At 45.5% G+C, this 113,230-nt stretch overlaps 2 protein-coding genes and 1 long non-coding RNA gene across 3 annotated transcripts; 2 read left to right on the top strand and 1 right to left on the bottom strand.

The window, feature by feature from the left end:
• The first annotated feature begins 15,218 nt into the window (after window positions 1-15,218).
• On the top strand, window positions 15,219-16,967 carry LOC128843424 (G-protein coupled receptor 12-like). Its single transcript, XM_054040261.1, has one exon. The coding sequence runs from the start codon at window positions 15,854-15,856 to the stop codon at window positions 16,937-16,939; it is 1,086 nt and encodes a 361-aa protein (XP_053896236.1). The 5' UTR covers window positions 15,219-15,853; the 3' UTR covers window positions 16,940-16,967.
• Window positions 16,968-48,128: 31,161 nt separating this feature from the next.
• Window positions 48,129-97,346, bottom strand: LOC128843339 (actin-binding protein WASF3-like). The gene is made up of 9 exons (XM_054040119.1): window positions 97,282-97,346; window positions 66,925-67,089; window positions 62,168-62,302; window positions 58,428-58,581; window positions 57,213-57,330; window positions 55,449-55,624; window positions 54,606-54,869; window positions 51,774-52,165; window positions 48,129-50,944 (listed from the first exon to the last, which is right to left on the bottom strand). Exons 2-9 carry the CDS (start codon window positions 67,055-67,057, stop codon window positions 50,787-50,789), a joined length of 1,530 nt encoding a protein of 509 aa, XP_053896094.1. The 5' UTR covers window positions 67,058-67,089; window positions 97,282-97,346; the 3' UTR covers window positions 48,129-50,786.
• Window positions 97,347-97,967: 621 nt separating this feature from the next.
• LOC128842717 (uncharacterized) lies at window positions 97,968-100,076 on the top strand. Its single transcript, XR_008446098.1, has 3 exons — window positions 97,968-98,123; window positions 98,716-98,799; window positions 99,698-100,076. It is a non-coding gene; the product is annotated as an uncharacterized LOC128842717 (long non-coding RNA).
• The last annotated feature ends 13,154 nt before the right edge of the window (window positions 100,077-113,230 follow it).

The following is a 113,230-nucleotide window of genomic DNA, read 5'->3' as shown; positions in this document are numbered from 1 at the left end:
AATCAGCAGCACATTGTAAGACTTTGCCGCTACACAGTGGATTTGATGACTCTCTCCAAGAATCAATTACTTGAAGGCCTCATTCTCTTTGAGATACCTGACATCATCTCTGACCCTGTATTATAAAGCATTGTTCTCCTGGGGACGGATTGATTGTTGGTTTCACTGCACACCACACAAACCTATTTTAAAAAAAGAGTTGTGAGTGAATGTAGCACTCGTGAAAGAAGGATTAGGGCAGATCTGACTCAGGCACAGCATGGGCAGGAACTGCCCAAATGTTTTCCCACCTACTGTAGCTCTGCCAATTCATTTCACTCCTGGCCCACAACATTCCATGCTATTCTAGATTCAGGCTCCCCTACAGCTCAGCTCATGGGGCACCTCAATGCTGACCTGCAGCTTTGCCCCACTGACCTTCCCAGCTACTCCAGTCCTTATCCATCCATAGCAAAGACTGGCAGTTATGTTGGGCTGTGCCAAGCTGCAGGGTGCCAAATTGTGCCCGGACTGAATGACAGTGAAAACTCCACTACCAAGACCAGACGGTTTCTGAAATCGTTGCTCAATATGAATACACATGGCAGTCTTTGTGTCGGTACCCGGTAACGGGGAAATAAAACCACCTACGGTTGTTTGCAGAACCTTATGTCTAGCATTATAATTAGCTTCTGATTTTATATTCATGTTCAGAGAACTGTATTACATAATAATAATTCTTTGGATGAGTAGCTCATTGCATAGGGAGCAAATGGGCAAAGGCCCATCTAGAAATCCCAAACTCTCCTATATAACACAATGTAGGTAGCAATTGCTTCCATGACTGCTTAGTCCGGGCCTGAACTTAAGGAACCACTGTTTGGTAACAGGAGGGAGCCCTGCCAGAGCCCAGTAAGTCTAGCAGATAAAAACACAAGGAGAAATACAGTGTCCTGTCTGTGTCCAGGAGTCTCAATAATATATTCAGCACAACAAAGTCCTGTCTCTTCTCTTCTCTACCACAAGGCATGCTAGTTGCTGTATGTGATGTAGGAGCCTGAGTCCCATTTTCCAAAGTAACTTAGGCACTTAGGAGCCTGTCTTATTGATTTCCAAAGAGACTTAGGTGCCTAAAGGAGCTTCTTTACTGAGGTTCGTTTTTTCTAAACTCTCTCACTACCTTGTCACCGAAAGTGAATCAAATTATTATTCCTGGTAATAACAATCATTTATTTATATATATTGCTTTTCATCCTGAAGGAGCCCAAAGCATTTTACAGCTCTGTGCACCCAAGCACAACTAAAATGCAGCCACCTCTACAGTGGAGTGCAGCAGCCAGCATGTGCACAGACTGCTGTACAGCAATGGGAGAGGAGGAATTTTAGCCTAGAAACTGGGACAAACCCCATCTCTTCCAAAAATTTACTTTGGGAATTTGAATATCAGTGCAGTGCAGATGGGGCTTTAGCTCTTAAAGCTTGCACCAAAAGATGATTGGGGGGAGTGATAGCTCAGTGGTTTGAGCATTGACCTGCTAAACACAGGGTTGTGAGTTCAATTCTTGAAGGAGCCACTTAGGGATCTAGGGCAAAATCAGTACTTGGTCCTGCTAGTAAAGGCAGGGGCTGGACTCAATGACCTTTGAAGGTCCCTTCCAGTTCTAGGAGATGGGATATCTCCATTTATTTATATAAAGTCTAAATTAACTAACTGCAGAGGAAGTTCAGGTCTACAAATCTTTGTATTCCTTTGGCTCAAAAGACCATAATAATCTGGAGCAAAACTATTTGGACCAAAATATTTCAATCAAGTGGAGTAAAAGTAAGAACATCTTCAGCTGTTTTAGATGGGGTTTGTCTGGAAATAGGAGTGAGAAATCAGATATTTTCAGGTGTAACCCTGAAAATACAGGGCCTGATTCGCATCTCACAGGTATATTTTGCGCCTGTGTAATCCACAGAAGTCAATGGAGTTACTCCTGATTTACAGCGGCCCTGCATTGTCTATGTCAGGGGTAGGCAACCTATGGCACGCCTGCCGAAGGCGGCACGCAGAGCTGATTTTCAGTGGCACTCACACTGCCCAGGTCCTGGCCACCGGTCCGGGGGGCTCTGCATTTTAATTTAATTTTAAATGAAGCTTCTTAAACATTTTAAAAACCTTATTTACTTTACATACAACAACAATTTAGTTATATATTATAGACTTATAGAAAGAGACCTTCTAAAACCGTTAAAATGTATTACTGGCACGTGAAACCTTAAATTAGAGTGAATAAATGAAAACTCGGCCCACCACTTCCGAAAGGCTGCCGACCCCTGCTCTATGTGTACTTATTCCAATGGGGCCTCCAATACATTTGTACTTTCCATAGAGTGCTCCAAAGCAGCAGCAGGACTCGATTGAGCAGCGTTACAGCCACAGAAGAGCACTGGGGGGCACTGTCAAAGATGCCATTCATTACTGCGCACACTCTGGAAAGTTTCGCCTGGAGCTGCCACTGCCACTGCCATCATATTAATGAGTTAGTTGCTCAGAAACTCACTATCGTCTTTAGGAAGCTAGATTGCAAATGTCAATGGCACTGGTGGCTAGAGATGAGCAAATAACGGAACTGACTAATTTTATCTCTTTTACTGATCACAAATTGTCTGCATGCTAATTACAATTTGCTCCAGTTTGTTAGTTCTTCAAAATGATTTGCCAAATAACGTCTACAGCTAATTCTTTCTCAGTGGACAATGCAGAGTAGTTCTTTCATAGAATCATAGAATCATAGAATATCAAGGTTGGAAGGGACCTCAGGAGGTCATCTAGTCCAACCCCCTGCTCAGAGCAGGACCAATCCCCAGACAGATTTTTTGCGAGCACTTGGAATTCAAGTTTTGAATGTTCACACTTCGATTTTGTGTCTGCAAATAATTGAGAGCTCAATTAAATGTGGGAGCATTTTACAGCAGTTGTGTGTCTAATTGTAATTCCCAATGTCACCTTGTGCTTTCCCACCATGTGTTGTTTCTCATATATGCTTACATTGTAAGCTCTTTGGGGTAGATCCCACCTTTCATGTGTGCACAGCGCCCAGTACAATGAGGCCCTGATCCAAGATCCGGGCCTCTAGGCTCTACTGCAATACAAAATAAATAACAACCGCCAAGTACACATTTGTCTAAGAGCTATAAAAATGTTCCTACGCTTATTCCTGGTGATGTTTTTAGTGCAAAACCTTATAACCTGGAGAGGTGGAGGGGGGAGAGGATGTGATATACTATAACTGCAGTGTCCCCCCTACAAAATATTGCTTCATATCACCGCACTGCTACAATGGAAGGTATAAACAAATTTCCTCCCTAGATATTCTATTTGGATGGTACTCATCCTAGAAAGATCACTCCAAAAGGCATAATGATTTTCCATAAAGGCTGGAAATTGGGCCTTTAAAAACCTCACTAATTGTCCATTACACAGAATCTTGCACCTGCCTCTGAAGCATCTACTGCTGGCCACTGTCAGAGACAGGATTCGTGACTAGCTGGGATCTGGTTTGATAATTCCTATGCTTCCCTGTTACCAGCCTGGTGTTTGCATAAGCTTAGTCATTTGTATCCTAAAAACCCACTAAGAAAACCTTATTTCTTCATCATCTCATTGGATTGAGCTGAGATATTTAACTCAAACGACACTGGTCGCAAAAGAGCCTCCCCAGTCCTCTGCTCTCCAAGGATTGTTGCGGCAGTAATGTGGCCTTCTTTTTAGTGCTGTCTCTGTGTAGATTATGCAAAGCCTTTAAATGTAGAACTTTCCACAATCTCCAGCTGAAAACAAGCAGACCTGAAAGCTCCCATTTGGGAAAGACGGCAGGCACTATACCGTTGTTTCCCACCTGATTATTCAGCACTGCTAATTATAACCATGCTTAACTTCTTATAATTTCAAGCACCATTGGAGTAATAGAAAATAACACAGCCTGTCAAAATGAGGCTACATCTATTTGCCTCATAAAAAACACTCTCCAGTATAAAATGTAGGGTAGATACCTGGAATTTCATCCTCATTTCAATAGCTTATATAAGGAATTTTAAAGGTCCTTTCTACTTTATGCTTAAACATGGTAGCAGCAAAATTGGCAGTAAATATTGGGGCCACATCTCTCTCTCTCTCTCTCTCTCTCTCTCTCACACACACACACACACACACACACACACACACACACGCTGGGGGAGCTACTCTGGTTGCATTTCCCATTGCAAACAAGCCCTTAACCATGTTCTAATAGCCTTGGACGTACTTTACATATTGTACTGAAGCGCCCTGCACTGGCGAGTCCCAGAGGAAGGACAGTAGATTAGACAAACTATTGATCTGTTCCTTTGTGGTCATGTTTAAGCTCCTAAATATGAAAACGCTGAATTAAAAGCATAAGATTTGAAGAACTTGTCCTGGTTCACAAATTATATTAATCACCCCTCAACCCCTAATTATGTCGTTGTGCATTCATTTGTAACTCTGTTAGCTGAGACTCTTTGCTACAGATTCTGTAACTGGAATTCAGATAAAGGATATTTACTACACTGTAAAATATTCATTTCAGGGAAGCCCAGTACTTATGACATATCTAAAAACATACCCTCACCCGGCACAAGAGAGAGTGGTTAACAATGGTCCATCCTGAAAGGTGCAGTGACATTGGAATTATTGCTGGTTATTATGGTGCTTTGTTAGCATGGTTATTGGTCTACTGAAAGAGGTCAGATAGTCTGATTGCTGTCATCAGAGCATTAAGAAAACACAGGACTTGAGGCCCAGTCTTCAGTGACTCGAAGCAACCTTATAGCTGACATAACTTGCTACTTTGCAATTCCGTCTGCATGGGGGAATCCCGAAATGGTGTAGCTGGGATGGGGGGGTGTGGCTGGAGGGCTGTTGCAGCATGAGACTGTTTGGAAAAACAGTTCTTACGCTGCACAGTATTTTAGATTGTAAGCTCTCCAGTGTCCATGCTTTCCTTTTTGCATGTACATTGCCTAGCGCAGACAGGGCCCTCTGGGTATTACCATCCTACTACTCCCAGTTCCCCTCACCATAGTATTTAAGAATTGGCCAGGACACTGCATGTCCCAATACCTTTTTTCCAAAATGCCAATTGAGTCTTAAACATTCAGCTGGACAGTCCAGCACAGGCAGACAGACGGAACTCAGATTTAATGTCTCAGATGAAAGCTTGCCCGTGCATTAAGATGCCACACTCTCTGGCCTCAAGGTGGAACAGTGCTGACAGGCCAATTGAAATGAGGGCTGAAGTACCAAAGCAAAGTCCTTTACAGTAGCAATCTGATCAGTGAGATTGGCTGAAGAGACATCTGGAATCTTACAATATGTGGACAGACTTTCTTTTACAGAGTGCTCTGACAGAGCTGATTACGGACAAGATAATATGATGTGGCTTTTGTGTTAGCAAAAGTATTACCTTGGATCATGGAACTGCATGGACAACTTCAGGTCTTTGACATCCCTCTAAGAAACATTTCAGAACCATGCTGGTGCTGATTGACACAGTGACTGACAGCAGGGAAGAGGAAGAATGGGAGGGGAGATTTTTGCTAAGAGAAGTCACAGTTGTGTTTGGCAACCTAATGAATCATAAATCTCCTGGATACACTCAGACTTCTTAGAAGGAAGGAAAAGTTATGAGTTCCTGGGAGATTAATAGAATCACAAATAATATTCCTAGGAACTTGCCAGTGGAGCAATATCGTATGGAAATCATCTTTCTTGGAGGTACAAAGAGGATTGCAGAGCTCATGACAAAAGGAACTGTTGCACAACTACTGTGCGTAGTGCTTTGTAAGTGTGTATGTAGGGACACAAAGCAACACTCCAGATCTGAACACTCCAAACTTGGGGGTTGAAATACAAGCCCTCAGCTGAACCAAAAACATCCACTGACCTTTTATTTCTCTACTAATCCTGAACTTTGGGATGTTCAAAAATCCAGGTCCAAACTCTGAATCTTGAACGTGTACGTGTGTGTGTGTGTCTGTGTGTCTGTGTGTGTCTAAGGCTTTCTACATACCTGAAGTGTTCTGATGACACAATGGTAACATGGGAGTGAATTCAATATACATTATGATTTAACCAGATTACAACAAACTCCCCCACAGCCCGTGCTCCCAGCTGAAACCACGTGAATAATCCAATGGGAAATAATATTTGTTGTGAATGTTGGCAAAACATATCAACTAATTACTTGTTGATGAACATTTTCATTATTCAGCCAACTCTGGAGTCTGCATGGCTGTCGAACGGCTCGGAGAGCAAGCTGTGACGAACATTCATGAGGGTATTTGCTGTTTTTCATTGAATAATTATTGCAAATAAATAATAGGTTGGAAGCTCCATGGGGCAGGGACCATCTTCTAATTTATGTCCGTATAATGCATAGCTCATGGGCCCTGATCTTTGACTGAGCACTCTGGGCACTGTTGCTATACAGATAAAATCATCACATCAGTGCTGTTGTTTGTTGTTCAGCTGGCTTTAATCTCAGCTTAGCCCTGGTTTTTCAATTCTCCATCTATTAAATATAAAACAAAAGGTAAACTCCTGAGAGGAAACAGCCGTGACTGAGTCTGGCTCTCCCTTCTCAGGTGACTCTGGCTCGTCGGTTCACACTGAATGAACGCGGTTCGCTACCTCTGCTATTGCTGGTGCTGCCGCCCTCTGCCCAGCATTGCTCACTGGGGCACTGCCCACTGCAAGCTCAGCTCAGAAAGCTCTATGTGATGCCCGTGTCAGCTGCCGAGTTAAGAAAGGCAGGTAAAACACAGGGCATCGCCGACACTTCCCCTTCTCCTCCCCCCCACTAATCGAGCTGGAATATGGCCACACCCAGTTGTCAATATTAGAAGAATGACCAAATCTGCAAGTATCAAGAGTGGAAGCATCAGTTCTTAGTGTCTAGGCCCAGCTAGAGACAGTGAAAACAATCCCCCACCTACTCGCAGAGACAGGGTGGCAACTGGCAAACTCGACAGCAGCTCACAAGGGTTCACTTGTCGGGTCGAGCAGAAGGGGGTGGGACAGGACCCAGTCCTGAGAAGTGTTTTTCTCAAACTGCCGCCCCTGAGGAGGAGGAGGAGTGTATGTCAAATGAATATTAGCGTAGGAAAGAGCAAAAACAACAGAGACTAATCCCTGCGCCTAAAATTCATCTTATACGTCAATGGGGAAATTCCAGCCCCACTGACATTTTGCCATTGACTTCAGTGAGGCCAGGAGTTCACCCTGAGCCTTTCATCTGCAGCACAGAAGCTAATGGGGGACCCAGGGTAGCAGTATGGTCAATTGAATTGATTCACAGTATATAGGCTACTTTTCTTGCCTCTTCCATGGAACAGCTGCCCTCCCTTTTCTCCCGCCCTTCCCCCCTAAAAAAGTCTGTAGGCTAGCTGGCTAGTTGACAAAATTAAACGCCAGATCTGCACAGCTGCAAGTCTGCCATCTGCAATGTGTGTAGCAGGCAAATGCCACACACACAGCAGCATAATGGTATTAATTTCTTGGGAACAACTTTTCTTAGGGTGGCTGACAGGGCTTCATTTGTTTGTTGTTTGGTATTCAACAAGCCTTTGATTAACATACTGCTGAGATCTCTAGCTGCATCCACAGTGTTAGTGATCATATTGGGGCATACCCATCCTGCTGTTAGTCCTGGATTTACACCATGGATTATTTTAGCCTACCATCTACAATGGCAGGTCTGCATGGGGAGATTGTGAGATTACTTCGAGCAAGATAGTAGTGGATGAATAGATTGGCCAACTGGCAACCCCACTGAAGTCACCAATGGGCAGAGCTCTGTGCTTAATGCAATTAGGTGACTGCACGAACTTCTAAATGATTGTCCATTTGGGGGATCTGTTTCATAATCATGCTCCAGAATCCAAGTGTTCATTTAAGGCCTTGTCTACACTAAGGGGTTGCCAGTCTAGTTATAGTTATATCAAAGGCAAGCCCTCCTAGTGGGGATGCAGCTTGCACCAGCCAAAGAGTTCTTTGCTGGTATAGTTTCAACCAGTTCCCTAAACAAAATAAGCTATACTGACAAAAGGACCTTTTGCCACTATCACTGTGTCTACGCTAGGGCTTTTGCTGGCATAGCTATGTCAGCAAGGGAGGTAGTTTTTCTCCACACCGCACCTGACATAGCTAAGGCAGCAAAAGTATAGACCAGCCTAAGAAAAAAATTAAGCCGCTAAACCTTATGGCTGGGAAGATAGCCTTCAAAATGTTTAACCAATGCAAAGTAGGCAGGGATGCCTGCTGGACTCTGCAGTCAGAATGGTTTTGAGAGCAGACTGGATTTCCCCTATTTATCGCAATGGGATGCTAACTCGACTGCCTAATGAGGAAACTTAAAATGTCGATGATGTTAACTGTTTCCTCCTGACCATTTTAGCAGAAACATTCTGGCTAATGAATCTTTTCCCATCGTTGTTGGATGCAGGAGCTGATATTGGGACAAGGGGCAGTAGGACACACAGTTGTATCCAGGTTTGCTAAGCTGGGGAGTGAGGAATTCAGCCCCTCACCCCCAAGTTTAAACTCATCTCTGCCTTTACCCTAGGGGAGGGAGAGAAGAGATGCATCCTCTCTCCAGGGCCAACCATTTTAACTACCTCCTAGTTGGCAAAGACAATTCCCACACCCTCCTGGGAGCCAGAGGTTCCAGCAGTCCCCTATGCAGCTATCAAAACATGACAACTTCTGTAGGGCACTCATGGGTTTCAATGCAAAAATCTGCAGCACACTGAAGATCTGCAATGAATTGAATTGGATAACAAAATAAATGATGATCTAGTAAACCTGGCAGCAGGGACAAACAAGGGAGAAGGCTTGGGGACAGTTGTGTTGTGCATAATTCTAGGTTATCATTTAGTTTGCCTACGGCCCAGGACAGGAGGCTATGCCAATGGCTGTAATATGAGGATTTAGCCTGGTGCATCTGCGTGGTATTTATACATTGACAAATTACTGACACACCAGTCACTGTCCAATATATTGATAGTTAGATTGACCGTTGTAATTTTCCCCCCTCACTCAAACTCTAATAGTGCGATCAAGTGTTTTCAAAGGGAATATAACCAGCTAGAGAAGCACGCAGAGTGTATAAGGGATGGGATTGTTTGAATTATCTGTTTTGGAAATTAGATCTGACTATGAACAGGTGCTTTGGCTTTGCTGATTAGCTATTTTACTTAACTCAAAAGCCAGGGCTCTGATCTCGCTTTATATTGTTACATATTCATATTTTTTCATTCCCCACATTTCCTTTCAGTGGACTGGCTGCATCCTTTCTCAGCAAAATACATATATCAAAATAAGCTGCTGCAATCAGAATCTGCAGGTCATGTAATTGAGCAATAATTTCAAATATGGGCCAGAGATTCTCCTTTGTTTCAGGGGACACGACCAGGGAATGGCACAAGTCTTATTAAAGACATAGACAACACTCTGAGCAGTATTCAGCAGTAAATAGCTATCAGTACACAGTACACACTCTTACTTATTGCCAGTTGTTATAAGTAGAACTATTCTACATTAATTGTCCTGAACCTATAGATTGCACTAGTATTACTCCTGTGATTTGGCCATTGTTAAATATTATAACATGTGTCTTACAATGGTGGGCACTAGCTATTTATCTATTTATCTAGGCATTTATATTGCATTCATCACCTTGCTATTGGATTACCTGGACACTCCTGAGTGTTAAGAACCTCAGCACATTCTGATCCTGGTGATGCCCCTGATGCCACTCTTCCTCCCATCATTTGCTGATATTTCTGCTGGCCATTGCATCCCCTCAAGCCCTGGGGCAAAGCACAGTACGTGGATCTTCAGACTGAGATGTGAGCAACGTGATTCCCCCTTTGAGGATAACCCCTGCCCTAAGCCATGCTGGTTTGCAAGCGGGGAGAGAAGGTATAAGGAGCCCTATCTGCACCCCACGTAATCTGCATGGCAGAGCTCATATACCTGTGTGGCCTACAGGTAAGGGTCATGTCTAGTCTATTATTTACCCTCCAACTGGTTAATGCATATGCTGCACTCTACATCAGGCACTAGCCAGGGCACAGTTGGCACCTACTCAAAGGAGCAGCACAATGCACTTGACTAAACGTACCTTATCCCCCTAGAGGAATTCTAGGTTTCCTTTCTGCAGAGAATGCAACTAGCAGAGTCTCCACTCCCCATTTCTTCACCAGCCAGGGCAGCAGATTTTAAAGCCCTGTGTAGGTAGAATAGGTGGATACTTTACGAAGCACTTTGGGATGAAAGTTGCTAGATAAATGCTAGCTATTACAAAGAGGAAATTCACTGAATTCCCAAGAGAAGGAACTGCAACAGTACAATTACTCAGCTCCACTGAATAGGGGAAGGCAGATCCCAGAAAGAAAAAAAATTTGCTTGGGACAAGATCCTGAATTAGTCTAATGAGGAATGAGGGGCCTTGGAGAACTCAGAGATAAATGAGTTAAGGATGATCTTACGCCTAAAGTGGGACTCAGGAGATCTGGGTTCTCTTCCCAGCATTGTTGGAGACTTCTTCTGCAGCTTCAGGCCAGTCACATCCCATCTCTGTAGTTCAGTTTCATTGACTATTCCATCTGTCTCTCTGTTCTAGGGTTTTCTACCAGACCCATCTAGTTTCTAAGCAGGGCTCATAATTCCTGCCTACTTTACAGGGTTCTTGTCAGGCCATTTTCATTAGTGTTTATAAAGTGCTTTCAAACCTTCAGATGGAAGTCATAGAGAAGTGCAATAGAATAGTATGATTAGCATTGCTTGGTGCATAATACTATAGCTAGACAACATAGTGGTGAGGATGGTATAAATGGTAGATATACCTCTACCCCGATATAACGCAACCCAATATAACACGAATTTGGATATAATGCGGTAAAGCAGCGCTCCAGGGGGTGGGTGGGGCTGCGCACTCCGGCGGATCAAAGCAAGTTCGATATAACACGGTTTCACCTATAACGCGATAAGATTTTTTGGCTCCCGAAGACAGCGTTATATCGGGGTAGAGGTGTAGATCAAAGATCTAATTGCTCTGTCTCTCTCCCAGAGGTTATGAATGCCTAATGTTGAAGGGAAAGCATGTTGGGGTTTTTTGCTTCTAATTGGCCATGAGTCTGTCTGCCAAGTGCTAAGCACCTTCATCTTCCGCTGTAGTCAATAGCAGACGAGCGAGTTCATCATTTCCCAAGAGTTACTCATCTCTGGGTTTGGCTTGTATTGGAGACATTACTCAAGAACTGTTTTTCCTTATGTAAAGATTACCTTGCAGTGCGGCCAATGTCGCTGGGAACCTGGGGGTGCACGAGCTGTGTCAGACCCAATCACATTTGTTAGCACTGCCCTGGGGCAGTTTGATGGATGCACCTGGGTTTGAGTGATCATTTTTAACTGTTCTTTGATTATTTTACAGAATTAGATACTCAATCTAAATATAAAAACAAAGCTCACGATGCCATCAAAGGCAATGCCAGGAAGGCAGAATCATGTGCCACAGCCTCTGAAAAGTCCATCCAAGAATGCAGGTGATGTGACTTTACAATTATAGGAATGAAGGTGTCTTCCCTCATACAAACCCATGCATGTAATAGCATGTTGCTGGAGGCCAAACTCTGAGTCCTTATTCAACCCCAATCAAATCCATGTGGAGGTTTGCCTGAGTTAAGGCTTCAAGTTTTGCCCCTGTATGTTTAAAGTGGGAACTCAGCACTGTAAAACAATTCTTTCACATCTCTAGGAGCTTCTGCATGACATTTAGAAGCAGACTCCATATTGTGGTCCAGGTCTCCCCTCCCACAGACAAATCCATGGGCGGGCTGAGGGGGGAGGAGGAAGTTTTCTGGGGTTCTCCTCATGGAGTTTCCTCTGAGTTCTCCCTGTGAGAGGAGGAGAGGGTTTGCCCACCAGAACTGGTAGCTCCCCCACAAGATCTGCTAGAGGGAAAAAGGCCTCTGTGCACAGGCCTGGGGTGCTTCCTCCATAGTGTTGGGGCCCCTGAATCCCTCTCTAGCTCCCTAGCCAAGCTCTCCCCAACTAGTGATACCCACTCCTTCCCCAGGATGGGAAGTTCTGTAGATGAAGCAGTTCCCCTCATGTCTTTATCCTGGGGGAGGGAGAACTGTACTCACGCCACTTTAAAATCAGCCATTCTTTCTTCAGCCAAATGGTGCTTGCCTTACTCCCACAACGGGACCTAATGACTTCAGTGGGACTGAGATTGAATAGACTAAACTCGTGGGGTAGGTACTGTCTTTTTGTTATGGATTTGTACAAGGCTTCACACAATGGGGTCCTGAGCACCAATCAAGGCCTCTAAATGCAATTATAGCAAAGATCAATAGTAGCAGCGCAATTTGGACCATTATCTTATCATACAAGGCTGTAGTTGCAAGGTCTGTCAAATATTCTTTGACATCCTGCCCTTCCAGTGTTACAGTATAATTACTGTTAGTGTGAGTGTAGTCATTCAGCTTGCTCATTTAGATTTCCCACTCTCTTTTTCATGTTCCCTCTCCCTCTGCACACACCAGCCATGTAACCACATGAGCAAAAAATTCCAGACAGGAGACTATTAACTCTATCTCAGATACTCCAGAGATAGGCCTGGCATGAGAACCTAGATGCATAAAATGATTCTTCTAGGTGAAGACAAATCCTGCCTCAATTAAATTCAGATCATAATACTGCCATGAACCTGATGAAAAAGAGCCCTAAATATCTGCCCTAAATAGGAATTTACTGTAAATCCCACTTAGTATTCATTTCACTGATTAGATAGAGGTAATCTCCATTATTTTGAAAACTAAGACGTGTTAGGTACCAGTATTTCTTACTATTGTTAATAATAGTAAGTCATATATTAGTAAGTAAGTAAATAATAGTAAGTAACTATTACTATTGTTAATAATAATGATTATTATTTTAGTTTATTCAGTATGGTTACATTTTTAAAATATACATAAATGAGCCCAGATTTTTATTTGTGACATTAAAATGTTATTGAAATACACGTTTTATCTTATATTGTTGATTTGTGTTCTTGGCATTCCTATTTTAATAATACTACCTACTCTATGGATTATGAAACCACTCATGTTATTAAAAATCATTATGCCTTTTGGAGTGATCTTTCTAGGATGAGTACCATCCAAATAGAATATCTAGGGAGGAAATTTGTTTATACCTTCCATTGTAGCAGTGCGGTGATATGAAGCAATATTTTGTAGGGGGGACACTGCAGTTATAGTATATCACATCCTCTCCCCCCTCCACCTCTCCAGGTTATAAGGTTGGAATACAAAGGAGCAGAATAAGCAAATGCAACACTAAATATTCTTCTAGTATTTCTCCATTACAGTCCATGGCAGTCTGTCATTGTAGCCCATCAATATCATTCGCAGGTTCCCTTGCACTAAGGATGGCAGACTGCGGCATGTCAAATTTGACAGCATTCTTTCTTGTCCAAGCACAAAAATATTAGACTTTAAATACAGTCCATCTCAAAGGGGGTGAGAAGGGATTAGGCATATTTCTGAGCTCTAGACCGAAGCTTTTACTATCTATGTAATAAAACAAATCTGCATCTGTATGTATACGCTTTTTGAGCAAATGTGTTGCACGTATAGATAATTGTGGCTGGTGTAGCACTGATTTTTTTGGGACTGGCTTATACAAGGCATAATAAACCCACCCACTCACACACACACACACACATATGCAAACGCACACACACACACACACACACACACACATATAAACACATGCACAGGCACAGCTACATATGCTTTCAGGTTTAATATACACTGTATGTTCAGAAATCATTTTTTGTCAGCCAGATGACAATCCATAATAATGTCTTTCTTCAGCAATGTAAAGTATACATTTTTGAATAGCTTCCTACTAAACTGTTTTGGGTTTGGGTTGGGTTTTTGAATTGCCTTTGAATTGCTCTCTGGGAAAAATGGTCTGAAGGGCATTGCACTTGGTCAAATGACAGAACACGTAGGTGCACAGTATAGTCACTGCCCATCAGCCAACACAAATATTTTCATCAGAATCAGCAGTAAAAATATATCTTCCCCCTTTGTTTTGTCTTTATCTTGCCCGGATGCCTAGGCAGTCATAGCAAGCTGTAACCCAATCTACATCCGCAAGATGCAGGTGTGAGAGATTTGACCTTGGGGGAGGTGTGTCCTAGTGTCTCTGAAATCTTATGAATGAAATTCCAGAGGATTGTATGTGTGTGTGCCTCTCTCGCTGTGTATGTGTATGTGTGTATCTCCTCGTGTATGCGTGTGTATATGGAACAAGGGAGGGAGACTAGTTGTTATTCTGATCACAGCTTCCCTGATTCACAGACTTGGAGCTGATCATGAATATAAGTGAAGACTTTGACGTCAGAGTTGAGATATATCAGCAGACCCAATGGGGCAAGAATATTAAGTGCAAGTCAATGCCAGCAATCTGCCAACGTTATTAGCAATGTTAACCAAGGAATGAAGCTTAATCCCAAGGACTGGAAGGACTAGCACGAAAAAAGGGGGAAAGCTGATCAGCAAGAATCAAACAAAGGTAAAACAACAGAAATCCATGTCTGCCTATGTTGTTGCATGTGTTTGACTTCTCTTCTGCGGGCTAAGGAAGGGGAAGGGTGTTTGCGTTGTATTGAGCTTGGAAAGCAAGCTGGTTAGAAGGTGGCCCTTTCAATATTTTAATCCTAGCGCTCTGGTAAATTGCATTATGAACAGCACTAGCGGCAGCAAAAACCCTGACGAAGAGATTCCGGACTAAACCATTTGTGACCTTTGCAACTTTTGTTTTCATAACAATGAAATGTGAGACGATATATACAAGGCGTTGGAGGTGATGTGATGGAGTGGGGGCTAAAGGGTTCCTACTTAGTGCAAGGGGTTTACTATGCAAGAAGACCATGTTTAATGCAGCTGAGATTCTGCAGTTGTTTGCAGCCAGCAGCCCCTGAGCGCACCAGTATTGAAAACCAGCAAAGTTAATGTAGAATATTTCTAGTCTGTAGCCTTCACTGGCTTCTAATGTAACCAGGAGGGTTGCTTAAGTATCAGGCTTGCCTGGCCACAAATACTATAGTTTTATTTATTACTAGCAAAATGATTTTGGTCAGAAAGATACATTTAAACCAAGGGACGAGCTGATATAGCCATTGCTCTGTTTAACCCACAAATTGCTTGTGCCCAAGGGTTAGTGTTGGAACCGTTCTCCCCCGGCTCTGCAGCTACAGCTCTCTATACGTGTAACAGGCTCTGCAACCGTCTCCCTTTTCATGGGAACGAATGCAAAGAGCATTGTGACGGGGGAATGATCGACACTCGGTTCTGCTCACCTTCAGCTTTTTAGAAGGAACCCGGGATCGGACGAATCTCCAGCTGTTCCTTCAGGGGAAAGGAAGGGGAATAGCCAAGATGGGGAGGGAAATAATTTTATTCAAAGATCGAGCCTGATTTTTTTTAAAAAAAGATCAAATGTGCTGGTTTGGGGGGGTTTCCTGCGGCGGCGTTCGCGCTCAGCTGCCGGAGGCAGGTGGGGTGTGTGGCACCGGGGACTGGCCCAGGCTGGGTATTGGTGGTTTAATCCTGGCGGTGTCAGATCAGTCCCCAGTGCAATTGGCATTGGGGATACTGGGGCCCAGGCTGGGACAGCGGGTCTGGTGGTGTCGTTTGCGGCCCCGCGCTCGGGGGTGGAGAATCCAGGCTCTTTCGATGCTGCTTTCACCCTTGTCTCCTGTCTTGTGTCCCCTGTGCCTCCTCTCCAGCGATGCTCCACAACCCCGCAGCAGCTGCGGCCGCCATGGAGGAGCAGCTGCGGCAGCAGCAGCTCCGGGTCCTCCTCAACGCCTCCTCCAGGCCCTTCCCCAGCAGCAGCCGCAGCAGCATCTGGCCGTCCAACTCCTCTGCCTCGGAGCCGGTCACGGCGGCGGCGGCGGGAGGCGGCGAGGCGGCGGCAGGCGGAGGCGGAGCGGTCAGCCCCTGGGACATCGCCCTGTGCGCCACGGGCACGGCGGTGGCCTGCGAGAACGCGCTGGTGCTGGCCGTGCTCTTCTACACGCCCAGCCTGCGCGCCCCCATGTTCCTGCTCATCGGCAGCCTGGCGCTGGCCGACCTGCTGGCCGGCTTGGGGCTCGTCGTCAACTTCACCGTGCAGTACCTGCTGCAGCCGCCCAACGCGGCCGTGGCGCTCAGCGCGGCCGGGCTGCTGCTGACCGCCTTCTCCGCCTCGGTCTGCAGCCTGCTGGCCATCACCATCGACCGCTACCTGTCGCTGTACAACGCGCTCACCTACCACACGGAGCGCACGCTGAGCTTCACCTGCGCCCTGCTGCTGCTCATGTGGCTGCTGTGCCTCGGCGTGGGGCTGCTGCCGCTGCTGGGCTGGAACTGCCTGCGGGACCAGGCCGCCTGCAGCGTGCTGCGGCCGGTGACCAAGGACAACGCGGCGGTGCTGGCGGTCACGTTCCTGCTGCTCTTCGCCCTCATGCTGCAGCTCTACCTGCAGATCTGCAGGATCGCCTTCCGGCACGCCCAGCAGATCGCCGTGCAGCACCAGTTCATCGCCACGGCGCAGGCCACCTCCACCCGCAAGGGGCTCTCCACCCTCTCCTTCATCCTGGGCACCTTCGCCCTCTGCTGGATCCCCTTCGCCATCTACTCGCTGGTGGCGGATTCCAGCTACCCCGCCGTCTACACCTACTCCCTGGCCCTGCCCGCCACTTGTAACTCACTCATCAACCCGGTCATTTATGCCTTCAGGAACCCGGACATCCAGAAGTCCCTGTGGCTGGCCTGCTGCGGGTGCATCCCTTCCACCTTCTCCTCCAGACCCAGGACATCCAGTGATGTATAAGGGGGGGTTGGCCGCCCGGATTGTCAAATGGTTTCATGCTCTCCTACTCCGCGTTGTTATGATGTATTACCACCAGCAGGAGGAATCCCAGACCGACGCGTCTCCTTCCCTGGAAAAAGATGTCAACAAGAAAAAAAAAAAACACAAGAGTGGTCTCCTTTAAAAAATGCTTATTTTCCTACACATGTTATTTATTTTTAATTTAAAAACAAATCAAAAAGACCAAAAAAAAAAAAAAAAGATCAGCTCCTGATGCTTTTTCTCATCTCAGTGTAATGGAAAGGGGGAGCAGCACGTTTGCCAAACCTGTGGCCCGAAAATGTTCAAGGACCCGGGCAACTCTTTACTTACTTCTGAAGCCTCCTAGCGAGGGGCAGGCCGTTGGGAAGGTCCCGGTTAGGAACGGGGAAAGGCCTCGGGCCAGCTCTCCCTAAGCCCCACACTACTGAAGTCACTGGGGGTCGTCCCAAGTCAAACTCCTGTCAAGTGCGGGGGAAAGTCGGGCCTGGGACGTGTTTAGAGCCCAGCGCAGCTCTGATGCTGAGGGCTCAGGCAAGATCTAGAAAAACGTGTACGATATTTGCTTGCTGTTAGTTTGGGTTTGTTTGGAATGGTTAAAAAAATGACCATATCCAGGGGGCTTCGCTGCCTGAAAGGTGGGTTAGGGGTTTTTAGTGGTGGTGGCGGTGATTTTTTTAAAACTATAATCAGGTTTTGCTCTGCTATGCAATAATAAAAGGGACATTGTGAGATGCGGTAACCTGCCAATATTTTTCATGTCAGACCGGTTCAGCACCACGAGGTTTGGACAGCTCCGTGGGCAGTGGTAGGAGGACAAGTGGCCTGTCTTAGGATTTTATGTTTATTTTTGTAAAAAAGCACCTGGAAGTCAAAGATTTACATTGGCCCCTTTAAGCTGGGGAAAGGAAGTATGATCCTGAGGCAGGAACAAATGAGGGCCATTCCCCTTCACTTGCTGTCCTAAACAATTGTATAGTGTTGCTATGTGCTGTTCAGCTGTTGCATTGCACCTCAGAGGAGGCTGCATTTCAGTGGTGGGTGAAGTGATGCCTGTATATTTATATCTCGTTTGTTTGTGAAGCACTTTGAGACCTGCAGGATGAAAGGCACTTTAAGGTATGATTATTGTTTATTATTATAATGTGAGAGTCAAGAGAACTCCTTGCTGAAAGATATGCTTACGGTGCATCATCAAATCTAAAGGTGGGAGGAAAGGACCTTTTAGGTTATCTAGTTAATCCCCCTGCCAGGGCGATGAAAGCAGTGGAAGAAAGTCAGAGATGAGGTTTTCTTGACATCGGAACCTAGGTTAATCTTTCACTTATTCCAGTGCAGGTATAACACATTGTCTTTAGCAGTATTGTTAATATAGTATGCTGATCTCTTATACCGGGTGTGGGGTGGGGGTATATGATCCAAAGACTGATATTCTGAATGTGGTTGGTTCTTCTAACGGGAAGCCTACATCGTCACCCGTCTTGTTCCCGAAACTACTAGATTACCTTGCTTCAATAGAGAAGCTACACTAGCCTCACGCTCCTCTACTCTATCATGTGCTTTGCGGTGTTAGTGAGAAAATGATGAAGTGTCCTTCATCTTGTGCTTTATTTTGGCCAAGAAGTGGACTAGTGCATTCCTTTAAAAACAAAATAACCTTCAGAGATAGACAGGGACTCTGTTCTATAGGTGAAATGTCCACGGTTGCCTCTTGAGTGGGGGGTTTGTCTTACCGCCTATTCTCTCAACGCACTGCGAGGAAATTGCTGTGCTGTGAGATCAATGCTCCAAATGCGTTATCTCCCTTAGAAAGGAACCTGTGCTACAAACGTCAGAAATCTCCTTCTTTCAAACAATAGCTCATCCCTGCAGTATCAGTCGCAAACCTGGCCTAGGTTTATATTATATAAAAAACAACAACAAAAGAGAGAACATCGCATGTAAATATTACAGTTCCATGAAGGACAAAGTGTCCGCATTTATGTCTGAATACAGGCGAACCAATCGTTTATCTATGGAGCTGTAAAATGAAGGTCTCTTTCTAGCTCAGCAAAGCTCAGTGCACATGACAAAACTGTGAATCTCAAATGTGTGTTTTAGGCCTGGACTTCTTTCCTAGCTCCTAAACGTGTCCCAGCTTTTCAGTTTTTTTACGAGGAGCAATGTACAACATGCACAAATTCTAGTCAATATTTTTACAATTTAATTTAAGGTTTTTGCTGTTCATTTATTTATTATTCTGTTTCCATGGTTGCAGACAACCTCCTGCAGTCCCTAAATGTGAAAACTCAATGCCGAGTTAATTAAAAATATTTTGAAATAATGTTTTTATACGACTTGATCTAGAGGGCAGGTATTTTTGTTTCTCTGGGCAGCTTATTTTGTATTTTTAAATCAAATGTAGCATTTAAACGTTCCCTCTAGGCACACAGCTAAAATGAACATCTTGCATTTTCTTGGATTTCCAGTTGATTCCCTTTTATCAAGGGTTTTGATTTCAGAATTTTCCTCATAAGGAGTTTAATGGTGTGAATGAAATTTACTTACTTTCCAGGGATCTGTAGATTAAATATGACATAGGTACATAGCAATCAAAGCAAAATAATGTTCTTTTATGGCCCTCAATGTCAGACACTCAGAGGCGGAGTGTTACATTAGGATGTGATTAGCTAAAATGAGGAAGTTACTGATTATAAACTGACATGTAAAAGTCAGAGATTATATGAGCATGTCCTCTAAGATACTGTTACCTGGCCAAATCTATTTCGGGTGTAACTCCATTGAAATCACTTGGCTAAATTCAGATGCTCACATTAAATAGTATCTTACCCTGCTCCAGTGGTGCTAATTATGGAATAGGTGAATGGAATTCATTGTGCAATTCCTTGAGAATAAGGGTATCGGGATCTGGCCCAATGAAACTACACCAGAGGTAAATTTGGACCCAGGTCTTTTGGAGAAACATTTTAATCTAGTTCTTTGCTTGTGGTTGTCTCAGAGAAGCAACAAGAGATGTCCAAAAAGTGCTAAGTATGTTTCATGAAGAATTTCTAAAATTCTTCATTTGAAAATTCACTGAAAAATTGAAGTTTTCAAATTAATAGTTTTCAATTTTTGAATTAAAAAAATCAGGTTTGGGTTTTGTTTTGTTTTTGCCTTTTCACTCCCCTTTTCCTTTCTCCCTCCCTGACCCCACCTTTATCAGAAAAACGAGGGAAGGACAGGAAAAAGAAAGATAGAAAAGGGAAAAATCCTGAAGTCCCCCCTCCAAGTTTGTTTTTCATTGTGTTGTGGAAATATCAGAACATTTCTTCAAAAATTTGCAGTATGAAAATAGTCCATTTTTGTTGGAAAAAGTTTTAAACTAAAAATTTTGACCAGCTCTACATTGCAGCACTCTCTCTTTGTCAATATTTATTAAGGAGAGCTAGGTTAATTATTGGAAATATTTACCAAGTTAGTAAAGCTGTATGCAAGATGATAACACACTGATGTTCTATTGACTTTCAAAGCTGAGTCCATGGAATGCATAGCTACAAAACACTGGGCGTGATTCTGTTCACTCTCACACCAATGTAAATCAGGGAGAAGTCCACTGAAGTCAGTAGAGTTACACCAGTGTAGAATATCTGGTGGAAGAGGAATATGAGATAGATAGGGCCTGATATATCAGGGGATGCTTTGCAGCACTCTAATGATGCCAAGCGGTTGTAAACACAGTTTAACTAGTCAGCTGAGCCAAATTTACAGCTGCTTTGCATTATGGGAGTTGCACAAAGCAGTTGGAGTGCACTGGGGAATGTGGGCCATTGCTTATTGGCAAGAATCCTCCTGTTGGATTTGGTCCGATAAAGAAACCAAAACTGACACAAGCTGTTTGAAATCCTGAGGTATTGAAGTGAGTCTGCTTTAATTATTGTCATATTAATAAGAGATACAAGTAGGTAACAGTAGCTTTACAGAGCATAAAGGGCAGATCCTCAGTTGGTGGAAACTGGCATAAATCCTTTGACTTCAGCAGACCTAAACTGATTCACACCATCTGAAGATCTGACGTACTTTGGAGGAACCGCTCAGTATGTAGTCAAGGTTATTTAACCACTAACATATAGTAACAGTGATCTTCAACATCTTTGCATATCCGCGAGAACATACTGCAGAGCTATACCTATTAAGGTCAAATGATTAATATCAGGAAAGTTTTGATTTCTCCATAGGACCAAATCCTTGCTTCCCCATTCCCACCTTATTGAGTAGCACATGGATTTTGTTTGACTGTTGTTTAGGTTGCCACCTTGTTCAGAGTGAACTAATTCAGCTTTAGACAGATGAACTGTGCCTCATTGAAACAATTGGTGAAAATGACCCCTCATCGTTCCCTCCTGGGCTGGGGTGACTGACTTACCTACCAAAGATCTCTGATGAGCAGGAGCCCCCATGCCTATCTCTGTAGCAGAGCCGGCTGCCTTTTGGAATAGGAAAAAGAATAGGGTTACCATACGTCCTCTTTTTCCCGGACATGTCCGGCTTTTCGGCACTCAAACCCCCGTCCGGAGGGAATTGCCAAAAAGCCGAACATGTCCGGGAAAATGGTGGCTCTGCTCCTCCCCTGACTCTTCAGCTCTGTTTAAGAGCCGAGCAGCCCGAGTGCTATGGGGCTTCAGGCAGCCCCCTTGCCTCCGGACCCCAGCCGCCGGCCGGGCACTTCCCCTCCCGGGCTCTGGCGGCGCAGGGTCTGGAGGCATGGGGGCTGCCCGAAGCCGGTAGCGCTGGGGCAGCTCGGCTCTTAAACAGAGCCGAAGAGTCAGGGGAGGAGCAGAGCCTCCGGCCGCGGTGGCTCTGCTCCTCCCCTGACTCTTCGGCTCTGTTTAAGAGCCGAGCGCTACCGGCTTCAGGCAGCCCCCATGCCTCCGGACCCTGCGCCGCCAGAGCCCGGGAGGGGAAGTGCCCGGCTGGGGGCGCAGGGTCCGGAGGCAAGGGGGCTGCCCAAAGCCCGAGTGCTACCAGCTTCACAGTTTGCCGGGCAGCCTCCAGACCCTGCACCCCCTGCTGGGCGCTTCCCCTCCCGGGCTCCAGCTGCACTGGGGAAGCGCCGGCCGGGGGCGCAGGGTCTGGGGGCTGCCCGGCAAACCATGAAGCCGGTAGCATTCGGGCAGCCCTTTCCGCGTGGCTGGGAGTGGGAGGGAGGAGGGGGCGGAGTTAGGGCGGGGAAGGGGCGGAGTTGGGGTGGGGCTAGGGGTGGGGAAATGGGCGGGGCCAGGGCCCGTGGAGGGTCCTCTTTTTTATTTGTTAGATATGGTAACCCTAAAAAAGAACAATGCCAGCAAACCCAAGTGCAGGTAGGAAATCATGGGCAACATACAGAATCAGGGACATGCCATAGCCAGGTTCTATGCCCTGGCCCTATTTCCTCCACCCCCCTGCTGCTGCATATTGCTGCCCTCTGCATGGATGAAATCTTTCAGTGTGGGGAGTCAACACTACTCAGATCAGCACTAACCTGTGTAGCATTTTACCATGGAGTTTTGCTCCATGTTTATGAGTAGCATGCCACACCCAGCAGCCACTTCCCCAGCACCAGCCTCTCCCAAGCTGTGAAGCCCCAAACCCATGGTTGCCTCATGTGGAGCTATTGCTCCTCCCTTCCCTTATCATCATCACCATGGCAAATCCCAAAGGGACATAGTCTTCTTGCAGATCAAGTGCCATCTGTATCGATCTTCCCTTTGTCGCCCCAGCCCAGTTCCAGCAGCTTCCTCTCCTTTCACCACTGTAAGTGGTAGAGTGGATCTGGCCCCAGTGTCTTTCACTGAGACACTCTTGATCCTCAGTCATTGCTCCCCCTTGGAATGCAAGGTTCTCACATGCAAGCAAAAGGCTTTTGACTGACAATGAAGTGCCAGATCCTGATCTTAGTTACACCAATAAAACTCCTGGTGACTTCAGTGGAGTTAGTCCAGATTTACACCAGTGCAAGCCAGCAAAGAATTTGGCCTCAAGCAATTGCACAAAATATTTAACACAACCAAAACCCACCCCCAGTGTTCTTTCAGAGTGACCAGAGAAACATGAATCTGCTTTTTAGTTTTTTCACATCCGGGTGTCTTGTTTGCCTTTTCTTTCCTACCACATGTTTGATAGCTAGCAGCATAGTTGTAGGAAGCACTTATTAAGTTGCTTTTTGTTGTTTTTTTTGAGAGGTAGGTAGGTAGCTAGGTGGGTGGGTGGGTGGGAGGGGAGGTGGAAGTGAAGGAGAGGGGAAGGGAAAATATTCCTTAGATACACACAATATTTGAAAAGCTTGGGAGCACAGCTAAAAGGGACATTGTCACAAGCCAAATGGGGGCACCTGCATTGAACTTACTGGATCTGGTCTCATATGTTTAAAAATATGCCTTTATCAGTGTTACTACCCATACCTTAGATTGTTGACATTTTTAAATTTTTTTAAAATATATTTTATCTTTTATTTCCCCCCACCCTCAGTTTGGTCCGTAAAACTGTAGTTGTCACTTTCACGTTCTGTGTCAAACCAATTTCACTTCACTAGCAGGAAAGTTACAACCTTTGGGGTCTCAATCAAAACACTGCAGTGACCATTTTTACATCCCAAACAAATAGTTTTCATTGAATTTAGAATAAAAATCATGAAAACATTACTATTCACATTGTTAGAAAGTTCGTCCTTTTTTTTTTTTTTTTTACAAAAACCTAATTTTTGGGTCTAACTCTACTTGACAGTAAGCCTTTGATCTTCATAATTACTTAAATTGTATCAATGTATAGTGATAATTAGTGGCATACAAAATACATTTTTAACTGTCAGGAATAAGTGTATGATGCGTACGGTATTTGCCTCTAATTCTTCTCGTTAAAGCCAGTCTTTTTCTCTTGGTGAGGTGGCAGGGCTGGGATCTTCTTACAATTTCATTTGAATCATCATGATAAAGGCTTAATTGCCTGTTACAAAATAGCTAATGCAGTTCCTTGGTTTTTGTTCCTGTGACCCTAAGAAGAGAGTTGAAAACTTTATGAAATGCTATACAGTGAATTATGCAGAGAGATGGAACAGTCTATAACTCGGGAAGGCAATCCAGAATCATTGTTCTAACACCCTTTTATCCCAGACTTCTGGGGATGTGGATAAAATGGGCTCTGGATCCAAACTGGCCATGGGTTTTGCAAAACCAAACCCTACTGGCAACATTTTTCAAAACCAACCATCTCTGGCTGCAACTGCTGTAGCCTAGAACTGGAAAAACAATATGGAAAGTGTTGTTGTGATCCACTTGAGAAATGCTAAAGTGAAGCTACATGCTAAGTATCAGGCAGGAGATCGGCTTTTTCACTAACTGGGTAGGTTAAGGAGAATAATGGGTGCCTTGATAAATTCTGTTTCATGTCAAGTATAATTGTGTTTTAGACAAAGGTTTTCCCCTTCACAATCTATGCATCCTACAGTGGTCAGGAGGCTGAATGTCTGACAGCACATTATCATATCAATAGACTCTGAAGTCACAAACGCAATGTTATGATTTTATTGCAGGATCAAGGGGATAAGACACCTGGGTTGCCTAAGAAAAAGTTCTTATCCCAATGCAAAGTTTCACTAATGAACAAATCTGTAAGAGAATGTAGACACTTATGGGCAAAGGAGATGTTAGATTTAAAGTTGATGCAGCACAGCACCTGGGGCCTGTTTCATTTCTCCACTACAAGTTTTACACTGGTGTAAACCAGTTAAAGTCAGTGGAGCGACTCCTGATTTACACCAACATGAGATCAGAATCAGGCTCCTAGCGGAATAAATTGCCCTGCATATAGAGATCAACGGTAACTCGGAGGGACAGGTTTCCGGCTATAAGGCTTTAATAACAGCTCTACTTTGAGGGTGGAGCTGCACAACTCCGGCAGTGTCAGAAGAGATTTGTTTATGAACCAGAAGGTGCATCTAGCCTTTAAAGATAAATTGATAAACTCAGCCAGATTTAAGAAATACAGGCCAGATTCTGCTCTGCTATACCAGTGAAAATCTGGAGTCTCTTGTGAAGAGAATGGATTTAAGCCACTATGTAACTGAAAGCAGAATATGGCCTGTGGTATTTATTATATTTTGGAGAGTTTGTGCCCTTAAGGCCAAATTTCCCTTTGGAAGCACATGGACAACCCTAGCTAAAAGTCAATGATCCACATTCAAATTCTGCTCGCAAATCTGCACCGGCAGCTGCCGCTGACCTCAATGGGAAAGGCACGGATTTAGGGAAGAATGTAGCCCTAAACATCTGATTGAGTCGCATTGTTTTTTAGGACGGGGCATCGCTCCAGGTCCAGGGGTTTGGCCTCATCCTGCAAGGTGCTGACTTGCCCTCAGATTCCATTGGCTTCAGGCGGGAGGTAAGGGTGTTCAGCATCTTGTAAGGGGGTTCTTGGCATCTCACACGAGTGGGCCCTTTGGGGTTCAACCTGCATCCAGTGGAATCGGGGAGTGGTGTGAGTGCACGCAGGTTCAGGCTCTGTGGATGAAAGTCATCCCTGGACCAAGGATGGCTTATACACAGCTAAGGGGGCCCACTGAAGCCCTCAGAAGGACGAGTATCCCAAGTTGCAGCCCATTCCTAACCACTTGCTAAAAGTTAAGTGTGTGCTTAAAATGCTTTGCTGAATAGGAATGTGGACTTAAGTATGTGCCTAAATGCTTTGCTGGGACCTGGTTGGTGCATAGCTTTTATGCTGTCTGTCTGTATAACGCTGGCGAAAGTAGTGAATAAAAGGGAAGCCTTTTGAAGGAACAAAGTCATTTGACGGATCTAGATCCCAATAACACAAGCCTTTTGCGTGCAGAGAAGTCAAGGGAAATATCATACACAGAGGGTCTTGTGGGATCAGACCCACATACATTGTCTCTGAACTATTTTACTTATTATTCTGGGAACTAGGAAAAAATCAGAACAATCAGGACAGCAAATTATTTTTATGTAACTGTTTTCATTATCCTTTTAATCTGAATGGGTAAGTTGATTGCAAAGGAAAGTGTATCGCTCCCATTCAGTTATGATTAAATAAAGCCCCTGCAATGCACTTTATGAACAAGTGACAATAAATCAATGCTGTTATTGCACTGTATCTCTAGTGTGTATATTATACATGCATCGGTTAAGAGTAATTTATTTTTATTACTGTAAATAAAAATGTTAAAGTGATTTGTCAAGAGAAAATGGAAAAAAAATCAAAATTAAAACATTTTAAGATCTGGGCTCTTGTCCCAGGTATGTGCCATTTTGTTTGTGTCTGTGTTTTTATTCAGATAAATGAATCCAGAAAAGATCACTTATATAACATGGTATTAAAAACAGCTGTTCAGTGACCTATGTGAATTGAGCTGGTGGCTATCAGATACCTACTGGCCCAATTCTGCAAACTCTACTCACCCAAGTAGTATTTATCTACATGAGACATCTCGCTGAAATCTCTAGGTCTAGTCCAGGTCGGGTGACCAGATGTCCCAATTTTATCGGGAGAGTCCCAATTTGGAAGTCTTTTTCTTATATAGGTTCCTATTACCACCCAATCCCTGTCCCGATTTTTCACACTTGCTGTCTGGTCACCCTAAGTCCAGGGGTTCTCACAACAATTTTTTTGGTGGCCTCAGAGTGCGGCCACCAACTCTTGCTGGTGACTGCGCTGACAATTTTTCCTAAAATACTTAATTAACTTTAGGAAAAACAAATAAGTGTGCACATAGACAGGGCCAAATTATTGTAATTTATTTATGTAAGGGGTTTTGTTTTTTTTAATTCAATAATACAAATAATGTACAGTTGTCTCTATTCTTTACTGGACCTAAACAGAATAGAAACAAAAATAAGGTGCTTGCATGTTCTTGTCTTTTGTTGTTGTTTCTTTTGCTTTTTTGGTTGCTTTTTTAAGACTTGCTAGCTAGTAAGTCTGCTGCTATGAACAATGATATTTGTAGGTTTGTTAATATCACTTTTCACAGCAGCAGACTTGTTAGCTAGCTGGGAGGCAGAGAAAAGTGATATTAACAAACATACAAATATCACATTTCACAGCAAATTTCCAAAGCCCTAGCAAGCTGGGGGACAAATTAAGTCCTGGATGGGGAGGTGGGTAGCGAGGCAGCAGGGGCCAGGGCGATGGAGGAGGCAGTGTGGCCAGGGCCAATGGGCTGGGGGAGGCAGTGGGGGCCAGTGGGTCTGGGCCAAAGACCCTGTGGCTGGGGACCAGAATCCGCCACCCCAGGGCTGAAGCCAGAAGCCCAAGCTCCACCAGCCTCAGGAAGGTGGGGAATTCACATTGGCTGCCTGCTCCTTCAGTGTTTCTGGCTCCAGAGAGGGGCAGGGCCCAACCCTTGCTGGTGGCCATTGGGGAAGGACCGTTGTTTCCCCCCCTCCCCCCAATCACCACCCAGGAGCCTGTGGCCGCAAGAAAAGCTCCCCAAAGAGAAAACTCCATATGACAAACACAACAGTATTCCATAGTAGTAGTCCAAAATACGGCAGTGTCTTTAATGTATGTCCTAGGGGTTGGGCTCATTACTGAATGATGCCAAAGTCCTCTTTTTAAATAACCGACCAATTAAATGGGCATGGAAACTGAACTAGACTTTCCTTCCTAGCAACGATCTATCCAGGGCAGGGATCAGACAGATGGGTCAGGGATGTGGGGGCGTGAGGAGGAATCGAATGCCATTGCACTGTTATTCCTGGAGCTGTATCTATTAGGGGGTGAATCGAGCATTTCAGCTTGCAGAGCTGTCAAAGTCATTGACTTTCTCCAGCAGTGAATTCACATAGGAAAAGCAAGACTAAGAACATGGTAAAAGCAACTGAAATGAAGCCCAATGGGCCCCAACCAAAACCTTATCTGGATTCCAGCATCTCAGGACTTTGGGGAAGTTCCGAGCCAGCTCTACATGGATCTGGGTGGCTTAGGCCTATGAACATTGTTCAACACCAAAGGATGTCATGAAGTCATCTGCTGCACTGGGAAGCCTATCTCCAGCTCACCACCAGATCCAGCAGAGAGGGGGACTGTGTCAAAGTCAGCTCTCCTTCTTCTGATCTGCTGTTACTCCTGTTGCCCGGGCCCATAGTGCCCATTCCTCTAGCTCAGTCCTCTGGGTTCTGGTGAAGTGATGCCATCACCTGTAGAATGGAGAACAGCAGCTGGTTCACAGTGTGCAACACTGGGCACCCAGGACAAAAAGTGAAGAAGAATGCCGCATGCATTTGAAAACACAGGGGGATTTTGGTAGATGCTTAGATATCAAGGCCAAGATTTTTCAAAACTGGGAGCTTAAAATTAGGCTCCTCGGGCCAGATTTTCAAAAGAGCTCAGCTACCCAAAGCACCCATTTAGGCAGCTAAGCAAGTCGCGAGATTTTCAAAAGTGCTGGGTACTTAAAAATCTCTCATTGAAGGCAATAGCTGGGAGCTCAGCACTTTTGTAAAATTGGCTATTTTTTAGGTGCCTAGCCTTTGGCTCTCTCTCTCTCTTTTTTAATCTTGGCCCAGGGTAATAGGTTGTACTTAAAATACCAGTGAGAGAGTGATAATAACTCAAGATGGAATTTAGATTGATCACTGGGGCTAACACCTCTATTCTTGGCACAAGGACCCTGAGATTTTCAGTGTTCACAAATGGTCAGGATCAATGGGGTTTTTGTAAAAACACTTGCAGCTGTGTTGCCTAACTCCTCCTCTGCAGCACTTGTTTGCTACTGAGTCAGAGGGAAGAACACTCTATATTTAATCACATCACTAGGACCAATCCTTACTGGGAGGTCTTCTAGCCAAGTATTTTCCAGGACCCATCTTCAGTGGAGATCCCAGTCCGAGGAGGCATGGCTGTTGGACAAAGATATACATTCAGCTTTGCATTAAGCAAGACTTCATGTGTGAAATGTCATAAATCTGACAGTGTTGCCAACTCTCACAATTTTATTCTGAGTCTGGGAATAAGTGTTTTACTGAAAGCAGCAGTTTGTGGATTCGAGAGATTGTGTAAGAATCTCAGCTTCCATCAGAAAAAAAAAGCAAATTTCTAGCTCTCAGGGTTATGGAGAAAAGCTCAAAAATGTGACTCAAGTGCACACAGAAAGAAAAAAAGAATCCAATATATTAAAAAAACCTCATGATTCTTAAGTCAATCTCATTCTTACTGTGACTGGGAAGAGCTGGCTTGTGGGAAGGGAGTGTGAATACAGGGCACATTAACACCAGCTTTGCACTATGTGCATTCATTTGAGCAAGCGTGGGAGTTATGATGCCTATTGCCAGGTACCTGAGAGAATCTAATCGTATACGCTATTGCTATGCAACTTTGGTGGGTTTCGGAAAGGTAATGGCAGGTGGCAAAGAATGTTAGCAGGCTGTCTTCCATTAAGCCATTTGAAGAAAGGGATGCTCTGCAAAGAGGAGAGCATTCAGAGGGGAGCAACCAAAATGATAAAAGGACAGATTTACAAGTCGAGATTAAATGCAAAGTAATGCACATTGGAAAATATAATCCCAACTATACATATAAGATGATGGGGTCCAAATTAGCTGTTACCACTCAAGAAAGAGATAGTGGAGTCATTGTGGATAGTTCTCTGAAAACATCCACTCAATGTGCAGCGGCAGTCAAAAAAGCGAACAGAATGTTAGGAATCATTAAAAAAGGGATAGATAATAAAATAGAAAATATCATTTGCCTCTATATAAACCCATGGTACACCTAGATCTTGAATGCTGCGTGCAGATGTGGTCGCCTCATCTAAGAAAAGATATATTGGACTTGGCTAAGGTTCAGAAAAGGGCAACAAACATTATTAGGGGTATGGAATGGCTGCCATATGAGGAGAGATTAATAAGGCTGGGAGTTTTCAGCTTGGAAAAGAGATGACTAAGGGTGGATATTATTGAGGTCTATAAAATCATGACTGGTTTGGAGAAAGTAAATAAGGAAGTGTTATTTACTCCTTCTCATAACACAAGAACTAGGGGCCACCAAATGAAATTAATAGGCAGCAGGTTTAAAACAAACAAAAGGAAGTATTTTTTCATACAATGCACAGTCAACCTGTGGAACTCCTTGCCAGAGGATGTTGTGAAAGCCAAGACTATAACAGGGTTCAAAAAAGAACTAGACAAATTCATGGAGGATAGGTCCATCAATGGCTTTTAGTCAGGATGGGCAGGGATGGTGTCCCTAACTTCTGTTTGCCAGAAGCTGGGAACGGGCGACAGGAGATGGACCACTTGTTGATTACCTGTTCTGTTCAGTCCCTCTGGCATTGGCCATTGTCTGAAGACAGGATACTGGGCTAGATGGACCTTTGGTCTGACCCAGTACGGCTGTTCTTATGTTCTGAGCCAAATCTATTTCATTTAGCTACTAAGGGTTTGTCTACACTGTAATTAAAAACCTGTGGTTGGCCTATGCCAGCTGACTCAGGCTCATGGGGCTCGGGCTAAGGGGCTGTTTTATTGCAGTGTAGACATTCGGGCTCAGGCTGGAGTCCGGGATCTAGGATCCTGTGAGGTAGGAGGGTCTCAGAGCTCAAGCTGCAGCCCAAGCCCGAACGTCTACACTGCAATTAAAGAACCTCTTAGCCCGAACCCAAGTCAGCTGGCGTAGGCCGGCCACAGGTGTCTCACTGCAGTGTAGACATACCCCTAAGTGGGAAGGAAAACACCAAGGAGGGAGCGGAATACATAGGATGATGCATAGGAGTATATTAGGAAGATAATTAATAATTTGGACAAACAGCGGGAAAAAACTACAAATGGGTTTCCTTTTCAACCGTTATCCAAGGGAACTGGTAGAAGCCCAAGTGCTTGAGATGCTTAAAACTAGAACAGGCAAAGCAATGGAGAATGAAAGGATAATTGGTCACAGGATGAGTGAAATATATGAGGTCTTTTCTCACCCCAGTTTCTATGATTCCAGTTGTGTCATGACAAGGGGATTGAGCATAAATAAATAGAGCTTGATCCTTTTTTATTGTAGTAGTCAAAAAAGCAGCAGCAGCATGCGAAGGTATAAGAGACCATTCCTCGGGGGTCAGAGGCCTGCCGCTGGCTGGCACTGCACCTGACAAAGAGCTGGAATTTTGTTAGCTGACCCTTATAAAGAGAGGGCAGCAGGAATTGGCAGGAGAACTCCCTCCACAAAGCGGAGGGGCACGGGGCTGTGCTCCCAATGGACGGCTATTGGAGCTGCTGCAGAGACGAATTGCGACAGAAACCAAAAGGGCAGAAGGGAGACTGTGTGGAGGCTCTGAGGTAAGAGCCAGGAAAGTTTGGTTGCTGAAGATACTGTTGGGAGGGACACATCTGGGGAGGGGCCTACACGGCCTGCACAGACCTTGAGAGAGGAGGCTGCAAGGTTTTGATTTGTTTGTTAATGAGGCTTAAAATAAAACAGCTAATCCTGCTGGACACTGCTTCCCTGGGGTCCTTGAGAGAGCTCCGAGTTAAGCCAGGGAGTGAATGGACTTAGCAGGAGCGAAGTCTGGGCTGGTAGGAGGAGGGTGCTAAAAGATAGGGCCCAATCCTTTTGCGAAGCAGAAGGTGCTATGTGAGTATTACTCAGATCTCATTCTGACTAGGCGGGTGCTGCATACAGCCCGCACGCCCCGTCACACATACATACAAACAGGAAAGCTGGCCTTCCTCACTGCTTTATTCTGTTTCTTTTTTCTTGGTCCTTAATGAGGGCAGCAGATGAATGGGCTCTGTTCAGTGCCCGTGCAGTTACAAGACAGCGTAGGCCAGTATAAAATAGATGTGGTTTTCCCAGGAATTCACTGCTCCCTAGTGTTAACAGGCAGAGGAGTTCCTGAAAGGCCTGAAGTGAGTTGCTCTGTGTGTTTCATGACTCATCCTGCCCTACGCCAACACATAACTTAATCCAAGTTTATTCCTTTAGGTGCCAATAATCACAATCTGACCTGCTTGGTCCAATTTAGAGGCATGTCAAATTCCAGCTAGGTCTCTTTTAGATAACAAGCCAAATTCATCCCTGCTGCAACTCCAGCGAGGTCAATTGAGTTACGTCAGGAGTGAATTTGGTCCTCTGTGGTTTCTATCCTCACCTTGGGGAGATGAGCCTGGTTTGAGGATTATTTGTTCAGCATGAAACGTTAATGGCACATGATGCCAATGTAAGGATCATGCCAGTGATGGCTGTAGTACACCTCACTTGCAAATTCATTGACCGTGAGCATGTGCTCAGATTGTGCTTTTACCTTGAAGAGATGTGCATCACTGTCAAGAGTTGTCTAAGGAATTCTAATGAAAGAAAAAGGCAGTGAAGAGCCTCTAGTATATTATTCTTGACACACTGGGCTAGATTCTCCTCTCACTTCCTGGGCACCAGAGAGACATTAGTGTAACTCCACTGACTTCAATGGAGTTACTCCATATGCACATCAGCAAGGGGCAAAATCAGGCCCATTGACAACTCTGGGAAATCTTTGCAAAATGTTTCACTTCAACACAGCTCTGCTTAGGGAGCCTTCAACAGAATTCAGCCATTGGTTAGTCTGATCCTCCATTTAATATGCTGGTCAAAATGCTAAGGACAAGAAGGTTTTTTTCATTTGAAAAAATGGCCTTTTTCTGTTTTTGGCGGGGTTTTTTTGCAAAATAGTTGACATTTTCAACTTTTTTGCAAAAATAAAAATAAAAATGCCATGCCTTTGCTTTGATATTTTGATACAAAATATTATCAAAACCATTATCTAAGTGGTTATCTAAATATCCCATTTACTCCAAAACGGGCTGAACAAAAAGTATCAGTAATCATTTTGATACTATTTTTTCAATATTTCTTTCAAAAATGGTATGAGAAAAACAAAAAAATGGTTCCACTTCAAACACTTAGAAACAAAACCAACTTTGACTTTTCAAAACTTTTTGCAAAACTACTTTCTGCCTAGCTCTGTTGATGTGATCCTAACCTCCACAATGCTAACAAATTATTTTCTGTAATAAAAGTGTTTGACTATGGAACACTTTGCTTTGAGGTTGTTGCTGTGATCCCAGATCAGGGTGGTGGTGACCACAGCCTAACAGCCACCGAAGGCTATTTGATGGCTAGGCAGAATGAGTTGGTATGTCTCCTAGTGGACAAATGTCGAGATTGCTAAAATGCCACCAGAACTGGAACCAATTGGCAGACTCATTGTTACTCTCAGCAGAGAGGTTGAGGACTGAATGAATATGGAAAGAGACCTATATTTTAAAAGGGGTTCCTCTGTTTAAGGGGTAAGGTGATATAATGTCTTTTTCCTCCCCATTCCATAGCTTTTCTGTGGATACAGAGGATTTAAGCCACCAGGGATGTTCATCCATCCATTTTTAACAGAAATAAACACACTCTTAAATCTCTTTCCAACCAGAAAGAACCCAAGAATGTGAAAACAATAGATAGCCCCAAACAGATAAACCATAAACCTCTTAAAATCTTTATTTTCTTTTTATTACCACATGCATAAAGTGTCAACAGTCTGGGATTATGTTGTACAACATTTTTTAACAAATGTAGTTACAAGCAGGTTTCAAATCTTTACAGTTTTCCTCTATAGATTGTACAGAAGAAAATTCATTTTGCAACCATATGGTTCATACCTTTCTTTGATAGCATCAAGACAGGTAGAACTCACAACACTGAGAAAAATACACTTGCTTACATTTAGTAACAGTAGATAGATAGAAGCAGCAACACATATTGAGCTATTGACTAAGTGCACATAGTTAAAAGACCCCTTTAGACAGTGAACATCTCTTTTATGTCAACTATATAATAATGCAAATCAGTAATCAAGACATATCTTGAAGCATGTGCAAACTCACAAGGTGGAGATAACTGTTTCTCCTGTTAATCACTTTTACCAAAAGGAAATTCAATTAAAAAAATAATACTTAAGTTTTAAAAAGTAAAAACCATTAGGTGAGCCTACAAGACGCCGACATGGGATCTCCCATTTTGCTCGGTCTATTGGATGTCCCAATAACCCAATGTATGCAGAACCAGTGTGCCAACTGTATGGTTCAAGTTAGATGAGCCTTCTTCACACACTGGTCTGGTGTGTAATACATCCCTTACTTGCTGCCATCCCATTCTTTTACTTGCCGAGATCACACCCAGAACCACTCTTACGGAACAAAAGGGAAGCATCTTGCTTGTGATGGAAAATCTACAGTCCCATTTCATATTCAGCGTGGCTACAACTCACACCTGCACACTGAGCTTCCTCTGGCAAAGCTAAACAAACATGGAGGGACACTTTGTGTACACAGATGCACAAGAGGTGGGAAGAGCAAACAGAAGCCCCCACCCCCCTTTGCACACCGTCACAGGGACCAGCTACAATGGACATCCTTATGCTCTCCCAAATATATCCTAGGTTCCCTGCCCCTCACTACGCTGCCAGGAGCCTGTCTCTCACAGGAGGTACAGGGTGTGTGATGCTCCTAGTCCCGGGGTATGCTGAGGCCTCCAGGAGCTCCCTCTCCGGCAATGCACTTTTGCTCCACCCCCTTCTGCAAGGCCCAGTGTACCTGGACAATTTAGCCCTTAGTAGTAGTTCTTAGAGGATAAAAGGGACTCTTGAATTATACTCCAGAGCCCAGAGGTCTAGAAATGCTCCCAATTCTGCCATCTCTGGGGATGTGGCCAGGAGAGACACAGACCAGCTGAAAGATATGTCATTATCCACCATTCAGAGAAGTAGTTTAATAACTGACCTAGCGATCAAGCTACTGGACTGTAACTAAGGGCCAGATTGGAGCTCTGTTTTCACACAGCCCTGACTCAGGGAAAGCTCCCTCCGACAGCAGTCGAAGTTTGGCCCAAGTGAGGACTCTGTATAAGTGTTCAATAACAATTCATGAAGAGCCAGTGATTGCAGATGTAAGCGTGACCTTACAGTGTGAAACTAAGACCCATGCAAATCATTTCCTGTACCCCCCAAGCACTCCACTCAGGAGCCAGTCTCCCCTTGCAAGGGCTGGTGGCATCTCAAACTCCCCAGAGCAGAGCAGAGCAGAGGACACATAATGTCATCAGAGGGCAGCGGCAGGGGGGAGAAGGGATCGGAATGGGTGCCCCAGCAGGGCCAGGAAAGAGGCCTGGTTAATATGCTCTTGTTTGGGATTTGCCTCTCTGCACACACAGAACCGTACTGATCTGGGGACTTTACCAGAGATTTTCATTCTTTTCCAAAGTTTTGCAGTGTACCTGTAAGAAATACAGTCTCGCTGCCAGAGTTGGTGAATCCCTCCAAGTGTCCAGTCCTGGGATGGTCCGTACTCATTTTTTATTCAGTTCCCATTTGGTTGTACCAGAAGAATAAACAACACAGCCCCTCCCCAGAGGAGCTGATCAGTCTCACTGATTGTTTTGTTACAGCTGTGCCAACAGGCCCAGCTGAGATCACAGTCCTGCTGTGCAAGGCATTGTACACGCGTATAGTAAGAGATTGTCCCGTGAAGCAGAAGAGTCAATGGGCCCAATCCTGCCTGACTGTACTCACTTGAGTAGTGCTTAGGCACACAAATAACCCTACTGAAGTCAATGGGATTACTTGTGAAAAGAAGGGTAGCAGCAGCATCTAGGCCTCTGGCCATCACCCCTTTGTTGCCAGAGGGCACTGCATCATTCCTGTGAAGTGTCCATGTTATGAGTAGTTATTAAGTGCGGTGGGTGGCTATAGTTGTGCATGAACACCCATCTCACTGGAACAGCAATGTTTGGGAATGATGTTGCCAGCACCTGGGCAGAGCCAGGCCTGTATGTTGTCCCACATACCATGTGTGTCACTAAGCAGCCGAGACACCGTACTAGATTTTTCACTTTTTTTAAAAAAAGAAAAGTTTGCAGTTTGCCTTTAATCGCTCTGATTTTGTTACCATAAAGCGCAATCCATTGATTAGTAACAATGAAAGAAATTGTTTGCACTGAGCAACATTTGTGAATGGATTCATTGGCTTGATTTGGAACCTGCCTGTGTTACGTAGAAATCCAGACTAATATCCTGGACTGAATTCTGGCTCATCTTGTGCGTGGGCACCTGCCAGAAAACCACTGCCCAAATCCATGCCAGTCACATAGTGGACGATGGCAGCTTCACTTCTGGTTCCCCTGAAAATACTGTCTGCAGATAGAAAGCTCCACAAGGCTGCTGAGAAAGGAATATTGGAGGTTCATAACAGGGCATGGCCAAAGGACAGGGGGCACGGAACACATGCTTATAAGCAGATACATGTGTGGCCACACCAGCTGCACAATGGTCTCTATGCACAGTCCTCTCTGCAACTGATTCCCACCCCGAGATGGAAGAGTTTATGGGGAGGGCTTTGGGTTGGCCACAACCAGAATAAAGGCTTAGAGCAATGCTACATTGGTGCCACATACATGCATCTGGTCGGGGAAACTACACCCACTTTCAGTGAGCAGCCGGAATCCTGGTTGATATTGTGTTGTCATAATTTGTGAGGCACAGATCTCTTTGTGTGGGGGAGAGCTGAGGTTTCACTGCCATCTGCAGTGCTGTTTCTTCCCCCCAAGCCACCCCTTTTCTGGAATCTGTACTGGAAGGAAAAATTAAATCCTGGGAAAACAACCACTGGAACCAAAAATGAAAAATTTACCACCTATGTACAAATCTTAGTGCTTCTGGGGACTGCGGTGTAACCCTCACCAGCAAAGTGAGACTCTTACTGGCTGGACCATGAACCGTGGATTATGAGTCTTGGTCCTCTTGTGTAAGCAGTAAAGGCTTATGCTAGTAAATAGAGAGAGCCCAAATTCAATCCCTGCAGCCAACCCATCCAGGGACGTCATTACACTGGGCTAACTCTGAATGGCTAGATTGAGGAGCAATCAAAATAAAGCTCAAACGCCACATGTAGCCGTCCAACTCTTCAAATGCAACACATCACCCTACTCAGAACTGCAGACACCTTCACAGCAGCGGGTGCTCTTCACAGCCCCAACAGGCCCCTGAGTAGCAGCCAACAGGCAGCCACCAGCTTCTGTTTGTTCCTGTCATCACCCTGGCTTAACAGGGACAGAAGGAGACAGGCCCAGGGCAAAGCAAAAACAACAGGAAGTCTCAGGCTGGCAAGCTGAGCTCAAGGCAGGTGATAGGGGCCCCGTACTAGTGAGATAAATGGTAACATTCCCATTTGCTTAAAGGATCGCATGAGGAGCTCCTATGTAGGCATAGTCAAAAGCAGCCCTTGGGGGTAGCTAAAGCAGAAAATTAATCTAGACTGACTGTGTGGGTCTACCTTGGTGCTGTGTGGAGTTCCCCAAACTAGCTGAGAACTCTACAATGCTATGTGCATGCATGTCATTTCCTGGTCCGCGTGTTACTGATGATTTCATATAAACACCCCTCCTCCCACCCGTGCTCCATGGAAATGTAATGTCAATTTCCATAAAAGGCACTTGTGTCGATAATGAATTTTGCTAATGCAGCATTTCCAATGTCTTGCTACAAAAAGAATATAAAACAAGAGTTCTAGCAACCACATATAGCACACAGTGAAACCTCTCAATACTGTGAATAAGCTGTGGGGAAAAGTTTCATAGTATGCTCAAACTAGCACTATGTGAGTGTATCATTCCAAATGCTCCACGGGCACGTCAAGCTGCTTAAAAAGGTTATTAACTTGGGGAAGTCTAAATCACTCCTAAAAAAATCGTTTCAGGGAAAGGTTTTTAGCTATTTTAATATCCAGTCAAAGCCAAATAAAAAAAGTTTGCATTGGTGATGAATCTGACTCAAATGGAATGAAAATCTTAAACTTCCCCATATAGAAATAACTACTGAAAAAAATAAATGAGTGCAATGATATTATTTGCAGTGACACTGAGGCTCTGTGCCAAAGATGCACTCACCAGCAGCAAACACCCCCTGTCCCCCCAGCACTGAATTAACAAGAAACAGAAATGTAACCAAGTGCACGTTGCCATGCTCCTGGGGAAAATATGAAGGGAGGCTGGATTTCACACCTGTGCAAAGGGAGGGCTCAACCCCTATTGCATCACTTAAACTCCAACTTGCGGGCTAAAGTGGGATATAAATGATTCCTTGGTCTGGGCTTCTGCACAGGAAAGGATTTCACCCACAGTGAGCGGAGTATGGACACTGTATTCCCCCGCCCCGGTGAGAGTCTCACAGAGCTGGATAACTACATAAAAATGTAGACATGATAAGAAAAAGGGATGGAAACTTTTACTCCATATATTCCCTGCTACCCAAAGATTCTGCTGTATCACACTGCATTTAACAAAGGTGTCAAACATGTAGGCAGCTTATTGTCAGTTTCATTCTAGGTGGAGGAAGTGTGAGCCATATCATTTGCAAATATCGCCTTGAAAGCTTCACATTGTTTGCCTGCCTTCATTTCATTGGATTCGCTCTCCGCTCCCCATTGGTTTTCTACAGTTTATATCAACCCTTGTTAGTAGTAACTGGTGCCAGCACAGTGTAGTTTTCTCCCCATAGGCACTGAAATTGTCAGTTTCTGGGTCAAAAGTGACTAGGATGTGGAGAGAGCTGCCAAGACATTTTTTAAGGAGCAGAGAAATACATTTCAGTCGAGTTAAGCCCAGATGGAATCCAGTAAGTCTCATTATTACAGCTCTCATCAACACGCTGCAATAACAGATCATTAACTTGTCCCCTTATGCTACTTTATTCATGATTATATGACAAGGAAAGGATTTCAGTCACTTACAGTCAGAAAAACTATCTTGAACAAATACACAGTGACTTTTCTGTCAGGCATTGCAGGTCTCATCCTGTCACCCAAATCTCTAGGAAGTTTTGCCTGAGCAAGGTGGACACTTAATCCCTCTGTATTTATAATTACATCATTCTTTCTCTGTGGACAATTACTTACAACGGCCTGATCATGAAATGGAATCCACCCCCTGTGCCTTAATGGAGCCCCATTGTCTTAACTGGGTTTCACAAGGGCTCAAGGGTCTATTTGCCTAGATCTCATTGCAAGATCTAGATGAATTTACCCCTTTGAAGATGAGCCAGCACAAAATCTATGCATGGATCTAACTGCAGGAACTAGGTGAAATTCACAGAGTCTGTGAACCTCCTCACTCTCAGTTAAGCCCTGTTTTGAAGACGTACATAGACATAAGTGGGGCACAGAAACTTGTGTGAATTTCACACTTTTGGAACCTGCCTCTGAACATTCATTCATCCAGCTCTCACCCACTCCCAAAGCAGCAGCAGCACAAAACTTTTGACGATCTCATGGTCATACGTGAGTATTTATCCACTTTGAAAAATGTGTTTTTAAAAATCAGTAGTAAAACAACAAAATGTAAAGTGCTCCTGAAATGCTATCGCATCACTGTGAGAGCATAGGAGATAAAGTCAAGAGAAATAGCTGGGCTTCATTAAAGGATTTTGCCCGCCTCAATGTGCTGGGGGGGAAGGGTAGCGTTTAATACTGCAGTGTTTCTCACTTCAGAACTTTGGACCTTTGTGTAGCACCTTTCTTCTAAGAATCTCAAAGCACCTCAAAGATTGATTGATTAATTAATCCTCATAACACTTCAGTCAGAGAGGTAAGCATTAGACCCATTTTCCAGATGGCCAAGCTGAGGCACAGGGAAATGAGTTGCCTACAGCTACAACAGTATCAAGTGAATCAGTGGCAGAGCCACAATTTGAACCGTGGAATTCTGACTCCCAGTCATTTGCTGGAACAACCAGACCACATTCCATAGAAGAAAACTTTATGCCCTCAGTTTTCCCTCATGGTAACTTCATTAGGCTTAGTCAAAGTCAAATGTGTTTTTAGTCCAGTTCTTTTATGAATAGTCTTGTGGAAAAAGTGTCTCTCTTTGTACCAAAAGTACCTAGCACAGATGTCAGGTATATGCTAGCATGGATTACAGGCTAAATAAAAAATTAGTGTTCATCAACTTCAGCGGGAGCTGAGACCGTTCAACCACGACAGAGCCTCTAGATAGCGAGACATCTCCCAACATGGTGATGGACAGAATTTCTTTCTGAATCACAGTTTGTTTTGCTGTCTGCTCAACTCCCTCAATTCTTGCTTCCCTGTTATTTATAACCCAATTTCCAAAAGTGGCCACTCATTAGGAGTGCCCAGTTTTTGGATGGCCAACTTGAGAACATATTAGACTTGGTTTTCAGAGGTGCTGAGAACTCACAACTCTAGCTGAAGGCAGTGTGAGCTGCAGATCCTCCGTACTTCTGAAAATGAAGCTGAAAATTCTCAAACCGGGCACCCCTCTCTGAGCCACCCAAAATCAGCAGCCGCTTTTGAAAATGTTAGCCTTAATCTAATACAGTGTGACTTGTGGACGGTCTATGATAAACTTCCAAGTGGTCCACAGAAGTGCTTACTTCTCCCTATTAAAACACCTCTCACACTTCAAGCAGTAACATTTTTCACAAACTGCAGCCCTGTCCAGCACTGGTTTTGGGCTACCACTTTCCAAAAAAACAATTTTATTTTTTTACCAACCAAATTAAAAAAAAATCTCCAAGCACCTCTGCTTCTCTGCAGCTGCTTCATGTCTTCCTTTGTCAGGTGTTTCTTTGGGGGATAAAGTCAATCTTTATCACATTTGCAGAATATATCAAAACCAGAGTGGAGCAGCAAACACAAAGGAGGCCAGAAACAAACTGCAGTGCCACTGGGAGAGACTATGGTTGCAATCACCAAAGCAAGATATGGACCTAATAAATAGAAAGTCCCAGGGAAGGGAAATAAGAAGGAGAGATACAAAATGAGGGGACGTGCAACCAAATTGATACATTAGACAAGTGTATTTTCATCTTCGCTCTTTACTTCTGTCCTTTTAATAATTTCTCATGCAATTAACTGCCAAAAGTTTCCATAAGGAGGTTTAGTATCAGTCCTGGGGGGCCAGTTGGGGGAAGGTACCCATAAGAGAATGACCATCTTAAGGAAAGGTGCATTGTGTGGGAAAGGGTGAGAACCCACTAATCTACTAATAATTCGCACTTTACATCTTCAGAACTCTGTGGAAACTCTGACTAATAGAGAAGAGATTAGACCATCTAACGTGCCAGTTTTGCCTTCCAGGGACATTGTGGTGCACTGCGTTCCATCTGCCTGGCCAGATTTTCTCCACATATTTCATGGAGTGATAGTTCATCCTCCCTTCCTTCCTGTGACACATTCTCCTCTGTCCTGGGTTCTCCAGTCAGAGCCTCCTACACCACAGAAGGAGACGATTAGGGAAGATCAAATCGTCTCTCGTCTTGTTTACTTTGGAAGCATCTCTGAAACCTCAAGCTATTGGAGTCTTTAAGGCTTACTCAGGGAAAACAGCCCATTAAAACTAATAAACACTTTGCCTCAGCAAATGACTGCAGGATCAGTCACTTGGGCAAAACTCAATCTGGACAGGCAATCCTAGACAACTCACTGAAGGAAAATCAGACCTGGCTAAAGACCCTTCTGGATCTTAAATAAAGATATGAGGGGTCAGCTATATCCAACTCCGACCTTACCTGTAATGCCCAAGGAGAAACATTCCCCACGGACACAACATGAATGTAGAGAATCTCAATGAGAACCAATCTCACCTCTTGATATACAGCCTTAATAGGTAACCCTGCATACATTTAATGCATCATCATCATTATTTATCAGGTCTAGAAACTATGGAGTGAAATCCTGCAGCCAACTGGTCAGACTCAAAAAGCTAAACATATCCGACCATGACAATCCTTGAATTTCCTTAGCTATTAAATTAACATGTGATTTAAATTGTCATGTTCTGGATGCATGCACAACATACTAATGTTATTGACCATCCAAAACAATAGAGAGAGATCAAATCCTGGCCTTGTGTAATACATTATGTGTGTGTTTTATGAAAAAAAAAAAAGCCAACTAGAAAGCATGTATTTAATTGCACTGAACACAGGGTTTCTTCTCCACATTTATCTTACATTATCTCATGTACAAATTGTTCTTTTTCATTAAGGGTTATATATACTATACAAAGTACCCCAATACGCTAAGCAGACAGTGCAAAACATAGTAGGAAGGGATTAACCATGCCAATGGAGTTCATATATTGAGTGTGCCACTAAGAGCTGTGAGGATGTGCCATTGAAACCCCCAACTAGGCATTTCTGAAAGTTCTGTAGGGAAGCAGGCATGCAGGATGTGCTTGGTCCATAGTCAAACTGCTGACACACATTTCTGTAACCAAACAAGCAAACTTTAGCACTTGGGACCAGATTTTCAAAGGTAGTTATGTGCCTTGCTTGCTTAGGTGCTTTTGAAAATCCCACTTGACATCTAGCTGAATCTTTAAGTGCCTGAATATCTTTGGAAATCTGGCCCTTGGTTTTTACCTTCTTACCTTTGGCCATGTGAAAATATTCATATTGTTTGGAGGGGGAAGATTAACCTATGACCTTCTGAGTCTATAACTAGCTCTACATCTAATCTATTATTCCTAGCAGTGAGTATGATGATGAACACTCTTGGAAAGGAAATAATGCACCCAAGCAAGCAAGGCACCTAAATACCTTTGAAAATCTGGTCCCAAGTATTAAAACCCTTGAAGTATACTGTACTAGAATGTGATGGATGCTCTGTGTTAGTCTGTGCTGTGAGCCTTTTACCTCTGATAGCCTCTGGCCATAAGTTTATTCTCAACTATGATATCAGTGTCAACACTACCATCAAAAGTACATGAATTGTTTACTACATCAATAAGCTGTACACCCCTTATTATCCATGCTCTAGGATAGACAGCAAATCTAGATATCACCATCACCCACATGTAAAATACTTCTTCTCAGCCAGGCATGATTCATGTGTGGAATAATACCAAAAAGGGAAGAGCTAGTGGTACCTGGTAAACTAGACCTCATTGTTTAGTGCTGCTATACGGTGCTGGAACTGCAGCTCTGGGGACTGTTGTCTACAAAGTAGCATTAGCACAAATACTCCCAACTTACCATCCATGTGTTTCAACCTTCACCTGGATAGACCCCCTTCTGGGGGTGACAGGTTTGTTCAGTCTCCAGGGCCCAATCAATCAGTCTCACTACTGAGGCTCCCAGCTAGGCATCTGGCAATCAGTGCCAGCTGTGTTCGTGAAATGGACATCTCGACCTCTTTACTTTGGGCTATGATGGATGAAAGAACAGCATGACTGCCTCATTCAGTGCAAAGCAAGGAAGACAAATAAAGGGAAAATATATCTGGGAGCACAGATACCAGTTTTAAAAATACATAGTATTGCTTCCCAGGATGACAATTCTATCACTGTAACAGATGCTGAGAAGCCTAAGCTGCCCATCTCACCCTAAACCCCTGGCTCACTTGTGCTCTCTCTTTATTCAGGCACTATTGAGTAATTACAATGTAGTGGCAGGGGAATTAATGACACCACAAATAGCATCTAATTAGATGGTAAATTTATGAATGTGTAAATGATTGATCTTTTAAAGTGCAGTGCAGGTTATATGATCTTTACGTTAAACTGCAAGCTCGCCAGGACAGCGTCCTGTCCTTTTATTTTTGTCTGTAAAGTGCCACGTTGACGTGTGATGCCATAGACATAAATAATAATAACGATAAATACAATCCCGTGGATTGGATCTAGTGACACGGGACCAGAACCTCTACCATGCACACAGCCTGAGAGCTCTGCAGAGGAAAGTTCCTTAGGGCTGGAATGCTGCCATGCATAGGGCAAACTCTGGAGTCACTGCAACACCAATACCAGGGGTTGTCTGGCGTGTGGATCCACTGGCCACACCCTGAAAACTCCCCTCACAAACCTGCTGCAGGTAGTTTGCTCTGCCAGGGCTGTACATTCATTCATGTGCTTCTCCCTGCACAGTAAACTCTTGTTCTGCGCCATTGTGTCCAGGACCTTACTACAGTCCTTACTTGGGTCAGAAGGTTTGGTCCACACTAATCCATAGGAACAAGTAACTTCAAGAGCAAACAACCCAGTGCTGGTGGAAATATGAACTAAGAAAAGCCCCATGAGTCACTATGCTTCTATCAGTGTGTAATTACATGGCACTTACCACTAAAGCCTAAGTAAAGTTATTACAGGCCTGATCCTGAAGCCCTTATTCAGACAAGGTTCTCATTGCCTTCAATGGGTGTGAGTAAGGACTGCGGGGCCAGGCCCACAGTTGCACAACATTTATGCCCTGGTACCATGAAGTGTCACCTCTTCTGAAAAACTGCTAGCACATCACTCAAATGTAAAAGCATCAGTGTGCCGAAAATGGGGGGGAGGGGGAGGCTTCTCTCAGCTAAAACAAGCAGCTACCAATTACACTGTCAGGCAGCTTAAAAGAGATCTAAAGATAGAAGAGTTATGAGGACAGAACTCTCTGAAGAATCCAAACTAAATATTATGTTTGGTCACCAAAAGCAAAACCTTCAAGGGACAGGACATCTTCAAAAGTAGGAGAATTTGAGCAATATGATGGTAGCGCTTCTCCAGTTCACTGCATCACAACAGTATTCTTCAAATCCTCAGTGGAAGGTTGGAAAATAAATAAGTCCTTTTCTTGCAGGTAATGATCCTGTGAGAGCCGCTAGCCTCAAGATACAATTCTCACTGATGTCAGGGGAAAGACAGGATCTGATGCCTGTACTGGCCCTCCATTCCACTTTCCATTCACTTCAACAGGAGTTGGATCAGACTTCAGTAACATAATTAGCCATGGAGAATAGACCTCATTTATGGAAGATCTATCTACCTATCTCTGGGATACTCATCACCATAGTAACTAGTCACTCCCCAGGAAGATCTGCACAGACAAGTCCCTCGTGGACTCCATGGAGTAGATGCTTCAACTGATACTCCATAGCAGGCTCAAAATAATGTATTTATTTTTAACTGGATACAGGATATCTCATGTGGTAAATAAACTGAATACAGTTTCCCCTGTATGCAATCTTTTATTTACTATTTTTAATCAATGTCCATAAATTGGCAGGCATGACAAGACTCATAAACTGGAAATAGGAGCTCTCACTAGATAGGTCCAGTTTGTTAAATGTTTGGCATAGTGTGATTGTGTGTTGGCAGTAAAACTATCAGGCTCTATTTTAACATGACACATTACACCTTAATGTATAGTGGATTTTGCTCAGCCTGCTTCTGATGTACTTGACAGAGAGGAGAAATTCAATCAGCTGTGACCTGGATTGTACTTTTTACTGGCTGCCAAGCTAAATAAAATATTTAAATATTCACTTTTATATCACCCCATCTGGGGATTGAATGTTTCCGGTTGTATAACGTAGCCTGGCCTACTTTTAGCAATGTATATGGAAACAGGCACACATATACAAAATATTTAAAACTAGGAGTTTATGGGCCCTATTCTCAGTTGTGTAAATTATTATAGTACCCTTGACTTAAATGGAGATGCATCAGTATACACCCGTTGAGGATCTGGGCCTATATACATTTGATTTGATACATAACGTAGGACTTGGGACAAAACTATATTAATTCTGCCTAACAAAACTATATAATGACCGATCCAGTGAGGTGCTGAGTCTCTCAAGTCAATGGCGAATGAGGCTGCTCACCCCCTTTGTAGGATCAGACCCACAGAAAACGTACATGGTCCGATGGAGTAACTCAGTGTTGCTCCACAGAAGTCAGGTGAGCTGAGCCAGTTTATGGGGAGCTGGCCCATAAACTCTTAGTGAGCTGTGATTCTCCTGCTTTGCTTGTGAACGTTGTAGGGAGTGAGCTTATGTCTGAGGGGGAGTGATGGTTCTAAACAGAGCTGCAGCCAAAGGACAGCAACATGCGCTATGAATCAGGTGGTACTTATGAGGGAGAAGAGGGGAGCATATGGCACAAGCATGTAAATAGATATGGAAGCAAAAGCAAGTCCACTCGACTGCTGTGAGGGGGTTCACGGTGGCATTTTGTCTCTGCAAACAGCACAACTGTGCACCTACACACACACACACACACACCGAGTAGATATAGCTTTAAAAGCCTCTCTGATAAACACCCTGCCATCCAAAAGACTTTGTCCATTAGGCTGCTGTGCAACAACAATATGGCCAAATGGAATTTCAGAAAGATGGCTGGTGTGACCCCAGAGAGACCAAAACACTCCAAAGTTGTGTGCTAGGAAATATACTACGGGATCAACCCTGGCATGGGCCTGATAAAGCTTACTACAGCTACGCCTCAGTGGATTGCTTAGCACAACACATAATTCAGCTGCTGCTATAAACACAAAAGAGAGGGGCCAATGGTGGCCAATGGTGCTCCAGCAATGGACTGGAGTTGTTAAGGAGACGGAACAGACTGGGGATCAATCCCCCTAGTGCAAGAGCAATACAGGGCCAACATAAGCAGACAATATGCTACCCTCCTCGATAGCAGTACATACTCTGGCCATTGCATGCCAGGGTAGGAAGGGGTGGCCCCATATCACTCACTATTGTGGGTTGTAGTGCAGCCTATTTACAGCCACGGGGCTGGTGCTGTAAGTGAGAGTAGCCCCTCGTCTAGTTCACACCTGGATCTGTTTCAGCTCCCGTAGCAGGCCAGAATCTGGGCAGTGCAATGCTAACATAAAGCCATGTGCTCCTGGGCTGTAACCTCTGGGCTATGCCTCTGTCTCCACATGTGTCTGTCCCCACAGTTCCTAACCAAGATATGTCTTCCTATGTACAGCTTTGAGGGATGATCTTGCTTCTTCTGAAACGACCACAGGTTTTGCCACTGACATCAAAGGGAGCAGGATCATAGAATCATAGAAGTGTAGGACTGGAAGGGACCTCGAGAGGTCATCTAGTCCAGTCCCCTGCACTCAAGGCAGGGCTATGTAATAACTAAACCACTCCTGACAGGTGTTTGTATAACCTGTTTTAAAAGCCTCCAATGATGGAGATTCCACAACCTCCTAGGCAATTTGTTCCAGTGTTTAACTACCTGACAGGAAGCTTTTCCTAATGTCCAACCTAAACCTCCCTTGCTGCAATTTAAGCCCATTGCTTCTTGTCCTATCCTCAGAGGTTAATGAAAACAATTTTCCTCCCTTCTCCTTGTAATAACCTTTTTATGTATTTGAAAACTGTTATCATGTCCCCTCTCAGTCTTCTCTTCTCCAGACTAAACAAACCCAATTTTTTTCAATCTTCCCTCATAGGTCATGTTTTCTAGATCTTTCATCATTTTTGTTGCTCTTCTCTGGCCTTTCTCCAATTTGTTAATATCTTTCCTGAAATGTGGTGCCCAGAACTGGACACAATACTCCAGTTGAAGCCTAATCAGCACTAAATAAAGCAGAAGAATTACTTCTCGTGTCTTGCTACAACACTCCTGCTAATACATCCCAGAATGATGTTTGCTTTTTGTGCAACAGTGTGACACTGTTGACTCATATTTAGCTGATGACACATTATAACCCAAGATCCCTTTCTGCAGTACTCCTTCCTAGGCAGTCATTTCCCAGTTGGTCCAGAGCATTATGAATTTGAATTCTATCCCCCATACCACTTTATGCCTGAAAGCAGGTGTGCCAGTTTGGGGCGAGGCCCCAGCTTTGGTTTGTTATGATGGCTTATGAAAGGCTATGTCAACAATGCTGGAGAAAATGATCAACTAACATCTTGGGTTGTACAAATGACAACAAATCCAAGCCAGGTCCCATCCTCTAGTTCAGGCCAGTCTCCCATGAACTCTAGAGAGTTTTGCTTGAGTAAACTGGGCAGAGTCTGGCCCTGTCACCGTTAGGAGCCAATCTGTGGTGGGCAAGACTGTCCACCTGATTCCAATGTTATGAGCCAGAGTAAATCAGGAGTAACTCACTGATGTTAGTGGAGCTACACAGGTATGAAACCAGTGAAAGTGGAGCAGAGTCAGGCTCTGTGGGTTTAAGACACAGCTCACATTTGCAAAGGTGAGAAGAGTAGTGGACTGCGCTCTGGAGGCCATTCCCTCAGGCACTGTGCCTACAGCGCCTCACCTGACACCAATATCCTTCTCTGCATTAGAATCCCCAGACCTTGCACATCCAGTGTGCAAGGACAGGGACTGTGCCCAGGCCCCACACAAGGTCATAAGGGGAAGTACCAAAGATAAAGGCAATTACTACATCTCTTTAGCATTCACTTTATGTCGGAATATGTTATGTTTTTAATCTTACACATCAAGCCCATGAGTCTGGGATTTCTCTTCATTTGTGGGTCACATCAAAATCATGCATATATTAACAACACTATATAATAAATACTTATGTGGTTTTGTATATGTTATTTTTAATGTACAAGGCTTTTCCTGCTCTTGCAGTAGGGGTCCAATCCTGCTCGCCTCACTGAGGAAAGTAGCATCATTGACTTCAGTGGCGCTACTTGCCTGAGTAAAGAGATCAGGGTTTGGCTTGCAGCTTCCTACCTCTGTATTTTCCATTTCTCAGGTTGGGGGCTGCCTGCTAGTTCTAAACAGAGACAAGATGATGGTAGGAGCAAGAGCCTTTGGTGTAACTACTGCACACCATGAATTCCCAGCTCAGCAACATGGCACCAGCTCCTTCTATGTCTGCTTAACATTCCCATTGCCCCAGGATCTGCAGCTGAGCTGTTGGTCCTATATCAATGCCGATGAGAATCTGTGTTGCATCCTGCTGGGTTGTTATCTTGGTTTCTTTTTCCTTTCCTGTTGCTGGGCTGACATATGCCGTGTAGCTGCAGTGTTTCAGGAACTGTTGCTGCTTGGTTTGGATAGCGAACCCCCTCGTCCCCTCTCCCTGCAAAGCAGGCTGGCTCGAGAGCCGCATTCTCTAGTGAATAAGGGTGAACGATGGCACTAGCCAAATGGGGCCCTATACGAAGTGACACTTGTGGGCTCCAGCCAACATCTTCTCTGCCCTTCACCAGGTCTTCCTGCCTGCAGGCACCCAAGGCACTCTCACTCTGGCTGACCACTACCTGCCTGTATCCCTCCCTTGGCTGTTTTTCAGTCACCTGCATGGACAAAGAAGCCAGAGGGTGGAGCCAAAGTGCAAGTTTCCTGTTACCATGAGGGAAATAAGAGAATCCAGTTTTATTCACCACCCATGAGTCAGACAAGACTGCGGATGGGGAAGTAGAAATGGTGCGTTTGCTGGTGTGTGCGTGCATGTCCCTGGAACACTGGGGCCCTATTTGACCATATCATATAGACTCAAGGCTGACATTGGCCAGTTTTCTATTGGTCAGAATCCATTTCCTGTTCTCTTGTAGTTTTCAGAACTTACTGTGGGTTTTCAGTATTTCCCACAGGATCCCTTTGGATTCTCAGGGCTTCTCCCTTAGTATTGTGGAAGCAGAGAATAAAGCATCTGACTTGCTGTACCCAAACAAAAAGTGAGAACTGTGTTTTTCTCCGACAGTATCTTCATGAAAATGCTTTTATGAATCACTGTCCATTTGGATTAATAAACCACATAGCATTCACTGGTGTTTTCAGCATCTTAATTCAGGGCCTGATCCTACCAATCTTACTCATTATCCCCCAGTTCAGAGTCATTGTCAGGTTTGCTGTACTCCATCCCGACCCATTACCACTGCTCGTGGCGTACCGTACTATTCAGCCTGAGTAAAAGCGGAAGAATTGTTACCTCAATAACTATTTCGGGAATAAGACCGAATTCACCTCAATTGTACAAGGAGATTCTCAGATACTAGAAACTGAAAATCAAAAGTCAACCCAAAGGGACAAATATTGCTCCCTACTAACTCCAATGGGGTTGCTTCAGTGCGGCTGAGAGTTATATTTAGCCTGGTTAATTTTATTTCAAATAATAATAAGGTGATACAACAATAGGACAGCACTGTCAGCCAGTTATTTCTAGGCCTTCAGGATCGTTCTTAGACAACTTAAATCTATTGCAAGGTTCTTTTCTCTTTAAACTGACTTTATTCCTTTCTACTCAGTAACAAGGGCTTTGTTTCTTTGCTGATGGCAAAAGAAGAGCAGGTTTACACTAAACTTTCCTTTCATGCTCTTCCCCAGGGAATCTGAGTGCAGAGCTGGAAATATAACCATGCCACAAACATCTGTGCCTCCCTAGGATGTGCTCTTAAAAGTGAAACTGGGAGACAGCAGAGAACTCTCCTTTCTGACTGTCAGAACGCAAAGCTAACGACATTACTTTAAAGGGAAAACAGACTCTTTCTGCATGTAACTTTCATGGCAATGAACACAGCTTTCCCCTGGCTCATACGGTCCAAATCCCAACAATTTTAAACATCTGCAGAAAATACAAACAAGTGAATTGTGGTCTCTAGACACCTATAACCACGTGGCGGTATTTGCTATGGGAACAGGATGCTTTTTCAGGAGCTTTTCATTATAAAATTAACATCTGGCCAAATAAGCAGTGCTGTTTCTGCAGTTTTGTTTCTCTATAAACACATGCGTGGGACCAGCTTCTGATTGCGGCCACCCTGGTGTAAATCCAGAGTAACTCCATTGATCCTCGCCTCATTGTGTTCTCAGCGTTATTAAAGTGTCATAGCCACACCTGGCGGGATTCTGGGCAGATGTCAGTTACTGCTGCTTTTAAAGCATGTCCCACCTGTGCGCACTCTCCACTGACAACACTACCATCATTTCTTCAAGAATACAACATGGTGTAAAAGCAAAGCTCCTGAATAAGTCACACTAAGTGCTGACGGTGATCAGCATTCACGTTCAGGGAAACCCAGCCACACACACCTTCTTGTGGAGAAGCAGGGAGGGGGGAGGACACTCCAACACAGCATGCTGAGCTCTCTTAATCTGACCACTCATTGTCGTCCAGTTCCGAGTCATCGTCTGATTCGCTGTACTCCACTGCAATCCTGCGGGACAGGATAGTGGCTACATCATTGCCAACCGGTTCCTTCTTCGCCTCCTGCTCCCACTGTTCCTGGACTTTCCGGAGTTGAATTCCTGCAGTAGAGAGGATGGGAAATCTCCAAGGTCAGCAAGAGCAGCTTACACCCATTGTCTATATGAGCATGTGTGATGGCCACCCTATTGGCCAGCATGCCAAAGAGTGAACCAGGGACCTTCGGAACTAAAAGCACTGGCTGCTGTAGCTTGAGCTACAGCTCCCTAGCTGGTGCTGTAGCTGACTCATCTCCTCTATGGATCTGGCACAGAGGAGGACCTGTAAAACACCCATCCACCCGCCCACCAGTGGGCTACATGGAGTTGCACAGCCCCAGCCTGCCTCCCTCCCTACTGTTCAACCCAGCATTGTTAGCTGAAATGGAGAAGGAAAAAGCATATTAGATCATGCTGTCCACCGCTTTCTCCACGGTGCCTAGTGCAAGCTTGTTCCCTACTGGGCATTTGCTTGTGCTCTGTGCAGTCCGCTTTTAAGCATCCCAAATGATGGGGCTTTCTACCACGTCCCCTGGGAAGCTGGGCTTCAGTGCATGCAGGATTTTCCCCCTGATATCCAGATTGAATGGTCCTTTGCTCAGTTTCATCCCATCTCTCCTACTTCTACCCCCCATCAATAATTCCCCTCTCTTCAGTGTTTACAGGTAACATTAGCAATAAAATCTTCTTCACGGGTCCTCTGAGCACGCGGGGCCTGATCCCAGATCATGGAAACCAGTGGGAGACTTTGCACTGACTACAGTGGGCTTTGGATCAGGCCTCTAGTGTACATGGGCATGTGTGTCTGCTGGAATCCCCAACATGTCCTTCTCTCTCCATCTCCGCTCCCCCTCACTGCTGGTCAGTGCCAGTGTCCCGGGTTGTAACTCACCCCTCCGAATCGCAGCAAGCAGGTCGCTCCGGGCATCGCTCATTGGTATCAGAGGGATCTGAGGTTTCCGAGGTTCAACCACTGCCGCCGGGGGCGATGCCGAGTGAGCCGGCGAGGCAGCGACTGTTGGAGGACCGGGTGGAGGTGGGGGAGGTGCGACGGGGGGCCCCATCGGGCCAGTCTGAGGGGGGGAAGCAGAATATGGGCAGGGTGGAGCTGGAGGCGGGGAAGGTGCATATGACGAGTGAGCCACGGAGGCTGCAGCGCTGGCCGCCATGGCGGGAGGTGCTGAGATGGGGCTGTCGAAGGCAGTCTGAGCAGAGGGTATCACAGGGGGCGGGGGCGGAGGAGCAGGAGGCACAAAGTATTCTGCCAGGGGCATCTGCTGGGGACTGCAACAAGTAAAGGACAGAGAGCAAATCAATGGCCATACCAGAAATCCTGTTTGCTAAAGAAATACCACACATGAACCATAACATCAAGGACCCGCCACTCAGGGTCACTTAGTTGCAACCAAAATATCCCAGATAAATTCCAGCTTTGGGAAATGCACGCGCTCAATTCCCCCTGCAGTTTAAAATGGGCATGACATTTATCTCCACTGCCTGTCCTAAACTATTGCGCAGCTCAGCTATGTGCTGGTAAACAGCTCCCATGTTCCACCCCAGCAGTGGCTGCATTTGAAATGATTCCGATATATTCAGAGAAACCCACTTTGGTAACAAAAGCAGACCGTTTTCTAAAGTGTCACCTGAAAAGACACAAACACCAAACATGACAGGGAACTCAGTCCTTGTAAGCGGATATACCGGACCAACTCCAGGCCTGGTTCCACCAGGTGTAACTGCCAAGGAAGTCTCTGGGCCCTGGAAGCTGATTAGACAATGGGCGTAAGCCGTATAATACTGTATCTTGGACCAGTTTGCCATTCAATAAGTGTGTAAAAACACGTGAAATTTACATGCTAAGAGGCAGGGGCAGGACAGCAACTGAAGGAGGGTGTAAGGCAAAATAGTGAGGGGAGGGAAGCTTGTAAATCTTGAGTGAGAGCTGAGACGCTGGTGGAAGTGGCCTCAGATGGCCTGGAAGGTTATGTTCCCTCTGGTTGCCTGTATTTCACCTTGAAAGGCTATGCTGAAGTCTAACTGAGTGACTGATTCTTTAAACGTACAAAAGGGGAATATAGAGATCTGGCTGAATCCCCATCCTTACGTCTGTATATTGTGCCTCTGTACGGGAACAGCTGTGACAGGGGTCTACAGCATCTGATACATCAGTGTTCCACCCAAAAGAAAAAAAATTGTCTAGTTCTTGTTTGGGAAATGTCTTTGCCTTGTGCAATGCCAGAGGGGCAGGTAACAGTGAGGTGCTTCAGACTCATTCAGAAAAGCCAATTAAGTTCCTGCATCATACCAGGAACAGTTACGCCAGGTGGGACAAAGTTAAAGGGGCTACCAATTATTCTGTGTCAAGGCTGGTCTGACTGACTGCTTGGGTCAGGATGAAATCTCCCTCCTGTTGTACAGAATTGTGCCTTTAGGTTTGTTTTTGTAATGGTTCAGGGGAGATTACACCTTCCTCTGAAGCCTCTGGCATCAATCACTTTAGACATTCAAAGTGATACTGAATTAGAAGGAGCTATGTGCAATCTGTAGGATCCTCAGGATAGAAAGTGTTACATAATGATCTTTGAAGACTGAAATTGTTTTATTTGATGGTACAGACAGAGAGAGAGGGTGCAATAAAAAGCTGCAATAAAAAACCCTCAGCACCAAGTATCAGAGCCTGGGTCAGCTGACTTGGACTTGTGGGGCTAAAATTAGCAGTGTAGACGTTCAGTCCAACCCAAACATCTACACTGCCATTTTATAGCCCCACAGCCCGAGCCCTGTGAGTCCAAGTCCGCTAAGGCAGGCCAGTGGTGCCCCTGCCCTGGGTCTTTTATTGCAGTGCAGACATACCCAGGGAGATAATTGAGTTTAGAACCCAAATGGCCCCTTTAAAGGACCATCTCAAATGAATGGGTTGAATTATTTTTTAGTCTTTTGTTTTGCTTGTGACTCTGGAGTAAGAGCTCCCATGGGATTATGAACTTGGAGGGCACTGAAAAAGGGAAGGAGAATGCTTGCAGAATAGGTAAGGTCTCCCCAAGCCAAGCGCTCACAGGAAGCTGTCCAAGGTCCTGAACAAAAGATTTTCCCCTCCCCTGCCACCTTCTAATTGGCAGAAACCATCACGGGCCAAATTCTGCCCTCAAATATAACCCTGCTCAGGGTTCCACGGGATGACAGAGGGCAGACTCTGAGCTTGCATATGACTTTTTTGACATCAGTTTATCTTTGGGTGACAATAAAGGCTAGAAGCAGGGGGAAGGCTGGATGAGTCAGGGAGTTGGAACTAAGATAGGGATCTTTACATATCAAGGCTACTGGATTGAATTTGGACCTATCTTGTACTGGTCTAATCATCACTGTGGCATGATGTGAAAGGAGATGGTGTTTTCTGAGTGCAGTTCCGGGATACACAGGTGTTGAACTCTCACAAAGCACTCTCACAGATGGCATCAACTGATGTTCTTGTTGGCAGGCTGATCACATGACTAAAGGACTGAATGGGCCATGGAGACTGAACTACCATTTCTCACCTCGTGAATGGTAAGGCGCACTTACAGAAGGACCATCTATGTGACAGCTGCTGCCTATCGTGTACTTGTTCTGTGGACAGAGGACCTCCCTTTCTATGGCTGTCAACCTGGCACCTTTCCAAAGCACTAAACTCATTTAAAGGGACAAACGGGTCACTGGAGGAAGGAAAGCAGGTTGAAATCCATACCCATACTCCTTGACTATCTGAGGTCTTGGTCCATTCAATATAGCCTCTGGATGCTGTGGCACATGGGGCTGCTGGACGCGGTTGAGACTGTTCTGACGGCTTCCTGCTGCTGAGGGCCTGTAGACATGTTCCTGGGCCTGGTTAGCGACCAGGATGATCTCTTTGTTGTCGGTTGACAGGTGTGAGGCTGGAGCTAATATCTGCTGTGCAGGGTGGTTAGGACTGGCCGGGTATGAGTGATCAGCTGCATCTGACGCATAAGATCTATTGCACAGAAAAATACCAAAGGTTGTATTCCTGTATGGAGGGCCTGGAGGGAAGGCAAGGTGAGGACAGGTCAGGGAGGAGTATGATGGCACCTATTGGCATTTGGGATCAAGGCAACAACATTGGGAGACATGATGTGTAGCCACCGAAATACAAACATGCAAGACCGTATTGGGATGGTGCAAGCTGAGAGTAGAGAGGTGGCAATAACCTTGCAGGCTAACCAATTAGCCTTTCAGCTCAACTGGGTGGAAATCCTAGCTTAGGTCCCAAATGAAAAATGTTCTGGTCTCATCTCAGCTCCACACAGAGATCGCAAAGCCAATGCGGAATTAGACGTGATTTGGCAGGTGCAGGACCAACCCAGCAGGGGTGCTGCGCATCAGAACGCAGGTGCATGTGCTAAGCAGCAGGCTGGGGTTTGCACAGTTCCTGCCTTCCCTGCACCTGCTTCCTAGTCAGCGCTAAGAGTCCTTCACTGCCACGAGGAACCAATTCACCCAGAAAATCGAAAAGAAAAAAGAAAGGTGAAGAAAAGCAAAGAAAAACAATAAGCGTGTAATACAGAAAACCTGCCTATTGTCTGGGGACAGTGATCCTTCCGATGAGGCCATGTGATATGGGGATGGTGAGAACCTGTTATCGGGCCGGAATTCTTTATCATATGCCATCATGTTCCACTCCAGGCGCCGGTTGCGGGCTTTTCTCACTTTCTTCACCTCCCGGGTGGAATCTTCCACTAACCGCTGCTCCTGGAAGCAGATAAGCCCTGTCCTGTTAGCATGACTGCAGGATGGCTGCCTGCTGACTGTACATAGTGCAATGTTTGCTTGAGCTTGACTTCAAGTAAGGATTTTAGGTTATGTGTATAAGGGTAACTGGGATACCAAACACTAGTGGAATTCTCAGGACATATTATTTTAGATCCTGGGTCCCAACCACTAGGACACCACGTCAGCACTGCCCCTCCACGCTCCCTTTCCCTCCTGTAATAATGAGTCCTGGTGCACCACCACCCCCTGCTTTTCATTCAATTATGCAATAAGGTTGTGCTGATCTAAACACTAATCACAAGGCTGGTTCTGGAGCAGCCCAGAGCATGAACAATGGAACCGAAGGCTGTGAGCACCAGCAGGTTCAGCCAGTGTCTTCACCTTCTGAACTGGTACAGTTAGCTGTGAAAGCTGGGATGGACTCATTGGAGTCTGGAATACATTCCAGAGACTTTCCATATGATTTCCATGTAGATTTGGAAGCCTGAGCCAAACTACTGACAACCCAAAGAACAATGAGGACATCAGTAACTCAGCCAGAGGTTAGGAGTGGGTGAGGTTCTGTGTCCTGCAATGTGCAGGAAGTCAGATTAGATGATCATGGTGGTCCCTTATGACCTTAAAGTCTATGAGAACATGGAAACTCAAGTCTGCAGTTACACTTGATGGAGGTAATAGTGTCAGGGTGAATCTCAAGCTCATGCCATAAGCCCCTTGTTGCATAGCCCATGTGAGCCTTTGGATTCCAGTGGGCCACTCCTACACCCATTGCTCTGACACCTTAGATCAGAATAGTCGTTAGCCAAAGCAAACAGGACAAGAATAGGTCCAGCAGCATCCACTGGTGCTTATGGGATAAGCCTGTTTCTCTTCAACCCAGGCCTTAAACATGTTCTCTGACCACGTGAGGGGCTTGCTTCTATTTTAAGACCTGCTTTTCTGTCCCTGGGCTCTTTAAAAAGAAAAGCAATGGGGGATCCTTTACCTACCACTGAAACTCCAGGTTTCCTTTATATTTCTGTTTTCAGGTGCCAATCCCTTGAGTGCCATATAGCTAAGGGGCACGTAGGGGACTTCAATCAAGGTAGCATAATGTCAAAAATAGCCAAAAGGGATTTGTTTTCTAAAGGTTTCAGTGTCATATGACTCCCCAAACAAGAGCAAGCAACAAACCAGAAACTCATTGATGCCAGACTGTCTTGTGATTCTCTTATTGCTGGTCTGGACATTAGGAGATCTGTATGTTTCCTGAATGTAAAAACCTCGCAACTGGTGACTGGCGCACATGGGATAAGAATACCCAAGCTCCATCCCAGGATCCTTGGGCCATCAACCTGTTCAGGTGCTAAGGTGGGAAACTCCTTCACAAGTGACTCCTACCAAAGCAGCATTGACTGGACATGAGTTTGAGGATGATAGTACGGTGACGGGCACCTTAGATATGTCAGAGAGAGCAAGAGATACTGCCCCCATTTCAGAAGGACACTATAACAGTATCAGACTATCAAACTAAGTCCAGACCAGCCTCATCTTAGGCCCAATTCAGAGCTTTCTCTGATGGCTTTACCTTCTGCCTACGTTTCTCCTTTCTCTTGTCCTCAGTCGCCTGCAGCATCTTCTCCTTCCACAAGTTGAAGAAATATGAAGGGTCGGTGTAAAATTTGAGGCCATCTTTCTTGTCGTCCCTGAAATTATCACAGCAGAGTTGGGGAGGGGTAGAGGAAATTCTCAGCATCAGGATGAAATGTTATTAATAACTTAATGACTAAAAACAAAGGCACGTTAATGAGCCCAGCACTTGGGAAACGAACCCCGACGAACTCCGCGGGCTGGTGGCAAGACACCTCTTTGCTTCAGCCTACAGTTGCCTATTCCCTTCTGTCTACCTGTCTCCTTCCATCTCCCTCACTATTCCATCCCCATCCCACTCTCCACCCATTCCCCTCTCACCACAACATAGATCATTAAGGATTTGGCACAGATGACACTCAGAAGTAATTGCTAAAAAATGGAAAATATTATTGGCTTCAAAATTAGTGGTTTATTAAGGCCTGTTTGACATACAGGCTGATATAGAATTCCAGGAAAGTCTCTAATTTTCCAAAGAAGCTCCCAAATGTTACCACTCCTTCCCACCCCCCAGAGATACATGAGGGTGGGGGTTGGGTTCCTGCCTTTTTGGATGACCTAGGCCATATTTAGCTTCAACCTGTTAGTGATCTGTGACGCTTTCTCACATCACATTTATTATTGGATGATCTGCACTGTGCAAGTACAGAGTATTATTGGCTGTATTAAATAAACTCTGGGTGGTTTCGGTTGTCTTGTACAAGAGACGCGATCGGTGTAGCTGCAATGCTGAGACAGCTGAACAGCCGAGAAAAAAGCATCATTTACTGAACCATCATCAAACAGCGGACCAATATTCTCCTGTAACCACCCAGTAACACCACTCGAAACAACTGTGACTTCAGGCTGACGCCATCACAGCACTTGAGGATAAGGGCACCAATGGACTTCCAGAGGAAGCCCCATACAGCAGCATGAACAGTGTACAAGCGAAGAGATAAGGGGCCTGAAGTAACACCGCTGAAGGCAATGGAGTTACATACGAGTAAAAGTGGGGTAAGGCTGATCAGAAGTGGGTCTTTCCGATTTGATAGGAAACAATCTCTTCCAAAGTAGGTTTGTCTCGGCTAGGGATTGTTTGGTCTATATTGAACCGTACACCAAAGTTGCACAGTGGGCATGAGGGACGTTGCCCAGCCCCCACGCCCCTTACCTGTATGCCGTGAGGATGTTGAGCGGTGGCGGCTTGTCACAGCGTTGGTACATCTCCATCACGGGGTTAGGGATGGAGTTCCGAGAGACCACCTGCTGGTTCTGCACAGTTGAGCTCTTGAACGCTTTCCGCATGTTGATGTCTTGCAGTGAAACTGTGACCATACAAGAAAGAAACCTTAATGTGCCCGGGGAAAGGCTGAGGGCCTGCTATTTGTATTCTCAACACAACTCCTGCACCTTTCACCCGGCACCGGGCCATGTGCCTGGCCTTTGCTCTCTGCACCCCGCCCTAACAAGGCACACTTGCCATTCGCACTATGTCCTCGCATTTGAGCACTGCAGCCTAACCCTCACATTGTGTGTTTGACAGTCCCACCTGTGCCCAGCATGCACACTGCATCCAGCACTCACACTGCATGTCTCCCGTTTTCCCCTGTGCCCAACACACATGCTGCATGCCTGCCGGCCTCATCCGATACCCGTCATGTAAATGTCCAGCTATTCAAAACATTAACCAGACTTTGACGCTCTAGGCTAAAAGGTTGGCTTGTGTTCAATTTGAGTTTATTTGTGCAGGCTAGAGACTTGTCCCAGGTCACTTTGGATGCCAGTGGTGCCTAGGCATTAATATTTCCACCTCTGTGTTATTTCACTATTAAAATCAAGGCCTCTCTGATGGCACCAAGCAGAATTTCTGGCATTTCCCCCACAATCAATGACAATCCATCCAGCCCTTTTGGTCGGCGAGCATTTGCCCCGGCCTCTCCTGCATGTGGGCACGTGAGGCAGAGCTGTGTATGGGGAGAGTGGGAGGCAGAAATCCAGCCTCCGGCACAGACACTTGAGCCATCCAAAGCTTTCCTGCTGACTGCCTGAGATGCCAACTCCACTACGAGTCGTGCTGCAGGAGCTCCCACCGGATGGAAAACAGCATTTTGCCAAAAGAAGGAACTACTCTGAGCTTGCACACAGGCCTACGCTGTGACAGCCCTGCTGACAGGCTTCCCTCCTTTGACGGGAAGTGGGCGCGTTTTCATCACTGAACTGAAAGAGACCTACATTCGGTGAAGTTTTACTCGTGGCTGGATTTGTGTCAGGCAAGCACAAGCAGAAGTTCCCCACATCAGTGAAGCTGTATGAATGCATTGGATGTTACAGAGGGTAAATGTCCAAGGAAAGGCAAACTGTCTCTAATGGAGGGAGTGTGCCAGATTCTGTCAGAAACACATGCAAATTTACTGGGGCAGATTCTTGACCCTGGTTAAGTCTTCTTTGCATGGAACAGTGGTACTTGGAAAATCCACCTTTTGATTGGTGTAAAACAGAGCAATTTTGCTCCGAAAGTCACAAAGTGAAGGAACGTGGAAGAGTGCAATGGGATTTTGTGCAGAGGAATTTTTCCAACCTAAGACCAATGCTAAGTCCTATTTTAATTTTCTAACATCCTTTGCAGCCACATGCAGCACAACACTTTTACAAACAGTGGTACTGTCTACTCTGCACTATATGCAATCAGGCTGTCTTGGCCAATTCTTATTAGAGATGGGCCTGAACCAACCCCCCAGATCGGAACACCCTGAAACTTTGTGGAAGTTCTGATCCAGGCTAAACTTGAGGGCTTGAGGTTCATCTCTAACGCCTAATGCCTCATCAGAAAGATTGCACTCCCCCACACACACACTATTTGCAGGGACTCTGGCTTTGTGGACCTGTTAGCGTTTGCCACGCTCCTCCTTCTTCTGCCCAGTATTCAAAAAGACGTCAAGTTGCCACATCAAATAGCCCAGCACAGTCCTGGCTGTCTCCTAGCCTGTTCAGCGGGCCGGGAAGCAACCTCTATCCATTGAATCCACTTTCTGGTCAGGCTGTGTGTGTCTGCAATAGAGCTGGTCAGGAATTTTTCAATGAAACTTTTTAACATCAGCAAATGCTGATTCATCAATCCCAAACTTTTCACAGGAACGGGTTAGTTTCAACACTTTTTTTTTTTGACTAAAAAAAATGTTTGGGAAAAAAAGTTTAAAAGTTGTCAAAATGAAACATTTTGATTAACTGGAGCCAAAAGTTTTTTTTTGGCTTTTCAGTCTGTAAAAAGATTTGAGAATGATTTCTCACCCTTATTCAGGGTGGGACATTTTTTCAGTATCTCATAAATTTGCCTAGGATGGGAAAATTATTTCCCTCCCAGCTCTCATCTGCAGACACACTGAGCATTTGTTTAGCAGGAGAAAGGCTCCATATGTGTTATGTCCTGCACTCATGTACCTATGTGCCAGTGTTTGCTGCCTGTGCTTCAGTGCATAGATCCCCATGTCTCTAGCCTCCATTGGGATGTTTGTAGCGCTTCTTCATATGTCTGACTGTGCATCAGTCACATTTATTAATTAGGCAGGTTTCCTGCTTCCCCGCCGTCCTCTGCTCCTCTCTCAGGCTAATCTCATGCAGTGAGCTGATCAAATAATTGCCTGTGTTCTCTCTGCTCCCAAACAAGGTAACTGTTCATATGTTTGCCTGCGGTATTTTCTCTTAACACATTTTGTATGGAGGGCTGCCAAGGCAGCAGCTACGCCACACAAGGAGGGAGGGGTAGCCTGGAAGGGAGGGATTGCCGCTTTCTGTCTGCAAGGACTAAGGAGTGGCAGTGACAGACTGTCCGATTCTCTTTGTCCAGGTGGGTAGCCACTGTGATCCCGGGTGACGGGCAGTTCACGGCCGCATCAGCAGATACCTAAGGCTGCCCAGGAGAAGCACTGAGACATGACTGATAAGTTACCTGCATTTCAGGGATTCAATGAACAAATAACCATAGCAACTGTGGCATTACACGGGGCTACCTCTGAGACAGCACAGGGACGATCTTCTTCAAGAAACACACAGCAACATTTCCAAGGGAAGGACGTGTGTCGCAACGGGCACAGCCCTCAGAATGACTTCCAGCCAGCTGGATCCAGTATTCAACACTGGAGGCCAAATCCTGTTGCCACTTACACTCCGGTAACTTGAACGGGCCAGAGAATACACCACGGTCCTGATCATATTGGTAATCTTTCCTTAACCCTCCGGGCTGCTCTAACTTCCACTCAGATGCCATAGCCCCCAGGGGCTGCTCCGGCAGCTGAGAACAGCTAATATGCTGTGAGTTATGTTATCCAGGGTTAGAAGAGTGAGCAAGGGTTTAAAACAAAGGAGTTTTGGAAAGGATACAAACCCTCCTGTGTTATGGCATTAGCTGGCCTGCAGCTAAGGGGGTTAGGAAGACATGTTCCCTGGGAGCACTTTAGTGCATAGCTGACTTCGTCAGGGATCCTTGCACCTTCCTCTAAGAATCTGGCACTGGCTGGTGACAGGATGCTGGTCTAGACGGTGCACTGGCATGGTACGGCAATTGCTACGTTCCTCTAAGCTGAGGTGGTGCAGAGCCATTTCCATGGCTCTAAACCTCCCAGGGTTTCTTGGGAACTTCCTCACTCAAAACTGCCTCTAAATTTGGCTGTTTGTGGCATTCACAATCTCAGCGGAAATAAGAATTTGGGGTTTTTAAATGGCTTCCAGGCTAGCAGGCTTGATCCTTTGGAATGACTCTCCATGGCAGAGAGAGAAAGGAGAGGGCCAAATATTAGTAAAATCTTAGTAGAGCAAAGTCACAATTGAAATTCCTTCCAGCTGCAACCTCCACATTCTACAACCAACACAATAGAGAAGAACAAAGACAACTCCTGCCGGCCAGCCCCATCTTACCTTCCTCCACCGTCGAGTCCAATTGAGTGACCTTGATCACCAGAAGATCCACCCTCTCCTGCAGGGAGTTCATCCGCAAATAGAAACTATTGGCTTCATTGAACAGTTCTCCAAATATGTCTTCAGCATGTCTGCCTTAAAGAACAAAAGGCAAAGAGGGGTGTACATGGCAGCTCAATTGAGAGATGGATGATGTAGTTATAGAGAGAGGCAAATGTAAGGATTTTCCCATGGGGACTCCGCTACAAAAGACAGGCTTAGCCATTGCAAGCCCGGCCTTCCCATTTGTTTTCCATGACATTAGTCTGCATTCCCAGCCATTATTTCCCCAGATCTGCGCAGCCTTCAGTTTGCACAAACTAGCCACAAGCATGTACAGTGCATTCCTCCTAGGGGGCCTGGGAGACATGTGAAAGATGGGAACACAAGTCTCCAGCCCTCATGCTCAGCCATTACAGGTCTGCTTGTTTGCAAGAATCTTTCCATATTTTGTGTGTGCAATAAAAGATTCCCTTTTGGCGGTCAAAGCAAGTGATAATGAAAGACAGGAATACGCCTGATGGAACTGATTTCCTTTTAACTGTCGTTTTCATGTCTAAATTGTATAACTGGCCAAGTGTATTAAGTGTGTATATTGTAATGAGCTGATGTGTTTGTGCACAGCACTGCCTTCGGCTGCACAGAATCAGAACTGCTCTGAGGTGTGCCATCGGCTGCATACTGCTGTCCGCTAAGGAGCTATTCTCCTTGAGCTCAAAGGAGAATTCTGCTTTTGAACCAGCAGGAGCTTGTTTCTACCACCTGCTATTGCCATGAAGGTCTCAATAGCCACGGTGAGCACCAGAGACAACGGTGAAATCTTGGGTGGCCATGGATTTGCTACACTATGTAACCAAGAGCACAGGTTCTCTGCAGCACCCTCATTCTAAGTGGCTTTAACCTCAACATTTTTGCATGTTTCTGAATGCGGAAAACGGCCATTTTGTCACTGACAGCAGGTGGTTGGCCCCTTCAAATGCAACAGGTTCCACACCCCTGTCCCAGAACAGGTGCTCCCAGTTTAGCTATTTCAGAGGATGGGGCAGCACCTGGAGCTATAAAGAGCCAGGCTGTCAGTAAGGAATGGGGCACGGCTGTGACTGCCACAGTCCACTGGGAGGAGAGGCAGTGGGAACCTGCTGGGGAAAAGGGTCTTGTGGGAGAAAGCCCTGGGAGGCAGTGCTCTGTGAAAAGGGCCGGGAAGAATCCTGCAGGAGGCACTGAGAGGCAAAGGGGAAAGTCCTCTGGCAGCTGCAGTCCATGGTGGGCTGAGAGACTGCTTTTATGTTTTGACTAGGTTTAGAAAATAAAACTGTCCCTGGAAAGAGTCTCTGGGAGTGGGGACAAGCCAGCACCTTGCAGTCACATTGGAAAAGAGCCATATAGTGGGTAGGAAATCTAGAGACCCTAAGCATGATCAGGGTTCTGTTGCACCGGGCACTGTACACACACATACCAAAGAGACAGCCCCTCCCACAGAGAGCTTACAATCTAAATAGACAAGAAGAAGTTTCACAGGGTCACACAGCAGGTCAGAGGAAGGGCTATGAATAAAACCTAGGTCTCCTCAGTCCCCATCCAGTGCTCTATCCATTGGATCAGACTGCCTGCTTCCTATTAGAGAGAATACAGACTGAAACGCTATAGCCAAATCCAGGTATTAACATACGTGTGTGTGTGTGTGTGTGTGTTTTCACTATAACTGCCCTGTTAGTGATCTCTAGGACTGCTGAGATCAGTATTGTTCCCAGTCCATGTGAAGTTTAATAACATCTATTTGAATTAAACTGTCCTGCAAGATTCAATCTTGAATGAGCAAAAACTGTACTAGGGCTGAATCAACAGCTTAGAAGAAAAAAATCCACTATTCATTTTGATGCAGCTGAAAGACTCAGAATTAAGGCTGCTTATATTATGTCACAGTTCATCACGTTTCTATGTTAATCTTTTAACGTGGGAAAGGTCTAAATATCACAACATTTATCAAAACACTACTGACACCTGCAGGTGAGAAACATATTAACTCAATCCTGGTACACTTGACTTATTTGGATTGATCTCTCCCTCTCTCTCCTTTCGAGAAATACTATCATTTTAAATGTGGTGCCTTTAGGATGACAGTTCTGAGCTTCTGTTGGTGGTGGTGGTGGTGGTTTTTTTGCAACTACGTCTAGCAAGCGATCCCCACATTCAGGATCAAGGAGTTTTTCATGCAAATGGACACTATTCAATAACAGGGAACTCTGGGCTTTGTAGCTTTCTGATCTGATCCAGTTGCAAAGCAACTCAGCCAGTCATGGTTTAATTTATTTCCATTCTTTGTGATGAGTAGACCATGGGGACTGGTGTGTGTGTGTGTGTGTGTGTGTTGTTGTCCCTGCATGTTGCCCACTATTATCAGCTGCTGTGCTCTAAGAAGCTCAGAAAACATGTGGGGGGTTTTAAACATAAAAGTGAATATAATGCAGATGAAAGATGCCAGAGTGACAGCGTGGAGAGAGAGCAGGTCTCTGTTTATCCACACCCCTTTCTCTCCTCAGCCTCTCTGCTGAAACTGCTTCTGGGGGAGGTGTGGGGCGAGGGGAGAGAATTAGAGCCTTTTACAATCTGGATACATATTAACAACTGCAAAAATATCCCCAAAGTAATCTAGCAGAGGCTAGTGATTACCCATGAACAGCATGAGTACCAATCTGGGCCAAATTCAACCTTTGACAGTGGAGGTAAAAGATCCCAGAATCCCCTTTCCGATCTCCTAAAATATACGATCCCTTTCAACATGCCCCACAAGAGGCAGTGTGCTCTAGTGTTTAGGTCCCTGGATTGTAAATCAAGAAATCTGGAATATATCCTCAGCTCTGCTACTGACCTGCTGTGTGATCCTGGGCAAGTCACTTAATCTCTCTGGACTTCTCTTTCCCCTCCCACACTTCGTCTGTCTTGTCTGTTTAGAATGTAAACTCTGTGGGGGCAGGGACTGTCTCTTATTACATGTTTGTACACTGCCCAGCTCAACATGGCCCTGATATCATTTGGGACTTCTAGGGTCTATTCATAATAATACATGTAAAAAAAAAATGTAATCACTATAGTGAGAAAACAGGTCTTCATAGGGAACACTGCAGATTATTCACTTACATTTATTTCCATAGCAAGAGGAATATTGAATGCTTCAGTCTATGTTTCAAGTACTGTATATAATAATCACTTCCAATTTACTTTAGACTCCCCAATTTAAGTTTCAATAATATTGAGGGTGTGAGAGGAGGGGGACGGGGGCTGTAAAGCCTTCTCTGAATAAAAAACCAATTCGATATCATTTTTCAGATGAGGATACCAGAATTGCATGCAGTATTCAAGGTGTGGGAATACCATGGATTTATATTGTGGCATTTTGATATTTATTGTCTTACTATCTATCCCTTTCCTAATGGTTTCTAACATTGTTCGCTTTTTTGAATGCCACTGCACACTGAGCAGATGTTTTCAGAGAACTATCCATGATGATTCCAAGATCTCTTTCTTGAGTGGTAACAGCTAATTTAGACTCCATCATTTTGAATGTATACTTGGGATTATGTGCATTACTTTGTGTTTATTAACAGTGAATTTTATCTGCCATTTTCTTGCCGGGTCACTCAGTTTTATGAGATCCCTTTGTAACTCTTCGCAGTCAGCTTTGAACTTAATTATCTTGAGTAATTTTGTATCATTTGCAAACTTTGCCACCTCATTGTTTACACCTTTTTCTAGATAATTTATGAATATGTTAAACAGTACTAGTCCCAGTACAGATCCTTCGAGGACCCCACTATTTATCTCACTCCATTGTGAAAACCGACCACTTATTCCTACCCTTTGTTTCCTGTCTTTTAACCAATTACTGATCCATGAGAGGACCTTCCCTCTTATCCCATGACTGCTTGGTTTGCTTAAGAGCTTTTGGTGTGGTACCTTGTCAAAGTCTTTCTTAAAGTCCAAGTGCATTATAGCCACTGGCTCACCCTTGTCCACAAGTTTGTTGTCCCCCTCAAAGAATTCTAATAGACTGGTGAGGCATAATTTCCCTTTGACAGCTGTGTTGACTCTTCCCCAACATATTGTGTTCATGCATATGTCTGATAATTCTGTTCTTTACTATAGTTTCAGCCAATTTGCCTGGTATTGAAGTTAGACTTACCGGCCTGGAATTGCCAGATCCCCTCTAGAGCCTTTTAAAAAAATTGGCATGAAGTTAAATGCCACTGTGGTAGGTTTCTGTGATATTTCTCCCCCCTAAGGATGTTAAATTTAATCACATTATGGTTGCTATTACTGAGCAGTTCAATTATATTCTCCTCTTGGACCAGATCCTGTGACCACTTAGGACTAAATCAAGAATTGCCTCTCTCCTTGCTGGTTTCAGGACTAGCTGCTCCAAGCCTCAGTCATTAATGATGTCTAGACATTTTATCTCTGCATCCCATCCTGAGGTGACATGTTCCCAGTCAATATGGGATAGCTGAAATCCCGCATTATTATTGCTGGGTTTTCTCTTTTTGCAGCCTCTCTAATCTCCCTGAGCATTTCACACTCACAATCCTGGAGCCAATTCACACCAGCTGAAGTTCTGACCCAGTAAGCCCCGAAGTGGGGATTTTTGCAGATGACGAACGAACAGCCACTCTGCCTAAGAACCCCACAGAGGATCCGTACATGCCCTCCTGTTTTCAACTTACTGAGGCTACCCAGCTGCTTGATGATGGCAGCCAAGGTGCTGTTGGTCACACATTCCAGCTCGCTGGTCACCCCATCAGGAAGAGCGCCACGGCACAGGTGACGAGGTTCAATGTTCCTCTTCACCAGAGGCATCTTTCCAAGGAATTCTCACTGCTTTCCCTGTGCTGAAGCAGAAAGGGAGAGAAATCTGTTTTTCTGGAAATCTCTAACCAAGCAGGGAATCCTTCTAGCAGCTGCCCTTTTAACAAAGGAAATACAAGCCTGCTCTTTACCTGCCTCCAGCAGAGTTCTTAAAATAGGTCCCTGCCATTTGGTTGCTTGAGAGGTGGTTTAAGCTGTACGATGCAGGGAGCCCTGCCTCCATCCTCCCATGGATGTTTAATGCTCTCGCTTTGCGAGCTATGGTATTCCAGGCGGCGGGGGTGTAAATAAAATGCTTCTGACGGGCAGCACGCAGCAACCGCTTCGCTGAGCACCTCCTGAGCAAGACAGTTTTTCATGTCATGCGGTTAAATGCGTGTGGAAAACGTGTGTGCCCAAACACGCAGCTTCCCATCCCCAGGGTATCCGCGCGCCCGCACACACTCAGAGAGAAGGTTTCCGTCTGGAGACAGTCTGCATTTTTGAACGTGTTGTAATTGAGTTTGGCACTCATGAAAGAGGACAGGTTGACAGTCCTAGAGACTGCACATCTCTCTGCAAGGCCGGGCTCTGTGAAGACAGCAGCAGTGCAATCTACTCCCACACTGGCCTTCGAGGGACTGCTTCTAGAGGGAAGGAGATCCACAAGACACCCTGGCCCATTCAATTCTCCATCTCTCTGGGGAGGTCACAAACAAGGCTGCCACGCAGTACCAATTGTGCTGGCGGAGTCACCCGTGCTAAGAGCCAGGCTGAGTCACCTCCCCCTCACCGATTCTTTGCACACAAGCCACCCGTCTGCCAATGGTAATGCTGTTCTGTCACTTACCTCACCTAAGCTGGATCCAAGCCAGAGACACAGCAATATAAAACTCCACATCTTATCACCAGTCTCTTGAGCCATCCAGCCTCCTACCCTCCACTCTTGGGTTTTATTTTTAATTTGGGGGCACCATGACATACTGCTACAGGCCATCCGAGTACAAAGGTGCCAGTCTCTGCTCTGCCCTGCCCCAGCAAAGCATGCCTTCAAAGACATTTTTTGTGTGTGTCGGTTATTCCCAATCATGTGTTCCCTCTTTTGCTCATCAAAACTGGGTTACTGTCCATCAGTTACAAGAGCCCAGCTGCTGAGAATGAAAAGCAGCACATAAATCCTGCTCACGCTGGCTGCCAGTTCCGTGACAGCCCGGAGCAACGAGCACACTCTATTAACAGTTTATCATCGCACACTGGCAGGCAACCCAGGGACCGCAGAAGAATCCAGAGACGTTTAATTTTCTGACAGGTTCAGTGAGATGTCGGGAGATCCCAATATTAAGCAAGCCTAATGAATTCACTTCCGATGGCCTCCTTCCCCCTTCCCCATTGCCAAAGAATGTCTTGCCTTCCAAATTTGCTAATGCAGATGGGACCTGCTTAAGATGGACTAGCTGAAATAACATGGGACTGATTCGTGGATGGAAGGCCTGGAAAAGCCAATGCCTTAATGGGGTTCAGTCAGACTCCTCCATTAGTGTGAGGGGTTGGTTGTTGTGGCAAAAATTAGCAATGGGCCAGAGCAGATAGTAGTAGTCACTGCTGTCCATTTAAGCAAACTGAAAAGACATTTATCAATGGGGCATGGGCAAATTAAGTGCATTATTAACCTAGTACAACCACATGCTAGTTGCTTTACAGTCAACAAGATGACAAGGTTCCTGTCTCAGAGAGCTTACAATCTAAGGGTCTGATCCTGATCTCACTTACAACAGGGTAAGTCAGGTCTTACTCCACTGAAGTCCATGGAGTTACCCTAGTACAAAAATGGCAGAAGAGGAGTATTAGTCCCTAAGCAACCAATGGGCACGCAACAAAGAGCAAAGTAATGGACCAGTGGCATTTCATTTTCTCCTTAGTCTTATGCTTTTTGTTTGGGATTTTTAATTAATATTTGCTACCAGCTATTTTGTTAACTCTTCTTGGGGCAGGGGAAGTTGAGGGAGATGGGGGCTTACAGACACCCTGGAAGAAGTCTCAGTGGGGTGGTCCACTTGCAGGTGTTCCGGAGCTCAGAGGCTACAGTTTTAGCAGTAAGTCATATGACTGCAATCATCCCAAAGCTCAAGCAGTTCTACTGATGACTTTGTGCGCAGTCAGGGGCTAACCCCAAGCAATGTCCGGGAGGAACACAGAAATCAGCATTTATTAAATATGACGTTGCCCTGGAGCTCAAGGAACTGCGTTGCAGTGACTTTCACCTCTAGGTCCAAATCCAGCTCAAAGTTGTTAGTGACCCAGAGCCTCTACAAAACAGGCCAGTGAAACGAGTTTGGTGGGTCTCAGTTCTCTTCCCAGTGGAAAGGTATCCATACTGCTAAAAACACTATTGAAACGGGCAACGGTTGGACCCCTTGCTGACAGTCTCAGCCAGGAGGCCAGGGATTGAACGGGCCATGGAAAATGAACTCTTCTTTTGCCTCTTTGGTAAGACTGAGGCCCATTGTAGTCTCATTTTTCAATGATCACTTCCATCTCAGGCTGATGCAGAGTAAGAAGCTACATCAACCAATTTCAGTGCAGCTTACAGCCTGGCTAGCTGTGATAGATACAGTATTGCAATTGCATGCAATATCTTTGGGGACCATATTGTATCAAGTTTATGAACGGTTTAATGTATCACTGTGAGCCAGGGACTGTATGAAACTCTAGAGGGGAGGGTTACCACAGCTCCTCCAGGAACTAAAACCAGTGTGGGGGTGGGGGTGATTAAGGTGAATCATTCAGGTTGTAAACACCTCCTGAGAGGTATCAACCCCAAGTTGCCAGAGAGGTACCTCCAGCTACAAGTTATTTCTTCCTCTGGCCCTAAGGAGTCGAGCAAGGAGGGACCTCTCCTTTCCAGGAGCGTGGTGAGGAAATACGCCCTCCTCTAGTGCCACTGCTAGAATCAAGCCAATCTATGCGCCGAGTGTCTGTGCAGGGCTCCAAACAACCATTTATATTGCTTGTGATTAAGGCTGGCCTTAATAAGGACCAAGTAATCTAGGTTAGCTTGCTACATATGGTCCAAATTCTCCCCTCAGTTACACCCAGGCAACCCCACTGTTATCAATGAGCCTAAATCCTGCCATTTTATATCCCGCACAAACCCTGTGTCCTTAACTGTTATATGTCTGCAGTCAAGGAAAAACAGCTTACCAAGTCAGATGTTAATAATTCAGAGCAGAGTAGTTAGGCACTATTAACGAGAGCCAGTAATTCTGGTTCTTTCAAAAGCCAGAAACCTGCAAAGTTTGGGGGTTTTTTGGTCCATCCATGTGGAGAGCAGAACAGCGTCCCTTTGGAACCACATGGTCAACTTTTCCGTGAACTCCATAGCCCACAGTTCCCCTTTATAGCTTGCTTTTTGTGCAGACACTGACATGGTTTTCAAAGGCAGATCAGCATCTGCACAGCACCACAAAGTTGTTTCTAAATAATTAATACTGAACTTTAACATGGCCCGAATTGTGCTCCTGCCATGCAAGGAGAACAGATGACTGGTGTGCTAAACAGCCATGCTGCTTAGTCTGGATCTTAACAGGAATTGCCAAAATATGCTATAGATCAGGAGCCACAATGTTACTCCCCCGCCCTCCCACAACACTGGGACATTGTTGTTGGTTCAAAACTATTTTCAGAAGGTTTCCCTCAAACAGTTGACTTTGAAATGAATATATTTCTCTGGGACACAATTTTCATGGGAGACCTTTGCTGTCTGTTGGTATGTGTGAGCCCACAGGAGAAACAAACCCCATTTTCCAAGCACTTGGCTCCTTTAAACACTTGTAGCCCTTTTCTTTTGCACACACACACACACACACGGCCAAAAGGTCTGAGGTAAACTGTAAATAGTGACTGCAAAGCAACAATCACAGGAATGTGAGAGAAACGTTCTAAATATGCCAGGTAAGAAATGGACAACAATGCAGGATCTCAGTGCTGATGGTGACAAGGATTAGGATGCTTAATGCATTCCAGTGAGGCCAGGCTCATCTGCAGGAACTACTGTAATAAAGGGCGAAGGGTTGGCGATCACCATTAAAATTTTACTTTCATTTCCTACTTCCCACTCTCTGGATCAATTGCAGAGGTGAGAAACTTGGTGTAACTTACACCTTCTTCCAGCCTCCTAGTTACAGCAACTTAAGCTGCCATCCTCTCACACCCATTGCTGGTGTGTAAATTACACCTCCCCACAGGTATCACCTTTGAAATCAGCCCCCTGAGTCTAAACTAGTGTAATTTATATACTATGGGGTTTGAAGAGAGGAGAATAACTGGGAAAGCAACTCACAGAAGGCTGGGCCTGGGAGCACAAAGTAGAGGCAGCAGGTACATCTACACTGGAATAAAAGACCCATGGCATAACCGCAGCTGGCCTGGTCAGCTGTCTCAGGCTTGCAGGGCTCCAGCTGCAGGGCTAAACATTGCTGTGTGGATAGATGTTCAGGCTTGGGCTGGAGCCTGGGCTCTGGGAGCCCTCCCCCTTGCAGAGTCCCAGAGCCCGAGCCCGAATGTCCACACAGCAGTTTTACAACCCTGCAGTCTGCGCCCCAAGAGCCAGAGTCAGCTGACCCAGGCCAGCTGCAGGTGTTTAATTGCTATGTGGACTTACCCAGAGAGCCTAAGGGGGTCTTGGTCAGATTGGCTGGTATGCGCCAGGTGCTTTGCACCACTGCAGTGATGCCAAAGAGCTGTAAACCTACGTTCAGTGCTCAGTTAAACCGAGTTTACAGCTGCTCCTAGAGTGGTGCGAAGCAGCCAGAGTGTAGCCGTGTATCTGGCCCTCTGCATCGATGACCTTGTCTAGACTAGGATAAAGGTTGTTTTTCAGTCTCAAGCTGGCTAGCATGACTGAAAAATCACTCAGCCCCAAGTGTAGACACAGCTTGGCATCTTTCCGCTCATGGTAGCTGGTTGTGTTCTAACCTAGTAGGGAAACCAGAAGACACCTTTCCACTGGCAAATGGACTGAGACCCATCAGTTCTTTTTCACATAGGCCACCAAAAGGTTGTTTAGATGGCAATAGCTGCCAGACACCGCTAGCCTGGACTTGATTCAAGCTGGTGAGCTAAAAACAAAATTCTCTGTGTGCCATACAACTAACTCTCCATAGTCCACAATTCAACTCGCTCTGAAGTCCAGTTGGGCCATGGCCAGCACCGGGACAGGAAAGGGGGATCGGGGGAAAGCATTTAATGAGCTGCTTGAGCCAGACAATTAAAAGATGGAAACAAAGAGGGAGTCTTAGCATCAGCCAAGAAAATGGTGATCAAGTGCCAACAGCCAGCGTTTCTGTCCTGCTGACACAAACTGTGAGCACCAGCAGTAAGACAATGAATGAAAGGGGAAGCAGAGTTTCCACAAAGATGGACACAGATAAAAGGCACAGTGGGCCTGATACAAAGCCCATTGAAGTCAGTGGAAAGTCTCCCATTGACTTTAATGAACTTTATTTAGTAGGTAACAGTCCCACTGAAGTGGCTCACCCTAAAAAGTGTCACTTTCCCTTGTTAAATGGCCAGAAAAAGAAAAAGCAAGTGAGGCTAGTACTGGGCAACTGTCATGGAAGAGGTTAGAGCCAGCCATGGGCCATGTATCTACAGACTCTTAATTGACTGCCATGAATAGCATTTCATGGCCCATAGCAAGTCAACAAAGGGTCTGAGGAAACAATGCACAGATGACCGGTAGATAATGATGAAGACAGGGAGACATAGAGAGCCATCTGGATTGCTTGGTAACCTGGGTCCATTCACACAAAAATGTATTTTAATACAGCCAAAGGGAGAGTTCTACAAGGAATGTAGGCCATGCCCACAGAATGGAGGGGCTGTATCTTGGAAAGCTGTGACTCTGGAAAGGATTTAGGGGTCATAGTGGACAAGCAATTCAAAACGAGCTCCCAGTGTGATGCTGTGGCAAAAAAGGGCTCACGTAATCTTTGGCTGTATGAACAGGGTAGTAGTGAGTAGGAGGAAGGAGATGATTTTACTTTTGTATGCGGCGCTTGTGAGACCCAATCCTGGAATCCATTCAGTTCTGTTGGCCACACGTTGGAAAACTGGAGATGGTTCAGAAAAGACCCACAAAAATTATTCAAGGGCAGGATAAAATGTCTTGCAGTGAGAGAGCAGTAGTTCTCAAGCTTGGGCCGCCGCTTGTTCAGGGAAAGTCCCTGGAGGGCCGGGCCGGTTTGTTTACCTGCCGCATCCGCAGGTTTGGCCGATCGCGGCTCCCACTGGCCGCGGTTTGCCACTCCAGGCCAATGGGGGCTGCGGGAAGGGCGGCCAGCACATCCCTCGTCCTGCGCCACTTCCTGCAGCCCCCATTGGTCTGGAGTGGCAAACCGCAGTCAGTGGGACCCGCGATCAGCCGAACCTGTGGATCCAGCAGGTAAACAAACAAACCGGCCCGGCCCGCCAGGGGCTTTCCCTACACAAGCAGCGGCCCCAGTTTGAGAACCACTGTTTTATGTACATGATTTTATCATTAGCCTCCTCAGGAGCCCCTGAAAGCCACCTCCCATCCCCTGACCAGGAGGGATTCAGTCACTGTTTATGAAGCAAACCTAATTTCCTACAAGTGATTTTGGCCTGGAGCAGTGAACCGCGGCCAGTGGGAGCTGCGATCGGCCGAACCTGCGGACATGGCAGTAAACAAACAGGCCCGGCCCGTCAGGGACTTTCCCTGAAGAAGCGGCGGCCCAAGTTTGAGAACCACTGACCTAGAGCTCTGCCAGTTTCGGTTATCAAACAGATTATTGAGAGGTGATTTTGCTCTATAAGTACCTTCACAGGGAGAAAATACCAGGTAGTAAAGGTCTCTTTAGTCTAGCAGAGAAAGGCACAGCAAGAACCAATGGCTAGAAGCTGAAACCCAACAAATTCAGATTAGAAATCAGGCACAAATTTTTAACAGTAAAAGTGACTAACCATTGGAACAAAGTACCCAGTGAAGTGATGGATTCTCCACCTCTCCATGCTGGATGCTTTTCTGGAAATTATGCTTTAGTCAGACACAAATTATTGGGCTCAATACAGAGGTAACTGGGAGAAACGTAACGCCCCGTACGATACAGGGGGTCCGATTCCATGACCCAGTGATTCCTTCTGGCCTTCAACTCTATGAATACACTGTCTCATGAAACTGCTCTCTCTGTGTACACTAATCAAAGGGTGACTTGCAGCTGTTAGCAGTTCCTACAGGCTAGACCATGGGGGAGACCATGATAGCTTGTGATCTTGGGACAAGTGGAAGCCAGATACTGCTGATGCAGGGCTCATTTCTGTAGTAAAGGCAAGAGGAATGCTACTTGATAGACCAACAAAGATTCCCGTGGCACCTTATAGACTAACAGACTTATTGGAGCATAAGCTTTCGCATGCGTCTGACGAAGTGGGTATTCACCCATGAAAGCTTATGCTCCAATACGTCTGCTAGTCTATAAGGTGCCACAGGACTCTTTGTTGCTTTTCACAGATCCAGACTAACACGGCTCGCCCTCTGATACTTGATAGACCTGCAGCCCAGCCTAAACTATATGCAAAGACCGTCTTGCAAAGGAAGAACAGTTACAGGCAGTTTAAGGATCAGACTCACACAGTTTGCAAAGCTCCTTTGCTGGGATCCAGTCCAGCTTTGCCCAATGCATATAACAGAGCAGCTGTCAGATAGATCACCTTTTTGGCTACTTGTAATTAGCTCAAAGGCTGTCCAGACTCAAACTTCTAGTCGAGTCACTAGAGCAGGACAGAGTGCAGCACTAAGAGACATGGGTTACACATAGCTTGCACAGATGCAAATCATATTTGTGCATACTAGTCCCACAAGGGCATAGCCACATGGTCAGTAGTTATAAGGATTCTGGAGGTAAAATTCTGCCCTAAGTTATGCACCCCACAGTCTTCAGTAGAGTTGCCTGGGTCCAAGTGAGAGCAGAATTTGTCTCTGCAACTGGAATTCTGTTGAAGGGACTAGAATTCAGCTCATGCTTCCATTAGCTGCCTGGGCACGGCAGGGTTAACAGCAGTAAAATGTAGCTCATTTTTATTTTGTTTTGCCTAAAATAAGCAGATTAGATTTTAAATACACTCGAGGAGCAGACCCATTAGTAAGAAGGTGCTATTTCACGGTCATTATTCTTCAGAGTAGAACACTTTAAAGAGGTCTCAGAGAAGTGCCGGATGCGTCACTGTGCACCATGGATTTTCATTAGTTCCTAACAGCATGTTCGTGCCCAGACAGCTTGTTGAAATATTATAATGCCCTCTTGCCATCAATCATCCCTAACCCACCGTTTTTCTGGCTGTCTGCAATCTGGTGAGACCCAGCTCACTTTAAACCAACACCCTTGACATAGAAGACCCTCTGTCATAAGAGCACTCCAGTTAGAAGGGAAACGCTGCAGGGAACCCATCCTAGAGCTTGGACTTTTCAACAGTAAGTTTTCCTCCCCTTGCTTTTAAGCTTATCTCTTAAGAAAGCTGTCACAGCTAATAATGAGAATTGTCTGGAAAACAACAGCTGTGTTTTTTGACCTTGCTAGTCAGTCTCTCAAGAAGATCAAGTAAAAGGAAGCCTGTTAGGAAATCAGCCAGGCCATCAACATCACCTGCAGACTTGTACCATGCAAAGCCAGCAGGATTTTTATTGGGACAGGCAGGACAGAGCTCTACACACTGTGATCCTTTGGTATTTCAGTGCTGACAGGACTAAGAATACTGATCAGGAGAAAGAAGGGACCTAGCTGGAGAAGAGCTGGTCCTAAATCACCTTGTCTCAGCCAGAAAACATCGAAAAGTGTTAGATGTAAAAGACAGGACGTGTTTAGTGGTTAAAACCAAAGGACTGTGAACCCAGACTCATGGGTTCTCTTCCCGACTCTAACACACTGTTGCATCATGCAGCCCTGAGCAAGTCACATACCTCTCTGTGCCTCAGTCTGCCCATCTGTAAATGGAGATAATGGAGACCTACCTCACAATAGGTGTTGTCAGACTTAATTAACTGATGTGTGCAAGGAGCAAAGAGCTCCTTAGCTATAAGGTGCTAGAGAAGAAAAATCCCTATTTTGCCCCCTGCTACCTGGACCAGCTGGAATTTCTCTACATCTAAAATTCCACAGGGCACAGACACCCCTGTCCTCAGCCATCTTGTGTGGTGCAACTCGGCAGCAGTGACACCTCCAGTGGTTGCCAGTGATTCAGTATGCAGGCCTAGACCAAGTCTCCCAACTGTAGTGGGAGTCCTGGGCATTTGGGACTTTTTTCTCACTCTCCCCTCGCTTCTCCCAACCTGCTTAAACTGTATTGACCTGTTCCCTGAACCGACCCCTAAGTCCTGACACATCCGTAATGGAGAGATGAGTGCCAGTCAGGGGAATGTTCCTTCTTCTGCTGAACATGTCGCCTGACTCTCGCTCTGTTCTGTCTGAGGCAGAGTCGAGAGTGCTCATGAGGGGACGGAGTGAAGGAGAGGAGTAGGTGGCCATTTGAAGGCACTGGCAGGGTAGGAGGGAGGTGAAGGACAGGGGAAATGGATGGGTTTGAAGGGGTAATGTAATGGGGCTCACTCCCATCACGTGGTAGGCAAGCAGTTAAGAGCCAATTAGTGCACCTGTGATTGATTGATTGATTGCCTCCTGGCCAGATGGGGCGGAGCTAGGTAAGGATCATTGGGCAACTGGGCCTTATAAGGAACTCAGGAAGAGGGAACTCAATAGGGGATAACTGTTATTTTTGGAGGGGTGTGTGTGTCTCAGAATGGGGACCTGCTTGGGGACTTAAATTTTCAATCACTAAAACAAAGGGGATGATCTTCACTAGAAGAAAGATTTATGAACGTCATTCATATCTTTGTGGAGAACAGGCACATGTAGTTAACAGTTTTACATTTCCAGGTGTATTGTTTGATAATAAACTTACTTGGAAGGGCAATATAGAAAGTATTACAAACAAATATAAAGGAGGAGTAATGTACTTAAAAGTATTGCTGGGATTAATTTGGGAGCAGATAAGAAAGTGCTGATGAAGCTATATATAGTGTTAATAAGATCAGAGTGTGGGTATCAGGCATTTAGCTCTGCATCCAGTTCGGAGCTTAAAAAGTTAGAGTAAATTCAAGCTCAAGTGTTACAAATTGTATGTGGTGCATTTCTTACAACACCGCTGTGTGTAATGCAGGTAGCTACTGGAGAAATGCCTATCCATTTAAGAATAAAAATGTTAGACCTGACATTTTGGGCTAACAGTGGGAAGGTAATATCTTTTACTGGATCAACTTCTGTTGGTGAAAGAGACAAGGGAAGTCAAGGGAAACAGTGCAGATAAGAATGCTGGACAAATATAGGAGAAATTTGGCAATAACTGGACAAAATTTACCCTGACACAATAAACTCCCTTGTACTCTTAGGGTTAAAATGTGGGTAAAAAACTTAAGTGAAAAGGAAGGATGAGAAGATATTAAAATCTATACTTATGGGCCATAAATTATACCTGGAAAATTGTCTCTCCAGATGTGGATTTAGAATTATATAATAAAATCAAGAGAAAGAAAGAGTTGTTTTATATGAAAGTTTATGTTTGAGTTTATATATGGTAAATGGAGTCACAATGGCCAAATATATACTGATGGCTTGAAAGATGAAAAACGGGTAGAGTGGGAGCAGCCTTGTGACCCCCTATGCTTGGATTTAAGAAATCTAAAAGAATATCTAATTTTTTAGCTATTATGACAGCTGAATTGGTGAGAATAATATTTTCATGAAACTGGATAAGGGCATATGGCCTACCACATCTGTTCTCTTTTTGGATTCATTTTCAGGTATACTGGCAATTCAAAGGGGGTACCTCTGAAAGTAGGAGTGAGCTAAGCAATGAAATATTGTTTTTGACAACACTTAGTATGCTTGGACGTGAACATAATACTACCATGAATTTCATCTCACTGGGATACCTGGCAATTAAACAGCGGACAGGGAAATGAAAAATGGTTTTAAAAAATTGAGAAATTGATATAAAGATTCCTTTGAATAAGCAGGAATTTAAAAGTTTGGTTCAAAAAGGATTTAAATAGGAAGGGCAAGAATTGTGGACCAAGGAGAAAAGAAGAAGATTCCATGAATTATGCCCCCAAACAGAGGATAATGTTCTACTCCAAACTTATGAAAGGATCAGTGAAGTACTCATATTTAGACTGATAACTGGTCACTATGGTTTGCATAGTAATCTATCTTTATTGAATAGACACAAAGATGGGTTATGTAAGGTTAAAGAAACAGCTGATTGCCTGATATGGAATGCAGGGACTGTTTCCAGGAAAAACAGGTTCCTTAGAGAAGAATGTAGATGCTTTAAGGTAACAGAATATACTATGAGGGGTATAGTGAGTGTAACGGGAAAGTTGATCACAGTAAAAAAACTCTACTACTTATTTTAAGGCTATAGCACAGGGTAAGAAAGTGTAGTGGCATGAATGTACGAGAAATATAGTAGGTGGCGGTTACAGACTCAGCAGACGAGTCTGCTTCCCCATAAAACATAAGAGAAGAACTCCATGGTACACCCACACCTTGAATATTGCATTAAGATCTAGAAAAGGTACAAAGAGTGAAAAAAACAATTAGGGGCATGGAACAGCTTCCATATGAGAAGAGATTAAAAAGACGGGGACTGTTCAGCTTGAAAAAGAGATGATGATAGGGGAGTATAACAGAGGTCTATCACATCATGTGTGGTGTGGAGAAAGTGAATAGGGAAATGTTATTTTCCCCTTCCCTTAACACAAGAACTAGGGGTCACATGATGAAATTAATAGGCAGCAGGTTTAAAACAAGCATAAGGAAGTACTTCTTCACAATGCACAGTCAACCTGTGGAACTCATTGCCAAGGATTGTCGTGAAGGCCAAAAGTATAACTGGGTTCAGAAAAGAATTAGATAAGTTCCTGGAGGACAGATCCATCTATGGCTATTAAGCAAGATGGTCAGGGACACAACCCCATATGCAGGTGTCCCTAAACCTCCAACTGCCAGAAGCTGGGACTGGATGACAGGGGATGGATCACTTGAAGCTGCCCTGTTCTGTTCATTCCCTGTGAAGCTTCAGGCACTGGCCACTGTCAGAAGACAGGATACCGAGTTAGATGGGCCATCGGTCTGACTCAGTATGGCCATTCTTATGTAACTCAGTTACATACCGAGAAGGGAGGGAAACTGTGGAAGAGACAGAACTCTCCAGTGGAGAAAAACCCTAAGGGTATGTCTACACTGCGATAAAAAACCCGCGCCATTGAGTCTCAGAGCCTAGGGCAGCTGACTCTGGCTTGCAGGGCTTGGTCTGTGGGGCTAAAAATAGTAGTGTAGACATCTGGGCCCGGGCCGGAGTCTGGGCTCTGAGACCCTCCCCTCTCACGGGATCTGGAAGCCCACGTTCCAGCCCGAGCCTGAACATCTACACTGCAATTTTATAGTTCCATGAGCCTGAGTCAGCCGACCCAGCACAGCCGCAGCAGTGCCGCGGGTCTTTTACCGCAGTGTAGACGTGCCTACAGAGCGCAGGTGAGGTTTGGGTGGGAGGAGCCTGGAGACAGAGCTTAAACAGAAGCCAAGTGGGAGGATCCCCAGGGAGTGGGGTAGGCTGCTGTGGGGAGGACCTGAGGTAGGATCAGTTAAAGGCACTTCAGTGGTGGAAGAAGGGTTAGTTCAGCAGAGAAAGGAGAAGCTGGGAAAATCTAGAGAGAAGCTAGAGGCTGAGAACCAAAAGGAGGCTGTGTTAAGCATAGGCTGGTGGTGGGGGAAGCACAGCTCGAGGGGGCTTAGAGGTAGGAAGCAGCCCAGGGAACCAGCAGTGTATCTGAAGAAGCAGACCTAGCTGCTTAATACAGAGTCACTGGGCTGGAAGCCAGGATAGAGGGTGGGCCTAGGTTCCCCTACTAGCCCCAGAGGAAGGGGCATGCAAGCCCTAGGGAAGCAATATTGAGCCCAGGGTGGAGCTGAAGACTGACCCCAAAGGATGGGCTGAGGTATAGCCCAAGAGGGAGACTAAAGACTTGTTTGTGTTGAAATGTTTTGTGAACTTTCAGCTGGAGCTGTTAGTTATCTTGGAAGGGGACTGAACTGTATGTGACTTGGCCAGAGGGTTGAGGCTGGGGAGAGGCAGATGGGATGGCCTGCAGGAGTTTCTGGAGATAAGGACCTCTTGCAGCACTGAACCCTGACACAAAGGGGTGCTATTGGTCGCGAGTACACTACCTTACAGGGTCAATGAAGGAGAAGGGGGAAGGGTCAGAAAGTGAAGTGCAAGAAACAAAATCCAAATTTCCCTTCAAGCCTGAGCAAAGATGCATCACACACCACAACTAAATCACATGGAGACCTAAACTGACTAACCTTATGTCTGTCATCTGAATCCTTCCCTCCTGCCCCACTCCTAATGTAGGCTGCATCCTCACCAGCCTCTCAAGTCTATCATTTACACTGAGGGCTATTTGGGCCAAGGCCCTCTCAGCTACATATTCTTAGTGCAATGCCCAGCACACCTGTGAGCACTATACAATAATAAATAATAATGGGCCAGACCCTCCACTGATGTAAATCAGCATAGTTCCATTTTGGTCAATGGCGCTATAATCAATCCATGCCAGCACGGGATCCGGCCCAGCAAGTGACAGCTCCGCCCGCAGTCATTACATGGCTGTCATTCAGAGAGGGATTCAGGGTGGATGCCAGCCCTGCAGGATGATCTCACACTCAATATTTCAGCAGCCGGTTCCTGCACACTTTTATCCTGCACATTAACCTAATGGCTTCGTTTATCTTCAGAATCTCATTAGAAGCTCTGCAACTGTCTTGCACATTATGGAACAGTAATTAGTCCAGGGGAGAAGTTGCTACACTAAACTCAGGCATTTAAGGCAATTTCCCAACTTCTTAACACGCGCTTCTCAGAGTCAGGATCAGGCAGCTGGAAAACTGGAAACAAGGGGCCTGATTCTGTTAAGTCTTGTGCACCCTCAACTTCTCCTGGTGTCAATAGGAGTGGAGAGAATTTAGCGCCTTACAGGATCATATTAGCAGAAGGTTTTCATTGTTGTGAGCAGTTTCATGCCTATAAGATTGAATGAATCTACAGGCTGATGCCACCAACTCAGGCTAATGTGATGAAATACATGTCTATTGGTTTGGTGTGCCACATGCAGTGGAAAGACACATAAAGGCAGAAACCCTGATTCTCCTCTCAATTACACCAGTGTAACTCTATGGACTTACTGGAGTTACACCTGACTCTCTCTCTCCCCCCCCCCCCCCACCCCCTCGTATGAGACCTGAATCAGGTCTTTAGAGCTAGGACTCAAGTTTCACCAACAGGTTCTTTGAGTTGAAAGAAACAACTTCTCCATGAGCCTCTACTGTACCATAGTAACAATCAACCCATTATAGTCCTTAGCTTCTTTCACCATGTAACTAATATCACTCCATTGAGTAAAGACAACTACCCTCTGGCATGACATTATTTATAAACCAATGATAAAGCTGAAGATGCTAAACTAGGAGGAATGAAATCTCAGGCTTCAGGGAATAACCTGGTCATTCATGGCAGTCAAGATGGAATCCTGATTTTTCCATTCTGGTCTTGTAGGACGGGTGGGAAGTCACTTTTCTCTGAAGCATCAGGTACTGGCCACTCCCAGAGGCAAGATACTAGACTTGATGGTCCTGCATCTATATGTTGTACCTTGAATTTACTTCACATTTTGCTACAAATACCCAAAGAGAGAAGAAAGCAGAAATCTGTAGCTCTTCTAGTATGAAACTAGTTTAAGGGGGAAGGGAAAGTAGCTCTTTCCCAGGGGCACATGCTTAAGAACTTGTTATCTAAGGGTATGTCTATACCCAGCCGCTAGTTCGGCGGCTGGCAATCGAACTTCTGGGTTCGACTTATCACGTCTTGTCTGGACGCGATAAGTCGAACCCGGAAGTGCTCGCCGTCGACTGCGGTACTCCAGCTCGGCGAGAGGAGTACCGCGGAGTCGACAGGGGAGCCTGCCTGCCGCGTGTGGACCGAGGTAAGTTCGAACTAAGGTACTTCGAACTTCAGCTACGTTATTCACGTAGCTGAAGTTGCGTACCTTAGTTCGATTTGGGGGTTTAGTGTAGACCAAGCCTAAGCAAGGAAGCCCTTGCAAAGTCATCAGTTGCTTGACTAGGCCAGCTGTTTTGCTTGTCCCAGCAAATGTTTATTGCCTCGACACACCAGTGTATTCTGCCATACCTACCCCCTAATTCTCAGCACAGTTCCTGGGGGGATGGCCTTTTGGGTGATTTCCAAACGGGAAGCACTGCATTGTGCTTGAGGAGAGGCACCGGAACCAGTGCAGCTGCAATACTTGCTATCCATACTGAACAGAAACCATAGCTGGCAGCAGTGGTTCAGCCAGTGCAGGCACCGCATGCAAATCAGTATAAATAATGCTTGTAATGGACCTGGGATCGTTGTAATGTGAGAACACAAGGGACCAAATTCCACCCCCTGGTACAGTCCCTCTATACTCCAGTGCCATAAAGGGTTGCAAAGGAGCTGCATTGGCCCCTGAGTGTATTCACCCAAACAGAGGAGCCATGCAAGGTCAATGCACACAGTACTCTGCTGCCCCTTCTTCATAAGGACTTGGCAGTTGCCGCGCTGGGATGAGAGCTGGACCACTTTGCACTTTGGCAATTCTGGGCAGCAGAGCATCCCATAACAGCTAGGTCAGACTGCAATCCGTTAGAGCCCCCACTCTCTCTGCACCGTCTGTGCTGTGCTGCCTGAGGGGTTCCAAGCAATGACTTCTTGTGATGTCTTTTTGCCTAGTGCAGACAGTGCCTAAGAGGACAGGACGAGTAGCTCACCTTGAATGGGCTCAGCTGTTGATTGTGTTTATTACTGGAGCCCTCCTATAAAACGTGTGTATTGCTGCTGAGGTTGCTGTGGCTGTCAGCTGGCAGACATTTGCCCTGTGAAAGGAGAAGATACAGAGTGCGAAAAGGAGCCCCTAATATCCTCTCCCCAAGACCAAGTGGCAGTTCATTACCAACCAATCACAGCCATTCAGCCACTCACTGCACTGAAAAGAAGAAAGGGAATCCCAGTCCTCCCTTAGGGCTCCTGCTTTTCTCCTCAGGCTCATTTGGTAATTCAGATTAGGAAACATGCCAGCACTTGAGGGCCTGAGGCTTTATTTCTGCTTCATCTCAGAGTCCATTAGGAAACGCAGGCAACTGTATCAAGGGCTGCCGACAGAATCCAGCGACTGCAGGCCATGTCACTGAAAATGGGCCCACATCTGCCCTTTAAATCCCGCCACTTGGTTACTCTTAAGTAATTGTTCAAGTTCTTTGGATGCCACGGCCGTATATTTTACACCTGCCCTGAAGCCTTTGTGTGGCTGCCAGTGAGGAAAGCACCAGGGTTACAGCCAGTGCTTAATTCATGCCGGGGCTTGCCAGAGCTGAGCCCTGGCACCTCTAGGCTTGACAGTTCATAGCCCCAGCCGCTCTGGGCTTGCCGCATCAGTTATGAAAGTAAAAAAAAAATGTTTGCACCCCAGCACCTAATTGCTGGAGCCCCAGTACCTCGTTCATTACAAATCAAGCACTGGTTGCAGCTCAACACGTGCCTGAACACAGAGCTTTGTTATGAGAGGGGTGTTTACGAGATTACCAGTTTACCAGTTTCTGATTTCATTTACTCTAGTTAAAATCAACTGTGACTGATTCTCCTCTCACTGATATCAGTGTAAATCAGGAGTAAGCCAAAGAAAACCAGTGGAGTTACACTGGTGTAAAACTAATGTGAGAGGAGAATCAGGCCCAAGGAATTTAACAGGAATTAGCCTGGGTAAAAACTGAATACGCAGCTTAGAGTTTGGTCTCCTTAGAACTGTGGAAGCAATGATACTTTTCACACACACACACACACACAGACCCCAAAGTTCTCTCTGCTCTGGCGAATGGATCAATAACTTTGAAAACTTCCCATATTGGAAAATGTTTTCAGCAGAAGAGAGTTCTGATGACTCTCACAGAGCTGTCATGACAAGACAAGAGTCACCATTCTTGATGTTTACTGGAAACTGTCTGCTTCTAAGGCCTGGTCTACACTGGGGGGGGATCGATCTAAGTTACGCAACTTCAGCTACGTGAATAACATAGCTGAAGTCGACGTACTTAGATGGACTTACCGTGGTGTCTTCACCGCGATGAGTCAACCGCTGCCGCTCCCCTGTCGACTCTGCCTGCACCTCTCGTGGAGGTGGAGTGCAGGAGTCAACGGAAGAATGCTCGGGGGCGGTCAATTTATCGCGTCTAGTCTAGATGCGATAAATCGACCCCCGCTGGATCGATCGCTGCCTGCCGATCCGGCGGGTAGTGTAGACATACCCTAAGCAGCACATCACTGCTTCCTAGGATAGCACATTTCAGCTTCCATAATGCATCCGTCAAACGTTTTTGGCATCTCAGCTGTGCCAGTTGCATTGACCTCCCCAAGCTGTTTCTGTTCTGGGAGATGCATTGGTTTGCTCAGTCCCATTCACTGCACTTGCTAAATCTAACAGAGAGCCTGGCACTGACATCAGACAGTGCATTAGATTTCAGACACATTTTCACAAATCTCTCTCCAGGGTAAAAAATAACCTCAGCATTTTCCTAGGCTGTAAAAATTCACGAGCTGCCCAATGCCCATCCAAGTCTTGAAGTGCTGCAAAGGCTGTGCACTCAGGATCTGGGGAAGGGTAAAGAGGAGAGAGCACCTTGAATGACCCCTCCCACCATTACCAACCAGCCAGTATTCTGAGCAACACAGACGAACTCTGAAGAGAATGACATCCAATTCTACACAGCCAGAATGAAGACGACCACAACAGAGCGACTCTGAGAGTAAGAGGAATAAAGAGGAAACAAGCTATGAGCTTCACACTGCACAATCTCCCAAGGAAGGATCATGGAACTACAGAATAGGTAGAATGATATTGGCATGCAATGTGTTTAGATTGCTGGAAGGCCTACACCTACATTCTCTCCTTCTGAATTTCTCTAAACCCTGCAGGGAAGGATCACAGAAGTAGAGATGAAAACATGCAGCAATGCCAGAGAGCAGAGGCTGCTGTCCCTGCTGCCACTGCAGGCCTACAAATAAAACCACATGCAACTCATGAGCATGGTTTCATCTGTAGGTAGCACAGCTGCTGCTGGGACACTGGCTCACATTTCTCCAAAGAGACTCTCTGAGGGTCACCGCCATCCAAGAAGCCAGTACTGGGGCAGTGAATGGGTCTGCTGCAGTTTTTGATCTCATCAGCCCTCACCCATGGTGGCCTTAGATTTAAGCAACCACCTAGAGCCCTAGAGTAGAACCACATACTCATTTGCATCCCCAGCCATGGTCCCATCCAACTTTAGCCTTCGTGGGCTGCAAAGATGGAAATCTCTGTTTGTCCTGCCCCACTCTTCTCTTGGATACTTGTGTTTCAACCTCACTGCTTCACAGTGCATAGAAAGGGGTCACTTGAGAGAGCAGGAGAGTGGGAGGAGTCACAAGTAGGCAGGATGAGGCTAGATGCAGGCCTGGGCATATAGAAATATGTGCTTGGGAGGAACCGGTCACAGATAGCAAAGAGAGCTGGATGGGGCCCTGCGCATGTTACCATTGCATGGAATCACTGCATCTACATTCGTACCCTCTTCATTTTACATCATGCACTGAGCAGTTCCTGCTGTACCCAAGGAGCTATGCAGACAGCATGTTCCAAGCTGCCTCTTGGAGCATTTGGAGAGGACCATTACAAGAAGTACTATGTTCAGCCATCACTTCTAATTATTCTCCAAAGTATCCTTTTATGTCAGTGGTTCTCAAACTAGGGCCGCCGCTTGTGTAGGGAAAGCCCCTGGCGGGCCGGGCTGGTTTGTTTACCTGCCGGGTCCACAGGTTCGGCCGATCGTGGCTCGCACTGGACACAGTTCACCGCTGCAGGCCAATGGGAGCTGCTGGAAGCAGCGGCCAGTACATCCCTTGGCTCGCGCCGCTTCCAGCAGCCCCCATTGGTCTGGAGCGGCAAACCGCAGTCAGTGGGAGCCGCAATTAGCCAAACCTGGGGACCCAGCAGGTAAACAAACAAACCGGCCCGGCCCGCCAGGGGCTTTCCCTACACAAGCAGCGGCCCCAGTTTGAGAACCACTGTTTTATGTACATGATTTTATCATTAGCCTCCTCAGGAGCCCCTGAAAGCCACCTCCCATCCCCTGACCAGGAGGGAGTCAGTCACTGTTTACGAAGCAAACCTAATTTCCTACAAGTGATTTTGGCCTGGAGTGGTCCAACGAATCATTACTGCTGCCCAGACTCTTCAAGCTGGTGTCTGTGCACTGTGTTGCCCTCCATTAGCACACAGCGCTTGTGATGGATCACATGTTTCCTGGCCTAGAACCATTGAATCTGGGTAGGAAGGTGTAAATTACACTCCTTCCCACTCCCCCCCCCACACACACACACACCCCGGGACATCTCAGGCACAGCCAGTCCGAGTCCTGCTGGTAGAGGCCACCTAGCCATGTCTCCTTCCATCCAGCTTCACTCACTCTCCAGGCTGCATGACTCCCATTGGCCCCCCTTTTCCACCACCACAGCCTCCTCTCCTGACAAGCATTCCACCACCACCATTCTGCAACTGGGTTTACACCAGCGCTGGCCCATGAGTGACTCTGACCCCCAAGCTGTAAAACCACACGGGTCCTGGTGATGAGCAAACCTCAGAAGGTGCAGTTCGGATAACCACCCACAAGCTTAAATCCTCATCCAAAGCATTTAGGTCTGCAAAACTGGGAATCTTGGAAGAACAGACTTTCTTGTCAAAATCTGGACACAGGCACCTGGAGGGAGGCCTTTCTTTCTGTATTTCTGCACTTCTGCTTCAGATCCTGGCCATGGCCAAGAAGTGCAGATGAGTGAACATCAAAAACAACAGAGAAAAAGCTAACCAGACTGAGAGTTGGTTTAGCAAGTTCTTAATTCATATTAACATGTAAGATCAAAGGCACAATGACAACAGTTCAGTGACAACTACATAGCAGCTGTGCATGCTAAGATAAGGCTAATCGGATCCCGCCCCCCCACCGACACTGGTGAAACTGAACTTAGAATACTGCATTCATTTCCAGGCACTGCACCCCAGGAGCAGCATACTGGGGTGACTGACAAACAGAAAGAAGCTCAAAGAAGAGCAACATAAGTGATCAGGGATTTGGTGGGCTTGATTTATGATGACAGAACAGAGGAGCAAGATATATATCACCTAACTAAGACCTGACCAAAGAAGGAAGGGAGTACATGAAAGAGGCTACAAATATTTGAAGGAGGTAAAATCCCAGGACAGAGAAGAATTATAGTGTGACATTGGGTGAATGGATAGGAACAATGGGATAAACATATAGGCTCAGAATAGGTTAAGCTGAAGGGTTCACAGCAAGTGGGCTATACTGAGGTTCTTATGTTCTCATGTACTAGGGATTCTGAAATTTCAGGTCAGCTCCACACAACTGGTCAATTATTTGCACTCTATTCAATCAGCACCTGTTGATGCCACCAAGCATTACAGTTCAATCCATGTTTCCTTTGGAAGCTTGGCCATGAACATCAAAAAGCCCAAATGACGTAAGCCCACATTTTCAAAAGTGGCCTCTGATCTTGGGTGCCCAACCCGAGACATCTGGGGCCTAGTTTTCAGAGGCGCTGGGCTCTCAAAGCTGCTGCTGAACTTTAACTGGACTTGTTAGAGCAGCAAAGAGTCCTGTGGCACCTAACAGACGTATAGGAGCATGAGCTTTCGTGGGTGAATACCCACTTCTTCGGATTTCAGCACTTCTTAAAATCAGGTCCAAGGTGTCTGGATTTGGGCACCCATGAACTGAGTCTCCCAAAATCAGAGCTTTGAAAAACTGTGCCCTCGCTGTCTATGTGTGAATGTCCAGGAGAGATCCTTTGATGCTTTATGGGCCGTTAAATAACCTCCTACTCTTCAGATTATATCCCCCGTATGTGACCTTTAATCCAAGATTTAGTCTGCTATGATTAGCTCATTTCCACTGCAACTACATGTTCTGTCCCTTTAATTCCTCTGCTTAACTATATTTTTATACACCCTGAGGCCAGATCCTCAGCCAGCGTAAATCACTGACTTTAATGGAGCGATGCCAATTTATACCAGCTGAGGACCTGGCTTCTTGTGCTTATTTTTTAACTCTCCTATCTACTCACCCTCTGCTCCTGCTACCCAGTGTCATAGCTTTGCCTTCTGTAAAAACCCTGGTTCATCACTTGTTCACACAGAGCAGGGATAGCCAGCGTGTGGCCAGCAGACCTAGACTGGCCCCACAGTGCTGAGGTGCAGCCTGTGAAGACTATAGGTTCCAGTGTGCTATACCTTGATCAAAAAACAAGTCACTCAAAGCATCACACACTGGGAATGGTAGTCCCTGGGGGTTGTATGCCTGCATCCATTCCATTTTAATTAGATGCAGCCCATAGGCTGCTGGTGAGTTATCAGTACAGCCTCAGGTTGGATGAAGTTTTAATCCTCCTCACATGCAGCCAGTCCTCCTTGTGCAGGATGCAGAGGCTCCAAATTTATTTCCACTGCTTCAGACGGTTAACAAGAAATCATCTCTCTCTTCATCCTGGCAGAGGAAACAGATGAAGCTCTGGCGAACTCTTCAGAGGAAGAGAGAGAACAGAAGGTGTTGACAGTTACAGAAGGTTGGGGACAATGTTGTAAAGATGTGAAGCAAGAGAAATCATTTTGGTGTAGCATGGAGCTCGGCTGCTAACAGCAATGGATAAATGTAGCTCAGGAGATAGGGAGATATGTAATCACAAAGGCTGAGCCTTATTTATCATGGCTGGCTTGGCAAAGGGGAGGACTGATGCAGAGTGGACTTATGTGGAGATGTTTGCAAAGGGATTTAGAAACATACACCACTATCTCTGAAAGAAATGGTGAGGAAAAAATCTGCCATCCTACTGAGTGTTCATCGAAGTGAGAAACACGCAGCTTGAGTCACACATAATACAGACAGATAAAATACAGAGTTTCCTAGTCTGCTCTGACAATAACCCTCGTCATGACCAGCAGCACCTCCTACTGCTCCAGCAATGGGGCACTGTTAAGGGGAGACAGCTGGGTACAATGGATCCCTCCAAACTGCATAATGGATAAGCCCTGCCCTGAACTGGGATATGAGCCCCAGTCTCCAGAGATGAACGACTGGCGCACTGAAGCACTACACCACCTAAGCTTTAGAATGGGAGCCCCAACTATTGCATTTATAATACCAGCTTGTAAGGCAGCCAAAGTGCAAGTAATGGGAGAGGTTAACGACACTTCAATAAACAGAGGCGAGCAGGTCACCAAGTGTGGCCCTGGTACAAGTTTGTTTTCTAATTCAGTATCTTCACCAAACAAGGAAGGGAAACATATTTAACTCGGGATAAGGAAATATAGAGAGCATAATGGAAGACACTCCATTTTGGGAGCAATCTGGTAACTATTAATTGATCTCACCATGTGTTGTCTCTGGGGGAAACCTCCAAAGATTCAGAAGTTCATATAAGCGCCCAAAAGCTGATTCACCCAAAATGGGGGTGCAAAAATTGTGAGCACAGGTTTTAGTTCAAGTTTTGTCCAAGGCTTTGGGGTCCGCTATCGTTTTATTTCAGTCAGTTTGCCTGTCCTTAATTATTATTGCAACTGCCCAGGACGACTAGCCACTTACTGTAGCAGAATATCAGAGTACTGCTGAACCCAGAATATCAGAGAACTGCCAGGAACCAGAGCAGTAGAGTAGTGCTAAAAAAAAACCCAGAGTACTGGACTACTGCCAGAACCCAGAGTAGTTCAAGAAAATGAAAACAGTATATTGAATATCTATAATCCTGGGAAAGGGAAAGATGAAAAAACTTGCAAATAAAAGTCAAAAGAAGAACAAAAAATGGGACTCAGGGCCAGATCCCACAGCCCTTCCTCACACAAGCAGCCCTCATTCATATGTGCAGTCCCAGTGCTGTCAGGAGGCGTATTTGGGTGAGTAAAAATTGCAGGATCAGGCTCTAAGGTTGTAAACGAAAGCAAAAACACAAGACAGTCTTTAAATATTTAAAGACCTAAAAAGCCAGGCTGTGGGGTGAGTGAAAGGACAGGAGAGGGAGATGAGAATGAAACTAGCTCCTGGGAGCCTGAATGGAATCTCTGCTTCAGCAGCGTTCGCAAGAGAATCTGAGGGAAGGTTTCATGCTGGACCATGGAGACAAAAAGGAGCCCTACACTAAGTGAAATATGAAAGGTTTTCAAGTCATAGGAGGAGCAGCTGGGAAATTAAACCAATTGTAAAAGACATGACAGAGTGCTAGACCTGGATAAATGACCTCTCCTGTGAATTAATGTGGGTCACTACTCACACCACTTGAACCCAAAGCTGCCTCAACCTTTGCATTGCTTAAAACAAAAAATATTTTGATTTATTGCCCCTTTGTCATTTCCCTGATTTCCCGCCACTGCCTTTATGATCTAGTGATAGCAACATGCAGAAATACAGCCCAGGCTGCTGGGTTTTCCATCCAGCACTGACCCATGACTGACCTGTAGAGAGCTGAGGAGGAGACTACTGGCCAGAGGGTGGGGAAATGGATTAAAAATGGCAGCAATGCAGGAAACCAGACCTATGCTGCTATCAGAAGAGCTGGGCAGGGGAGCCTGGTAGATGGAAGTTGACTAGCCAGCTACTATCTGTCAAGGCTCTTGGCTCATTAATTTAGTCCCATTAGGAACCCAACCTATATTTTCTTCTTCAACCAATCCATAATGCACCCAGAGGATGTTTATTTTTAAAAGCAGATTCATGATTTAAAATTTCACTAAGAGTAAGTCGTAAGCCTTATGAAAGGTGCTGGACTGACAGACCCACAGACAGAAGGCCTCCACTTATCCACAAACCACGTATAGGACAGGCATGAGCAGCTAAGCTTTCCCCACCACGTCTTGGCAACATGCCTCAACCCTAGCTTGGAAGGATCAGGAGATTCCATCTCCATGCCAAATGGCCAGCCTTTTGTTTTATTCTTCGCTGAGACTGCAAACCAGGGTGCCAATTAGTGTCAACGGTGGTGGTGATTTTGGAGATGAGGACACATGTCCACTTGATCAGTGGAACTGAATAAAGAGCACACGATTGATCATTCAGTAAACAATTAAGGCAGAAGAAGTTTTACTTCCATTTTTTTTTACTACTTTTAATCAACATCCATGCAAGTTATTATTTTCCATTTGTCTACACATTTGCTAAGAATCAAGTTCAAAGAGAGAAAACCCCAGGGGTGGTTTATTTCCAAACTCATCGTTTGGCCACACATTATTAAACATGGTTTGCATAATAAAATGTGTTCTCCACTTATGGTGAAGAACAAATATATAAATGTCTTCATTAAGTTAACGTTTCGCTTTCTTAGCCCGGCACCATCGACATTAAGTCAGTAAAGAGTAAAGTGCATTTTATTTATTTATTTGTCATCTCTAGATGTTGGTTTGTTTCCCTAGTGCTGATGAAAGAACAGATATGGGCTGGGCAGCATCCCCAATGATGTGCTCCACCTCTGATCTAAACGTAGCACTTCCGGAGAGGAAGGATGGTCCGGTGTTTAGGGCACTAGTCTGGGCCAGCTTCAATTCCCAGCTCTACTGCAGGGTTCTTGTTTAACCTTGGGTGAGACACACAGTCTCCCTCTGGCCCCCATCTGTAAAATGGGGATAACTGGACTTCCCTACCTCACAGGGGTGTTGTCATTCCCTAGTGCAGTGGGACTGGAGCCTCTAGGCATGACTGCAATACAAAGAACAGTACTCAGAGAAGCTTGTTACCTACCTTAAAGATTGTGAAGTGCTGTAGTAACAGGGGCTCTATTAGCACCTTAGATAGGGAGTCAGAGAGGAATTCAGTCCTTGGCCTCTCCACTGAGAATGCCAGTTGGAGTAATTTGTAGTGGTAGCTTTTTGTGACATTCAAATCTAATCTTGGTCTAAAAAGGGGGAAATTTACATAGAAAGGGCAAACCGACCATATGGGTCTGATTTATGCAACCGAGTTGTGACCGTTTTTTATTACTGATTGATATGAATGATAACTTGGACCACAAATCGTATTGATGTGAAAAAATACCATATCTCCATTTAAAACTTATCCCACAAAAAAAGCTTTAACAATCAGAGATTACATTATACTTTGGAACTACTGCTGAACCTCACCAGTACTTAAGACAGGGGGGTAGACCCTCAACTAGTGTAAATTGTCATGGCTCCACTGACTTACGCCAGCTAAGGATCTGGCCCATACGCTCGATTTTGAAAGATTTTCATACTCATAAAGGTTTGTTGTTAGTTTCAGTTTCAGGAAGCCCAAGCTGAGCCATAACGGCCTCAATGAAATCAGCACATTTCATGGGCAGGTGTCAGACACTAACATGTTGCACCTGAGACACTGCCATGGAACACTGGTACCAATGCTGTAAATAAATGTCAACATTTGTCATGAAAACGTGAAAGGAAGAGGAACTAGGAGGCAAAAGTGATTAGGAACAGGAGCCAGAGCCTTTCACTTCTTGGTCACTGATTTAAAGGGTATCCAGATCGGGAGCCTCCAAACTTCATTACCATGTAATGGCTGCTTGGTGACATATGTGAAATGGGTTGATAAGATTCAGTCCCATTCCTAGGTCTCCACATCGCTTTAATGTTTGCTAGCAGAGAAGCCAAGAACTGAATAGGCCAGAAAGATTGAGCTACAAATATCAAATCCTAATGCCCTTCCAGGGCCTGGATGAGGCACTTTTGAGGCTTACGCTTGTTTTGTCTCTTGGTAGAGAGAATACCTCTGTCTCAGTACAGTCTGTCTATCATCTTCCACCAATATTAAATTCATTCATTAAACACAATCTGGCATCCTTAACTTTGATAATAATTGAGTAGGTTTTTCCTAATGAAAATTTTCCTGTAAAATTCAATGTAACATTAAATCACACCTATAAATATTCCCATTACTGCACAGTTTCATTAATAAACATTACATTTTGTCTCTTTCTTTCACTGTAAAATGCTCAAGATCTAGGAATTACACTTGACTAAATTGCTTTTAAATCACAAATTTGTTTGAAGCCTAGGTTCTATCAACGGAACTATTAGCCAGAAGCCTCTCTATAAAAGGGATGTAATAAACTCAAATGCTTCTTTACCTCTTGGTCACTGTAAGACACCACTTGTACTGTATATCTAACACAAAACACTCAGGGTTCATTATATATTTCTTATTTTAAATCATAAAGAACAACATTAAATGTTATTTTACAGATGAAAGCTATCAAAGCCTAATACATAATTGGTGATCAAATTTTCACTTGCTATTTTCCCTTTGCTTTTAGGTTTTGTGGTATTTTGTTTTTTTCATTAGATTACTTAGAAATAGCTAATGTTTACTATCCAACAGTGTTATTAGAAGTACAGCTCAGCTACAGACCATCATCATTTGTATTGTCGCCTGCTCCTCCAGTCATGAATCAGGGCTCCAGGGTGCTAGGTGCTGTACAAACACATTACCAAATGATGGTCTCTGCCCCCAAAATATTTACAACCTAAGTCTAAAATGAGAGACAACATATGGGTGAAATAAACAGGGGAACAAGGAAATAAGATGATTGTCAACAACATGATAAGCAGTAGTCACAGCGTGAAATGTCTAGACAGAGCACAGTTTTATCCCTTCCTACATTTTGCCTCCTATCAACCACCACTAGTCTGTTCACTCCCCTGGATTTCTCCTACCCCTGGATTTTTCTCACATTACCCGTCATGCATACAATCGCCTTCCTGATTCTTTGCACCATCCAGCCTCATTCTTCTCCTTCAGATCCCTCGAGACTCACTCCCTTCCAGATCAAACATCTCAGCTAGTTTTGTTCTCTTATATATATCATACCTTCACATTTTGACATAATACAGCATGGAACCAACAAGGTGAGGATGTAACAAAATCTTGTGATCTTTTAACATAACCCCCTCTTCCTCCCTTTACCCCCTCTCCAGCCTTTACCTGTCCTATGTTTAATTTTGATTGTAAGCTCCTTGGAGAAGGGATATGTCTTCTTCATTTATCTGCAAAGCAACAGGCACATATATGGTGCTTCAAGATTTGGCAGCAGCAGCCAAATCTTGAAGTCTACTTTGGTCGAATAGTAACAGTAATTGGTCCAATAATAATAACTGTTAGTTATTTTAATTCCTCTTTTAAGCTTTGCCACTGGTTATAATAGCACCGCAACATTTCTTACCTTCTGTAAGTTTTGTGCAATAGGATGTAAGGCACGATCACAGTGAACCAAATCCATTCTCCCACAATATCCAAGGGACTTTGATAACCCCAGGGACAATCTTTGAACAGTAGGGGACTGGATCTGATGTTTTCCTTTATCCAAATGCCTTTCTTGTCCCTTATTTTAGGTCATCGCCAGGTGCAATGCCTTTCATTGTGATTACCTTACTCTTCCATGATACTAGGTGCTCTTACGGACAAACTTCATTGCTGTTAGCTTCCCAGAGGAAAACCTCATCTGTCTTTCTGGGGACAGTATTGAACAGTGTGAACAATTAAAGCTCTTCAGCTACAATCAATCCAACCAAGGGACATAACTGCAAGGTGCTGAGCAACCCAACTCCCAGCGATTTCGGGAATGGAGGGCACTCAGTCCCTGGTAGGATTGGGCCCAAAGCTTTCTATGGAAATCAAGGGCATGGTTATTGATGAACAGCACTGCAGGGGCATCCAAACATTGTCCAGTAGAGGGCCACTTTTTCAGCTTGCCAAGATCTCTGGATCCACATGGCTCCATCATCTTGGCTACCGTCATCTTCAGTTGAGAGCTGCGGCCTGTGTAAACAACAGCTCCAAGTAAAAGATGCTTCATCTTGATCTCAGCAGCCATTACATGATCTCTCTTCAGGCACCACCTCCTTATTAAAGAAGAGAGCAGCCAAGGATCGCACTGTGTAAACCCCACAGCCTATATCAACTAGATCCATTTAAACTCTCTCCTGATAGTGGACATTGTTGTGTTCTCAGACAGCATTAATACACTGTACAAGTTAACCTTTCTGGCTTACAAAATGAATTAATTCTACCAGTGTGGTTCTTAGACTGTACCCATTACCATCATAGCTGATGGTAAAGCTATTGTAGACAAGATAACAACAAATAAAGCACCTATGAATTACACTGAAATGTGCCTGAACTAATGTTTTGAATGGCGTAAACCAACAGCATTTTTAACACATTAAAACAATGACAAAGAGACAGAGAATCTCCTGAGACTTTAATTATAAAATGAAAACTCCCTATAAGTAAGAGTGGCTATATCTCGGAGTGCTGAATCCTAGGTGCTCTTTATATGAAATCTATACTTTGATTTAGACTTGTACCTGTCACTCTGAAACCCTGGTGATGGGCCCATTAGAAATGCACAGAATACACAGACAGCTTAAATGGGCTTCCCACAGGAAGGCACTGATTCCACGAGTTAACACATGCCTGTACATTTTGCCTGATTACATCTGGTCGGTTGCCAGGTGGAAATGAAAAAAATCATCCTAGAGTGCCCCTGTCACAAGCCAGCAGCCAGCAATTTCAAATCTGACCTACAACACTGCCCCCTGCCCACACTATCCCCATAATCTCTCAGGACAGACATGTTATTACACACAATATAATCACTGACACAGCAGGTGCAGCTGAACAGTGAAACTGTGCTAATGAAAGGCCCGATGAAAACAACACACAAACAAATCCACCAGTCACTAGTAAAAATGTTACTCCAAGGAAATTAAAAATTGCACACCCTGGCACACACCTACCTAGACCTATCACCTCGAGAGTCACTAACCCTTGAGGCACGTGTACTTTGTTTGCAGGTCAAGATCTCATGCTGAGTTGACAGCTGTTATAACATTGATGTTTCTTCCTGATTAGCTGGGCTTTTCCCAATCCTTATCCCCATTCACACATCCAATCACATCTTCCAGGTCTCTCAAAATCAACCAAATCCCCAATGGATTAAAGAGTAGGGGGGGGAGGCATCTACAAGTGTGAAGTAATCAGGGAGCCAATGAGATGGGCATTTGGGAGTCTGCTGCCCTCAGCATGTCAACTTCACCTGCAAGTTTCCAGCTCTTGCTGCCTTGGCGGATTATCAACAGAGAGTGGAATCAATGCTCATCTATCTCTGCCTCCATCCTAATGATGGTCAGAGCCTTGAGCCCAAACCCCAGAGCTCTCTGCGCAGCCAGAAGCGAAAATCCATCTTTAAAAGCTCCCATTAAATAACCCCCCACAGATTTGAACGGAGCCTCTGATTCTGACAGGCATCTTGCAGCCCCGCAGGGTGACTCCAGCCTGCTCTGAGCTATCCAGCCTCTAGCCACCGCCAGCATCTGAGCCATAAAGTCCCAGGCTGCTGCTGGGAGGGTATCAGCTGTTGCTGAGTTTCTTCAGTCACCTACCCACCCTCTGCCTGTGGGGTGGATCGGTGCCCGGGAAATGCTGGGATAAGGTCCCCGGTCGTAGTCGGTAGTCCTCACACACCCAAATGCAGCGTAGTTCCTTCCCCCTCCCCTCTCTGCAGCCCATCGTAGCGGATCCAGACGCCCCGGGCTTCCCCCGCTAGGAAAGCTAGAGTCACTCCGCATCCCCACCCCAGCCCCGATTCAGCCCGTCCCCTAGCGGGCGGATTCTAGGGGGGTCCTTTCCCATGCGACATTCCTGCTCCCCCACATGTCCCAGCAACAGCTGGACGTGCTGCTCCCAGCAGCTGTCTCCGCACCCCCCCCCCAGTGCAATGGGATGGGAACCCCCGACCCTCCGCACTCATCCCCGCAGAGGGATCGGAGTCCTCATGCACCCCGGCGTGTCCCCTTCCCCGCGCCAGGGGATTAGAAACCTCCAGCCCTCCATGCAAATGGCTGGAGAGCCCCTGCATCGTCATGCAAAGGGGCCGGGAAGCCCCCGCACCCCGCCATCCCTCCCCGGCACAGGCGGGGAGAGCCGAGCCCCCGCTGCCGCCCTTACCTCTGTGCTGCTGCTGGCGGGGGGCGCTGCCTTCAGCGCGGGGCGGCCGGAGAGCCCGGGCGGCGGGCCGGGGCGGTCATGTTTGCGGCGCGGGCGGAGAAGGCGGGTGCAGAGCCGGGGATGCAGCTAGGGCGGCTGCCTCTGCGCGTGTGTGTGCCCGGCAGCTTCGCCCAGCCTGGCACTCCGCAGTGCTCGCACAGCGCATGTGCTCCGCACCCCCTGACGGGGGACAGCCCACATGCGAGGCGGCTGGGGCCGGGGCTGAGGCTGGCCCTCTCCAGTGGGGGCTGGGGGGCTCAGTCTGCTGATTTCATTCCCCATCAGCACAGCCTGCCCGAGCTGTGCCGCCCCCTTCCCTTCATCTCCCCGAGCATTCCCCCTCCCCCCCAGCATTGTCACCCCCTTTGACCGGGGGTGGGGAGCAGAGGAGGCCCCGTCCCACACCCCACAAACTTTATTCTTTCGCCTCTGTCATTAGCAGAGTGATCAGAAAAGTGTCATTAGCAGAGTGATCAGATCTGCGCAACCCCCCTTCTGTATCTCCTCTGCATCAGCCAGCTCTGTGCTCTCCGCCACCCACCCCATCCCCCGTGTATCCCCCCTCCGCGTATTTCCCCATAGCCCACAATGATCCCAAAGCACCAACTACTCGATATCCTCTCGCCATCCTCCACTGCCTAGCCTCTAGATCCTCCGCACCGTGTATCCCTCTAGGACTCCGCACTGTGTATTGATGAATGTCACTTTGTTAAGCCCTCAGCTGCCATGGGGCGGGATGGAGAGCCAGCTAGGAAAATGCTGCTTCCTAGAGGTAACCCGGCAATGTAACTAGGGCTCAAACGGTAAGACTTTACCAGCAGCTTCGCCTCTTCTTTTCTCTCCCTCCTCATGCATTAGGCTCATCCCTTTATTATGCCCATCTGCGTTCCCACCTCGGTCCCGGAAGTCCCGAGTGCAGCTCCCACCAGGCAATTTCGTTTCTTAACTTCTCCATCTGGGTAGAGGCACGGGGATGCGGAGAAGGCAAAACCTCCAGGACAATATATTTGGCTCCAGTGTCTAGAAACTGAAAGAGCTGTTCACAGTAACTAGAATGTACATTCACCACGGTAGCGTTCCTCTAAGCCATCAATCCGGGAGGCAGACACCAGTGAAAATGCCTGCTCCGCATCCTCCACTCCCATTCAGATCTATCCTCCACTCCCATTACGGATCTATTCTGCCCTGGGTGGGCAGTGCCCTGACAAGCAGCTGGTTGTAAGCCATGCTGGTTGTGCTGCTGGGTGTGCATGTTCTTTGCATGGTACTAGATCATTGACTCGAACGAGGAGCTGGAGTGTCTAGAGGCAGCAGCTCTACCCGGGGAGCCAACAGGACAGTCTCCCATGGAAAAAAAAGACTCAGCACTACTATGATCATGTGTTTATTGTACAGTTTGTGGACCCTATCCATCCTACTCCCACTGATGTCAACTGGAGTTTCCCCCTTATCTGTAAAGGTAGCTGGATGAAGATTTAGGTGAGTTATAAGCAGCTGTCTAAGCTTGAAACTGTCCTTTGCTTATTTTGTATACTTGGGCGCCAGGTTTGTATATTTTTTGGTGGTGCACAGAAGGGGTCCAAGCAGAGCCGTCCCATCCGACAGACCAGGGCAACTGCCCCAGGCCCCATGATTCAGGGGGATGCGGATTCCAGGAAGGCCTAGGGGGGTAGCAGAGGGGCTGGTGCCAGCAGCAGCGAGCGACCCACCCCACCCACTCCACCCCACCCCACCCCGTCAGCTCCCAGCATTGCTCAGGGGAGGGGGCGGAAGCCGGAAAGAGGCAGGGCGGAGGTGGGGGCAAGGGGTGGAATGGGAACAGGGAGGGGGCGGAGCAGGGGTGGGAAGAGGCGAGGCAGGACCGAGCGGGGCCGACTGGGGCCGGGTCACTCGCTGCTGTGGCGCCAGGCCCCCCGTTAATCCCCTGGGCTGCCCTGGACCCCGTGTCCCCCTGAAGCGCAGGGCCCCCTAAAGCGTAGGGCACGAGGCGGTTGCCCCCGTCCATCCTATGGACGGGTCGGCTCTGAAAATAGGGGGAGGGATAGCTCAGTGGTTTGAGCATTGGCCTGCTAAACCCAGGGTTGTGAGTTCCCTCCTTGAGGGGCCACTTAGGGATCTGGGGAAAAATCAGTACTTAGTTCTGCTAGTGAAGGCAGGGGGCTGGACTCGATGACCTTTCAAGGTCCCTTTCAGTTCTAGGAGATGGGATATCTCTATTCATTAAAATTAAATTAAACATTGGTGAAGCTATACACTTAACTCCCATTAATATTAGAGGGCACTGCAAAGGGTACTGTCCGAGCAGATCAGGTGCCTTACTTTGTTGTTGTTAATACACAAGGCTGACGTTATTGTTTTTGCTGTTTTTATATTTCAGCGTGAACAATGTGTTTGTAGCTGTACAAGACACAGAAGACAAATTGGTCCCTGCCTTCAGATGCTTAAGATGTAGGGGGCCAATCCTGCATGGAATTTAGACCACTCTTATATGTCTTTCTCCTGCAAAGGGCTCCACAGACCCTTCTGCTCCAACCAGGAATGAGGATCAGGTCATATAGATGATCAGCCCCTTTTGCAAGATCAGGGCTATAATTTCTCCCACAGAGTCCCATTGATTTTAGGTAACAATAGGTGCTGTTATAGCTCTTTGCGGGATCAGACCTTCTGTGATGTTGTAACTTAATAACTATAATATAGCATATTACATAACATATATAACATACATGTAATCATATATCACTTAATATTTTAATGGGAATTCCCCACAAATAAACCATTGCTTTCTATTCAGTTATGCTTCCTGAATCCAAATTGCAAAATAAATACTAATGGGAGATGCAAGAAGATACCTTAAATCAGATCTAGTGGAAATTTAGGACAATTATTTTGTAGGTGTGTTCAGGGGTACTGGAACAATTTTTATAGTGGGGGTGGTGAGAGCCATTGAACCAAACTATAAACCCTGTACATAATGGAAACCACTTCAAGCCAGGGGGTGCTGCAGCACCCCCATGTCCCTAGTCCCAACACCCATGGTGTTGTTTTATTAAAAACAGTTAACCCATGCCTGAGAGTGTCTCTTACAAAGAGTTAAAAAAAAAAAAAAAAAACATTCTGCAATGCCTGGCATACTCAGGGAAATTCAGTTTTGCTCCTAAGTTTGGACAAATCTCCCACTGTATCTTGTCCAGCAAAAAATTAAAATCCCAGTGAGTGTTTTTGCACTTCCAGCCAGGCTCGCCAATTCATCTGCTAGCTCTTGAGGGTTAATGTTGCAAAGCACTGCTGCTCTGGGACTGCTCATTTCATATGAGGAAAAAGGGGAAACAAAACCACCAAAAAGGAGGAGGAGATGAAACAAAACCAAAAGAAACAAAACTAACAAGGAAACAAAATAATTAAAATGAAACTAAAGCATTGCAGGTAAATTCACTTGTTTCTTTTTGGGAGAAGAAACACACAGAGAGAAAAATTACAGCCAAATACTCCACCAACCCTCCCCAGCCACCACCTCCCTAAAGAAATTAGTGGACAATCATCAAACTGCAGAACCAACTCAACATGCTGATGATGATGTACAGATGGGGCTTCCTTGAGAGAGGAAAAGGGACATGGGGCACATTTAGATGTTCTACACATTGCTTCATGCTTCCTTGTTCCCACCAGACAACAATTCACCTCTATGTATGCCCCCACTACCAAAGTATCTGAGCACCTCACAATCTTTAATTTATCTCCACAATCCCTCTCTCAGGTAGGGAAGTAGTGTTATCCCCAGTTTACAGCTGCCACAAAGAGCCTAAGTGATTTGCCCAAGGTCATGCAGGAAGTCTGTGGTAGAATAAGGACTTGAATCTGGATCTCCCAGGGTACTGAACACTGGACTGTCTTTCCTCTTGGACTCATTTGGTTGTCATTTATTCTTCTAGAATGGTGCCTTCCAGTTTCTGCTGGGTTCTGTTCTGAACAACTCCAGCGATAGCCCCAGAATCCTTTGCAGTGGTTGCAGCAGGGCTTCAAAGGAGGTGTTATAGCACTCACCACAGCGAATGGCATTGCACACCTGAGATCCCAAGGCACTCCCATCATATGACTGAGCAGAAAAAATAATACCCTTTTCGGAGGGGTCCTGGGGCTGAAGCACTACAGTTACAGAGAATGGTTTGAGACTGTCCTGTTGAAGATTGACTGTCAAAGTCCCAGCGCTAATCCAGCACTAGCCCCTTACATATGGTACCAAAGTAGCCTGCACCTAAGCTCTTCCCTGACCATGAGTGCTTAAAACAGGGGTGGGCAAACTTTTTGGCCTGAGGGCCACATCAGGGTTCCAAAAATGTATGGAGAGCTGGGTAGGGAAAGCTGTGGCTCCCCAAACATCCTGGCCCCTGTCCCCTATCTGCCCCCTCCCACTTCCCGCCCTGACTGCCCCCCTCAGAGCCCCCCACCCATCCAATCCCCCCTGCTCCTTGTCCCCTGACTGCCCCCTCCCGGGACTCCAACCTCTTTCCAACCCCCCTTTCTCCCTGTCCCCTGACTGCCCCAACCCCTATCCACACTCCCGCCCCCTGACAGGCCCCCCAGGATTCCCACACCTGTCCAACCCCCCCATTCCCCATCCCCTGACTGCATCCCCCAAACCTCCGCCCTATGCAACCGCCCCCTGCTCCTGTCCCCTGACTGCCCCCCCGGGACCCGCAGCCCCTTATCCAACCCCCCCACTCCCCACCCCCTTAGCATGCCACTCAGAGCAGCATGTCTGGAAGCCACGCCGCTCGGCTGGAGCCACTGCCGCGCTGCCCAGCAGGAGCTCATAGCCCCGCCGCCCACAGTGCTGGCGGCACGGCAAGCTGAGGCTGCGGGGGCGGGGGGACAGCAGGGGAGGGGTCGGAGGCTAACCTCCCCGGCCGGGAGCTCAAGGGCTGGGCAGGATGGTCCCGCGGGCCATAGTTTGCCCACCTCTGGCTTAAAACCATCCAAACCACAGCCATCTAAATCAGAGGAGAATCTCATTGCTAACCAGTTTCTCAGAATGACATTTGTCTACAGATTATAGGTAATAATAAGCCTTTTGCATTTCTCTAGCCCTTTTCATCTGAAAAGCTCAAAGTGCTGGCAAATTTTAATTAGTGAAACTTCACCAGCTCCCGGTGAAGTAGATAAGACAGAGAAATCAGGCACAGTTCAGTTAAATGACTGACCACAACAGAGCTCAATATGGAGTCCAGGAGACATGACAACCAGTTTCCTGCTCTAGCCATTAGATGACATGACCTCTGACCAGAGGCTGAATTGATACAGTGGACCTGTTCTGTATTCCCTTTTTTCCTTTGCCCCACAAATAAATGTCTCATGGGCACGAGCGGCGCCAGGGTTTTTGGCGCCCTAGGCGGGGGTCCTTCCGCGCTCCCAGTCTTCGGGGCACTTCAGCGGCGGGTCCTGGAGCGAGTGAAGGACCTGCCGCAGAATTGCTGCCGAAGACCCGGAGCGCGGAAGGACCCCCTGCCGCTGAATTGCCGCCCCCCCCCCCAAATCCTGGAGCCCTAGGCGACTGCCTAGGTCACCTAAATGGAAGCGCCGGCCCTGCTAATGGGGACAGCCTGACCAAGATGTATTGTATCGGCCAGGGGAATAGACCAGATAACTCAATAAGTTTTTGTTATCTTGGGCTATAAATCTGTGATATGTGCAACATGTTCTTTGCTTTAAAAGCTGCTGGGTTATCGTGAAACTATATTTTACATGAGATTTGTAAAATTCAGTGAGATTTCTCTTCAGTTCAGTCCATTTAAAAATGGTTAGATACAGGATTCTAATTTTAAAAAATTTGATAATGTGAAGACAGCTAAAGGTATTAGCTTTCTAGATGTACAGGCCTCTGATGGACTGACAATGACAGCAGGAAAAATGAAGTGCATACAAACATTTGCAGCCTTGATTACAATCAAAAGCAAGCACAGTGATTTTCAGAGTTGCTTTGTATTCCAGAACATTCATTCTACTGCATGTTCATTTGCTGCTACACCATAAACAAACTGTGGGTGATTTCTGCTGGAACCTGTCGGGGGAGGTGGCTATTGTTTGGTTGGTTGGGTTTGGGATTTTGGGGAATGGGGGGGGTCCTTTTTTTTTACCCTGTCACATCATCTGCAAAGGAGAGGTTACCCCACAAAATTAAGGGGCAGTCAATGTAGAAACAATGAAAGGAAACACTGTTTCATGCCAGGAGAGTTCAACCTGTGCAATTTGCAGATCAAATCAAGAATTGGGGCTGGATTTTATAAAAGGGTTGACTAATATGATGAGCAATAATATTATTCAGGGCATTAGCTTTATGAAATGCTTGGGAACATTTACCAACCTATGCACATCCTTGCTGTATCAAGCTATGCTTGATAATTATGACAAATGCTTAAGGTATTTTACTCACTCATCAATAGTAAAATAAATTCTCACCCTGACCTTCTGAAATTTTGTATCACTGCTTTAATAATGTTTATAGTGATGTAAATGCAGACAAAGGAAGAGTAATCAAAAGCTGATCGCCACAGGAAGGAATTTCTCTCTGTAGTGTGCAGCATTGTACAATTAGCTAGATATATGGGACAGTGTTTTACACCTTCCTCTCAAGCATAAGGCATTTGGCCACTGCCAGAGGCAGGATGGTGGACTAGGACAAACGCCTGACTTTTGTACATAAAAAAGATGTTACAGCTCAATATATCTTACTAAATAAAGCAATAATGTGCAACGCACCCCTCATTTATAACCCCTTCTCCCGTGAATGACTAGGACTGTCATATGCCCATTGGCACAAAGAGGGGAGGAGAGCTAAGAAAGTGCAATGCTGCCATCCCTTTTTAGAATCCATCTCACCACATTCCTGAATCCAAAGAGAGGCTGCAGACAAAGGCAGCTTTTCAAAAATAAAACGCAACCTCTCCCATGTTAATGACAAATCAATGTGAATGGCAAAGTGTGGCCTTTAGCCTTTATAACAGCCAGCACCAAAGTCTCCGTTTTCATCAAAACCTGCAGATGTTCGTTAGGAGAAAGCTCCTATCACATGTGGCCACTGGATTCAGGAACCAGGATTAAATTAGCACATAGATAAAAGGGGATATGAATGGCTTGCAGAGAGGAGGAAAGGTGCTGTCCTGAATAGGGATGATTTCTGGAATTGAGGCCAAAACATCTGAGCCTTGTCTGAATTACAGCATCCCACATTGCTAACACTCAGGAAGCTGTATTGATGGCGAGTTAGGAATTCAAATTTTGCCGGCACAAATAATCTGTGGAACCAATTGCACTGTCTCATTCTCTAGCCTTGGCCCAGTGCTGCTGTGTGCCTTGGCTGCCCACCTTGCAGGTGAGGGTTTTTTAAACAAACCCAAATATTTTTGCTGATTTGTAATTTTATGAAAACATTTCTCTCCATGGCCATTGATGGAGAACCCCACTTTCTTGCACAAAAGCTAATTTTGAAGGCTTAACTATCTGACCAGGTCCATTTAAATCTGAAGAACTGGGGTTCCACATTTTAAATCCAGAGTAACTCAATTAAGACCTGGTTTACACTAGGAATTCTCTTCGGTATAGTTGTGTCTCAAGGGTGAATCCCAACCTAGCCCCCAGTGTAGACCACTGCTAGATTGCTGGAAGAATTACACCAATGTGAGTAGGAGCAGAAATGGTGGTTCTTCTAATCTATTCTGGTTCTAATACCACCTTCATCACTGGGGTAGAAGGAAAACGTGTTCATTTTGTTGCTTTTTTTAAAAATAGCTTTTCTCAATTGGACACTGTAAATAGCAAAACAACGAGGAAGCAAAATATAACTGTAGAGAAGTGTGTGGGGTGATTTATTATACTTAATTTATACTGTAACAGTATTTTGATCTTCAAAGAAATGCTGTTTCATAGAGGGAGATCCAGGTGAGATGCCTTTTGATGTTAATTACAAACTTTGCTACTGTGGTGTTCTACTTGTGGGACAAACATTCTAACCAGCTCAAATGATTTTTACACTACAGATAAACACTGTTTAGTGCTTCTTACGATAGAGCTATTAGTTACATAAAAATGGACATGTCGCCATAGCAGAAAAGAAGTACAGAAAACTGGGAACCCCTAATGACAACATATCAGCTTGCTTATACACAGATAAGTAACAGGATCAACGTCTAAGCCCAGTCTACCCAGGTAGCATAAGAAAGTAGACAGTATAAGGATGGCTGGTGTGTGCCAAACTTCTTAATTCAATCACAGGATGTTTTGCCCCTTTGCTGTCTGTTGCTTGAATGTGGCGAACTGCAACAGGTCACCATATGTCCCCCTCCTGTGCTCTCTCCTCTTTGTGCTCCAGTTTGTGTCCGACTGTCACAGAATTCACCCTAACCACTGAATCATTGTTATGTCATGCGTAATATCCTGGCTTACTGTGTGTGTCATGTCTCCTGCTAGTAACTGAGCCCAGGGACTGTAACAGCCCGACTGTTTTCTTACAGCTCTCCTTTAGTTCAAGTGAAGAGACCTGTGTCGGTGGTTTAGAAAGTCCAAGATCCTATCCCTATGGATAACTATGGTGCCTGGGTGCATGCACCACAGCTCACTCCATGTGGTCTTTTTCTCTCTCTTTTTCAGTCCCCATGCTGTCTTCCGAGCATGACCTGGACTGTGATGCTTGTGGAGGCTGGGGCTTCACCACCATGATGCTCTGATGCCCAGCTGCTGGTCTCTTCCTTTGCCATGCTGTCTCCTCATTGTAATTCCTACCTCTTGCCCCTGCGTGCACTATGAGTGTGTATTACAGTTGCTTGGGACAGGTTTGGAGATGCATGTTTGCAGGGATGAGGACATGGGACACAGTTTTAGCCTGCCCCTGCCCTTTTTAATGAGACCTCACCCCCTTTTCTGATTGAAGCCAATGCGCATACACTCTCATTTATGTATTTCTCTCTGCGCAGGCAGAGCATATCAGCACTGTATTTGCCATGTAGGATGTGATGCTTTCCCCTGGGATGGAGGTCTCTATGCTGTTTGGACAATGGAACTGAGCCCACTTGTGCCAGGCCTGAATTTGGCACTTTGCTACCATGATGCACTGAATGGATTGTTTGTCTTCTAAGATTTGATTAATCCCAATGCAGATATCAATAATTCCTATGGTTTTCAATGGGAGTTATTGGTGTCCTGCCAGTGGGAGAATCTGGCAGAGCCCAGAATTCAAGCAGCCTTAGGGCTCTGCCCCACCCACATCTCTGTCCTCCCCGCCCCAAAGCCTCTGCACCCACACGAGCACACCCATTCAGTGCCAAACATTCAGCTTGTCTCTATTAATACACACTCTGCTGCCTGGATTACAGGCAACTACTTGCAGGTTACTCATTTTAGTGACAAGTGATTTTATATATGCAGGACGTGATTTTCAGTTTAGTAACACTCAAAGGCATCTATGCAATGGTGCTAATTTGTGTTTATAGCTACTGGCACTGCATGCAGAAGTCTGGCAATTGCACATGCAAATGCACCTCATAAGCTAATTGCTCTGACAGTGGTAATTGCATATATAAACTGAGTAGGGAATTGTCCATTCATTTTATGTGTGCAGTACCTAAACAATCTCATATTAAGCCCACCAACCATAAAGCCCTTTGGAATCCTTCAAGTGAAAAGTTAACAGACACATGTAAAATTATTAATAATTAAGATGATGATTATGGGATGTGTAGTAGAGCTTTTCAGCTCCAGGTCACTGATATATAACGTTGTGTGTCAGTTGCTACCTTTCTGCCTCCTGAATGATGTCCATTCCCCTCCTCCTCTTTTTGTTTCCTCTTTCTCTGATCACTCTGCCATCCCCACTGAGATAGATAGCTCCTTCCTACTTCTCTACCATCCTTGCTGACCTGCTGGATTAGATCTGTCGCAGGTCTTGAAATAAGGCTTTTATGGAAGTCAGTCAGGTCCCCATCATCCACTGTCTTTTGACTCTGACTTACTTCCTTTAAAAGGACTATCAAATTTGTAAGGCCTGGCTTTGCTTTTGCATGCAATCCTGCTGGATGCCTTTGATCAAGCTCTGACTCTCTTTGCGCATCTAGATCCTCTCTCTGGGAAACATTTCTGATCCATTTGAAGCTATTGAAGTTGAACTTGTAGTTTCACAGATCTCTCTCCTTTAAAACATAAAGTTAGTGGGTAAAATCCTGGCCCCATTGAAGTCAGTGGCAAAGCTCCTATCGACTTCAATGGGCCCAGGATTTCACCCAGTGAGTGAAAAGTGCCAGAATTCAGTACTAGAGACTAAAGTATTTCCCCCGCCCCCCTAGAATTGACATAGCCAACAAGGGGCCATCTGGACACTAGGGAAATTACAACTCATAATTTACCACTGGTATAGCTCCAACTGTGGTTGAATGGTGTAACTGTGGTTTAGATAGGGCTCCAAGAGGCATCCTTAGAAACACCTGAACTCCATATGCTTTACAGCTTCCACCATGCTCCACCGGAGGAGTAGTGCTGGCAGTGAAGTACGGCTCCTAACTCATGAGTGACCAGCAGACTCAGCAAATCAGCCTGAAATGTTGTGAAAGGAGCTCAAGATTTTTGTTACAAAACTGTTTGGGCCAGAGATGGCTTTGATTGGCCAGTTATTTTGAATCACAGCTACCTCTCGGACAGTTGAAATCAGAACTTAGCAGTCTCCTCTGATCCAACTAAATGTGGTCAGAAAAATAATTGACTCTGATCTTCCTCACCAGGTAATTTCTGGAGTGCAGTTTCTTGTGAACTGTAGCACATCCTGGAAGCAGCCCAGAATAGATGGAAATGGTTGTGTCAGAACAGCACACATTGTCACAATCCGCCAGTACCACTACAGCCAGGTCAGTAGTTGCATGGTCACCGACCTGCCTGCAAAGGGGAATTGAAAAGCCTCTCTACCTTTTCACTGTGCTTTCTATTTGCCATTTGGGAAACCCACAACCACACAACAACAACAATATTAGGGGACAGATTCTCAGCTGATGTAAATTGTCATAGGTCCATATATATATGGCCACTATGTTCAAATTTGGGTGCTTAAAGTTAGGCACCTAAATCCATAGTTAAGTACTTAAGCAAACAAGGCTTGATTTTCAGAGCTGCAGAGCACCCACAACTCTCACTGAAATCCATGGGATTCAGCACCCCTGAAATCAAGCCATCACTTTGGGTGTCTAAATACGAATAGAGGTGCCTAATTTTATCCAACCGAGTTTGAGAATTTTGCCCATATGTTCATTATTTTAACAGGGGCTCCTTAACCAAAGTAGTGTCTTCTTTGCAGCTGGCCTGCAAAGGACCCATCATCTCTCCTGCCCTCTGATTCTGTTCAGGTCTGTTTTCATAGTGGAACTGCTGAAAGACCATTAGACTATTAAGGCAGTGCTTGGAGCCTGAGAAAGTCCCCTGCAGGTTAGGCAAAAAGCCTCAGGTTGGGCAGGTTTGGTGATCACCTTCATTCGTAGTAGTGAAAAACGTATATTGCAGCACCCACCTTATTTTACGTACATAAACCCTACATCTGTGTGTATTACACATTTCACAAAGCAGTGTCTCAAAGACATATATCAACATTAATCTTGTCTCTTGCCAAATCTATGCGTCTTTGTTAGAACCATGAATGAGATCAGGGTCTGCCCGTAGCACATTTGTACTTTTCTATTTGCATCAGCAAAAATAGCAAACTCTGACCCCTTGTCCAAAGGCCTAATGTCCTGTTTATACATTTGAAAAACCCTTCCATGAAGGCCTTGTCTGCCTGAGCAGGGAATTTCCTGATTTCAGACTGGAACAATCCATTTCATTATTTGTTTGCTTGAGGAAGTGCTCTTGAGAAAAAGGCCCTCAGCGAAGTACACACTGAACTCTCTACCTTCCTCAGGGGAGACATTTCACTCCAGTAACTGTTTGGGAACACTCAGATCGCAGTGAAATGCGTCACTTGCTAGCAGCCATTCAAAGAGACAAGATAAAATGTGCTCTTGGGAACATAGGAAATACCTGCATGGGAACAATCCCACTGGGCATCCAGTCCAGAATCCTGTCTCAGACAGGTCTATATCAGATGCTTCAGAAGAGAGTGTCCATACCACACTTCCGTGAAATCTTGGTCTTAAAAGAAATGGTGCTGCCATCTTGAATACCCAAGTCTGGGAGCCTCAGCATGAGTATTGAAGATTTGCAAACCTCTTGTGCTAACCGTACCTGGTTCTAGTTTCCAGCCTCCCTGCACTCAAATACCAGGCTGCTTGTTTCTCTACAGTGATCAACAGTGTACAAAATCCTGTCTACATAGCACCATGTTTGTAACTAGACCAGGCCTGTTTCCACTCCAGGAACATCTGTTTTATTAATTCTCTCTAAAACTAGGCTGTTAACTCTTATTCTGCTCACTGCCTCTGCCCACGGCATTTATAAATTACCTCCTGAAGCATACAGTATAACCACAGAGTTTACTTGAATTTGCAAGTCCAGCTTCATTAGCTGTGAAGTCCTCTGTGACACTATGTGCACCCTGATGCCACAGTGAGCAGAGCCTCATATATGCAAATAACAAGAATAATGAATGAATTACACTGTGCACCATTTCATATGGTATTATGTGATATTATTTAGCTTCATTTTTCCAACATGTCTTGTTCTGGAAGCAAAATCATGGTACATTATCAGATATACATAGAGGGCCAGGTTGTCACAGATACATGCCTGATATAGGCATGCATCTGCCATGATTGCACACACAGTTCAGGTATTAGTTCATGCAGGTGGCTTCTAGGGCACCTAAATCACCACTAGTGCAGGCAAATGCTATTCACACCTGCACTCACAGCTGTTGCATGCACAAATTAGGCCACATGCATAAACATTGAGTGCATGCAGCTTTGACCATCTAACCCATTATATATAGCCAAATTGAGACGATAAAAGGAACATTGTCTTGATAAAAATTAAGACATATAAACAATTTTATAATAATACATATAAACACATATGTACATACAGATAATGCAATGATAGATGCACATGTAGATGTCATTTACAGAGAAAAAATTGTGAGAAAGAGAGAGAGAGTCTCCTTTTTTGCTGCACGTTTTTGACTGAGTAAGAGCACAGTTTAGAAGGGTGGCTGGGCTGGGTTGTGGATATCTGTTTTGAAAAGGGATTTGCCAGAGGCAAAGATTGTAGTTTGCTGCGCTGGGATAAGAAGGCTCCATAAAGGTCTTATGAAAATAAAATCAGTAATAATACCTACCCCTTTAAATCTGCAGATCTCGTTAGAAAGTGAGTGTAATTAGATAGTAAGTTTAATTTCCTTTGTTATAAGTTGAGAAAACTGAGGCACAGAGAGGATACCTGATTTGCCCAAAGCCTTACCGTAAGTCAGCGGGCTGGAAATAGAGCAGAGGACCTGATTCCCAGACTGATGTTCGCCTCCACTGCCTCCCAGAATGATGTGGTTTTTGTGTACTTATGGCCTGATTGTACTATCATATCAATTAGGCTAAATGTCTTCCTGTGTTTTGATCAGAAACTTTTTTTTGGTTGTTCTTCTAATGCCTATCGATTGTCTTCGCCCCACCATGGTACAAATAAAAATATTGCAAGGAAATGTTGTATAAAATGTGCTCCAGGGCTGACAGCGTGTTTAAAAGTTTCACCCCCAAAGTGTCTTTCTATTGCTAAACTGCACATCCCTGAAGAATGGGATTGGCACTTAACTGGCAGTGGAGTCAATCCTTACGCAGTGTCGTCAATTCTTATACAGTATCACTAGGTGGCGCTGCTGCAATGTAATAAAAGCAGGCCTTGCACTTCAGCAACAGCAGTTGGAGTCCAAAAACACATACTGGGCCGGATTCTAATTTCATTTACCTGGGTTTAAATGTGAAGGAACTTCACTGATGTCAGTAGTGATGCACCAGTGTAAGTGAGAATCAGGCTCTGTGGTTTGTTTTCTGCGATCATGCATTTCGTATAGCGAAGTGCAGCTACTCCTGCAGCAAAGATGTGAGTTTTAGTTAGTAAATAACTGTAGGCATAGTGACAAGTTTCAGAGTAACAGCCGTGTTAGTCTGCAGTGGGCTGTAGTCCACGAAAGCTTATGCTCTAATAAATTTGTTAGTCTCTAAGGTGCCACAAGTACTCCTGTTCTTCTTTTTGTAGGCATAGTAAGGACCTTGGTGCAGTGAGGTCAGTTTTTAGACCTGAAAGCACCCTTTGATGTATAGTTCTGCCACAAGAGATCTACTGCATAAATGAGATGTGTTGATCCTACATAGGGTGATCCGATAGCAAATGTGAAAAAGCAGGATACTCTTTTTTGGGGGGGAGGAGAGGGTTAGGGGGGGAGAGGAGATAGTTGCCTAAGTAAAAACAAAGCCCCTAATATAGGGACGTCTGGTCACCCTAACCCTACATCACCGAGAAGCCAATCCCAGATGAAGTTTGTGTTTGTGGCCATGTTCTATCTAGTCACAAAGCTTACAGCTCCCAGCCAGTGTCCTGGTGTCACAAATGTCATGTTGCAAAGCATCCACATTCTGGGACCCCCAACCCTGGACCAAGGGCGGCCCAGGAGAGCCAGATCCAGCGGGAAGCACTTGCCAAAAACCGTCCTGCACTCCAGGAGAAATATTATCCATTATTATTGACAAATCCAAAGTCTCCTGACTCAGTTCACCAGACTTGAACTTACAGCCGGATCAGACGAGCTTCATGTCCTGTTACAGATGAACTGCTGTCTAAGGGGCTGATACTGTGAGCTACTGAGTACCTCCTGCACGGTGATGGGTGCCCTCACCTCTCATTCAATTACTTCCTTGGGAGCTGGAGAACTCAGCACATTGTGACACTGGGCCCTGATCTAGCTTTGGCTGCGGGGTAATTTCTGATCTCTTCGGCTTTTCCAGAAAACTTATGTAAGGGTGTAGACCCTATGTCACACATTCTAACTAGGGTTAGCTCTGCTATATGGACGGGTGGGCAGATACCTACAGGGGCAGCAAACTGCTGAAGGACTGTTCATCACTGGCAGAAGCTGGGACCGGATGACAGGGGATGGGTTACTCGATACATTGCCGTTCTGTTCATTCCTTCTGAAGCATCTGGCACCAATCACTGTCAGAATACAGGGGCTTGATCCACCATTGGTCTGATCCAGTACGGCTGTTTGTATGTTCTTATGCAAGGGACAGACATTTCCTAGTTTGCTTAGCACGGCAGAAAGTCCAGAGCCGGCGCCGACTGTACCAAGTCTGGTATATGTTTTCTTTGGCTGAATCATGTGCTCTTTACACACATAAATCATGGTGATTTGCTTTTCCTCTCTGCCTAATCCCCAGGCCATAGGAGCAGATGCTCAGGATTCCCTTTGGAGTTCCAGAACAAGTGCATACACACAGCTCAGCCCAGATCCTAAAGATACACTTTCTGTTAGTGTCAAGGAGATTTACATGTGTTAATTGCACCCAAGGGGTTACTTCTGGATCTCTTCTTCACAAGATAACAGGTCAATTATTCTTTTCCAATGTATTTAGTTTTACATTAACTATAAAGTGTGGGTGAGAAGAACTGGATTGACAGGCCTGCATCCATGACTTATTATATAGCCCTGTGTGCCACCCATTCTCTAAGAAAGGGAGTTGACTAACATCAGTACTGTGTATTATTACTCTGATTGACGAAGGTGCCATATTAACACACGTGTGTAGCTGTAGAACACACCTACCAAAGATGGGTGAGCAGATGTGACTCATCCAAGGTCATGGAGCAGATTAGTGGCAGAACCAGCTACAGAAGCCAGTTCTCCTGATTCCAAGCCTGGCACTCTATTTACCAATGTAGGAGTTGAACCTGGACTTCCCTACAT

This window comes from Malaclemys terrapin, chromosome 9 (genome assembly GCF_027887155.1).
Source record: "Malaclemys terrapin pileata isolate rMalTer1 chromosome 9, rMalTer1.hap1, whole genome shotgun sequence".
Taxonomy (NCBI): domain Eukaryota; kingdom Metazoa; phylum Chordata; order Testudines; family Emydidae; genus Malaclemys; species Malaclemys terrapin.
This window is presented reverse-complemented; position numbering and strand designations above follow the sequence as displayed.

Excerpts from the sequence above, each read along its gene's own strand:
- LOC128843424 (XM_054040261.1), top strand. The coding sequence starts at position 15,854 with ATGCTCCACAACCCCGCAGCAGCTGCGGCCGCCATGGAGGAGCAGCTG.
- LOC128843339 (XM_054040119.1), bottom strand. The coding sequence starts at position 67,057 with ATGCCTCTGGTGAAGAGGAACATTGAACCTCGTCACCTGTGCCGTGGC. Across the intron at positions 58,582-62,167 it reads GGACTCGACGGTGGAGGAAG|TTTCACTGCAAGACATCAAC; the intron begins GTAAGATGGGGC and ends GTATGGTCACAG. Across the intron at positions 55,625-57,212 it reads AGGAGAAACGTAGGCAGAAG|GAGCAGCGGTTAGTGGAAGA; the intron begins GTAAAGCCATCA and ends ATCTGCTTCCAG.